This window comes from Drosophila miranda, chromosome XL (assembly GCF_003369915.1).
Source record: "Drosophila miranda strain MSH22 chromosome XL, D.miranda_PacBio2.1, whole genome shotgun sequence".
NCBI classification, from domain to species: Eukaryota; Metazoa; Arthropoda; class Insecta; order Diptera; family Drosophilidae; genus Drosophila; species Drosophila miranda.
This window is the reverse complement of record NC_046673.1, coordinates 8,598,648-8,741,443: the sequence shown is the minus strand read 5'-3', so window position 1 is coordinate 8,741,443 and position 142,796 is coordinate 8,598,648. Positions and strand designations below refer to the sequence as shown.

At 44.2% G+C, this 142,796-nt stretch overlaps 8 protein-coding genes and 1 long non-coding RNA gene across 17 annotated transcripts; 5 read left to right on the top strand and 4 right to left on the bottom strand.

The window, feature by feature from the left end:
- Positions 1–3,653: 3,653 nt before the first annotated feature.
- LOC108164558 (thioredoxin domain-containing protein 17) lies at positions 3,654–4,537 on the bottom strand. The gene is made up of 2 exons (XM_017300375.2): positions 4,191–4,537; positions 3,654–4,124 (listed from the first exon to the last, which is right to left on the bottom strand). The coding sequence occupies exons 1-2, from the start codon at positions 4,333–4,335 to the stop codon at positions 3,844–3,846; spliced, it is 426 nt and encodes a 141-aa protein (XP_017155864.1). The 5' UTR covers positions 4,336–4,537; the 3' UTR covers positions 3,654–3,843.
- A 470-nt stretch (positions 4,538–5,007) lies between these two features.
- LOC108164557 lies at positions 5,008–6,013 on the top strand. Its single transcript, XM_017300374.2, has 2 exons — positions 5,008–5,134; positions 5,197–6,013. The coding sequence occupies exons 1-2, from the start codon at positions 5,117–5,119 to the stop codon at positions 5,920–5,922; spliced, it is 744 nt and encodes a 247-aa protein (XP_017155863.1). The 5' UTR covers positions 5,008–5,116; the 3' UTR covers positions 5,923–6,013.
- A 101-nt stretch (positions 6,014–6,114) lies between these two features.
- On the top strand, positions 6,115–7,211 carry LOC108164556 (follicle cell protein 3C-1). Its single transcript, XM_017300373.2, has 3 exons — positions 6,115–6,233; positions 6,295–6,905; positions 6,968–7,211. The coding sequence occupies exons 1-3, from the start codon at positions 6,230–6,232 to the stop codon at positions 7,151–7,153; spliced, it is 801 nt and encodes a 266-aa protein (XP_017155862.1). The 5' UTR covers positions 6,115–6,229; the 3' UTR covers positions 7,154–7,211.
- Positions 7,212–9,323: 2,112 nt separating this feature from the next.
- Positions 9,324–10,235, top strand: LOC108164956 (UPF0729 protein GD16342). Its single transcript, XM_017300957.2, has 2 exons — positions 9,324–9,588; positions 9,659–10,235. Exon 2 carries the CDS (start codon positions 9,664–9,666, stop codon positions 10,048–10,050), a length of 387 nt encoding a protein of 128 aa, XP_017156446.1. The 5' UTR covers positions 9,324–9,588; positions 9,659–9,663; the 3' UTR covers positions 10,051–10,235.
- A 1,124-nt stretch (positions 10,236–11,359) lies between these two features.
- On the bottom strand, positions 11,360–52,177 carry LOC108155701 (neurogenic locus Notch protein). Its single transcript, XM_017286683.2, has 9 exons — positions 51,121–52,177; positions 39,025–39,115; positions 28,247–28,515; positions 27,975–28,179; positions 25,051–25,181; positions 13,926–20,131; positions 13,536–13,848; positions 13,037–13,462; positions 11,360–12,955 (listed from the first exon to the last, which is right to left on the bottom strand). The coding sequence occupies exons 1-9, from the start codon at positions 51,248–51,250 to the stop codon at positions 12,612–12,614; spliced, it is 8,115 nt and encodes a 2,704-aa protein (XP_017142172.1). The 5' UTR covers positions 51,251–52,177; the 3' UTR covers positions 11,360–12,611.
- Positions 52,178–54,250: 2,073 nt separating this feature from the next.
- Positions 54,251–102,002, bottom strand: LOC108155705 (irregular chiasm C-roughest protein). Of its 2 annotated transcripts, XM_033393296.1 has the most exons (8): positions 101,842–102,002; positions 98,525–98,602; positions 98,405–98,466; positions 57,849–58,878; positions 57,676–57,778; positions 57,494–57,621; positions 56,329–57,430; positions 54,251–56,257 (listed from the first exon to the last, which is right to left on the bottom strand). In XM_033393296.1, the coding sequence occupies exons 3-8, from the start codon at positions 98,416–98,418 to the stop codon at positions 55,755–55,757; spliced, it is 2,880 nt and encodes a 959-aa protein (XP_033249187.1). In that variant the 5' UTR covers positions 98,419–98,466; positions 98,525–98,602; positions 101,842–102,002; the 3' UTR covers positions 54,251–55,754. The 2 variants fall into 2 exon arrangements, with proteins under 2 accessions (XP_033249187.1, XP_017142194.1); XM_017286705.2 differs by lacking the exons at positions 98,405–98,466; positions 98,525–98,602; positions 101,842–102,002 and adding an exon at positions 96,308–97,221.
- Positions 102,003–102,128: 126 nt separating this feature from the next.
- LOC108155721 lies at positions 102,129–114,852 on the top strand. 7 transcript variants are annotated; one of them, XR_001775063.2, is made up of 10 exons: positions 102,129–102,594; positions 103,379–103,625; positions 103,677–103,792; positions 103,894–104,871; positions 105,736–105,931; positions 106,025–106,351; positions 112,816–112,959; positions 113,016–113,436; positions 113,508–113,657; positions 113,879–114,852. It is a non-coding gene; the product is annotated as an uncharacterized LOC108155721 (long non-coding RNA). The 7 variants fall into 7 exon arrangements; XR_001775066.2 differs by having other exon boundaries at positions 103,431–103,625; positions 103,677–104,871; XR_004472892.1 differs by having other exon boundaries at positions 103,688–104,871.
- Positions 114,793–116,221, bottom strand: LOC108165069 (hepatoma-derived growth factor-related protein 2-like). 2 transcript variants are annotated; one of them, XM_017301118.2, is made up of 3 exons: positions 115,783–116,220; positions 114,941–115,716; positions 114,793–114,885 (listed from the first exon to the last, which is right to left on the bottom strand). In XM_017301118.2, the coding sequence occupies exons 1-2, from the start codon at positions 116,131–116,133 to the stop codon at positions 114,964–114,966; spliced, it is 1,104 nt and encodes a 367-aa protein (XP_017156607.1). In that variant the 5' UTR covers positions 116,134–116,220; the 3' UTR covers positions 114,793–114,885; positions 114,941–114,963. The 2 variants fall into 2 exon arrangements, with proteins under 2 accessions (XP_017156607.1, XP_017156606.1); XM_017301117.2 differs by having other exon boundaries at positions 114,941–116,221.
- A 19,980-nt stretch (positions 116,222–136,201) lies between these two features.
- Positions 136,202–136,915, top strand: LOC108152277 (jacalin-related lectin 34). Its single transcript, XM_017281532.1, has one exon. It carries the CDS (start codon positions 136,202–136,204, stop codon positions 136,913–136,915), a length of 714 nt encoding a protein of 237 aa, XP_017137021.1.
- Positions 136,916–142,796: the final 5,881 nt, after the last annotated feature.

The following is a 142,796-nucleotide window of genomic DNA, read 5'->3' as shown; positions in this document are numbered from 1 at the left end:
TTTTTAATTGACAAAACAACCAGCCCGCGTAAATACAAGAGACAAAATCAAATTTTATTTCATTTATTATAAATCTCAAATAATTTTCGAATTTTCATTAAATTTTGATTTTTGCAACAGAAGTATGCCAGGGTCGAGAGCTCGTGAGAGACTTGTTCATTGAAGAATTTTCATACGAAATTATAGCACAATTCAGAGGGGGAAGTGCTCTGGGATCTATGTATCTTTGGAGTTGAATGAGGCCACAAAAATATTCAGAAGAGCCGAAGATGCCAAAAAATTCGAACTAACTTGTGGCCTTCATGGACTTCAAACTATTAGATCTATCGTTATTAAGTAGTAATAAATCTTTTCGTACACTTTTTCTTTTTTAAATTTCAGCATAATCTTGGCCATCACAGGCGAAATTGAAGTCAACAATTGGATCAGATCATGGGACAAGTGCCGATGTTCTGTGACCTTCATGGGGCCGAAACTTCTCTCTTCGATCGCGTTCACATTTGTCAATTTCATTTCATTTATGATGTGTGTGTGTTTTTTTTCCTCATCTATACATTTTTACATACTTGTTTGTAGTATATGCAACCTTTTCTCTGTTGCGTATTCCCATTTCATTCGCTTCGACTTGTTCAAATAATTTTGTTGTCATCTCGCATATTTATTAGCACCAGGCCGCCAAATGGGCCTCAGAGCATCGGAGGCCTGAGAGCGTTCGTCGTTATTTATTTGCGCATACAATAAATTTATTAAACAAAAAAAATACACACAAAATACCAGAAAAGAGCCGGAGATAATTCGACAAATGAAGACGCGTGCAAAGGCAATTGAAGAACGTGTGTGGAGAGTGCTCCTCCCTCCCTATGTATTGGGGAACTATCGATCTTTGATCGATCTAGCTGTTACAGTGTATATCAGACTATACACACTTTTTAGGCATGGAGCCCTTAATTACAATTTTAAATATATAATTTTTCGCTTGCTCTAACTCTTACAGTCTCTGAGATCCAGGAGTTAGGATGGATTCTGGATCAGAAATATGTACATGCTCTCTATGGGTTTGTGCCATTGGCAAGGAGCCCGGAGAGTAGCGGATGCAACAGTTTTTGGGGTGCTCTGCACACGGCGGCGTCTGCCGCCAATCCAGCCGCACATCTCACATCCTGGCGAGAGCGACGAGCGGGTTAAACGGGTTCAAAACTAACCGCAGGCGTTTCCCTCCCCATCTCCCTGGCCAAGCACGGCTGTGTGTGTGTGTGTGTGTGTGTGTGTGTGTGTGTGTGGGTGCCCTTCTGGTTTTTACCTACATTCGGGGATTGTGGCGTTACTTAATGGCCAACACTCTTTGTTCTGCTCCATTCATGGGCCTTCTTTTTGTGGCTGGATTTTCAAAGGCGCGTAACGTAACGGTATAACGGTGCAGTCCAGCTCGCGGTAAACGTTCCGGTCCGCGGATAGCGGTAAACGTTTAACGTTTAACAGTTAACGATAAGCGGTCAGCGGAATAACAAACTAAAAGCACGCCAAAAAAACAAAAAAAAATAAACAGTAACCGGACGACGAGGATGAAGGATGATAACACCGCCGATTCAATGTTTACCGTTAGGCTGCCGTGCCGTTCCGTGCGCCGCGTGCTTCGCCTCGAAGTGTTCCGGTGCTTTGGGTTCCGTTATCCGGCGCCACAGTTCGTCCTTTGGCCCCAAATGTTGTATGAGCTTCGGATGACTTCGGGTTCGGGTTCGGCTTCGACTTCGGCTATGATTGAACTCAAAGAGGACTTTTACGTTCCATTCTCTTCCAACTCTCTCACTCAAAAATCCACTCAACCACTTCACTCAGTTTTTGAGCGAATGCGCCATGGAGCTGTACACCTCTTACATCTTCAAACGTAGATTAGCTTTTAAAAGCTGTTTAGCATATTTTCAAAAATAGTTCCCCTTTTTTTAGCTTTAAATGTAAGTTTTAAAAAACTCAATTGCTCAACAGTTTGCATACAAAAACGTCAAGTGTAATCCAAAGCATAAGGTTTGTTTATTATATTAATAACTTTTGAATCCTGTTTAAAATTTTACAGAAATGATTTGCGAAGACAAGGAAATGTTGCCACAACTACGAATTGCGTTTAAAATATTTGAATTTAATTTACAAAAAAATAATGATAATAATAGTCAAGAGGAGGTTTATTTAGTTTCATGGGTTTTAGCCATTTTTAGCATATTTTTTTCCAATTCTAGCTAATAATGACTCTGGAAACATGGCAGCACTGATGTACTCTGCCGTGGAACAGCGGTGGTATTGAGCTGAGTGCCCTGTGTATACGCATCTGGATTTTCTGTCCGAAGCCACAGTAGGCAGACGCACAAGGCACTTTTGCTCAAACAGCAGCAGCAGCATATTCCCTCAATTTTGATATTCCGTTGAATATTACTAGCCAGATAGAGCCCTCAGCCTTGCCCACATAATTTTATCCGATTAATGAATCAATTTTCAACTTGACCGGCTTGTTTTAAACACTCCCTTTTATTGGATTTTGCCTAAAAAAAAAAGGTTTTAGCGAAAACGGTCAAACAAATAAAACGTAAGTGAGTAATCGCTGATTGATCAATTTTGATATTCTGTTAAATAATTCTGGCTAACTAAGACCCTTAGCTCTGCCCACATAATTTTATCCGATTAATGAATAAATTTTTTAAGAGATTAACTAGTTTCAAGGACTCCCATTAATTGTGTTTTGACTAAAAAAACAGTGGCAACGTAAGTGAGTATGGAATGTCACGTAATTTCTTACTTGCTGCTTGTCCACCGGAGTATGGGCATTTGTATACCCTGTTTCGTTAATTATATATGAAGATGCTGTTTCAGCAGATATCGATGACATCGATGATTTTCTCAATTCTAGAATTCCCGGGTATTCAAAATGTTGCCCAATCCGCGCCATGTTGAGAAACAGTGCTGATCGATTTCTCGGCACATGAGTCTGGCCCATTCATATTGAATGTTGCAAAGAATACCAAGCTGTTTTAAAAACGTAATTAATAAAGAAATTTTCTCAGATAGATATGTTTTAGACATATGCATGATATGATTAGTGTCTTGTATATGTATACATCCCGATTCCGATACCTATTCTCGGTCTCTGTAAGAAGACAATAAACTCCAAAATATCGTTGTGATAACTTTAAAACAGAGAGTGACTAGATTCTCCATATATTGGCACCTTTGATGGCAAACATTTTCTCAACTCTATAATATCCACTTCCCCAGGGTATGCAAAATGTTGCTCAGTCCGCTTGATTTCTCGGAACATGAGTCTGGCCCATACAAATTGAATGTTGCCAGCAACATAATTCTTAAGAGAACGTTTTGGAGTATTGAATGTAGGGACATTGTTGAGCTGAAAAAAGACTTTGTGGCGAGGAAAAATCCATCCACATATCACATCACGCAATAGAGAAAAATCCCAGCAAAAGAGAGCAAGAGGGACCAAACGGCCCAACCATTATTCGTTCAAAAATCCACTCAACCAATTAACTCAGTTTTTCCGCTCAAATGTAACAAAATACTCTACATGTTAAGTGAATTGGAAAATGTTAAACTTCTGTGGAATGAATGATTAAAGACACAAACATGAAATTTAAAAGGGAAACCATATCGCATTTGGTTGCCCACTTACAATTTTTATTGGTGTGATTTTAGAGGGATTGTTTTGAAATAAATTCACACAAGCGGCGAGCAAATTTGAATTTTAAAGCAAATTGGAATGTAAGTTGCTGTTACCAGGGGCAGTGGCAGCGGCAGCTCACACACCCATACGCATACATTGCAAATTGCATCGAAATAGGAAATTCATTTGTTAATATTAGGAGCACTCGATGGCGCTCCACTCTGAAGGGACGTCTCCTCGAAGAACAGCTCCAGGAGGCTGCTTTTGAGCAGCTGATCGCCCTCCAGCCGCTCGACCCCCTTCCAGTGCAAAAGACTGGGTATTGAGCTGAGGGAGAGCGGCGGTTTCCGGAAATTATTTTTGTCGGAGCAATCCATCCAGGCATCCCGATTGCCCACGTCTATCACTAGGACAATAGCCTGCCCAGCGTAATTCCGGAATGCCGTCATAATGGTTTCCTCAGCTACGAGAGGGGAGGAAAAATGACAAAGAGTAAGAAATGGAAATCGGTGCATCTCTGCTTTCATACCGTCCACACAGTCCGGACACCAGCTTTTGCCCTTGCTGTCCTTCTCGCCGTAGAAATACAAATAGATGGGACTCTGCTTGTTCTCGTAAGCCTTAAGGAAGTTCTGCAGCTCCTGGTAGCCGCGCACCGGCACGTATTCCGTCATTGTATTCCTTGTGTTTTCTGGCGAGGGATTGGAACTTTTTCCGGATTTTGGGGCGACGCACCGGCTAATCTAATTGTGTCGCTGCGATAGCCGATAAGTTCATTTACAAGTGAGTTTTTTTATGATTATTTGCCCTGCCCCTTCACCAGACGGTGGAGATAAAAAATTCGCAACGATAGCAATAACAGCGTGCTGATGAGTGCTGTTAAGCGCGCAACTCAGCTGTTTCTGAAAATATTAGAATATGACACTTACTTTTTTGACTTAACTGACTCTTCTAAGAACACATGATCCAAGATTATTAATAGCTTTTACTTTTTAAGCAGCAGGGATACTCCAATAGAACATATTTACTTCGTCACAACCACATTTAAAAAAAATCACATGAAAAAGAATACTTTCAGTCGATGGAGATCCAAAAGTCATACCGGAATAACCATAACAGATTACAAAATAACCGTAGTTGTAAAGAGTTTTGTTAGTCGTTACAGTGCTGTTAACAGGTCGTCTGTGCTGTTATTTTATACCTTGAAAGTGCATCGTTTTGATGTAGTTTATATTTAATAATTTAGAAAATTCATGTTATATTATTTCTTTCCTGAACTTTGTTCTCGACAGATCTACACTGTAAATACAAAATGTGCTCAAAATGCGCAATCAAACGCCATCTACATTAACAGACTGATGCTGACAGACGTACAAGTGGGCTGTTAAACGCACTCCGCATAAACAAAAAAGGAGCCCACTTTTTCAAACAATTTGTACGGAAATATTAGACGCGATGCCAAAAGAAAGTCATGTACGACCCTCAAATAAAGAATAACTTCACACTGTTTCGCAATGCCTTTTTCGCTCCAACAGAACATCGTATGGAATCCGCAGCAAGTGAAGCACCTCCTGATACTCTTCAAACGCCATCGGAATCTCTACGATCCGACGGACCCTGATTACAACAAAAAAGGCCGTCGGTCTTTTGCCCTGGCCAGGATTCTCCTGTCCCTGCGTCAAGCGATGCCGCAGCTCACCGAAGAGGATGTAGTGAACAAATTTGGCAGCATACGGCGCAAGTACTCGGCCTTAGCCCTGCGTATCAACGAGCCGGGCGTGCAGCTGCCCTACTGGTATCAGTTCATGGAGTTCTACAAACCACATCTGAAGAACTGGCGCCACAAAGAAAGCCCGCCCTTCACAGCGGTCAGCGTGGCCAAGCGGCCAAAGCCCGACACAGATGAGCATCTGGCGGCCCTGGACGCGATTCTTGGCCAAAGTGTAAAGAGTGATAGGGCTGGTGCCTCAGCTGATCAGTCGGCTTCCGATGATAGTAGCGAGGATGACGACGAGGACGAGTCTGACGCCAGCAAAATAAATCCGCATCACGGTCGCTCGTCTGCCCAGGCTATTCTGGATACGGCCACAACTATGCTGGGACGTTTGGCCGACCGCGTTACCTACACCCCCGACGTGGAAGCCTTTGGCGAGATGGTGAAGGCCGAGATGCATTCCCTACAGCCCCACAGCCGGCGCCGTCTGCGCAATAAGCTCATGGCGGTCATCATCGACGAGGGGGAAAATTCGAATTATATGTAGCACACCATTTTTAAGGGTAGAATATTCGAAAATATTTATAGATATGATTTAGGCGTCTGTTAACTTAAGAAATGAAAGCATTGCAACTGTTGGCTTGGCTTGGTTATTGTTGATGGAAAGTTTCTGCTGTCTCAGGCCTCGCCCTGACCCAAATGGCAGCGACCAAACTTGAACTTCATTGGAGCTCTCCCAGCAAGGTTGCCCTGGGTCGAGAGCCAACAAAGAAAACTGCAACTTCAGGTGAAAAATCGTTTATAAAAACCGAGTACGGACTGGGTAACACAAACAGTAGATTAACCAGTTCAAGATGGGTAAGTTGCGACGGCCAGGGAGCACTCCACTGAACCTGCTCACAGCCTGATCCGTTCCCAGCCTGCCATAAGATGTCTTTCCGCCCGATGCTGCTGGTGCCGGTGCTGCTAATTCTGCTGGCGGTGCACTTGGAGGCCTCCAAGATCGCCTACAAGAAGCCGCTGTACGGCAAGGGAAACTACATTAAGGACAAGCGCATAAGGAGCAAGTCATTGGCACTCCCCACCACCACAACCGGAGCCCCAACCACCGAGGAAGATTGGCCAGCCGCCGTGGAGTTCATAATTGTGACCACACCGCAGCCAGAGCTCAACAGCACGACAGAGTCTAGCAGGAGTACCAGCATAAGTGGCACCACTGAAGCCTTCAGCACCAGCAGCCAAGCCTGTGGCAGCACCACACCAGCAACGCCTGCCACTCCAGCCACAGGGACGACGACAGCCTCTAACAGTTTGGACAACACATTGCCATCGCCACCGACACCAGCGTCAGCGTCAGCATCGGCTTCTAACCTGGACAACCACCCAGTGCCGTGCACATGCGGCGTGTTCCTCTCCTCGCAGATGCACCATGGACTGCAGGAGGCGCCGCTTATCCATCAGGAGCTGGATCGCATGTACCCGTGCAATGCGATTGGACGGAAGCAGTGCCAAACCAAGTGCCTGGAAGCGGTAAGAGACAATCAGACAATCGAGACGGAACCAACAAACCTAACCAAACCAATCTCGTCCAGATCGTCCAGCACTTGCCCAACTCGGCCAACATTGTGTGCTCTGCACTCGGCCACGACTGCCACAAGGAGCGGGCCTATTTGTTCATCAAGAATTGCCACAATCAGTGGGTTAACACCAATCTGCAGGCCGGCAGGGAGTACTGCTGCAAGGCCGGCGTGCCCTATCGCTGTCCTCTGTTGGGCTAACTGGTTTGTTTCCCCATCTGTGGGCTCCACAATAAATGCTTTGATATACCTACCCATACCTATAGCAGACATATTATGACCGACTCTCGGCTGGGCTGGGTTGGGCTTTGGGTAGTGAAACATACATTCCAAAATTCGAACCACTATTATCCAAAGAACACGTTCGACTTACAGAGTTAAACGCTGTTGTTCCAGTTACAGACGTTCGAGTTATGTAAAAAGAAATTTGCAATGAAAAAGACAAAAAGATTTAGAAAGAAATCAGTAAAGAGCGAAGATATGTATACAATGCGAAGCACAATCACAAAGATCAAAATAACAACAAACGTACGATACGCTCTGAACATTATTTAGGATCTAAATTTTAGCGGCGGCAAGCAAACGCGCTGTGTGCGTCTGAGTTAATATGTATTGGTATAGCCTAGAAAGCATTTTCCATCGCCGCAGAGTCGCAGGGGTTCGTCAAAAGTTGAATTTGCTTTCTTATATTCTGCTGGGAAGACTCTTCTGTTCCCGAAGAGTCGCCGAAGACTCTTTCAGAAGTGTCGCAGGAGATTCTTTCGGAGTTGATCGTATATAGGGTAACCTATGTACATATATGTATTTAGGTGAATCAAAACCAATTATTCATATGGTTATATGTGTGTATACATATGTTCTCTTAATTTCCGGACGAAGATAAAAACAGAGAGCGGCTCAGAGGCAGTGCACGATCCGATCGGTTAAAGGCATAGGAAAAAATTACAAAAACACAAATACTTTTCTTTAAGCACGGCAAATTAATAATTATTATTAAATTCAAATTGAATATTTCACCATATTATTAATATGCAACAAAACGTGCCTCCAACTCCATGAATATATATTGACAGCTCTCATGTTCATATACGGGTTTAATTAAATCGCTCTCGATGCTGGCCAAAAGTAGGAATTTCGTTTGGGGAGTCTGGGTAAAATAATCAGAAGATTACGCCTGGAAGATATGGAAATTGCATGGGACTTACTTCTACGAGATTATCGCACCTGCAGAGATCGTTGCACTCCAGATATTTTGTCAAAAGGATGCGCCACTGCCAATAGTTTTGAGAACCACTGAGCTTGGGTATGGCGCGGTAATCTAGTTTAATGTTTGACATTTTGCTACCCATTACTGCACACTTTGACGGCCACGAGGAGAAAAAGTCAGATTCCCGCAACTGGATTTTGCATTCTTGCCTTAATGTTGAGATTAAAGAAATTAGCAACAAACACAAGTGCAATACAGACTCAAAACAGCGGGGTGGCGCTGCCACTTTTTATCAAATTAGATGTTTTGTCAAAATGTTCTAGGAAAACCACTATGATTGAAACAATTTTTTTATGAAGAAATAAACGACAAGCGAAGAATATTTAAATATGTGGAATTACATTTTTAAACAGCTCTGGGGGGTTTTTTTTTTATTGAACGAAATTAATCGGTTGATAAGCAACAAGTCTTCAATTACCAGCAACATTGACGTGACAACATTGCGACTGTTTTTTCGTTGAACTTTTTTATTTAAACCTTGTTTCAGTCAAAATACAATAAATGGGAGAACTTAAAAGTAATTAATCTTGTAGAAAATGTATTCATCAATGGAATAAAACTATGTGGGCAGCTCTGAATGTTTTAGTTAGCCAAAATTATTCAACGGAATATAAAAATTGAGCAATAGGGACGATTACGTTTAATTTTTGTTTGACCTTTTCTCCAAACCCTTTTTTAAGGCAAAATTCAATAAAAGCAAGTATTTAAAATAAACCAGCCAAGTAGAAAATAGGTTGATTTAGAGGATACAATTATGTGGGCAGGGCTGAAAGATCCATCTGGCTAATAATATTACACGGAATATCAAAATCGAGAAATAGGGCTTATAATCCTTGAACGAGATAAATTAACCCATTGTAAGCCGAAAATAATGAAAATTAAATAATTTTTGCGCAGTACAGGTGAAAGATATCATAGTTTTTTTTAAGTTCAGAGAAAAGATGACATGGATGACAAGAAGAATTTACAATCAGCAATATTTTCCGCCATTTACCTTAATTCGTTGAACTCTTTAAATAGATGGGGGTTAACGGGGCTAAGTTCGATTTCTTATCGATGTACGAGACACCAAAATTGAGCCAATAACAATAAAAGCAATCGACGTAGCAGGAAAACAAGTCAAGTATTTAAAACAAGCCAGTCAAGTAGAAAATTGATTCATTAATCGGATAAAATTATGTGGGCAGGGCTGAAGGTTCTATCAGTTAGTAATATTTGACGGAATATCAAAAACGAGGAATATGTACGTACAATAGAACATTAAATTTTAAATCGGTATATCTTATCGATAAATCAGCTGCTGACTAGCAACTTATTAAGTTTACGTCGGGAAAATATCAAGGAATAGTTTTTACGAAAATAATAACAGGTGAGTGGCAGATGGGTTTTTCCCAATGGACAATTGAATATTAGTAACCACCCATCCGGCATCTGTTTAGGGAAAATGGTGTGCGTGCCGTGCTTTATCATTCCGCTGCTGCTCTACATCTGGCACAAGTTCGTGCAGCCCATTCTGCTGCGCTACTGGAATCCGTGGGAGAAGAAGGACGCCCAGGGGAATGTGATCAAGGCGGGGCCGGAGTTCCCGTTCGAGTGCAAGGGCGGCGTCTGTCCATTTGTGCCCGGTGGCAAGAAGGCAAACGCTGACAACGATACGGTGGAGACCACATCATCTGAAACAGTCACGACTACAGCCTCGGACGGCCAGGAGACTAAAACTACAATCATCACAACCAGTGGTAGCAGCAGCACCACCACCACAACCACGTCGTCGTCCTCAGGGCCAACCACCACTGAGCCCATTCCGGAGGAAACAAAGAAGTCAATTTAGTCAAAATTGCATGGTTTTTTTTTCTCGCTTGTACAATAAGTCTTGACACAACGCACACAGTCACTTCACGGGTCCCCCGCTGTGTGGGTGTGCTGGGGGACACGTTATCTAAAGAGCAGCAACCAATTACGCTTAAAAACGAAAATATGTTAACTTAAATGTAATACACATTGCAATCACCCAAATTGAGTTGTTTCTGGAGGGGGGGGTGAATCGTTGTTACTGCTGCATATGCTTCAATTATGGGTTTGTTTACTAGCTTCAAATAACTATATAAATTCATTATATTTCGACTTTTTCAGGTGTCGCCTTTGAAGTCATTACCTCGCTGATCAATAGCGAGGCTCAACCGAGGAACATCTTCCAATCAGACACCACGATAGTACATACTCTAGAAAGGGCTGAACCACAAACTCAATCCCCGGAAAGGCACTAAATCCACGGATGGGATCTGCCTCTCTTGACTCTTGTCTAGGGCCTCCATTCGAGAGGGGGCCCGTAGTAAATATTAAATCAAACAGAGAGGGAATTGCGGTGCATTGATGATCTTTCTTGTGTGATTATGTGGACTATATATAGTATTTATGTATAAGCCATCAGGGTATCCACAGCCAAAGCCAGGCGCAGGTGGAGTGTGTTAACACACAAAATTATACTCATAGATAATGGACGGATAAGAAAACTATGATGCCATACCGCGTCAGCATTGTGGAAAATATTTGTCCAGAGGGACTCTCAAAACATATCCCAAATCTATCGAGGGGCTAGCCGAAAGCCATGCCTGTGCAACTTGGACGATGCCTGCTCCCAGTGGATATGGAAGTGGGGTCTAGGGACTTCAGGCTGTAGGGTTTCCAATGCGTAGTTGCGTGCTAATGGCTTTGTTGATTGTTTGTTGACTTTCAAAGCCTTCTTTTAAGCGGTCAATGCCCAGAAGATGAACCCACTTTTTGGAGTGTCTGATGGAGAGCCATGCAATGCCTTGGGATAAACCTCTAAATATACATATGTACTATCGTTTCTAGTTGTGATTATGCATCCCTTTATCTATGGCCGCTTCTAGCATTCCCTTCTGTCATATACAAAAATCGACAAAAATTAATTGTTTTTAAAATAATTATTTAATATTTATTATTTATGTCAAAAAAAGTTGCATTTATGTTTGTTGTTTTGCTGTTTAGATTAGGAAAACAAATAATTTTACAATTTACACATTAAAAACTTATGGAAAACAAAAAAAAATAGAGATGGAAAGAAGAATGAATAAAACTCAAATAAAAAATTTGTAATAAATCGAACAAGAAAATCGGTTTTTTTTTTTTTTGTTTAAGTTTTAGTGTCTAATTTCCCCGTTGCATATTTTTTGAAAATATCTATCCATCAACTTAGATTTTAGGGGGGAGTGTGAAGGGGGAAGGGGCTTATATATATAGAAAACTTGGCTGGTTAAGGTCTTTTCTTTTCGTTTACATTTCTATTCGTTCTTGTCTTGTTTTTTTGTGTGTTTTTGTTTTGTTTTTTGTTGTTGCGTTTCGTTTGTTTGTTGTCTTTTATATGATTGTGATTTTGTGGAATTGTTTTCTCGCCTTAATTCAAACATTTATGAGAATCTTTTTACAGTTTAGCTTAGTTTAAAATGTAATAATACACAATAATCGTATCATAGTTTTATAATTGTAATTATAATAATAAAAAAAACGTGGTGTAAAAAAAAATGGGATTTTTTTATGTGTAGTATATCTAACAATTTTGTTTATATAAGCACTTCAGTTTCGATACTAACAGAACTCCAAAATATATCGGATATCAGATAATCGTAGAATTCGATAAAAGCTTAATGGCTAAACGTAGCCTAGACTTAGGTCTAATGATATATATATATATATATATATATATATATATACATATATGTATATATATCCGTATGTGTGTATGTGTCCTTAGATCTTATAGCTACATATATCTGATCGGAACGGTATAGAGTGCCAATCGTTCAGTATTTTTCGCTAGTTTAAGGTTTTCTCTGTCTTTTGTTTTTGTTTCTGTTTTGTTAACTGGAAGCGACGACGATGACGTTACGACAAATCAAATGCGCCACAAAACGACGACCACTTAAGTCCTCTTAGTCTTAGTCTACGTATGCATCTAGATGGTTAAAAGATATCTACATATATGGGTAGATATGTATGGATATATATATATATATATATATATGCGATCTAGATCATCCAACGATTTCAACGCGCACTGTACAACAATCATTAAAAAATAGAATTTAAATTATTACAAATTATTACGCTCTCTCTGTCTCTCTCTCTGTATCTATCTCTTGCTCGCTCTCTTTCTATTTTGATCGGCTTCTTTAAATTAAAACTTATTCCCTAAACAGACACTAAAAACGTAAAAATATATAGTTTTTTAGCTTTTCTTTTGTTTATATTTGTAGAACGTAGTCCCAGGGACTCTTTAAGAGTCGCATGCACCACCGTTCGGTCCGTCGTTCCAGCACTCAGCGGCCCTCAGGCGGCATTCAGGCATTCTGGCAGTCTGTCCGTCCGTCGTCATATGTAGATGGCCTCGGATCCCTTGTTGGCCTGATGGCCACCCGAGATGTACAGATTGTTGGCCGCCGGCGATTGCACGCCCTCGGACCAGTCCGAATTCGAACGGGGCGATGATGAGGACCAGTGTCCGGGCGATTCCGGCGAGGGTGTGGGATAGCTGTCCAGTGTCTGGACGAGATGCTGCGGCGTGTGTCCGCCCGAATGCTGACTGGGCGGCGTTAGGTACTGATAGAAGGCCTGATTGTGCTGCGACGACGGCGATAGCATGTTGGTCGATGGCGATGATCCGGACATTGAACTTTGTATTGAAGGCGGATTCATTTGACCCGAGTGAAATGAGTCTGTGAAATATGGGAATAGAGAGATTATTAATACATTATTTCTGCATTTTCTGCATGCTTTGGGCAGGCGACAACTCTTACCCGGAGATCCACAAAATCCATTCAAGTCCAAACCTGCTGAACCGAACTCCAGGCCTCCAATCTGCTGCTGCTGTTGCTGATGTTGCTGCTGCTGTTGCTGCTGCTGCTGCTGCTGTTGTTGTTGCTGCTGCTGCTGTTGCTGCTGTTGCTGCTGCTGTTGCTGCTGCTGCTGCTGTGGGGATAGCGTCTGCATTATTGCACTGCCCTTGGATGATTGGGGCGGGGCAAGCATAATGCCCATATCGCTGCCGGTGGGCGAGATGATGCCCAGACTAACTGGGGAGCTCTGTGGCCCCTGGCCGCCGCCCAGCAAGCTGTTTAAATTGCTGCCACCGAACTGCTTCTGCTGTGTGGCGTGCCGCATCGCCTGTATGTGCGTCGGGGATGTGGGCAAACTAGGACGTGATTTGGCTGGCGATGGAGAGCCTACAAACAAACAAAAAACGAAACACAGATGCGATTAGCAAGTGGATTCTGGCATGGAGCTGGATGGACTCACCCAGATAGGCGTGCGGCGACAGGGCCAGACTGCTCTGCACCGAGTGCGGCGGCGACTGATTCGAATAGGGGGGACTGAGACCCTGCTCATTGCTGCCGGCACCCGTCAGGCCACCGACGAGGCCGCACATGCCACCAGGCCCGTTGCGGCTGCCGCCGATGATCCCATTGCCGTTGCCGTTGCCGTTCATTCCGAGTCCCTGGCCATTGAGCAGCTCCTGCTGAAAGGGCGAGCCCATCGAGTAGCCATAGTTGTCCAGCTTGATCATGTCCAGGCCATTGCCGGGCGGCAGTGATTGCAGCGACTGGGCGTTCTGTGAAATGTAGGCAAAAACCAATTAGATGCTGCCTCCTGGGCTCCTCCTGTCTCCTTCGACTGATGGACACTCACCTTGATGCAATCCTCATAGCTCGGCGGCTGTTTGGCTCCATTGGGGCCGCTGGGCTGTGGCGCGGCCATGGCGTTCGAGTACATCGAATTGGTGTCGTACGGGCTGGGCAGGTTCCCGTTCATTCCGGGGACGCCCAGCGGCGAGGAGGCATCCAGCTCCAGCGAGGCCATCACTCCGGCCCCGGCAGCCGACGACAGTAGGGATGTCGGTGGTGGCTGAGATGGTGCCCCCGCACCCGCACCCGTTACCGCACCGGATCCCGCACCCGTCGTGGATCCACTCATCAGCTGTACGGGATTGAGGCCCGTCCCATTCCCATTTCCACTCCCATTCCCATTCCCATTCATGGCCCCCTTTTTTGAGGCCGCATTTGTCTTTTTTGAGCTTGCCTTGCGCCTGAGACTGCCGGCAGCGTCCAGGCCGTTGTCGGGACTGCTGCCCTCGATCAGCTTGGCCTTCTTGGCGGCCTTCTGCTTGGCCGTTTGGCTGCTCTGCTTGCCGGCACCGTGGGCGCCGTTGCCGGCGCCGCCCGCCGATATCACCGTCGGCTGGGTGATCAGCTGCGGCTGTTGGCCCGGCGGTGGGGAGCCGATCATCGCCTGCGGCGTCATGCTGAGCATCTGCGGCGAGCGGGGCACATGCTCGTCGAGCAGCCGGACAATGTCGTGGTGCAGCCGCTCGCTGGCCACGTCCCGGGGCAGTCTGTCCATGTGGTCGGTGATCTCGCGATTGGCGAAGTTGTCCAGCAGGGCCTTGCAGGCCTCGTAGCTGCCCTCGCGGGCGGCCAGGAACAGTGGCGTCTCGTCCTTGTCGTCCTGGGCATCGCGGTTGGCATGGTGCATCAGCAGGATGTTCACCGCCTCCGTATTGTTGACGGCAGCGGCCCAATGGAGGGCCGTCTTGCCCGAATTGTCCGCCGCATTGATGTCCGCATCGGCGGTGATCAGGTCCTCGACCATGCCCTCGATGGCCAGCCGGGCGGCGAGTATCAGGGGCGTGGTGCCGTCATGCATGCGAGCATTCAGATTGGTGGCCCTATTCCGCAGCAGGATCTGGAACACGCCCATGGCATCGGCCGCCACAGCGGCATGCAGTGGCGTCCTGCCCGTATTGTCCTGGCAGTTGGCGTCCGCTCCGGCGTCGAGCAGCCGCTTGGCAGCGTCCGCCCGCGCATACCGGGCGGCCAGATGCAGCGACGTCTCCCCAGTCTTGTCCATGGTGGCGTCCAGCTGGGCTCCCTGGGCCAGCAGATCGGATATGACTTGGGCGGTGCTGTCGTCATTGTTCTCGATATCCTCGCCGCTGTCCAGGCCGCCGCCCCGCACCGCCACGATCATCAGGGGCGTGAGGCCGCAGGGACCGCGCGCGTCCACATCGTGCTTGCCGCCGTCCTGGTGGGCGGGCGGCGTCATGATGGCCCGCACATCGGCCACATCCAGATGGGCCTGCGACCAGACCCTCTGGTCGGCCTCCTCGTACTCGCTGACCATCGTATGGTCGCTGGCATAGCCCCCGTTGTTGCCCAGCCCCACCACGGAGACGGGATCGCTGCGCTGGCGCTTCGGCAGCGGCATGTCGCTCTCATCGTCCGACCAGTGGCCGCCCGGCTGGCCCACGCCCTGGCTCTGCATCGCCACCTGTTTGTTCAGGTTGCGCATCTCCTGGCTGTGCGGATCGCGAGGACGCCGCGACATCACGGCGGCCGGGGCGCGGAAGCCCTCCGGGAACCACGTGACCCCATGGGCCCGCTTTCGCTGGGTGCTCAGGACCATGCCGAAGAAGGCCAGGGCTATGATCACCAGAATGATGCCCGTGATCACGTACTTGACGTTGGCCGGCGGCTCGCCGCCGTCATCGTCGCCGGGACTCTGAACGCCGCGTACACTGTGGATGGGGAAGGCGTTGATCTGATGCTTGGCCGCTGTGGCGGCCAGAAACTCGGCCGCCTCTGCCGCATGCTGGAAGCACTCGGTGCACTTGCGATTGTCGATCTCCAGGTAGATCTGGATGCCCGTCTTGTAGCCCTGCTGGGTGTAGAGGATCTTGTTCTTGCGCGCGAACTCCGTGTCCTCGATCTCGGGCATGCGCACGGTGTCCTTCCAGTTGATGATCATGTCCCGGCCGAGCGAGTCCTTCTTCATGCGCACCGTCGTCCGCAGCATGTGGCTCATGTTGCGCAGAAACTGGGCCTGCAGCGACCGGAACTGTTCGACGTCCATCAGCATCACGACGGACATGGCGCCCTCCGCCAGCTGCGGCGACTGCGTCTTGTTCTCGCAGTCGAGGCCGTCCCAGCTGCACTCGGCATTGTTGCAGTAGTAGTCGCAGACGCCGTCGCCGTAGTGCTTCTGGCAGTAGGCGTCGTACAGGAAGTTGCAGCTCTTCAGCTTGCGCTCGCAGTCGTGGCCGTCGAAGTGGCACGCCACGTTGTTGCACTCCTCGTTGCACTTGCCGTTCTTGAAGACGTTCCAGCACTCGGGCCCGGTGCAGTTCGCCCACGGATTGATGCCCAGCGAGCAGTCGTTGCCGTCGAAGTTGCACGCGTAGCTGTTGCACTCGGCATCGCAGATGCCGTTGCCCTGCTTCTCCTGGCACCCACGCTGGCGGCACATGGCCCGCTGCTGCTCGAGATCGGCGGCGTAGCGATCGAGGCCGCTGCTGGAGCTGCCGGAGCCGCCCCAGCCCGGATAGCTGGCGTCGTACACGTGGCAGCGCTTGCCCTTCCACCGGCTGGGGCAGAGGCAGTCGTAGTCGCCGAGCAGGTTGTCGCAGGCGGCGCCCTGCTGGCACGGATTCGGCTGGCACTCGTCCAGGGTGTCCACCTCGCAGTGCTCGCCGGTGGTGCCGCGCGGGCATTCGCAGCGATACCCGAAGCCGTCGTCGTCCACCACACAGTTGCCGACGAGGCAGGGATTCGAGTCGCAGTCCTGGCCGCTCAGCTCGCAGTTCTTGCCGTAGAACCCGTTGTTGCAGATGCAGTGGTGGCCGCTCTGCCGGATGTTGCAGTTGCCGCCGTTCTGGCAGGGACTGTGCGCGCAGAAGTCCACCTTGTGCTCGCAGTGGCGCCCCATGTGCCCCGGCCGGCAGTTGCAGTGGTAGTTGTTCACGAGCTGGACGCAGTCGAGGGTGCCGGCGTTCGAGCAGGGATTGCTGAGGCACTCGTTGATGTCGCCCTCGCAGCGGGCGCCCACGAAGCCGGGCGGACAGACGCACTCGAAGCCGCCGACGCGATCGATGCAGCTGCCGTTGTTGTGGCAGGCGCCGGGCACACAGTCCTCCTGGTTGATCTCACAGATGATGCCCAGCGTGCCGGGCGGACAGCTGCAGCTGAAGTCCTTGACCAGGTCGTGGCAGGTGCCGCCGTTCTGGCAGGGATTCGGGGCACAGTCGTCGATGTTCAGCTCGCAGTTCTGGCCCTGGAAGCCCTGGCGGCAGTTGCACTCGTAGGCGCCGATCAGGTCGCGGCACGTGCCGCCGTTCTGGCACGGCTGGGAGGCGCACTCGTCGATCTCCTGCTGGCAGTAGCTGCCGGCATAGCCCTGCGAGCAGTAGCACACGTGGCTGTTGCCGTGGTCCTTGCAGGTGCCGTTGTTGCACAGCTGCCGCAGGCTGAGCCCCTTCCGGTCGGCGGCGTCCTGGCAGGAGATGGTCTGCACGTCGCACAGCTTGCCCGTCCAGCCGGAGGAGCACTTGCAGCTGAACTGGTGCTTCATCTGGCTGCAGGTGGCCCCGTTCTCGCAGGGTGACTGGCCGCACCAGTCCACATAGTCGCCGCACTGCTTGCCGGTGTAGCCGCTGGGGCAGTGGCAGGTGTACTCGTCCCGCTGCTCGTGGCACGTCGCTCCGTTCAGGCAGGGCGAGGAGTCGCACTTGTTCAGCTTGTACTGGCAGTTGGCCCCCGAGAAGCCCGACAGGCAGCTGCAGTTGTAGCCGTTGATGCCGTCGATGCAGCTACCGCCGTTCAGGCAGGAGCTGTCCGTGCAGTCCTCGTCGTTCGTCTGGCAATTGATGCCGCTGAAGCCCAGCGGACAGGTGCACGTGTAGCTGTTCACGTACTGGCTGCACGTCGCCCCGTTTTGGCAGGGCTGGCTGAGGCACTCGTTGATGTCCGTCTCGCAGTGCTTGCCATCGAACCCGTCCACGCACAGGCAGCTGTAGTCGCCGATCCCGTCCAGGCAAGTGCCCCCGTTCTGGCACGGGAACGAGGCGCAGTCGTCCGTGTTGATGGCGCAGTCGCGGCCCTCGTAGCCCTTGGTGCAGAGGCACTTGTACGATCCGGGCACGTTCAGGCAGCTGGCCCCGTTCCGGCAGGGCGAGCTGAGGGAGCACTCGTCGATGTCCTCGTCGCAGTAGCGGCCCGTGTAGCCGAGCTTGCAGGTGCACGCGAAGTCCAGGAAGTTGGAGCTGGGCGTGCACTTGGCCTCGTTGCGGCACCGATTGCTGGCGCAGGGGTCCAGCTTGCTCTCGCAGTCGCGGCCCGTGAAGGGCACACGGCAGACGCACTTGTAGCCGTTGACCTTGTCGATGCAGGTGCCGCCGTTGCCGCACGGATTCGTCACACAGTCGTCGATGTTCGTCTCGCACTTCTGGCCGGTGTAGCCGGGCATGCACTGGCAGGCGAAGGCGTTCAGCTTGTCGTAGCAGGTGCCGCCGTGCTGGCACGGATTGCTGCTGCACTCGTCGATGTCCGTCTCGCAGCGCTTGCCGTTGTAGCCCGGCGGGCAGTGGCAGATGTACTCGTTGATGCCGTCCTCGCAGCGAGCGCCGTTCACGCACGGATTCGAGGCGCACTCGTCCACGTCGCTGAGGCAGTGGGCGTCGTAGAAGCCCCGCGGACACTCGCACTTGTAGCCGTTCACCTGGTCGATGCAGACGCCGTTGTTCGCGCACGGACTGCTGATGCACTCGTCTACGTTCTTCTCGCAGTGCTGGCCCGTGAAGCCGGGCACACACTGGCAGCTGTACGAGTTGATGCCGTCGATGCAGGTGGCCCCGTTGTTGCATGGATTGCTGTGGCACTCGTTCACATTGATCTCGCAGTTCTTGCCGCTCGTTCCCGGCTGGCAGTGGCAGACGTAGCTGCCGACTCGGTCCTGGCAGTGGCCGTCGAACTGGCAGGGATTCGATTCGCACTCGTTGATCTGCTTCTGGCAGATGTAGCCCGTGTAGCCGGGATCGCAGAGGCACGTGAAGCTGTTGTTGCCGTCGATGCACTTGCCGCGGTGGCACGGATTCGAGTCGCAGTCATTGATGTTGATCTCGCAGCTGGTGCCCGTGTATCCGGGCGGACACTCGCAGCTGTAGCCGGCTATGGAGTCATGGCAGATGCCCCGATTCCGGCACGGCTGCGACTGGCAGTCGTCGATGTTGATCTGGCAGCGGGCGCCAGTGAATCCCAGCGCGCAGCTGCACGTAAAGTCGTTGATCTTGTCGTGGCAGGTGCCGTCGTTCAGGCAGGGACTCGACTGGCACTCGTCGATGTCGATCTCGCACTGAGTGCCCGTGAAGCCCGGCATGCAGACGCACCGGAAGGTTCCCGGATCGTCCAGGCAGCTGCCCTCGTTCTGGCAGGGATGCGACTCGCACTCGTTGATGTTCGTCTCGCAGCGGGGACCCGTGAAGCCCTGCGAACAGTTGCACCGATAGCTGCCGGGCGTGTTCACGCAGATGCCGTTGTGCTCACACGGCGAGCCCTGGTCGCACTCGTCAATGTCCTCCGAACAGTCGACGCCCTTGTAGCCGGTGGCACACGAGCAGGCGTACGAGCCATTGATCGGCGACGTGTCGCAGATGGCGTCCTCGTGGCACGGATTCGAGGTGCAGGCATCGTCCAGGTGGCACAGCAGCCCCGTCTTCCCCTTGGTGCACTGGCAGTAGAAGCTGCCGACGCCATCGATGCAGGTCGCACCGTAAAAGCAGGCCGCCTGCACACAATCGTCGATGTTCTCGCTGCAGTCCGAGCCGGCCCAGCCGTTCACGCAGATGCAGCTGTACGATCCGTGGGTGTTCGTGCAGGTGGCTCCGTTCTGGCACACGGCCGGACGCAGGGCGCACTCGTCCACATCGTCCTCGCAGTAGCGGCCCGTGAAGTTCGGCGGACAGCTGCATCGGTAGTCGTTGATGCCGTCGATGCAGGTCGCACCGTTCTGGCACATGTTCCCCGAGCAATCATCGATGTTCTGGTCGCAGTTCTTCCCCTCGAAGCCTGTCCCAGAAAACAAAGAGAGAAACCATCATTCGTTAGTGATCGTTTTGTTAATCGCTATCGATCATAGATCGATTGAACCCTTAACTTATACTTTGATTAAATCTAAGGATAAATTATCTGTAAATAAACGGGAATGGAACCACCTTTTGGTGGCTTTCCATCGAAAATTCTTCAATTTCTTTTGTAATCCATAAATAATTTCCCCTCTATCAAAAACCCTACTCTAGATCGATATATATCTGATTATTACAGATATATAAAAATAATGCTTATCATATATAAAACCTGACAAGTTTCCCCTTGTCTTAAAAGGAACCAGAAATAGAGGGAGAGATCATCTGCTTATGTATTCCTATAGGACCTACTCTATTACTGACTTTATTTGGAGGACACTGTAGTTCTATATTCTACAAAAATTAATTCCATATGGAAGTTCGACTGTAGCTATCAATCAAATATACTGTTGGAGATATATACATATTTTCATTCTTAAAACTTATTTTGAAATACATTTTTGATTGAATTTCCCTTTGGAGTGGATGTGCCTTGAATAAAATACATACATATTTGATATATGTATGTACCTTTGGTATATTTTTAGTTTCAGTTTCAGATTAAAAAAAGTGATCAGATTTCTGTACATTTTGGCTTCTGTTTTTCATCTGCAAATCTGCCGAAGGAAGATTCAATGAATGAAACGGTCACACTGCCACTGCCACTGCTCTCTCTCTCTCCGAAGACTGCTCTGTCCATGGAATATTAATAAGAGGGTAAGGCAGAGGTTGCTGGAAATGCACATGCTGCGTGTGTGTGTGTCCAATGAAGTGCATAAACAGATTTATGGCAACATCATAAAATGCTTCAATAAACGAAAACGTTTAAGGCAACAACAACAAAGAAGCAACAAAAGACGAGGGAATGGAAGAATACAACAGAAAAGGTGGTTGTCAGTGGCGAAGGAGCCGCACAAAGCGCAAAGGCCGCTTAAAAATATCGCCTTGTTGGAGGAATGCTCTGCAGCTGTGTTGCACATGTTTTGTTCCAAACACCACAGACAGAGAAAGAGAGCCGGCGTGGCTTGCTCTCCCCCTCTCTCTCTCTCTCTCTCTCTTTCTAGAAAAGTTACCTGTACTCGCTCTCGCTCTCTCTCCCTCCTCCCTACTGCGCATAGCCAGCGGCGGGCAATGTTGAAAACGGAACAACGAAACAACAACGCTGCTGCTGCGCATGCGAAGCGAATGGGCAAACAAAATATAACGTAAAAAACAGAGACCGAGGAAAGGCAGCCGCCGCCGCTGCCGTCGCGCAGAGCCATTCATACATGTGTGTGTGTGTGTGTGTGTGTGTGTGTGTGTATGCGCTATATGCTCTGTGTGTGTGTGTGTGTACAACACGTCTTTAGTTGTTCTTTCCCACGGTCTCATATCTGGCCAGCCCCAACCCGAAGCCGCAGCCCGAAGCCCGAAGCCGACGCGAACGAACGCGAACGCGAACGCGGACGCTGGCTGAAGCCCGGTCAGCGCTATCTTGAATGCGCGCCAAGCAAAACGAGCGTCGGGCTCTACCCCATTCCACACTACACTAGACTCCCTCCCTCTCGAACAGACAGAGTGAACGCCAGCTACGGACAAGCGACTATTTACATGCCCTCACCGATCGATTGTCCATAATAAGTTCTAAATATATTGATTATTTAATTAAATTAATTCATATTTTGTATTAAATATTTGTTGTGCTGCCAAACATTCGATCGAAATCATAATGCCTCTCGGCGGTGTAGGGTATACACAAATGTTGCTTATGCTGCGCGCGCGCTTCGGGGCGGCTTGCTCTTGCCCTCTCTGTCTGGCATGTGTTCGGTTGCTCTCTCTCTCTCTCTCTCTCGCGCACGCCTGCCCGCTGCCGCTCCACACTCGATCGAGTTTTGGGCTTCGTTCATTGCGCTTTACTTTGCTTTTGGTTTACTTTGCTTGTGCTTGTGTGTTTGTGTTTGTTTCGAGGAATTAAATCGCACTTTATGTGTGATCTCTCTCTCTCTCTCTCTCTCTTTGGCTCTCCTTCTCTTGGCTGCTGCTCTTGTTGCAATGGTTTTTTGGGGTAAAAAAAGCTCTCGCTCGCTCGCTCTCTCTCTCTCTCGCTCGCCCACAAGCTTTGTTTTTAATGGTTTTTCTTGCTTGGTCGGTTTTAAGTTGAGTTTTTTTTTTGTTCGTTTTTGTCTTTTAGTATTTTGTATCGGGTCTACAAAAGGAAGGGCCCACAGTCGAGACACACACACACACACACACATGTATGCATGTAAGAGGGAAAGAGACAGACTGCTGCAACTTGTTGCCTGGAACTTTGGAACCCTGGAACGAACTCACGAAGAGTGGCATTTTAAGTGTCTGTCTCTCGTTCATCTCTCTTTCTTTTTTATTTTTAAATAAACCAAGGCAGGCTCATCAATTCAGGATAGAGGAAGAGAAAGAAAGAGTCAGAGCATAACAACAACAACAACAACAACATCTGCTGTTGCACACACAGACACATGTTTCATATTCGTTTCGCTTTTTTTTTTTCCACAGTAAAAGTCACCCAGTCACTTAGTGACCGCCGCACTTTGAACTCTCCAACACTCGGGAACACTCGGCTTGCAGATCAGATCATTGGATCAATATCTATCCGAAACCCCAACAGCGGACGGCCAATGATACAGATACAGGGTGGAAAGGATTCGGAAATATATGCATGGAGAAAACCACAAAGAATTCCTTTAAATTCTGTTTCACTTTTGTTTCCCCCTCAAGCTGTCTTCTTTCTAAAGCCAATGAGAGTCGAAGGCTCCTATTTAATACTTGGATTAATTAGGTAAATAAATAAATCATTGTTTAAAGATTCCCTTTAATAGGAACGATCGAATTTGAGGCCTCTGAACCTTCCTTTTTTTTTCTTGTTTCTGTGCGAATTTTTGTTGGTCTCTCCAACTTGTTTCCCAGACCTCCCCAACTCGTGGCTCTTCGCTCTGTTTCTTCTTTCTTTATTTTGCATAATGAGTGCAACTCCCCCTCCCCCCCAGATGCCAAAGTGCCTCCGCCCCAGTCCCAGTCCCAGTCCCAGTCCCATCCCCGGCCACAGCCACAGCCTCTATGTGCCCCATTGCGCCGTGATGTCCACAGGGCGCTTCGTGTCGTGTCTGTCTGTCTGTTGTAATTCGGTTGGGATTGCTCAACATTAGCCAGAAACAACAAGAAACCAGCCGCAAAAAGGCGTTATAACATTTCCCATCGTAATAAATATTGCAATTTTCGGTCACACTTTCACACGATCCCAACACTGATCCGATCCGATCCGATCCTATTCTATGCGATCCGATTCGATCCAAAAATGAAACCCAGCCCTGCCCTGCCCTGTGGTGTTCGCGTTTTGTCTCATTAGAATTTTTGATTGGGCGCAATTAAAAGGCCAGACGACACACAGAAGGACGGGGGGACGCAGAGCGGACCAGAGGCGAGTGACAATTCCCAGTGGCTGGTCACACTGTGCCCCCCACGGCTGTTGTTGCTGTCTGCTGCTGCAACTGCAAATAATGTCGTGTGCAATTCTCCTCAATTGAAATGAATTAATTGAAAATTGCACACAAAACACACACACACACACCACACACGTACACTGGGGGTACTAATGGGTATATGCAATGCGAGCAATTTACATGATGATGATGATGAATACAACAAGAAATAACATTGAATGGGCGACAATTGACGACAGAAGAAGGTTGCTCTCTGCTGAATCTGAATCTAAAGCTGAAGCTGAAGAGTGTGCGGAAAGGGTGGGGGCAGCAAGAGGGGAAGATACATAGCGATAGGCTCCCTAGCAGGGGGCTTTTAGTTCCCCCCTTTTTTGTGCCATAAAGAAACAATCGCAAGAAGGACTAAAATCTCGGTAGTTTCTTCCTTTAAGCCCGCAGAAGCAAGTGAATTGCAACCGCAACAACATACATGCCGTGTACATGAAGCTTGAATCGAGCTTCGCTGATTAGGGTTTATGTTTTTACAAAGACAAGTCTCTTAAAATCGATCGTTTTCCAGTTTTTAGATCCTGAAAATTCCATAGTCAAAAGAGGCTGCCAGTCTTTTGGGGGGCTCCCGCATGCGCTGCCTGCCTGAGTGCCTGCCACACTCTTCCCACAAATCAGTGGAATGAATGCTTAAGCACAGTTACGCCCTAAGGAGGTCATGCAACACACAATCAGCGCATTAAGGAGCCACCACAACGGGGCGCTGGAAAGAAGCAGATGAGGCCACGATCTCGGCTCGATGAAATTCGTAATGGGCTGTGGATCGGCCATGGGGGATTGGAATGGCGGAATGGAATGGAATGGAATCGAATGGTCTCCTGTGTCTCTGGGATGTAAAAGTTGAACCAAACTGATGAATGATGCTCTGAGGCTCTGGGTTCTCGGCGTGGGGGGAGGCAGAGCCGGGCAGTGGCTGACGCTGACAAACGAGTTTGAACCTTGTGGCAGCAGCCAGTAGTCGATTTGCCGCGTGGGCGAATGTGGCAGCCACAGCAGCCATAGCATCCACAGCAGCAGCCGAGTCTCTCTCTCTCTCTCTCTCTGGCTCTCTGTTTGGCTCGTGGCTAGTCATGAGTCATGGACGGCGAGAACTGTTCTCATCGGAACTCACTGAAAGAAGTCTCAGCTGAGAACTTGTGGCCTCGGGTCTCTGCCAGCAATCGGAAACCATTATAAACTTGGCTTGGACTCGCGACTGCCATCAAGATTTGCATTTGGAATTGGCTGAGACAGCGATTGGCATTCCAAGACATCAACGCACTTTTTTTTTTTTTTTCTGCGAAACCCATTCATTCTTAGAAACTAATCCATAACTTATAGGAGATATATGTATGGTACTTATGGCCCGATAAACACTCACCTGTGGTACATTTGCAGTCGTAGGACAGGCCATTCGATCGACAATTGCCGCCGTTCTGGCAGGGCGATGGATTGCAGGGCTTGTACTTCTCGTCGCAGTCCTTGCCCTTGTACCCCGTGGGACACACGCAGCTGTAAAAGTAAGAGAGAGAGAGAGAGAGAGAGAGAGAGAGATAGAGATAGAACAATTAAATGTGGGGTTAAGAGTGCAATCGCCAGGAGGAATGGAACTTCCGTTTGCAGTACTATACGGATATCTGGATTTGGATTTGGATTTGGATTTGGGATCCCGATCGGAGTGACAGAGAGAGAGAGGGGTTATCTTTCGTTTGTGTGTGTATGCCACTGCCACAAGCGAGAGAAAGAGAGAGAGGAGTTCCTTAACCGGTTCTGGGAAAACCCATACCTCTCTGTCTCTCTCTCTCCGACTCCGACTCCGATTCCGAGTGGAACTCTCTTTTTTTATGGCCAGTTCTGTTGTTGTTTCTTACTTTGATTTTGTACAACAATTTTGATGCCACTTCCACTGGCTGCCTGCCTGCCTGCCTGCCACTTCTTTGTTCTTTATTCTTAATGTGATTTAAACTTAATTTGTTTGTGGCATGTAAGCCCAGCTCCAACTCCAGCCCCGACTCCAACTCCATTTCCAATTCCAACTCCAATTCCGGAGTGCAATGAGATTCTTGAGAAATGTTTTGTTGAGCCCGGAAAAACGGGTTTCGGCTTTGGGGTTTCTTTTTCGGGCACCTTCTACGTGGTGGCACCTTAAAAGGCCAAAGACAACGACCATGTCTGGGGCCACGCCCCGTCGCAGCACTAATTAAGACCATTAAAGAGCATTTAATTAAATTAAACAATTAAAAGAGAGGCACAACATAAGAGGCTGCCCAAAAATAGTCGAACATCGCGAATACAATTCTTCGGGGAGCCCACAACCCATCATCTACTCCCCATAGGGTTTTTTTACTGAGTAAATTACATACAAAAAAGAAAACCAAAAACGCCATTAAAAAAAAATACATATGCACCTAAAATCTGAGAAAAAACACTGAGAATCGTATAGAGAGTGGCAATAGTGAATAGAATGCGATTTTAACTATATTTTACCATTTATATGAAAATATTTCAGTTACAAAATATATAAAAAAGTTAATGGAAATGTATTTAATATTTAATGGAAATATATTTGATATATAATTAAAGTATATTTCAAAATTAAAATAAATATTTTTATATTTCGATAAAATATTTCCCAAAAATATACTACATTTTATTTATTTTAAAGTGTTTTATATTCAAATTAAATATATAAAAAATTCTTTTTAAAAGATTTCTTAATCTTAACTTTTTTTGCATTCAAAAACCGATTGTTTAATTTCTTTTCACTATGCCATTTTATCGTCGAGTGCACATACATGTGTAGGTTATATTCGGTGGTCAAAAATGATGGATATTTGATTGACATGTGAACGAACACCCAGCAGCCGAATAGCCCAAGGGCCAATATCTCTCTCAGGGAGAGGCTGGGAGCAGGAGAGCCGGGCTCCTTCCTCTGTGGGGATCTTTGGATACGCCTCAATGAATCATGTATACACATCAATAGATTTACCTTTGACCGACTCTGAATTATTCATGGCTCTGTGCTACCCGAAAATTACGCAAAAAAAAAGCGACATTCAATTGGCCACAGACATGAATATCGAATATCGAATACCAAATACCTTAATTATTCTCGTTTGTGTTCAACGTTTGTTTCCATTCATAAATAAACCACCGACTGACAGATGACAAATAAAATCGTTGTCATTTCGGGGGGTAGGAGGTGAGGGCGAGACACTAAGCCATGACTAAGAGACAGAGAATATTTAGCATGGAAACATCATAAAAATCTCAAATCGAATGGTTAGTTTATGCAAATCGGTAGCAGGAGAGCGAGAGCCATTCAACAGTGGCAGAAGATCATTAGGCATCCCCCATGAAACGAGAGGGGGAGGGCAATGGCTCCCCCCCCTTCAATTGCAATTTATTCGTTTACGAAATGCTCTCCCTTTTACACCTGACATTATGCTAATTGCAACAAACAGCAAACAAACAGCAAACACATGTTCACATCGCACTTTTCGGCTCGAATTGGTTTCTCTTTTTTAGTGGAGATGTAACCCCCTATCCCCTGCCCCCAGATAAACCCCTGCTCGGATAATTTGTGTGTTTCAAATTAAAAATGTAAATGAGAAAATCATTTAAACAACCAGTTCCACAACAAAAGATCGCCGGATACTTTGAGATCTTTTGTCTGATTTATTTTCTAAAGGCAGGTCGGTCGATCGCTCGATCGCTCGATCGCTCGATCGGTCGTCTGTTTTGTGTATTTTAATTAGAGTGGAAATTGGCGGGCAATTTGTTGTTGCCTAAACGACAAAATCAATAATCAATAAACTATGCAAATCGTTCGACAGTCTTTGAATGCGATTTTATAAGTTATTAGTTTTAAATTGCCATTAATTAAAGGAAGTCCAAAGGGAAATGCAAATGAGAGAATTCGTTTGCTTAGAATCAGACGTGTCCGATCTTTTGTCGAACAAAGCAAACAATTTGCACTTGTCGCCGTCATTTGAGTTATCACAGGCTTCCCCACCGCCATTCGATTGGCTATGGATCAGTCCGGCGGTACTCGCCGCCGGCAGTCCAACTCGGAAAGCCCATGGATCCACCACAAGCGGTATTTGGAAGCGGTCCTAGGGCCAAAGGTAGAATCTGTCTTTTCACTCGTTCTGCTAAATAAATTTTCCCCTTTCTTCCTTCCCACCTTCGGAGCGTTCTTAAAGCTCCGCAACGATTCTTCTCCTCGGAGCGTACTTAAACCTCCGCAACGATTCTTCTCCTCGGAGCGCACTTAAACCTCTGCACGGCTGGCAATTCACTTACTTGTAGGATCCATGAGTATTCTGACAGGTGCCGCCATATTTGCAAGGATTCGACTGGCACTCCTCGACATCCTCGGCGCAAGTGCGTCCCATGAAGCCGGGGGGACAGGTGCAGGTGAAGCTACTGCTGCCGGCCAGGGCCGTGCAGGTGGCACCATTCCGACAGGGCGAACTGGCGCACAGATTCTTCGTCTCGCATTGTTCTCCTGGAATATTAGATAGCCATTAGATGAGATACTCCCTTCCAACTTCTTCTCTATTTTGAGCACTTACCCGTATAGCCATTGGCACAGGCGCATGTGGCCTCCTGGAGGGTCTTCAGCTGGCAGGTGCCGCCGTTGTAGCATCGATGCCGATCGCAGGCATTCGGGACGGCAATCTCGCAGAGCGACTCGTTGAAGCCGAGCGGACACTTGCAGGAGAAGCCGGGAGAGATGCCGCCATTGCCGAAGGTCTTCTGGCAGGTGCCGCCATTCTGGCAACGGACCGTCGAGCAGGGATTGCGGTATTCGCAATAGTCGCCGACATAACGTGAATCGCAACTGCAATTTCGACACATTTCGATTATTAGATTTGATTAAAAATTGTTGCATTTGGAAGAGCGGGGGGGGGGGGGGGGGGGAATACAGTGGGGGATATACTATATTTAACTAGTTTATGGTCTTGTCGGCTTTACAGCGGCACTTTGCCAGATCTCCGATCGCCGCTGGCCGATAAGCCGCTGGCACCAGAAGGCGATCGAGAGAGAGCCGTCCAGCAAAGTGTTAAAGCTGACAAAGTAGCCCCATTTCCGCCCCAGACCTGGACACTGGACCACTTTCACAGCTGCCACTGAGAGGTAGCCACTGCTGTTGGGGCTGAATCTTGCACAGATGTTGCAGGCAGGTTCTAGATTTCCTACTCCTCTGGAAATCCTTCTATGAAGGGTTTTTCTTCTGCAATTCTTCTTCTTCGATGCCTGAGAAAACCAGGCCGAAAAATCGGTTCAATAAGCTTCCCATCAACAATATTTTATACGAAAAAAAAGAAGAAAAAAAACAAGAAACAAAGCAGGCAACAAATTGATGGAATAATGACAATGATGCCACCATATGCCACACCATCCCCCCCCTCTCTTGGTCTCTCTTCGCCATCTCCACTCCCCGACATTTGTTGTTGTTGCAATTGTTGTTTTTGTTGTTGATTTTCCCTTGAGAAAACAATTTTTATGTACGGTAATTTGTGCGCGATCTTGATTGCATATTAAATTTTTCTTCTCCCTCCTCCCTAGTACTCCCTCTCCATCGCCATCGCCATTGCCATCTCCATCGCGAGCTCGCATCTCCATCGGTTGGTGCTTCTACTTGGTCTTCCAGGGGTCTCTGGCAATGAGAAAATTACACGCATTGCTGGGGCGCGCTGTGCAACAGCAACAGCAACAGCAACAGAAACAGCAACAACAACTGCAACTGCAGCAACAACAACAACAGCCAATGAATAATCATTAAGAGGCGGCTGCTGACCAGGCCAAAAGAGATGCTGCTCGAAAGAGACAGAGAGAGAGAGAGCGAGAGAGCGAGAGAGAAGACTGACTGCTGGACCAGGAGGAAAAACGGCTTTTCTTTTTTAGCGTTTTTTATCTCATTTTTTCCTTTTTCTTCTTCTTCTTTCAGCTTCGTACTTCCCGTTACAAGTGTGTGAAAATGCTTTAGATTTCGATTTAGCATTAATTTGTAGCAATCGACAAGAGAGAAAAAGGCAGCGATAGAGGAGAGGCAGAAGGAGAGGCACATCACAGGCCCTGCTCTCTGCTCGCTTGTCGATTGTAATCGAAGATACAAGGAGGAACAAGACGAGGAGGAGAAGGAGGATCGGCTGCCGAGGGAGAGCTCAAGAGGAGCCTGGACAGGCTGAGGCAAACAGTAGTCGGAGTGCCACAAAAACAGTAGCAGTAGCAGTAGCAGTAGCAGTAATAGCAGTAGTAATAGTAGTAGAAGAAGAGCAAAAGTAGCAGCAGTACCAGTAATAGTAGAGGCAAAAGTAGCATAAGCTTCTATTAAAATGCGGTTTTTTTTTTTTTTTGAAATTAACGCCACTAAAAAGCACTGAAATCTAAAAAAAAAAAAAAAAAATAGCATGCAATAGAAACAGTAAAAATGGTAGAAAACTTCAGCTTTGGTTACAAAAATATCATCAGGAAACGAATAAAAAATCGTATGAATTTTCAGTACAATAAATGCGGATTTTTGACAATTTGGCGGACCATCTGATTATTTGATTTTTTATTGTCTAATTTATGTGAAATATAATCAGGACACTAGGGAATGTTTCAGCCGAAAGCTCTATAGCATGACAATTTTTAGTCATTTTAAAGTTCTCTCAATGATTATTTTAAACCTTGCTTAATGTTTATTTTCCTCTAAGGTAAAAGTAAAAAAAAAAAAAAAAAACAAAAAATATAACAAATAATAATAATAAATAAACAAGAGATATAAAAATAAAATAAAAAATGTTTTCAATATTTCCAAGACCAAAAAACTGTGAAAAATAATAGGACAAAACACACGCATAAAATATATTCACAGTAGAGCTTCGATAACTTTTCTATATTGACAAAAAGCGTTTCTGTAAGTCAAACGTTTTCTTTGGATAATAGAGGTTCGAATTATATTTCGTAAAGATCTGTTTTTTTAAGTATTCAATTATTTGCGAGCTCTTGCGAGTAGTTCTCCGATAATTTCAGATTAAAAAAAACTATTCACAAAATAGAGAAAAAATAATACGAATCATCGGGTAAATTCCAAAAGAGTGTAAAACAGTAGCAGCACTGGCTGCAGATGATCGGGCAGCAAGCAGTGCAAGCAGAACAAGCAGTGGTGTTATAGCAAGCAGTGCAGCAAGGCACCATCGAGTCTCATTTGCGTTTGTGTCAGGCGATCTGTGATGCTGATAAGAGACGGCGAAGGGGGTGGCCAAAAAGGCGAAACGAAACAGGAGCAAGCGGTGGCCCTCCCCCGTGCCCCGTCCCCCCTCCCCCATCATTCAAATGAGGTGTCAGGCTTTTTGCTGGCCAAGCATAGAAAGAGATAAATAGAGCGACAGCGACAGCGAACCAACAACAGCAAAAAAATAACAAAAAATTAATGTAATATAAATTATACTCGCAAACGGGAGGGAGGGAAGGAGGGAAGGAGGGAAGGGAGGCTGTTTGAAATGGAGTTGGTTGGGCTCGTTCCAACGTTGGCTGGTAACTTGTTTTCTCAAGAGAGCGAGAGAGAGGCCGAGTGAGAAAAACGTGACTAGCATTGGTAGTCGGTCCACAGGCAGGCAGGCAGGCCCCTCCATAGGCAATGATCCTAGCCATGGTCGAGAATGAGTCACAGAAGCAGCAGCAGCAGCAGCAGCAGCAGCAGCAGCACAGAGAACAGAAGCCGTTAGTTAGTTATCATCCTCTCTCGCAGGAATAGAGGAAATTATAGCCATCCTTTGATGGTGGACACACAGAAAGGGAAAATCTCTGAAAACCGCAAACAAAATCTCACAATAAATCGAATTCTGTGAGAAAAACCCCAAGAAATAATCTAATCACAGATCAGATATGATCAAAGTACAGGGGGCGGGGGAGGGGATATTATACCTCGATTCCATTTCAATTTTGCGGTCTGCTAAATCATAAAACTCCAGCATCAAAAGAGTGCGAAATAGTATGGAGTAAAATGCTGTACAATATATTTTTCTTCTCACGATCGATACGAATGGGTAACCGCAGCAGTAGCAGCAGCAGCATCCAATGGAGAGGGGATCCTGCAGTGGGGTGTATAGATTATGTTTGAGAGAGCGTATGATTTAATGTCATCGCCCGATGATCATTCATCTTTTGGTCTCCATTTGGACTTATCTACGGCTTCCAGAGAGCCCCGCCCGCCTGCATGCCACCAGCAGCAGCTCCTGTTTATCGTGGGGTCTTGTTTTCCTTATAGAGTATCTAATTTCTCTAGTGCAATTCACACGATTCCCAGACACAAACACACCATGTCTCTCTCTGTGTGTGTGTGTGTGTGTGTGTGTGTGTGTGTGCAGCTGGCAAACGGTTTTCTGCTGAGCTTTGCACAATATCAAGATCGATCGATAGAAGAGTCAGCCAGCAGAGAGGAGAAGGAGGTGCAGGAGGAGGCAGGCATTAAATGTGCTTATCGTGGCACAAGCATCGCCAAAGCTTCCAGAGAGAGAGAGAGAGAGAGAGAGCAATCAAAGGTTCGGTTTTCGGTTTTCGGAATCCGTTGACAAAAGCCTCCAATTAAAAGCATAATTTTTCTCGTTTAACCGCCGCCTATCGACGCTTATCGATCTTACAGTCGCTCCCCCCTCCCCCCCCGACAATCGGTTGTGTGTTTTGTGGCCTACTGTACCTCTCGTATCGCTTTGCTAATTAACATGATCCATGATCCAGTGCGACTCTCAGCGAATTCTGTCTAATTAGGGATGCCATTTGCCCGCGGATCCGTTGACGGAGGGGCTGACAAGAGATAAGCTCGACCTTTGATATTCTGATGATCTGGTCCAGTGATCGTTCCACATTCCATAACTGCAGCCTCCAAAAGGGGGGCAGAGAGCACACTTCTCGCATTACATGATTATTCGGTGGTGGTGGTGTTTTTCTTTTCACGTGAAAAACTACTCTCCGCTCTCTCTCTCTCTCTCTCTGTCGCCCTCTTCTAGGGAATGGGCAGGTGCAACATTTCTCCCTCTCTCTCCCTCTGTTTCCATCTCTTTCGCTTCCTTTCACCCAGACATTTGCTATTTGTTTAGCTGGAACAGAACAATGGTATTTATGGGATGACGATGTGCGTGACGTGACCCCGTCCGTCGCCGCCTTACAAAATTTTACACCCAAGAAAGAATTTTCTCCCCTCCCCTTCCCCTCCCCCCGTTACCATCCATCAGTGGTCTATCCATCCATCCATCCATCCATCCATCCATCCATTTTCAGCTGTTGTTTGTGGAGATTTAGGGTCTTCTTTCGGTTTTTGTTTGGTTTTTGCTTTTGTCGTTTTGTGGCTCAGGTAAAAAGGCATCTCTCGCCGACACTGGTCCGTCAAAATGGTTTTTACAGGTTCAGGTACATAGATACAGATACTCGATGCACGGATACAGGTTAGAAATAACTGTGCGCCGAGAAGAGCCGAATGTGCAACACATGGGGAAAGTTCTATGGGATACGGCATAAGATCTGTTTCAAAATTCATTTCTAGGCGATAAACCATACGATTTGGTAATCGAAATGAATCTCTGGAAAAACCATTCCATATATCTACATGTGTGTGTATATTTCCATATAATTAACATGTGTGTGTGTGTGTGTGTGTGTGCCTGGGAAAATCTTGCACTTTTCTGCGCTCAAGATGAGTTATGACAAACAAAAGTCCCAGATTTATGTAATGCATCATTCAACATTCGAATAATTAACATTTTTCCTCCCCCCTACCCTACCCTACCCGTCTCTCCCTCTCTCTGTTTTTTTGCTTTGATCTGCTCCACACACAGCTCCATCATCATCATCATCATCAACTTTTTAGTTTCATCTTCGCTTCTGGCTTCATCCAACGTTTCGTGAGAATGCGCAACTTAATTGAGTTTCAATAAAAACGTTTTAATTTGACCAGAGAGACAGAGACAGCCACAGAGAGGGAAAGAGAGAGAGAGAGAAAAAACCTGGCCAAAGGAATTTTGTACGCCAACGCCTTGGACCGAAAAAACCAGAGCACGAGAAGGCCGAAAAGGGGAAAAAAACAACAAAAATATCACAAAGAAAAGGGAGCAAAAAGGGCACGAAAGTACACCGAAAAGGGAGTAAAAAGGGTAGAAAAAGAACACAAAGAAGGGAGCCAAAAGAGTGAGAAAAAAGTCTACCAAAAAAGGAGTAAAGTGCAGGGAAAAAAGGGAGTAAGACCAGGAGCAAAAAAAGAGTAAAATGAAGAACAAAAAGGGAGTAAAATGAGGACCAAAAAGGGAGTAATACGAAGAGCAAAAGGGGAGTAAAACAAAGAGAAAAAAGGGAGTAAAATGAAGAGCAAAAGAGAAGAGAAAAAGGAGTAAAATGATGAGCAAGTAAAGTGTAAGTAAGCAAGTAAAGAGAGTAAAGTGAAAAGAGAAAAAAGTAGTAAAATTCAGAGAAAAAAGGGAGTAAAATGGAAAGAGAAAAAACGAGTAAAATGCAGAGCAAAAAAGGGAGTATAACCAGGAGCGAAAAGGGAGTAAAATTCAGAGCAAAATGGGACTGAAACGAGGTGCAAAAAAGGAATGAAATGAAGAGCAAAAGGAGAGTAAAATGAAGAGCAAAAAGGGACTCAAACGAAGAGCAAAAGGGGAGCAAAATGTAGAGCCAAAAAGGAATCAAAATGGAAAGAGAAAAAAGGAGTAAAATGCAGAGCAAAAAGGCAGTAAAAAGCAGTGCCAAAAGCAGATGAAAGGGCAGCAAAAAAGATCGAAGCGAAGAATGTAAAATGCAAACGGAATGCACAATAAAAATATTCGCTACGGCTACGCGCGGTTTTTTTTCGGGGTAGCACCGAAAAAAAATAAAAAAAATCAAGAGACCTCGAAACGTGGAGTGGGCAGGATCCCAAGGGGAATCGAAACGATCTCGAGACTTGTGTAACACAGAAAAGCAATCAGAGCAGGTTGCAAACAAGTTTTTATTTCCACATTTATTTTGGGGAGCCCTTCCAGTGAGCCCTTCCATCTTTTAGCGCTCTCCCTGGCCTCTCGATTCACATCCGAAGGATGGCCGGACATACGATAATGGCCGCCACTGTGTAAATGTGTCATCCCAGAGATACACAAATGTTCGCCTTTCCACACAGATTATCCCCGATGAAAGATTTTCCATTGTCATTTCCCTTCGAGACCTGGATTTGGGGCCGGTGGTGCCGTGGGGTGGGGTGCCATGGCCATGTCCATGTCCATGGCCAATGGGCTTGGGCTTAATGATGAGTTAATTAAAGTAATTGCAGCCTCGGTTTTCCCCTTCTTTGGTTTTCCCATTTCTGGTTTTTCACTTTTTTTCTTTTCTTTTCTTTTTGTATTTTTTTTGTTCTGCTGCGCTGTGTGCGTGTTTCCAAAGAAAAAGCCAAAGCCAAAGAAGCAGCAGAAGAGAGGAGAGGAGAAGAGGGGAGAAGCGAAGCGAAGAAAACAAGTGATCCGAGAACCAAAGAAAAAGAACATTTTTCAAGTGCAAAGCGTGTGAGCCAAGAGTTCAAATAAAAACGTAAATTGTTCAGACGAGAATAGTGTCTATGTGTGTGTGCGTGCATGTGTATGTGTGTGTGTGTGGTGGCCAAGAAAACAGACGAGGCACAGAGCAACCATAAGAGGCAGGCAAACAAAAGACTTAGGCAACAAACTTGGACTTCTTCGACTCGATTCTCATTCCCACTCGCTGCCACACAGCCACTCGCTGCTGCCGTTGCTGCCTTCGCTCTTTCCCCCACGCGATTCACTTTCTGGCATCTAATTTTGTATTCCCCTATGGAAAGGGGGGTCTGGCTGCAAGGAACTTCCCTCCAATGCAGATTTGGCCACAGCAACATTTGCATCTACAGAGGCAACACTTTCATTCTCTCCCTTAAACTATTCATTGATCTTCGCCCCGTCTACCCATCTACACAAGTATCTTTCTTTTAATCTATCAACACTTTTTTATGAGGTCTGCCATCAGTTTTTTACGACAAATTTTAGGCCATTTTTCGTTTAAAAATTGCTATCTTTGGAAATATTCTAGAAATTTGATTAATTTATCGTATATCGAGATGGAAAACCTCTTAAAACAGCTGCCAACACTTAAGTGCGGCACTGTATCTATCTATCTACCGATCTATCTGCCCTTCCATCTACTAATACCATATTTTTGCCTATCTATTTGTAACTTTATCTCTCTATATCTCAATGTATCTATGCATCCAAAGACTAATCATATGATCATTATCGACACTCAAAACTTCTTAGATTTTATTTTCTATATTTAATCGAAATTTATTTATTTGTAATTTTTGATAACCAAAAAACGATGTCCAGATCTGCCAGATCTTTAAGGTTAAAGCTATCCCATCATGAGTGGCTTTACCGAATCGATCTATCAACGAGTGAAATCCTTCTATCAACTAGTGAAATCCTTCTATCAACGAGTAGAATCCTTCTATCAACGATAACATCCCTTAACGAGTACAGTTACCAGTCAACGAGTATATCTATCTTTCAAAGATTATATCTTATATGCATGTACCTTTCTACCATCGAGTATATCCATATATCAGCGCGTAAATGTGTCTTTTAACGATTATATATCTATATATTTGAACGAGTACACTTTCCTATAAAATATCTACCTTTCAGCGAGTACATCCGCCCATCATTCAACGAGTATGTCTATCTACCAGCGAGAATACAGCTATCTATCTATCCATCCATCTGTGTACACAAATTTCTATACATCTATTCATATGCTCAATCCAAAGCCACCGGAGTATCTTTCAGGAGTGCGCTCTGGCCAACCCCAAGTCCAATTACTAGTTTAAGCCATTAAAATCCAGATAAATGCATTTCTTCTTCTTTAAGTTTTGAGATTTCTACTTATATTTCTTCCATTTTTGGTCTGATTCATCAACGAGTGAAAGAGAAACAAAAACACAGTTAGAGATCGTATCGATCGTTTCGATACTTCAAAAGAAATGTCCGCCAAAGAGATTTGCTGTTTGCTGTCGTACGATGCTGCTCATTAACATGTCATAAACCGCAAGTTTTTCGATTCTTTTTGTGTGTGTCGTGTGTGTGTGTGTATGGAGGCTATAAGCGGGTCGGGTCTCTTATTTGCCATATAAATCAAAGCCATTGTTCTGGTCGTAAAGAGTAGAAGACTCGAGTCGAGTCGAGTCGAGTGCATAATTGAGCAAAGCGAAGGAGAGATCGATAGATGGTTGGCTACACGACATTTGACATGGCCAAAAAAAGGCAAGTAACAAACGTAGATCACAGAGCCGTAGAGCCACAGAGCCACAGAGATTCGACATAAACGCTTGTCGTGGCAGTCTCCTCAAACTGCATCAAACTGTAGCAATCAAGTCAATTAAACAAACAAGACGACAGGGAGTCAGTGTGGAGTCGGAGGAGATCCGCAGAGGAGATCCAGAGGAGGCCCAGTCTCCCAGGTAACTGATCGTAAAAGCCAAATAAAAGGCAAGCCACACAGCCAGGCCGTAATCATTTCGCGTAGCTGCTTAGCCGCTAGCAATTCACAAATCAAGACAATGCGGTAAATGGATCAGCCATGGAGGATCCACAGAGAGAGAGCGAGAGAGAGAACTGCTCTCAAGTCTCAAAAGTTCAAAGCGATCTTATCAGAGAGGTAGAGAGAGGGAGGCCATTGGCTGGGTCGTGTCTTTCTCCTTGGCTCCCAACAAAAAAAATGGAAGGAGACTAAGCGGGCTTTTATGTAATTGCCCAAAGATAGATGCCTTCCTCCCTCCCTGCATCAGAGACGGAACAAGGATCCCCCGTCTATCGGTTGTTCCTTTTTCTTGGGATTTGCATATGTCAATCACGTGCAGGAGACACACACACACACACACACACACACACACATTTCAAGGACACATCGCACGGAGAGTAGAATACTTTTAATTTAACTTGAAATTTGTCTAGACAGAGAGGGAGAGACAAAGGAAAGTTGGTGGAGGGGGAGGAGTAGGAAGAGCAAGACAAAAGCGCCCGCACAATCCTCAACGGATCGGATCGGATCGGTCGCATCATCGCATCGGGTTCGGGTTCGGGTTCGGGTTCGGGTCTGGGCTCGGGTTCGACGCTGAACGACATTCCTCGCAAATCGTTTTGCCCCTAAACGAGCGAGAGAGCGACTGGTTCGTGCCTTGGGCTGGTTCGCATGATTTTCACTTGGTTCGTTTTGTGGTTCCTCGTTTTGTTTTCGGTTTTCTTTCATTTTGTTTTTGTTGTCTTTGTAATAAATCAAATGCGGCCCAAAACAAACGGCACGTACGCAACGCATAACTTTGTTTGAGTTATTATAAATAGAGAGAGACAGAGAGACATAGAGAGAGAGAGAGAGAGAGGTACAGGGACGAACGAGTATCCATATATTTTGACAGACTGTCGTTGAAACAATTTTTACGAGTCTGTGAAGCGGGCCAAACGGACGGCAAAGACCAGACCAGACGAAAACACAGACACCAGAGACAGACAGAGAGACAGAAGAGACCAGAGACCAGGGGCAGAGACCAGAGGCAGAGACCAGAGACAGAGACATGGCATAATTAAAGATCTCTCAGTGCATGTGGAATAAATATCTTTAAGAAAAGATCGAATTGCATTCCATGGCGAATGGCGACTGGGGAATGGCGGAGGAAGGTTTGGGTTTTCGGTTTCGGTTACGGTTTCGTGTATCCGAAAATCGGAATCATGGCAAAACTATTTTTCGAGATCCAATCATCCTCTGGGATCATCAGATACATATAAATAGAGCCAAGAAATCGACAGAAATGTTTAAATGAAATTGATTCAAATTTCTATTTATTTTTCTTCTTTCATCTTTCTTATAGGAGATAATAAAACAGAATATAACGGTATACAAAATACCAAGATATACCGAAAAAATACTCAACAAATGACAAGAAGTATCAAGAAAAAAAAACAGAAAATACCGTATTGAATTTGAAGACAAAATTATTGAAAATTGTATAATTTTTTTGGGAAAAATACTGAACAAATACTGAAAAAATCAATATGTACAAAAAATACCGAAAAAGACTGAACAAATATCAAGAAGTGAAAAAAGTACAAAGTAAAATATACCGAAAAAATATCAAAAAGTACAAAAAAATACCGAAAAAATACATTTTAAATAAATTAAGAAAATTATTATATTCTAATGCCAGCATATGGAAAGGTGTGTGTGTTTTATTGTCTTTGAATTTCATTTGGAGGAAGATTTTCGGGGAGTAGGGGATTTTAGAGTGAGATTTCTAGAGGGATTCAAGGAATGGAATGAAAAAGATTTAACTTACGAGCAATAGGATTTTCCGTTGTTCTGTGTGACGCAAGTGCCGCCATTCTGGCAGCCCATATGTGTGCAGGATCGGGCCATCAACGCGGTATCTGGAAGGACACAGAAATGCATGTGTGTGAAAATAAAGTATTTTGTTGATATTTAACATAGATCGATCCCCACGCAAGCTCAAGTATGCTCAAGTATCTTCTTCGGTAAGTTATTCCCCTTTTGGTCAATCAACTCCTGCCATGAGAAGTACATGCGACGAGTACCAGTATCTGTGAGATCTGGCCAACTTGTCGCCCATTTATGTCTACTTAACATGCCACAGAGACGAAAGGCGGGGGGGACGGGGGTGGGGGGGGAAACATTCTTGTTTGTTGCTTCTTCTATTCCCTCAAGGAGAGGGAGTCTGTGCTTGTGTCTGTGTATCTCTGTGCCTTTTAAGGGCACACGGGCGGCATGTCAAAGTCACATCGTCATCATCTTCGCTCGTTCGCTGTGTCCCCCCCTCCCTGTGCTCCCCTGTTCCGTGGCCAATCGCACAAGAAGGAAGGTTCACTGCACTTGGAACTGTCCAGCGTTGCAGAAAAAATAATAGCAGGGGCGCCAGATACAAGCAAAGAAAGCGGAAAGACTGAAAAGTTCAGCAATAAAAAATCACTCTGGAAATATGCTTATTCCAATGCAAAAAAAAAAAAAAGGAGAAAAAATAGTATCTGGCACACGAAATTAAACAAACGAAGCCGCAAACAGCCAAAAGATATATATATATATAAATATATATTTGTTTGCTAATTGGGCGTGTGGCGATTTCCTGCCTTGTCGAGACGGTAAACGGTAGGAATTGGGGGAGAGGGGGCTTGGGGGCCGGCCTGGGGCTGGATTGGGGTGCGCGATTCGGTTCTCGGACCCCGACGACAATAAGTTTTGATTGCCACCGCGAGGGAGGGAGAGGGAGAGAGAGAGAGAGATAAATAAATCGCTTTGTCTGCGGCCCCGAATGGGGTAGGGGAGGGGAGAGGCTCTGCTCTGAAGGAGGGGGCTTTGTGGCTTGCATACAAAACGACATAAAGCCACTCTTTCGATCTACTGCTCAGCCACACTGCGAGAGAGAGAGTGAGGGGGGGGGGGGGGTCCATTGCTAAGACACACTGGGAAAGAGAGAGAGAGAAAATTCTTTGCAATCCATCAATCGTCTAAAGATCGTCTACAGGTGCGAATACCGGGGGAAGGGAAAAGCTAAGACACACTGTGTGAGAGAGAGAGAAATATTTTTTGTATTGGCAAACATTTCTCTCAGTGTCTGTCTGCGTCTTCGGAACACACACATTCGATGATCGATGGCTTGTGGACAAGACGTGGCATAAATCTTGCAGATACATCTGTATCTGTATCTGTGCATTTGCACAATATCAAATGGCAGTCCCTGATTAACAGGCTAATGACAGCGACAGCAACAACAACAAAAGATACAAAGATACATAGCTTCAAAGTTGAGTCATTTATCTCCAAAAAAAAAAGAATGACATGGAGTGCTCTCCTCAGAGGATGCCCTGCATTTGATTCGCTCCCTCTCCCTCTTTTCGTATCTGTATCTGTATCTATAGCTGCCTGTATTTGTATCTGTATCTGTGTGTAAACTAATTGACCTCAATTAATGTAAAAAAAAAACAATAAACAAATGCAAAAGAGAGAGAAAAGCAAATAAAAGTCAAAGTCAGTCAGTCGATGGTGGGTGCGATGCGGTTCGGTGCGGTTCTCTTCCACTGTGGCTTAGCACCTACCCATCTCGCTAGCTCTCTTTCGATGTGTCTTTGCTTCGTTTCAACGATCGAAATCACAATCTGCCCAGCGAGAGATTCGCCAAGTCACAGTCACGCCTGTTTTCATCGAATGTCGTGACTGTGAGAGATGCACAATCCGAAATCCAACTCCGAAATCCAATGCCCGCTCTAACCATCCATTACACATATCGTTAGGCATTTTTAATTAGGTCTTAACCGGGCTTAGACCGACTCAAGCAATTAACAGCTCATTTGTCTGTCTGGCTGGAGCCGAAGAGCCGCCAATTTTCATGTGCAGGCATCTGTTTAAACGGCGCGTAAATACCAACAACTCGCACCCCCCCCCCCCCCCTCCCCCTCCCCCATACAGTGTAGATTTTTTACAAGTGCCGGTAAATCACACGCAATAAAAAACAAAACGGAAAAAAACCAAACACAAAATCTTTTCACGCTCTGTCGATGAAGCGTTCAGTTTTCTCCACCGCTCTCTCCCCCCTTTCTCTCGCTGTTTTTCGCGGGTGGAAATTAATTAAGTAAAGCCGCCACAGAGGGAGCGAATGGGTGGGTGGGCCACACCTCTGCGGGTTTCTGTCACCCTTTTGTGCGATCGGGCATGGCATGGATCGTCTTTGGCATCTGTATCTCTGGGATACAAAGACTATTCGGAGATACAAATTCCAGCAGAGTGGCATGCAACATTCCCTTGGAATATCCCTTGAAATACGATTCCCCAAATACTAAAATTCCATTCTCTCTTTCAGCGTGGCTTAGCAGTTGAGTTGCAGTTCTAACTATTTTTGAAGGAGCTCCAATATCTTTAGTATTGGATTGCATCGTTGCATTTCTGGCACTCCTGGCCCTGGGTATCCTTTGGTAATCGTTTATCGTTTATCGATAACCGGTTTAAATGTTCAAATAAACAAAAAACTGTCCTGTCTCCAGGGGCCAGACAATAATGTGAATGTTTATACGCTACCAAGCGGCGGCGGCGCTTATCGAATTTGAATTTTTCTCTCAAGAAATTATGTATAAAAAAAAAACACACAGCAGCAGCAGCAAAACGCTATCAGCATAATAAAAAAAAAAAAAAACACCAACAGCTGCGACAACTGAAAGCAACAACAACAACAAAGAAACCACAACGAAGCAACAAAATGGCAAAAAAACAAAAAAAAAACTAAAACAAAACCACGGCCAAAAATTTCTCACGCTTTTCTCAGAGGCAACAAAAACAAAACAAAAGCAAAAAAGCAAAAGCAAAAACAAAAAAAACTATATATTATATAGATATAGATATCTGCAAAAATAGCAGAGCAAAGCGCCCACTTCCAGTGTGGCTTAGCAGCAACGAAAGACTATAAGAATATTCGAGGGGAGAGGGGGGATCTGTGGTCCCATTTAACTATTATTATTTTATTATAATTATTATTTAAGAAGAAAAAGGGAAACCAAAAGCTCAAGGATGAAGGAGAACAAATCTTCGATTAATGGAAATAAATATAACCCCACTGGGAGGGGGGGAGGGTTGGGGTGTGTGGGTGGGTCATGAATGAAACCAGAAGCTCTTTCGGTCTTATCGTCGAAGCCCCCGAACCCCGTTCCCCCCCATCCACGACGAATGGAAGCCAAAGGCAAGTCCCTTATCGGCGGTTAGCCAATTCCTCCTTTGGCCCCCCTATATGCGCAGCCCCAACTCGAAATTGAACAAGTCCATTCATGATTTCTGTGCGAGGAGTATTTCGCCATGAAATGCAAATCAATTTCCATCAAATGGGATGGAAATTTATTCTTCCATCGGTTTTTCCTGTATTCAAGGATCACTTGCAGGCTTTTCTTCATCTCTGACTGATCATAAAATGCCACTTCCCTGCACTTCTAATCAATATTATCCCTGAAATGGCAAAAATATACTCAACGGCTAAGCCACACTGGAAGAAGGGGAGTGTCTTTCGATCAGTTATCAATTTGCGGAAATGCTTTCTTTGCGGATAGATCCCTGAGAGTCATGATTGATTGTTGCCTTAATTGTGGATCGGAAAACCTAATACCATTCCAACAGATGCCCCCAAATCTACACATGTTGCAACAACAATTCCGTAGACCACAAAAACCACAAACTTCCTCCCCCTTAAAAAGGCATGAACCAATTCTACGAATGAATTGGTGGGGTCTGGGGTTTCGGGTTTGTTTTGGATAGATAGAGGGGTGGGGGGGGGGGGGATGGGGGAGTCTTTTGCTATCACCGACGACAATTCCGACTGTGCGTGTGTGTGTGTGTGTGTGTTTGTTGTGTGGCCTATTAATCTATCAAAAAGCCGTAGACGCAAGACGTTTCGATGGGTCTTCGACCAGACCAACAATAGACGCTGCAGCACATGGTGGGGGGTAGAGGGGGGGGAACGAGGCGGCACGAGAAGAAGCAACCGCAAAAGCAAAGGCAAAATTCCATGCCACATAACCCAAAAAGATCCAAGAAGAGAGCCAGATAGAGAGAGAGAGCAGTCATCGGTTCCCACACTCGTTTATACGTTTTACGACGTGCCCCCCCCCCCCCCCCATTCCTCGTTGCCGCCTGTCCGCCACACCCCGCCACTGCTCCTCATAGCCGTGGTCTTCTCTTTGGGGCCTCTCTCTCCAGCGAGATCTCGGCTACTTTTTCATTAACACTTTACAATCTTTCAGCATTTTGTTGCCCCTGCCACTGCCACTGCCACTGCCCCTGCTGTTGTTACAACGCCTCTGCATGCCCCTCTCCATCTCTTCCAGTCTCATCTTCGTCTCCGTCCACGTCTACTCCATTCCATTCTCCATGTTTCTACCTATTTTCTATTCGGCATTGCACACAAAAGTATTTATTTTTATTGAACGTTTCATTCAAGCCGCCCCCACTCCTCTGCCCCTGCCCCTGCCCCTGCCCCCGAACGATCGTTCGATCTTCAGTCTCAGAGTCTGTTTCGCTCTTATCAGTGCAGCAGCATAGAAAGCTTTTTGCGTCGCAAATTGTGGATGAGATGCGGATTTTATCATATTTCAGTCCCCCTCCCCCTGCCAAAAGATAATACCAATATCGAATGACACACAAAACACTTGAAGCAACAATCAATCATGGCTCTCATGGTTCAATCAGCGAAAAAATAAACATTACTCATTGACAACTGATTGAAAGATAGTCCCCTTCTTCCAGTGTGGCTTAGCCGTTGAGTATATTTTTGTCATTTCAGGGATAATATTGATTAGAAGTGCAGGGAAGGGGCATTTTATGATCAGTCAGAGATGAAGAAAAGCCTTCAAGTGATCCTTGAATACAGGAAAAGCGATGGAGGAATAAATTTCACAGTTGAGAGAGCGCTCCCCGTTCTATAAAGCCACCCATTTGATGGAAATTGATTTGCATTTCATGGCGAAATACTCCTCGCACAAAAATCATCAATGGACTTGTTCAATTTCGAGTTGGGGCTGCGCCTATAGGGGGGCCAAAGGAGGAGGAGGAGGGGCAACTGAGTAACCGCCTTTGGCCTCTTACAGTTGAGAGTGTGCTCCCCGCATCCCCGTACCCCTCCAGCCATCCACTTGATTCCCATCTGTTCCCGCGAATGATTAGCATAATGTGACCAACGAAATGAAAGATAATATTATGAAAATAATTGACGACGACGACGACAACATGGAGTATGACCTACCCTACGATGTAATTGAGCGAATGATAAGCGGGGAGGGAGATAGTATTATTTTGTGTAGGGGGGAGGGGCAGGGCATTGGGTAAACAGCCCCTAAACGGAAGAGAAGCGCATCTGCAGTTGTAAGTATTCCATGCTCTGTTCTGTTCTTTTTTTTTTGGGTAATTGAAGTGCACTTGAAAACATATGCGACACTTTGACAAAATCCGCCCTCACACACGCACAACGCAGGAAAGAGATGCAGATACACTGCCCCAGAGAGAGAGAGAGAGAGAGAGAGCGAGTAAAAGGAAGTATTTCAGGAAACGTGGGAAACATAGAGACCATCCATTCCTCCCTTTATTTGAGAGAGTTCAAGAGGTCGAGGCTGGATCAAAATGCGCGCCAAACGCTACGCAGGCGCACACGCACACTTTCAGATACTTTTACACGAACCAACAGATACAGATACAGTTGGTGTTACACGACCACGACCACGGCCTTATTAAAAGGGTTGCCATTGCTCCTATGCCCGCCGCTCTCCGTCTCTCTCTCTTCAAGTTGAAAATCCATAAAAATAATGGGCATATGAGTGATATTATATGGATGTATCTCTCTCTCTCCCTCTCTCTCGCTCTCTGTCTCTCTCTCTTGGTCTTTCTGGCTTATTGTGTAGTTTAAATAAACTGAAGCATTTAACACTTCCGGCAGACATTCGACAGCGTGTGAATGTTTAGCCAAAGCTAAAAAAAAAAACACAACTTGGATTCATATTTACTTATCGGTTCAGCTTTTGTGGGTAGGGATGGACTGGGCGGAGGGGAGGGGGCTGCTAATTTGTCACACAAAAAGAGAGAGGAGCCAGAGATACAGATACTCCTTTGGTGGTGGCGCTTCAGCCAATAAACCCATCGACTGGGAATGACCCTATGCAAATGTCCGACAGGTTGCTGCATCTGACAGATACATTTGGATGTCATTCGATGCTAAGTGATCGCTTCAACTCCAACTGGGAACTCGGAAGATGCTAATGACCGTGTGGCAGCATTAATTAGCTGCTCAGATACTTGTCATTCGAGATACATTCTGAAGTGGCAGCTGCAGAGGCTGCTGCATGTGTCTTCTGGATGTTTATGCCATTTAAAATGTATCTTTAATGGTTAAAGCCAACGAAAAGTGTATCTTTAAGATATCTATTAGCATAGAAATGTATCCACTCTATTTGCAGTGTATCTTTCAGATATCTAGTAGCTTAGAATTGTATCTACGCTATTTGAAGTGTATCTTTAACATTGCAAATGTATCTTTCAAATATCTATTAGCTTAGAAATGTATCTAAGCTACTGGCAGTGTATCTTTAAGATATCTCGTAGCTTAGAAATGTATCTACGCTATTTGTAGTGTATCTTTAACATTGCAAAAGAATCTTAAAGATATCTAAGGGCATATAAATGTATCTGCGGTACGGGCAGTGTATCTTTAAGATATCTCGAAGCTTAGAAATGTATCGACGCTATTTGTAGTGTATCTTTAACATTGCAAGTGCATCTTTAAGATATCTCGTAGCTTAGAAATGTATCTACGCTATTTGTAGTGTATCTTTAACATTGCAAGAGAATCTTAAAGATATCTAAGGGCATATAAATGTATCTACGCTACGGGCAGTGTATCTTTAAGATATCTCGCAGCTTAGAAATTTATCTACTCTATTTGTAGTGTATCTTTAACATTGCAAGTGCATCTTTAAGATATCTAGTAGCATAGAGATGTATCTACGCTATTTTCAGTGTATCTTTAACATTGCAGGAGTATCTTAAAGAAATCTAGTGGCATAGAAATGTATCTACGCTTTTTGCAGTACATCTTTAACATTGAAAAAGCATCTTAAGGATATCTAGTGGCATAGAAATGTATCTACGCTATTTCCAATATATCTTTAACATTGTAATTGCACTCCTAAGGCCCAAAGATGTCTGTAAATGCCCATTGGTCACACCTGTACGGAACGTTTTGTATCTTTAGCAGTTAATGCATATCTTTAACGTATCCATACCATACCATATCTTTCGCACGTTTTATGCTCATTTGAGCTCAAAAAGTGTATCGTTATGATGTGTAGAGTATCTTTAGATAGATTTTAGCTCTCTAAATTATAATCTTAGACCAAAGTATCTATGCATCGCACCATTTGAGCCCCAAATCTATTGCCTTTGCCGTGTACTGCTCTCAGCGCCAACAGATGATTATCTGAGACACGCACAAGTCCAGAAGACCAGCCCAAAGATACAGATGTGAAGCACTTTTCAGTTTCAGCTCGAGATACGAACGAAATCAACGATTGTCGTCGATCCGCTCGAGTGTATATAATGATGATTGTCTATTCCAAGTCCCCTGATGGACACAAGAGATGGAGAGATGGAGAGAGGAAGGAGTAGGCTTTTCCTACGCCCAAAAAAGTGCACTGTCTCCAAAGAGAGAGAGAGCCATGGTCGTATTTGTTGTATAAGAGAAACGGAATGGATCGCATGTGGGCCCCAAAACCGAACCGAATCTCGCGTGCAGGGCATGAAGAGGGGGACCAACCTCAGCCTCAGTCCCAGTCGAAGTCTAAGCCTGGCCCTGGCCAAGAAGAAACAGAAAGAGAGAGAAAAAGAAAGAGAGACACGACAAGACGACACTTTGGGGGTAATATCTATAAAAATTGCTGTTGGTCTGGTCGGATCGGATCGGATCCGTTGCTTCGTTTCTTTCTCATTTGTTCTCGCTCTCTCTCGCTCTCTCTCTCTCTCTGTGAGTTCTCGCTCTTTCGTTTTGCTTGAGGTTGTCAGCCTTTTTGGACCCGTCCCAGGCCATGCCATGCCATGCCATGAAGTGTTTCCTCCTCCTTCTTCTGCGTCTTCTTGTGCTTCTCCTTCTCCTTCTACTGATTCAATGCTCAAGAATAAGACACACAAAGCGGAGACCACGAAACAAACCCAAGAAGAAGGTTTTTCAGCCATTCAGGAGGAGGAGGAGGAGAAAAGAAGAAGAAAAAAAAAACTTGTTCGGTCAGTGCGTCTCTTCAGTATCTCTGTCTTTGTATGTATCTTGTGGCTGTGGATTGTGTATCTGTGCATGTGTGTGTGTGTGTGTGTGCTGCGCCCTGGCCATAAAGAAAACTCATTAAACTGGCCAGAACCCATAGCCCGAGAGAGAGAGGGCAGGTCCATCATTAAAAACCACCCAAAAATATGAGATTTGGATCCCATCGAATCCATTAGATCGATCCATCCTTTGACGATTGTTTTCATAATTAGTTGGGGCCGCAGCAGTGGCACAACCATTTGTGGCAACAAGCATTTTCCCAAGACAAAAAAAAAACTTGGAAAGTTGTCAAAGCGAAGAGGCAGAGATCTATCTGTATCTGTAGCTGTGGTCTGGGAGGAGATCGCTGGGAAAAAATACAAATACAAGATTTCATGTTTATGCAATGCACGGCCTCTCTCTCTCTCTCTCTTTCTTTGGGAAAACATATCAGAATGATCTATAAGATCTGCTTCGATCTTTTCTGTTAACTTTTTCTTTGGATTTCCGGAGAGACTTGCCAAAAAAAAACAGGGCAAGGCGAAATTCTACCTGATCCAAAACCTGAGGCAAGACTCGGGGGCAGGAGTCGGAGTCTGGCTTGTCCAAACGGAACTGCTCTTCAGCCACAGGCAGGGGCAGGTCCCGAGGCAGGGGCAGGGGCAGGGCCTATATCAAGTGACCAACAACAAAATTCTCCTGCTGCTCTCTGATTTTTTTTTTGTTTCTTTTGGGCTTTATCAATTTACAGGTTTTGCTTGCAACAGTTTGCGGCAAGGGAAAGGGCAGCAGCAGTAGCAGCGGGTAACAGCAGATTTAACACTTGAGAAATTAGCATCGCCTTTTTTTTTTTTTTTTGCTGTTTTTGCTGCATTTTTTTGGTAATTTTTTAATTAAGTCTCTTCTCGGGTTACCGATGAGAAAGTAACCGAACGGCTGGCTGGATGGCTGGCTGGTTGGATCGATTAATTATGAAAATGTGACAGTAAATGGTCGATAAGTGGATGTCTCAAATTAATTGAGACGCCGCCATGGAAGGATCCCAGCCTCCTCCCTTTTTTATTTGGAGACACTTTCACATTGGAAGGAGACGGAGGTTTCGCCCTTTAAGAAGATCTTCATTCGTTTTTCTCTACGATTCCAACGATCTCTAAGGAGATAAAAAGGGTAGCTACTGCTTTCGATATTTTGGATTCCATTTGATTTCCCATTTCCCAGCCTGGCTTTCATTTTATTTCCATTTACTTTTCGGGGCGATGATCCACTCCGATTCTCGATCATAAAATGCACAATTAACGATCCGCAAGCCACACGGATAGTCTGCTGTATAAAGGATACACATACAGACGTCTAGTAATTCCTTGGAGTGGAGATCGAGTGCAGGGAGTGCATGGGCAGGGGCTAATTAAGGACGGTTCTGTGTGCGTGACTTACAAAAGTCAAGAACCATTTTAGGGTGTTATTCCAGGCAGGCAGGCAGGCGGGCAGGCGACCAGGCAGGATACAGGAAATAGCTAAAAGAACCCAACACGAAGAGCGAGAGAGTGCATGTCGAACGACATTGAAAAGAAAACAGGCAAAAAGATACAAAAGTATCTGGAGAATAGAACGAGAGAGAGCGAGCGAGAGCGAGAGAGGTCGAGAACTTGTTTGCGGTTCGGGGCTCTAGGTAGGAGCCCATCCATCTGGTTCTCCCCCTCCCCATTCCCATTCCCATTCCCGTCTCTCTACCTCTACCTCTCCGTCTCTGTCGCTGTCGCTGTCTCTCTTTTGCCTGCTATCTCTGTCTCCTTCTGGCTTATCGTAATTCGATCTTTGAGCAAACAGCAAAAAGGACGCGCCTGTGCAATATGCCGCCAGGAACAGGAACGGTACCCCAGCGAGAGCCGAGTACCCAGGGGTTGCTCCCGACTCTCCTGCCGCCGCTGCCGTCGCTGCTTGTGCTTCCATTTTTGGCTCCAGGAGCAGCAGCAGCAGCAGCACAGCTGTCGTTTTCTGTTCTCTGATGAAATCGAATGCGGTGGTTGGTTCTTTGGTTCCCTCGTGGAAACCGTTACTTATCCCGAACCTGCACAAAAACAACAACAAAAATGCACTCAAAGGCAAAAAAACCAACAACTGTTTTCCAATCTTAAAAGTTGAATAAACTTGAAAAAGCCGCGGAGGAGGAGCTAAAATCTGGACAAATTGCCCATTGATTGATCCCATGCCTCGTATCTTGTATCTCGTATCTCGTATCTTTTAGGGAAAATGCAAATGGTTTTTTTTTTGTCACCCATTCATATCGTCAAGAAACAGGAGAAAATTGTTTGAGAGGCGGAAATCTGAGCTGAGGAAATGCTGCCACCAAATGGTTCAATGATCTGCCACCGAGAAAAGGACCATGGTTTTTTTTTTTTGGAAATGATTATTTAATTGCTGGGATAGAGACCGCATGATTGATGATCTGCAGAACGAAAAAAAACCTTCAAGAAAATGGATTTTGAGCAAGGATTTTTAATGATTATTTGGATAGTACTTTTTTCATTCGTTCACAAGTCGATTTAATCCAAAGAAATTCTTTGGAATTATTATTTTTATTATTTTATTTATGTGTTATTTACCCACAAATTAGTGAAAATTCCACTTAAAAATTGTAATTCCTGGAAAGTTTGACATTTACTGCGGCCATCCGTACAACTACACACACACATGCATGCATACAAATGTATGTAGGTATGTACTTATGTATGGTGTTTACATAATGATTAGACAAGAGCCAAAGCCAGGCCAAGCCCTGTTTATGGAGTGTTTCCATATGCAAATAGGGCTGGCTGGCTCTTCTTTTATGGCGAGTGGAAATGGAAGTGTTTGATGGACAAATAAAAGTACGTGGATAGTTCATGTCTCTTCATCTGCTGTAGAGGAAATGTCTACTCAAAATAAATACATACCAACAAAACAATAAAAGCATCAAAATACTAGGCAAATACTGATTTGCCGACGGCATAAATGATCTGTAAAGGTGTGCACAGCACATACAAAATCGGAGAGTGAGAGAGCGAGAGCGAGAGAGTCGAGCCTGCAAACGAACAGAACAGATCATGCGCAGCCAGCAAAGAGAGAGAGAGGGAGAGGGAGGGAAGGAAAGAAAAGAGAGCAGGCGGCAGGCATGGGCTGCAGCTGAGAGAGCAAGCATTGGGAGCGGGAGAACGGTAGCGAACGAGAGCCTGCAGCAACGAACGAACGAGCGAACGAACGAACGAACGACCGACCACCTGTCCGAAGACAGACAAAGCGAAAAGCGAACCAGCCAGGAAAAGGGAACCCCGAAGAACATACAAACGAAAAGGAAACACGAAAACAGCATAAAAGAATGAGGAAAAGGTGGAATGAGGTGTTTGAAGCAGCACAAAGGAAGGGGAAATAAGAGGAATGCGCGAAACATGAGGAATTTCTATTTGAATGGATTTCTCAAGTAAAGGGAATTTTTCAAATTTGTCCCTCAAAAATATCTAGTAGCCCCAACCAGCAGAAACTTCCCCCCCACCTATGTAGGTATGATCGTTTGCTAACCGTTCGCCTCTTTTTCGTGTACTTATTTTCCTTCTTTCGTACCCCACTTACCCGTTCCTTGGACGCTGCTCGGCAAATTTGCAAACGCCAGCATCAGCGTCAGCGTCAGCAGCGGCAGAGCGAACATTTTGTTAATCCAAGTGAATGCGCGACTGCGCTGTCTGCTGCGCTGCAAATGCATTGTAATCCAGTTTTCCAGTATTAGTATTCCTTCCAGTTGCTGTTTCTTTGCCCGATTCTTTTTAAGTGTGTTTGTGTGTGTGTTTTTGCTGTGTGTGTATTTGTTGCAGTTCGTTTTGTTGCTTCTGTTGTTGCACTTTATTTATTGTTGTTTCTCTTTCAAATCTCGTTAGTTAATGTTGCACCTTTTTCCCCTCCCTGCGTCTCCTCTTTCTATGTATTTAAGAGCCAGGCGGGCAGAACATTTGAAAAGAGTCGCGCTCCCGACAACGCCGACGGTGGCAGAGACGTCAACGACGACAACAGCGACGACGACATTTCCACGCAAAAAAAAATATTAACAAAAAAACCAGGAATAGTGGCAAATATTTTTGCAGCAGGAACAGAAGGGAAACGAAATTCAAATTCTTCAACGGACACGAGACGCTCCTTTCCGCGCTCTCTCCCGACGATTACACGCACGCACACACAGAGAGAGACGCACACACCGATACACGACGCACACACTCGCGAAGTATTTGCTGTTTTTCCTTAGGGTTTTCCTTTCGGCTTTTTTCCAGTGGTTTGATATTACTTTTGGAAGGAAACACCGTATGGGCTATGGCCAGATCGGGCCTGCCATATTGTTGTTTTTTCTGCTTTTGGGACACACTCGATTTGCGTGTTTGTTGTTATGGTTGTCGTTTCTTTTGCACTCCTTTTTTTTGAACAAACATGCACTAACTCTTTCTCTCTTTCCTTCTTTCTTGTTTGTTGTCACCCAAAAAAATTTAAACTGCAGGCAACGTGAAATATACTATTATTCGTGGTCTTTGTCCGGCTCAACAACCCGTTATCAACTTTTGAACCTTTTTTGACTTGACAACGACGCGCTCAGCAACCGCTCGGTTCAAAAAAATTGGAAATTTGATAACATTGGACCGCGGATTTATCGATAAATGAAAACGATAAATTGCTCATTTTAAATTACGCTCTCCCAACTCAGTTTTTCGTTGCATGTATGAGCACGACAGAGCAGCAGTGTGACCGCGGATACCGTCTGACCCTCAGAAATATACCGAAACATACCTCATTTATACCACTCATTTTCAAAATATACCGAAAATAGCAATGAAAAACGAGCTTTGCCCACTTAAGCCCCTCTACTTAAACAAGCGAACAACTGCAGCTAAGCCGCGTGAAATAATACTGTTTGTAAATTCTGCTCGTATATTATCCTACATTCGCGTGTTTTTGAGATACATCGGCCTCATGTGGCTAGAGATCATATGTTGCTGAGAAACAAAAAGGTATGGAAAATGGGTAAAATGCTCAGCTAAATGCAGCGCATGCATGGTTCAGCTCACCCGTTTTTTTAACATACCATTAAGGCTAACAACGCTCCCTCGCTCTATCGAGTCATTTGTTGCTAAGGGAGAGCGTGTGGCTCGGCTCATGCGCAGCCATCAGAGAGAATAGAGCGGGAGAGATAGAGAGCGCAGAGAGCTCTCTTTGTGCAGCTGCGACTGCGCTCTCTGGCCTGCGTTCTCGCTCTCACTCCTGCATTATTTTTATTCGAAATTTCAAAATGGCTGCAACCAGAAATTAAAAGACTTGTTTTCCTTCTATCTTGCCTCTCTTTGCTCTGTTTGTTCGCCCAGTAGTTGCTGTTTTGTCCGTTGTAAGGCACTTGAGTATTTTCGCGTTTTGGTATTTTTTAGCTGTGCGTTTGGTTTTCTCCTTTTAAGGAGAAATTCTCCAATTAAGGATTTACAAAATTTAGTTTGATGTTTTAAAACTAAGTTTCAGTTGAGTGAAAGCATGGCTTCTGCTAAAAATTACACTAGGTATTCCTTTGAAACAAATTAATAATAGAATGAGGTTTAATATCGTTGAAAAAAGTCCTAACGACAAAGAAAAATATAAAAAGGATACAAAAACAATGCGAAGATTTAAATATTCAATCATGTTTTTATAAATTTTTACCATTTATGTACTTTACAGTCTCCAAGGATCCACCAAATAAAATAAATTTTTTTGGTAGCATTTTGAATTATTTTATTTCGTTTTTTTTTATGGTTTTTTCATTTCAACTAGTTTGAGTTCTTTTTTGACTTAAGATTTAATTGAATTATCGTTTTCGTTTTTTGTTTCTGTTTTTTGCTTTTTTTCTGCTTGCATGCTTTTCCTTTATACGCACTTCGTTCTTAGTTATCGTTTTCCATGCAGTTCACATTTTCCCTTTCGTAATTGTTACAAATATAATGTACGAATACTTGGCTTAATAGGATTTTGTTTTCTTGGATTTATTCTCCTTTTTCGTTACTCGTTTAACTGCTATTTAATTGAACGCTTAATTGAATCGTTTGACAATTTATCCAAAAATTTAATTTAATTTTTTCAGTTTTCAGTTGTTTTCGAGGAAAAAGCTCTCTGCGCCTAGCTCTCAAGGAAAGAATAGCGTAGATTCGAGTGAATATAAATAAAGATTCAATAAATAAAAAAAAAACATTTAAAGCATTTTCTGTATTACTCTATATAAATATGTATGTACTTATGTATGCATGTATGTATGTATATTTGTGTATATTTAAAAAAAAAATAATTACAGTATTGGCTTAATGTTTTTAAGAACCCAACAAGGAATCATAAGGCAGCATTTCGTGTTCAAAAGTTTCGCTTCACATTCACTTATCGATTTTACTATTTTTATTTTTTATTTTTTGTTTCTTGTTTCTTGTTTTTTTTTTGGTATGTAGATCGCTCAAATGTTTTACAAATTGTGTCTAAGCTTTTTAAATGTTACTTTTAAAATTGTTTGCATATATGTATGTATGTATATTTTTCTTTATAAGTAGGCTTAATCCGCTATGCTGACATAAAAAAAAAACAAGCAAACAAAAAATATGTTCTCGCTAATCTTAGTTACTAACTTTATTTAAGCGTTGACATACACATCTATATATATGCTCTATATTCGATATACATATATATTTTGTTTGATTTTTCTTTTTTTTTTCTTTTTTTTATACATAATTGATTTAATATTAAATTTCATTTACTTTCTTATGGGCTAGACAAAAAAATTTCTAAGTTTTCACATTGATGCTGGCGCTGCTTATCCGATACCCGGTCAAGTCTGGAGTATCCTTTACATAATATATTTAGGGGGCGTGGCGGGGTGTGGCAATGAACTGGGGAGAGGAGCAGAATGTGGTGCAGCATTGGGCATTGGAAAAGACGTATCCCCAAGGGCAGTGCCACTTCCACCTTCATTCAAATTGAAAGTTATGTGCAATAGAATTCCAGTAGGTCTCATTTCCGTTCAATCTGCTCTGGTATATGTACATGCTTATTTTTTTAGACACTCAGGAAAAAAACCTGCCTTCATTTAGAAAGTTTCCCCGCCAAAAAATCCATAGTTTAGTTTATAAATACATGTGTTTCATATTTTTTATACAATTTCTTCTATTTTGTTCCCTCCTAAAATGATACTGACTTTCTAAAGGGCATTGTAGGCCATTTTTTCTCAGTGTTCATACTGTGGATATGGATATGGTAACATTGGATGTTTCAACGATATGTGTGTGTGTGGGTGTGTCTGTGTGTGTTTTATTTTGGCTAAGCTTGACCGGGTCAAAGGTCAAATTCAGCTATTCTCCTTCCTCCTTTGCTTAACCCTTTTTCTCTTCGTTTTTTGTTTTCTTGTTTAATATAATATTTTTTTGTTTAAGTCTAAAAATTTGATAAATTTTGGCTTAGAAATTGTTTTTTTTTTTGTTTCTGTTTTACATATCTTTATCTTTTTTTTTACTTGGAACTAACTACAGGCTTTTAATGATTATATTTCTATTTTTAATTTAATTTAAATTTAAATTTTTCTTTTCTTCTTTCTTTTTTATTTTTCTGCTTTAAAATTGTATAGTTTTCACTTTGCTCTTAATTTTTGTTTTTTTAACTCGCTGTTTAAAATGAACTTTTGAAGTTTTGTAGTTGGTTTTTTGTTTTTTTCTGTTCGATACGTTGCGTTTTAATTGATAAGGTTCTATGATATGGTAGGGGGCTGGGGGGACAAGGTCCCGCCGCCTTGCCATCGATAATAAATTTGCTTAAAATTTGCACTAATTGATATAATTTGCCATTCATTTCGAGTTACTTTTCTTTTTGTTTCGTTTCGTGTTTTTCCAACGAGAGCTTTCCTCTTGCCATCAAATAATTAACGCTATAAATCACAATACGGTTTTGTTTTCTTTTCTTTCTTGTATATAGTATAGATATATATATGTATATATAGTGGAAAAAAAAAAAATTACACACTAGCTTAGGTTTCTAGAGTTTTTTCCGCTATAGACACATTTTAAAATACGATTACGATTACGATTACGCTAATGGCTCTCTAATGCGATATACATATGTGTGTGTAGTGGGGGTGTGTTGTGTGTGTGTCTAAGTATAGATGTATATGTGTATATGTGTGTATGTAAATCGGTAGAGAGACTGACTCTTTCTGACCTTTGGCCACCTCCTTAGACGTGGGTGGCCAATGGGCCCTTCTGGGTGTGACCCTTGCCATTGTTGGACAGTATGAACTGTCCGGATGGACTCTGGGCACACTGGGCACCAGCGACGCCCGACTGGGCCAACGGGGTGGCGGCCAGTGTATTGCTGCTGGCCGTTAAATTCGAGCTGCTGCCGCTCACACTGCCCCCGGCCCCGCCGGCAATGCCGCTGTTGAGGCTCGCCGCCGCTGACCCTCCGCCGGACATCAGCTGTCCGCCGGCGGTGGCGGGACTAGTGTGCAGGGTGGCGCCTGCCAGGGAGGCCCCATGGCCATGGCCGTAGTGCTTGAGACCCCCGTTCGAGTGGTGGTGTCGGGCAGCATGGTATGGCGGTGGGGCTGGCGTGGCCGCTGGATTGGCGGTGCTTGGCGGTGGCAGAGGGGGCAGGATCGAGGAGTTGGTGCGTAGATAGGGGTTGCCATAGATGGCGCTGAAGCGACTGTCGATGCCGTTCTGTAGAAGCGGTTGTCCTGCAAAATACGGTACGGGACGCTATAATTACTCGAATCAAGGGAAGATTTTTGTCTTCGACTATGCATACCCATGAATCCATTGGCCTGCTGTGACTGCTGTTGATCGTGACGTTGATTGCGCGGTAGGCTGGCCCCCCCACCGCCCCCACCGACGAGCGCAGCGGCTGCAACGGATCCCACACCTCCGACGGTGGCAGCCGAGTGCGGCAGTGTGGCGGAGTTCTTGCCACCGGCGGAGTTCTTGGCCGATTTGCCGCCGGCTGCTTCGGCGGGTGGACTGTAGTCGAGGGCGTATTCAAAGTAGTGGGCGTATCCGTTGGCGGAGGTCTCCTTGTAGGCGTTTTCCTGGTGGTTCTTCAGATTCTTGATGTGGCACTGGCGATTGTAGCGGTCGGTGAAGTCCCCGGAGAAGCGCTCATCGAACTTGACGGGACCGGCCAGGGGCACGCCCAGGGTGGCGCCCTTCATCTGGACATCGGGCATCGGCGACTGGTTTAGGGTGATGGCCAGGCCCTCGCTGCCCGCCTCGGAGTACTCCACGTCGTAGGCCTTGGATCGGAGCTCGCTTTTCAGTTCGTTCAGTTTGTCGCCGCCGCGCGACGCCTCCGGTATGACGTCCGCCGGCATGGGCTTCTTGCGGTTGCGCCGCTTCCTGTACACGACCACAATCATCACGATCATCAGGACGATGGCCACGGAGAACATCGAGCCCATCACCACCAGCAGCACGGGTATATTGCCCGGCTCCCGGACCACGGTGATCAGCAGGGAGTCGCTGCCATACGAGTTCATCACGGTACAGTTGTACTTGCCAAAGTGGGTCGCCCTGCTCTCGCGTATGATCAGGGCGGCCCGCACGCCCTCGGGCAGGTGCTGCTCCTCAAAGATGTATATGTCCGGATCGGCGCTGCTCATGTTGATCACCTTGTTCTCGAAGGACCACAGGATCTGCTCGGCCTTGGGTATGCTGAAGGCCAGGCACTCGATCTTCACCTTGTTGCCCACCGCCCCGAACTGCACCTTGTGCGAGGTGATGATTGGGGCCCGCTTCACATGCACCAGTGCCTCGGCGCCGATCTCCGGGAATCCGGTGACCTCCGCCCTGCAGATATAGCGTCCTGCCGTCTCGCTGCTCACCTTGATTTTCAGCTCCGTGCCACGGCCCACGATCTAAAAGGGAACAAAGGAGAGCGTGAGTGTTGTTCCCCCGAGAGTAGCGTTTGTTGTCCCTACCTGGGCGGAGTTCTCGTTAACCCATTCGATTTCCGGTGTAGGATTGCCGGCCACCTCGCAGCGCATGCTCACGGTGGCCCCCAGGTCGGCCTCAACGGTCTGCGGACGCTTGCGGAACACGGGTCCAACTGCGACGAAGAATCAAAGGAGGTTACGTTGCTGGTCAATACTGGGATACTTACAGCTTATGTCCAGGGTCTCGCTCTCCTCGCTCTTGCCCACGGCATTGACCACCTCGCATTTGACAATCGAATCGTGGTACGAACGGGTGACATTGTGAATTATCTGTTGGGGATTGGGGTGTTTGGGGTGTCAGATAAGAGGAAGAGAGGTATGTAGTGGCGGCAGCACTTACCATTTTGGTGGTGAAATCTCCCGTCATGAGCTCGTCGTTGATGAACCATCTGTAGGTAACCTCCGGGGGATTGGCATCCGCCTGGCAGCTGAGCACGACCTCGGCGCCCTCCGGTATCTTGCCCCCAGCCAGGGCCCCCTCCACGACGGACACAGACACCTTGGGGGCGTACTTGACCTCGAGCAGGAGCTTGGCGGAGCGATAGGTGCGATCGGCGGTGTTCTGGGCCTGGCAGGTGAAGGTCGTGTTGTGGTGCTCCTTCTTTGGCGCCAACTTGAGGATGGACTTGGCGGTGATGCGGCGCGAGTCGGACAGCGGCTCCTTCACGTACTCGATGCCCTTGGTGAGGACATTGCCGAGCCCGTCGATCCAGGTGATCTCTGCGGCTGGCTTGCCGCCCACCGACACGCATTCGAGCTCGATTTCGCGATCCTCAGTGGTTACCATGTAGTCGCCCTGCAGGATCTTCGGGGCCTCCGGCGGCACCAGAACCGTGAGCTTTGCAAACCTTGAACGGATACCCTGTTCCCCCTGCGGACCGGGTCCCACCTGGCACTGGTACTTGGCATCGTCGTCGAGCATCAGCGGATAGATGTCCAGCGAAAAGTCGCCCTCTTCGTCGCTCCCAACCATCGAGTAACGCTCGAAGCCGCTCAGATTGCGATGCTGGCCGAGGCCGAAATCATCCTTGGTCCACTGGAGGGCCCCAACTTTCTCCATCACGCGACAGGGCAGCGTCACTCGGGATCCCACAACGGCTGTCTGATCCTGCGGCTCCATGGCGAACTGCTGGCCCCCGTTTTCGCCGCTCCGGGGCTTGTTGTCGTCGTTGGACGAGGCCGACGCTGAGGCCGACGATTCGCCATGATGGGAATTGTTTTGGTTGTTCTTGTTCTTGTTCTTCGACTTGGCCAGCACGGAGACGGGCAGGAGGGCCACTTCGAGCAGCAGTACGGCCAGGGGAAGCACCCGTAAAAGCTGACTTCTGCGCATTTTCTTCATTTTCGCCGCCGCAGAATTGTTAGTACGGCTGCAAGAGAGAGATTCAATTAAATAAATAATTATATTTTAACAGTAAAATTATTATTTATATTTCTTATATTTATATGACCTTTCACATTTTATTTTCTACATCTGACATCTACATCTACATATGGCGCCACCTTGTGTTGCTTAAAAACCAGCATGCTAACGCCACCTGGCGGAGATACAGCCTAAGATAACAGCCAGGTGGCGCTAGCAAGGTGTCATGGAAATGTCAAGTAGATGGCAGGGCTGCTAGTCGTTCAGTCCCTCTCTCTCTGGATCGGACAGGATGTTGTCCGCCCCAGGGAAGCAGACAAGGGGCAAGGTAAATAAATAAATAGATTGGATCTGCTTCTGCTCCAAGGGAGCACATTTATACCCATTTTTTTTATTTTTATTAAATTTAATTCCGCGTATTCCTTTAGTTGAATTACAGTACGGCTCTCGCCCCCTCGGTGCAGTTCGAATTAAATCAACAGCGAAAACAAACTCCATAAAAAATAATTATTGGACAAACAAAACGGTGGAAAAGGTGCAGCCACCATGCACCTCCACCTCCAACCTCCACCTCTGGGTTGCTCCTCGCACGGCAACGAATGCAATCAAATTTGTTTTTGTGGGTCAAGTTTAAACCAAATGAATAAGAAGAGAGTAGAGTGCATGTACATATGTACAGGGCGCGAGGCAAACAGAACTGAATACGAATGATAAATTTTGAATATATTACGACTTTCGGGATACCCATACCCGCTGTTCTATTAAAGATAATTTAATTTGTTTGATTGCTATCATTTTCGGTATATATATAGTTTATATCTTGTTTTGTCTTTAGTTTATGATATGTCACCTCTTTAATTCGATTTTGGGACGGTTTCTCGACTTCGGGTTAACATTTCTGATTGATTTTCTCAAGGGCTCAGGCGAGAGTTAACTCTTTTTCGGCTCGACTGAAAGGTGAAAAAGAAAACGGCAGCAATCTAACTATGGGTTTTTCTTTTTAAATTGTCGTTTTCCTGCGAATCAGTTTCCAGAAAATAAACAAAGCATAAACAGCTGATGCAGTAATCAAAGCAACCCTGTGTTTTGCGCTCAACAGTTCATTTGTGCGCTTAACAGCATCCTGCTATTGCTTTTCGTTCGAATGGTTCGAAAGTCGAATGGTATTTTCGGAACAACAATTAACTGGAACCTTAATTCGAAGCCAAGGAACCTAAGAACAAAATTTGAGTGCCTTCCTATCTAGTTTTTAGGCTTAATATTTTGTTTGTTATTTGGGAACAAAGATTTCTGAATCTATGGACATTATTTTGTTCTACTTTGTTGCATTGTTGGCTGCGTGTGTACATCCTTACTCCATTGCAGGATTAGAGATAGTGTGGAACCCCTTGATCGGTGTGGTTCCAGGACATATCGATTAGTTTTCCCTATTCCGATGGCCATAATTTCGTGTTAATTGGTAGATGGCAGCCTAGAGTCGTCGATATACCCGCTGGGTGCCACGAGTAACCTGTAAGCCACGCGTACAAAAACATGAAAGCTTAAAATCACTGCTGCTGTGTGGACACAGAGAGACAGAGACAGAGACAGGGACAGGGACAGAGAGAGGGCAACAGCAGGGGGCTGCGTGGGTTGTCAGTTGTCTGGATTTGGTGGCATCAACTGCAGCAGGCAGCAGGCAGCAGGCAGGCAGCAGCAGGGACGGACGTCAACTGCAACTGCTGCCATAACTGTAACGGCAGAGTGTGCAACTGTAAATGTAAGTCTGTGGTCGCTTGCCGTGAAATTGAAACATATTCGCGCGCAGCTTTGCACGCGTATCTGCTTCAGTATTTCCTTTTTCATTTTCCTTTTAGTTTTCGTATTTTCCGCTGCTTTGTGCCCACCCCCACCCCCCACCTCTCTGTGAATGCATTCCACACACACACACACACACACACAGAAACACAAACACAAACATATGTTCCTTTTGGCGCTCTTCTTTGAGCCCCTTGTCCGCGCCAGGTTTGGCCTTGGCATTTGCGGCTTTTGTTTGCTTTTTGTCTTTTATTTATTCGGTTTTGCTTTTTGCGTTCACAGCTTTTTTTTACGCCGCTGACCTAAGGACCTTAAAGCTGCCTTAGACATGGCAGGACACTCCATCTCCACAGAGAGAGACAGAGAGAGAGGGATACTTCAGCCAACAGCACTCATTCGATTAGAGTTTGATTTTCAATCGATATAATTTATACCCGTTTTTTAATGGCCAGTCGTGGAGTTCCCCGTCCATTCCCCTGGCGTTGGATTTAATAAATTAAGTACCAAATAGCTGGTAAAATGCATTTAGCACCTTGCAACCACGCAAACCCCCTCCCCTCCCTCCTTCTGGTCTTATCACGGTGCTGGTACACGTGATCCATTGCCCTAACAAACAAAAACAATAAAAAAAATGGAAGGAAACACACAGTATATGGCAGCCCAACGCCCCACCAATACTGCCGCTCGAGGCATTAACTGCGTCGACATCTACCCCGAAAAGGTAATGCTAACGATTTCATCAAATTGGCGCCCCATGGAAGGCCAAAGAAAGCAGTCCAGTCGTCACACAAAAAAAGAAGAGAGAGCACACGGAACGAAACGCGCCAAAAGACAGCAGCTGACCCGGGTATTTATATCCGTATATATCCCACCATATACCCATATCCTCATATCGCGTATCGCTGTGGCTATCCTTTTCACTCCGCTGCAATCGTAACGCCGTACGGCTACGGCTATGGTGTTTTTTTTTTGGTGGCTCCGTTTCTTGCCGGATACCCCGTGTGCAGAGGAAGGGCATTCCCACTGGGTGCAGATGTTGTTCTTTATTTCATTTATATATGTATCCACATATCTCTCCGTTAAGAGGATACAAACTATCGCCAGCAATTAATGCGATTAACATGGAAGAATCGATGCTTAAATGGGAAGGGAATCCCTTTCGCTCCTGGCCTTCTGTTAAGATTCCCACCCGAAACATCATAGGATTATGTGCAGTGTATTGCTTCATGTGCCCCATCAAATCCGATTATTATCCAATATCCAGGAAATATGTTTATTACGAGGTCTGGTCTGCGAGCGTATTTGAATCGTCGACCCTTCCGAAATGGCAGGTCCTTTTCTTGTTTTCTTTCTGGTTTTCTGTTCAGTTCTCTGTTGCTTGTTTACCAGCGCCATGATTTACGGCATTTGCACTTTGACTGTGACTGTGTTCTCCTCTGTCCGTGTCCGTGTCCGTGTCGGTGTTCGAGTCCGTGTACGGGTACGGGTACGGTTCCGTCTGTCCGTTGGTCTGCTTGTGGAGTCCGGCTCTGGCTCAGAAGTGCCAGCATATAGAGCCGGAAATGCCCGGCGTGCGTATGTGCCAGGTGATATAGAGGGGCAGGGCAGGGCAGGGCAGGGCAGGGCAGGGCAGGGCAGGGCAGGGCAGGGCTGGGAAAACTTTGGATAGTGCTCGGATACGGATACTGAGCCGGTGCTGGTGCTGGTGCTGGTGCCGGTGCTGGTGCCGGAGTCCCTGTTCTTTTCGCTGCCAGCAATATGCTTGCCTAAATTATTAAAATTTATAATAAAATTTTTATGACCATAAAAGGCCAGCGCCAGAAAGCCTCTTGCCAAGGCACTCTTGGCCCCCTGCTTGGCTTGGTCCTGGCCTGGCCTGTCCTGTCCTGTCCTGTCCTGGTGCCTTGGCGCTGTGTCCACTGGTCCTTGGGCCGAAAGTTGTACAGGAAATGACTGGACATGATTTTTCGTGCACACATAACTTTTGTTTTTAGTTGCGGTAGATTTTCGTTGGATAGTAAAAACCACTTCCCCGATAGTCTTCTGCCCCCAGCCCCCTCCGCACACCCGGGGACTTCCCTTTGCGTTTATGTTGCGTGCCTGGGGCATGGAGACTGAGGAAGATTGAAGAAGGTGGCTTCTTGGGCTTGGCTTGGGTCTCCGTAAAGTTGGCCTTTATGCAGTACTTGCAGGCGAGAGACATTAAAATTACCTAAGGTCTTCTCTCAGTCTCAGTCTCTGTCACATGATTTTTGTGCTTTAAGCTGAAGAATCCCTACAGTCGGGGAAAGTTTCCAAAAGTTCCATGGATATGAAGAAGAAATGTGGTAGAATCAGATCTATCTACACTTTAAATTGTGTTTCTTACACACTCTTTCTAGTGCAGTGCGGTGGAGTGGAGCGAAATATAACGGCCGGCGACGGTGTGAGAAGAGGGAGAGAGAGACAGATGGAAACGATATTCTAATATTCGAATCAAATTGGTCATTAGGGGTAGAGATGATAGGCGGAGTCCAAGAATTTTAAAAAATAACTAGAGATCGTGGTTCCGCTCTTTCTGTCTAACTTTTGTCCCATCTTTCGGGCCAAGTTCAAGCAAAAATGAGAGATAATATTGGTCAGATCTACTAGTAATTTAGTTCTTTATGATAGAAAATTCAGAATTACTTGTAGCAAAGGGTCTCTGCTCCGAATGCTTCTGGAAAGTTTGTACAGCGAATGTGAACGAATCTTTCCTCGTGGATTCGGTGTTAAGCCCTAGTCTTCTCGGCCTTCTTTGCGCGATAATTGGAAATCGATTAACAATCGTTGTGTAGATAGTTTTCAAGATTTTTCTGCCAAACACCGTACACCGTAAACCGGAGATAGCAGCACAACAGCAAAACACATGGCTCGAAAACGCTAATGACACACAAAATGGAGGAGTGGGAGGGTGAAAGTTATGAGGAAGTAGCTGGAGGGGAGGAGCATTATGCTAATTAGAATACCTCACGAACGAAGGGAATATTTTCGCTGGAAATATCTTACATTTGCCGGCAAAAGGGAGTAAACAAAGGTGCTGCCGGTTGCTGCTGGCTCCAGCGTCAGAAAACCCTTCCTTTTTCAGCGGAAAACTGCGTCACACACACACACACACACACAAGCACACTGAACTATACCATATATCCTTCTCTCTCTGTCACACTCTGCTCTGTGTGCCATTGTTGGTTGTCATGTGTTTATTATCCTTTTGTTCTTTATTTTTCAGCAACAACAAAGCAAGAAATTAAGGCCGAAACTTTCGATACACTTGCCGGTCCAGGGTTTCCCTATAGAAGCCATATGATATGGTTGTCCGATTCGGCACAGAAGGGTATATATTGTATGCCCATGACGGGCATGGAATTTCGGGGCAAAGTTTTCAAAGGCAAGCACAAAAAAGGGACACCTGGAGGACATGGCAATCGTAATACCCTCTGAAAAGGGCATTTAAAAGTATCAAGTCAAGTCCCCTTTTGTTGGGCCCGAAATCAACTCAAACAAGAACTGGGAACAGTTTGAAAAAACGCTCCTGTACAAACTGTTCCCAGTGCCCCTGAAATCCTAATCAAATTTATGTGCGTCCCCCCCCCCCCCCCCCGCCTTTTCTTAAGCCATAAATTAGTGAGAGAACATTTCACAGCCCGTCAAGGGGGAGGCGGGATGTGAGTTATGTGGGCGTGGCAGGGCCAATAAATTCATCAATTTAACCAAAGAAAAATAGAAAGAAAAAACACAGGACTACAGAGAGTAGAAGGAGCAGAAAACACATAACAAAACTTTTCGCGACGCCTTAATACTTATACCAGCCACGCCCACCAGCCAACAGCTTCCGCCTGGTTGCCTCTGGCTGGGGATGCCCCCCGCGGACCCCGCGGACCCCCCGACCCCCCGCAACCACTCCATCACCACCTCCATGACGCCCACGTCCACGCCCGCGCCCAGGCCACTTCTGGAGAAACCTTTTAATTGAATATTAATAACAAAATCCTGCATATTAAACAGAAGCACCAGCACCAGCAGCAGCAACATCACAAGAGCAGCCCGAAGGACGAGAAGAGCCACAGAAAGGACTAAAACCTTTTGTTAATATATGCACACATCTGTATCTGCCTCTGTCTCTGTCTCTGTATCTGTATCTGAGAGTGCCCTGCGTGTATGCCTCTGTGTGTGTGTGTGTGTGTGTGTGTGTGTGTATTATGGCTAAGAGCACGTCTCCGTCCTGACCAGAGTCCCGTACTCGGGACTGCTGCTGATGATGTCAAATGTTAATGCAATCAAATTGGAACCTCATTCAATTGGGAGTCGGAGTGGAAGTGGAAGCGGCACTGGGAGAGGGAGTGGAGGGAAATGGCCTGAATGAGCTGGGGATAGAGAAACAGCACTAAATTCAATTATGCATGTGGGCGTTAAGGGGGGCCCGGGGGTGCTAAGACCCAGCCGAAACGTGTCCTTCTTTTATTGTTTCATGGCCAAGGCAAGAAATGAGCGATATCTTAATTCATTTGAAGGGGAAACCTTTAAGCTCTAGATTTATAGATTTTCCTCCAAATTGCATAGATCTACCATAAAGAAGTGCCCATTTTCGAGTAGCTATTTCACATCGAATCGCCAGCTCAAAAGCTCTTTATTCTTCCGACAAGACTGAAAAGTCCGGAAACCTCTCGATCCGATCATTCATGAATGATCGAGCGTCGATCTACATACCTTTTCAGTGGCCGTACATTTATGGATTACTAATGTCCAACAGGGTTGCCGTACTGGCTGCTAATAATACCATGCTTAAGTGCCTCAAGAAGTTGGTACTCTTCGAAAGAAAGCCTCAAAGTTCATCTAACATTGAAATACGCGTAGAGTATTCCCCTCCCCCTCCCACACACACAGAGTTAATTACACAGTTCTGCTCAATTTGCGGCCAATAAATTGAATCAGTTGCCAATTAGAAATGTATTGTATTCTTTTTAATCAATTTCAATGCCAGCTCAGAAGGCGAGGGTGCAGTGTTCTCGGTTCTCGGTTCTCGCTCTCGATACCCACTCGGTGCTCTCTCGGTACTCGTTGGGTCAAGCAAGGCCAAGAGTTGAACTTTACTCATGGGCCTGTTTGTTGTTGTTGTTGTTCTGGCATAATAGAGGTGCTAAAGCCTGCTGTTGCTGGTGGTGGGGCAGCAGGTACGCTTTGCTTTATTGTTATAGCGCAAACAATTTCGTGTCATCCGCAATTAGGCAGGTTCAGGCTCGCGTAATATCGATTTAATTGCGCTCGGCTGCCTCTGGGGGCGGCGAAGGGGCAAGGACTTCCAGGAGGGGGTGGGGAACTAAGACTAGGACTTCCAGATGGCTGGGCTGTGGACCCTACGAGCGTGGCGTATGCATGCCGTGGGGGAAACGGAGCGCCAAAACGAATTGAAAAGAAAGCGAGTGCGACACGCATAGACCGACCAGGCGAGTACATGTAACGGTGCATGAATAGCACTCGGCGGTGGCAGTGAATGCCACTTATTCGAAATGATAGACGACAGACTTGGGATCCTTAGGGGCAAGAAACCATGCCGGTGATCAGCCGGAGAGCTACCGATCCTTCGTCGTGCGGTGGCTTTTCCCCATTCATTTTCATAATTTCCCTTAATATCCCGAATTACTGCACGGCGAATGCCATTGATGTGTGTGTTTGTGTCAAAATCATTCGAATGATGTCATTCCCTAATGGAAAATATTTACAGCGAATCAATGTCATTCGCAAGTGTAGCAGAATGACGCCTACGAGTGCGAGTGCGAGTCCTGCCAGTGCCAGTGCCTGTTTGTCTGTATGCTGCCATTCATGTCATGCATGTGTGTGTGTGTGTGTGTGCTTGCATGTATGTAGGCGTGTTTAAAAAAAGGAATTGTTTATTATACAGCAGAAACAGCAGGAGGGCTTTCTATCTCTTATTCGCTTCCACTCCGCAACAACAACAGCAGCAATAATGGAAAAAAATGAGGAACACATGTCCGCTGGGCGCCTTGCCTTCTCCCTCTTCCTCTCCCTGTCCCTGTCCCCCTTTGGCCTAGCCTCCCCTGGCAGCAGGCGCCTTGTTGCACATGAATAGACACGCACGCACACACTTGCAATTACCCAGCCACTATCTTGGTGCAGGACCTGGCCCACTCTATGCCCCACTCTTTGCCTGCATTGTTTCTCCTCTCCTACTTGGCTTAAACGCTTTAAATTGTTCTTTATGTGGGCGCTCCTGTTGCTTGCAGAAAAATTTCCACCTAAGCGCATTTGGGGAATTTAAGCTCATTTTGAGCGCCTTTTGTTAAATCACTCAACACTCTCTCTCTCTCTTCTCTCTCTCCCAGCACACACAGACCCTCTGGGCACAGCGACTTGGGGGGAAAGGAGGAGGTTTTCTTTGTGCGAAACGAGAGTCTGGGAGAGTCCTTTGATGCCCAAGCAAGCAAGGCCTGTTCCATCCCATTGTGCGGAGGGAGCCTTTGAGCCTAGGCGTGACGCAGCTCTCTTTCCTTCGCTCTCTCATTACACCCGATACTCAAAGAGTATCTCTCTTTATTGTGGATATAATAAAGGGTTTTGGTCGTCGTCGTCGTCGCCCGTTATTTTACTCATATCGGCGCGAGCGAGTGAGCAGGGGCTTGGCGAGTAAGCGAAGCGAGTGAGTAAGGGGCTTGGCGAGCAAGCGAAGCGAGTGAGTCAGGGGTCGGCGAACAAACGAAGCGAGTGCGCTTGTCCCCTATTGGGAATATATTTATTAATTAGTATTTATTAATCTTCTCTGCAATTCTTTACTCTTCAGGGTTTCCTTGTCCTCAAAAGATTCTCGTAGCAGTCCCTCACCGCCTTTCCAATTCCCCCTTCGTTTTTTCCACTTTGTGGGCAAATTTATTCACACACCAAAAAACAATTGATGTTACTGTCTATTTTCATTGGGGATTATTACAATTTTGTTGTTCTTTATTGTGTGGTAGTGGCACAAAATGGCATTAAATTAAATAAAGACCCGTATTAGGCATGCCCCAGAGGGGTGGTGCCCAAGGGGGGTGCACAGGTGGGGTGGGGTAGGCCCTCTAGTAGGCTACGCCCCTCTGTTAAGGTAGTCCCTGCATGTACTATACTATACTTACTATATGCTATGCTATGGATCAATAATGGGCACAAACTTCCTAACAACAGCAGCAAAAAAAAAGAAAGAAAAAAAAAGAAAAAGGGTTAGACGAAATGGAGGCGAGCCTGGGGCTGTGAGGAAGGACTTTCTAATGCCTACAGGGGTGCTGCCAGGGTGGCAGGGGTAGGGGTAGGGGCAGGGGCAGAGGCAGAGGCAGGGTGGCAGCTATTGCTATTATTGCTGTTGCAGTACAGTTAAGTCAATTTTTTCCATTACAGAAACAACAAGAAAAAACGAACTAAATGGCAACAATGTTCACTAAATTGTGCAAAACTTCATTGCGTTTTTCTGCTTCTTCTGTTTCTGTTTCTGCTTTTCCTTTTGTTTTGCTTTGTTTGAATTCTGCTTCTTATTTCTGCCATTGGTATTGGGTATTGCTATTCGTTCTCCTTCCTATTTGTGCTTGTTCTGGCTCATGTTTGCCATGCCATCAATTAGGAAATGCATTCAGCTACAGGGTATACTGCACTCGCACAGATAGAGGTCTTTCCGAACCCTTTAAGGCTAGGGTATTCCACAATTCAAGGCGTATATTTGGGACTTTAAATCAATACCGTACATAGGTTTATTCCTAATGGACTGAAGGAATATTTGAATCCGATTTCCTCTGATATTGTTACTATTTTTGGCGATGGTAAATGTTGCACACTTTCTGGCGCCGGCAAAGAAAAAGAAAGAACGAAAAGTGTAGTGCAGGGAAAATCAATGGGTGAAAACTGTTTAATTTAATGTAAATTCCAGGGAAGCTCAAGGCGTGGCTGAAATGTCGATAAAAAATGTTCGATAAAGTGCGCTCTATTGTTTATAAGCCATGAAAATATTGATTAAGTGTTTGTTTATGCCAATCGACTATTTATAGTTAATTATTAGTTAATTTTTCTTTGCCAAAAAAATGTTCCCTGCATGCATTTCCACATTATCTTTCGTTTATGGCTCGCTCTTTCTTTTTTTTTCTTTTCTTGTTTTTTTCTTTTTTTATTGAGAGTACATATTATATTTCAATAATTTCTGGATTATGTAGTTATCCTTCCGAGCTCGCGTTCAATCAATGCGAATCGAATTCGAATCGATCCAAAAAAAAACGAATTGCATTTTGTCTTTGCGGCCGTGAGTGGACGACACGGAGGCACGGATGGATGGATGGATGGATGGCTGGGGTGGGGACATGGCTAAGGACATGGACATTAAGGTGCAGCAGCGAGACGACGATATTGGAAATGCAGTAAATAATAAAGTGCAAAACGGTGGAGAGTGCATGTGGGTGCGCCTGTGGTGTGGGTGGAGGACGGTGTGCATGCACATATACTAGCGTACCTGCATAACGCATACAGTGCACTCTACTCGTACAGGGATGAGCAGCAGTGTAAGGTGCTGCCTGGGGGGGGAGGCCGCACATTGAAGCGGCTCTATGCGGACTTATGCAAATGTCGCACTGCGATATCCACCAACAAAAAAAAAGAGTCGCGAAGAAAACAAAAGGGAACCCGAACGGAACAGAACTAAGCCGAACAAAACAGGACGGGGCGAAAAAAAAAAACAAAAAAGAGAATTGTGCACTTGAAAAGCGGCCAAATCGATGTCAGAGCCAGCCCCAGTCCCAGCAGAAAAGGAATATAAAGAGATGGCGAATCTCTCCCTCACTCTCTCGCTTGGAGTTATCACAGTTTTCCACGGTTCACACAGGGACAAAATGGGGACAATCCCAGAGAAAGAATTGTCGAGAGTGAGAGAGAGGAAGATGGAGAAAACCAAGTGAGAATACGACTTAGATTGATGAAGAGCCAGCGAACAAAGATCTTTATCCTTTGCGGGGGGGCGGGGAAATCCACTGAAGAAAGTTATATGCTATGAAAAAACGAGGTCAGTAAAAGGGAACTGCGGAAGATTTGTACTCTGTTGCGCTCCTCCGGTAATCCCAGGGGGAATTGACAGAGAAGGAACGTTATCCCCCAGGCACATAAACATAGCCCCTCCAGCCAACTCTCTCTCTTCTGCGTATATCCTTCTTCTTAGTAGAGACATAATCTTTGGTCTTCTATGATTATATCCATTCGTATTAAAAGCTATTAGCTGTAGTTGTTTCCACTTGACAGATCTATAAGCTACTGGTATTTGTTTTTCCTTTACAAACAGATCTTGAATCGCTCGTGGGACTACCCTATCCAGGAGTACTCTAGGAAGGTATCTTCCTTATCCGTTTGTTACATCAACAATTCAACAAAATTTCAAATTGGAAATAGAAAACAGTCACAGATTTAACCCTGGAATAAGAGCGAAAATTAACCCAACAGACCGTTATCAAATGGCTACATTTTCACCGAAATTTCAAGCCTTTTGAGGTTTTGGTGACCATTTGCGACACACACACGCCACAGCCAACTACCTATGGCCAAGAGCCGCAGAGTCTTGTCAACTTATTTAGTGCCTGGCCGCAAGAACCCAATCACAAACAGAGGGGCAAGTGGCAAGGGGCAGGGGGCAAGGGGCAGGGTGCAAGGGTGAAGCGTTAGCGGAATAGAGTACATAAAAACAATGCACTGACAACACGCAACCCAAACAGCAACAGCAACAACAACAACAACAGCGACTAACTAAACTTAGTTTAGACGGCGGGAAATTTCGCAGACCGCAGCGACCAGAAAACAGAACCCAGAACCAAACCAAAGCCAAAGAGAGAGAGAGAGTAGGGAGAGTAGGGAGAGTAGGGAGAGCGAGAGCGGAGGAGCTGTAAGCAGCAAGCCCATCGGCGACCACCAACTAAACATTACGCATACGCCTCACTGGCCACACACCCACACAAACACACGCACACACACCCACACTTTCTCTCATTCTCTCTCTGTCTCTCTCTTTCCATTAAAAGGACCGCAGCTGAAGCAGCGCAGCAGCAGCGAACAGCCAACAGCCAACAGCAGCTGCCAAAGCTCTCACAGAAAACACGAACGAAACGAAAAAGAATTGCACGAAATACATGTAGGCCAAGAAAAAACCGAACTTTAAATACCCTGGAAATAAAAGATTATAATCAGAAGATGGCCATAAAGAATCCACAGTCAGCACAGAGGAAAAATAAACCCCAACCCCCCCATATGAAGATTAGTATTATAATTATTTCTTGAAGTCCTGTATGGAAACAACATATTTCTGTCATAAAAACAGAACTTTCAAGATCGAATTCGCTTCATCATTCATCATGGACAGTACTTCCTTCTCAAGGTTACCAACGACTCACCGAAACGATTGTACCCTCTGCTGGGTACCCGCTTCCTACAAAATACGGAGTAGTACAAAAAAGTGGGCGACGACCTTTTGCACGGAATTCATTGTCAAGTCGTGTGTGCAGCGAGAGAAAGGCAGACCGCCGGCAGGAACAGTAGGGAAAGTGTGGACGGGATCAGGACGGAACGGGAACTGCCACTGGACCTGGACCTGGACCTGGACCTGACACAAAACTGTTGACGAAGTCGAGCCACTTCAAACAGTTTTTTACCCACACCAACCTCTGCTACTGCCCGCCTTGCGTTTATTAAAACTAATTAAAATGTTTAAAACATTTATAGAATAAACGGAATGGAATGGAACGAAGAGAACGGGCGAGAACGGGAAACGGAAACGGGAACAGAATGGAAGGCCACCGCTAAACAATGGATGGATAAGGACATTCGAGGTGCCCTGACTGTGGCTGTGGCTGTGGCTCTGGCTCTGGCGCTGGCCCTGGGTCCCCTGGTCCTTAACCGCTAACTTAATTGCGGCAATTAAGTTGGCAACAATCATATTCACCTAGGCCATTACCTCCTCCCACATTGCACCCACCCATCTGCCACACGACACGCTTTCCACTCCCACTACCGTTCTGCACCGCAAACTTGACAAAGTATATTTATTTTTTTATAAACGGAAATTATTGGTAAGTGATGAAGGGTAGGGCCATGAAAAGTTCTTCTGGTAATGGTAATATCTGCCCTGGATTGTAATTTGCTGTAGCGTTTTGGTGTAAAAAAACGACAATTTTCCCTATCGATTGAATGGTAAATGAAATTTTTCTTTGTCCGGCGTACAACTTTTGTAAGTGGTGTGTTGCAGGCTGGGAAGTTGAACATCTGGCTTGAGGTGTTGCACAACAATTTAGACCAACTTTAATGTAGATCAACTCGACTCCGATTCGGCCACATCCGAGTATACAAAATGTACAGAATATTACGATCAATATTTGCTTTTTGCTTGTCATTTTTTGGGTGGAACGTTTATAAAGCATTACAATGTTTATTTTTCTGTTAATTGAAAGGACAGTGGGCTGGAGAATATGTAGTTCGTGTTTGTGACAAAGGAACCATCATTTACCATGGCTTTTGAGGTCTACTTCTGTATCCCTTGCAGGTGGTTGGGTGGGTTCTGTTCTCAATGTTCCACTTCTATTTAACGAATTTTAATAATAATAACCCATCGATGGTGCTTTCTATCGTTGCTTGCAGAATTCTGTAGAAACGTGTCCGACATTTGTGTCGTTAATTCCTAATTTTTCGAATGAGTTTGTTGCAACAAAAATAATTGCGTTTCAACTCAAGTTTTACAGCGAAATGCATGCAATTTTAGTTGCCCTGAAACTGTAAATTCCGTAATATAAAAATCTATATAATTTTCGTACAAAACAAAGGCTAAATATATTAAAATTCGTAAAAAAGTCTTCAATAGTGATGGTGGGGTATGGTTTATGGTTTATGGCCATGCCACATCTTGAGGTTTACTCAAATCGCCATGGATTGTCCCCCATTATCGAGGATATGTGGTTCTATCCATATATAAAATTTCCCCATAAATCTCTTCTCCCAAGCTTCAAGTACCCGAGAGGTTGATTTACTTGAAAATTGCAATGTTTTGTTCAGGTACACTTTAATATTTGAAATTTTTATTGGTTGACTTTAATGTGTTTTATTATTGTATTTGGTTCTCCTGTGGCTTCCTCTCTCTCGCTCTTTGGCGCTTTCTTTATGGGCTTCTTTAGTTTGCCCCCGCCCCCCATTGGACCCTTCTTCCTCCGGTGTTCGGAGTCAGGGCTGGAGAAGAAAATTGCGTCTCTCTGATTTCCGCGCTGGGACCCGGAAAAGTTCCAGATAAGAATGGTTCGTGTTCGCTTAAAGAAGGGCAACAACAACAACAACAACAAAAACGTGAGCCAGCGAGAAGAAAAGGAGAAAAAAAAAGGAGAGCCCAAAAGAGGAATAAATATAACGAAAATATACAAGAAATGCTAAATAAATAAATAAATAATGAAAAATAACGATAAAAAATATACCAACGCCTGCCCTGGCACCGCCGCCCGGATACCCCCCCCATCTGTGAGAGCGCTCCAGTCTCCACTCTCCGCTCTCAGCTCTGCACTCATCCACGCTCTCCAAAACCCCTGCTCTCCTGGAAGCATTGCCATTTGCTGTCAACGCGGCGGCGGTCGCGACAGGAAGACGATTTGCAGCCATTTGTCATGTTGTGGGGGAGGGGGTGGGGGGATGCAGGATGCAGGGGGACTGGGAAGCGGAAGTGCTGCCGAAAAATAAAATATATTGTAGGGTATGGCCGGGGAGTATGTGAAGGGATGGGTGAGGAAGAGGGAAATCGTTTGTTGTTGTTTGGTTTCATTGCTCGTTTGTTGTCGAACTGGAGGGGAGGGAGTCTGTGAGGCGGGGGGGAGGGGTTCTGTGAGGGATATCCGAAAGAGGCCTTGGATTTGGGGACGTGGAGGGCACGGAAGGGGAGGGGGATGAAGGGCGTTCGGTACCAGAGGGGAGTGTTAAAATATATAAGCAGTAAATAAGCTTAAAAGCCGCGTGGGCGGCTCCATTCAGCCTCCCTTTTCAGCTACAGTGAAGACTCCCACTGGCGAAAATCGAAATTCTACGATTTATATGCGAATCATTGACGATTGCTTGTGGAATCGAGTTTTGCAACGTTCTAATAAAATATCCAAAATAATAAATAATATATATATTTTTTGTTTCTCTTGTCAGAGCTTATTACTTGTACTTGTGCTGACTGTACTTATTGTTTGGCTGCTTTTGGAAATTTATGCGTCTTGATTCTTCACACATGCAGAGGGCTCCCAGTCCCCCCCAAACCCCCATTGCCCATAACATTTCAAACTGTTGGCAATTGCAGCTCTGTGAGACAGAGAGAGAGAGAGAAAGGGGGGCTGTAGGGGAAGGAGAAGCAGGAAAAGTACGATATTTTTCCCACATTGCTCGTGGCCCGTTGTAAATTTCATTTTAGAGTCGGAAACGCGCAAAAGTTTGGCAGCCTCAATGGACTGCCGCAAAAAAGAAAATCAGTACCCTGCCACGCCCCCCCATTACACCCACCCACCCAGCGCAGGGCCGGGGGTGGGCCTGGTCTGTAGGTAGGGTATATACCCTTACAGATCCCCAAAAAAACACAAAGAACGAAGGACTCTCTATCGACTCTCCACGAGGATTGGGGTTCTTTAAATCAGGAAATATCTGTATCATATGGGATATTAATCCGTAGCTACTGGGTATCCACATGGTCGGGGCAATTCTCTCTCTCTCTTTCTCTCCGGCTTTTCTCATACCCTTAAATTTTATGGCTTTGCTCTTTCTGTTTGCTCCCAAATTTCAGTTTGTTTGACTGTGTTTTTGTACTACATGTGTGGGAGTATGCGTGTGCGTGTGTGTGTGTGTGTGTGTGTGTGTGTGAGTGTGTGTTTTGTTTCAACAATTTATTCAAATTGAGTTTCGCCGACTGCCGACTGCCGGCCATAACTCAAAGCGAAGTTTCTCTGCGTTCAAAAAAGAAATATTTCTCGCTTTGGTCCTTTCACTCTCCCACTCACTTTCTCCCTTTCTCTAAGCACACATTCCATTCCCCTGCCTCCGCCCGAACTGCCCGCATCTGGCTGGCCCTCCATCGCCCTCTAAGCAGGTGTTGATGGCTCCATTTTGATGGAGCAGCAGCTAAGCGGAAGCCGCAAAAGTGCGTGAGTCATAAAAATAAATTCTCTCTACTAGGCCCAAAAGTCCGGGCAACCGAAAACCAGAAAAACGAAATCCAAGGAAAAGAAATGGGGAAAACAACAGCGAAAAGGAAAGTTTGTCAGGAACTTTGAATTATTCGCATTTGGCAGTCAATCAGAGAGTGCGATTCAGAGAGAGAGAGAGACCCTGTCCTGGTCTAGACCAAAACAAATTGAGATGGATCATGGACAACTGGAAGGAGATCTCCGATAGGCAAAGATATATGGAATAAGATATGGTTAGAATTTGTAATCGCTGATCAAATATTGATTCTCCGAAGGCATAGATAAAATCCATGCTAAATCATCCTTCACATCTGACACGATGCCATACGAGCACTCCTCCGCCGTCTCTGCCCCGAGCCCTTTTTTGTGTGCACTCTTTTCTGGCCATAACTTGCTGCAGGCGCCACCACCCTGTGCCATCCCGTCGCCCAGCTTCAGCCTCATTTGTCACATACTCTCCTCCTCTCGCATGGACCAGAGGCAGGCAGGCTCCCGGGGCTCCCAGGACTGCTGCTTTTTCCCCGAAAAACTTCACTCTGTGTCATTAAGGCTGGAGTGCAGACTGGGACTTGGAGTTTTTGAGAGTCCGGGTGCCGGGTGCCGGGTGCCGGGTGCCGGGTTCCGGGTCTCGAGCCCTGGGTCCGGGTCGAAGTTCGGAAAGGAGCGACCTCAATGCGGACACGTCTCGGAACGGGGCACAGATGGGACAGAGACAGAGTCGGAGCCGGAGCCAAGCAGCGAGACTCTTTCATGTCACGTGCAGGTTAAGCAGAGTGCGAGGACAGAGGGCGGGCGAGGGGTTAGCCATAAAACGTGGCCAAGACTTGAACGGGGGCTTCGCTTAACCGAACAAAGGCAAAAATTCTTCCCCTTTTTTCCTCTTTTTTTGGCCAGAATGTTGTAAACGTATCAATGCGATTTATGCAGGAATGCCATGGTCCTATCCCAACAAATACACCCCACCCCCCCACCACCCACCCCTAACTCATTGCCACAGCCCCCCTCTCATACATGCATAAGTCGCTGCAGCAAAATGTCCCGATAAAAACGAAAAGAAGCCAAGGAAAAGCCTCATCTTCGACTATGGGATACCCGCTTTTCATGAAATATTTATATGGAAAAAATTTCAGTTTTCCAAATAAAAGAACGGGTAGCCTTTAAGAATATACGAGTAATACGCCCTTCGAGTCAGGAGGTACGTAAAGTGTAAGAAAATCCAAAATCACCCAAGAAAATGCAAAATAAATTGGCAGCCACCTTTGGTATGTCCCGCTATCCTCGCCCCACTCGAGGCTCCCTTCCATCGCCCCTTGCTGTTGCATATTTCAATGCCGCAGGGCCACAGCAGCAGCAACACAAAAAGGGAGAAAAATCTGTGACAATTTGGTCCTCATTGTCGCTTGTCTCTGGCTCAGCCACAAAAATTCTTGGCAACATTTCTCCTCTTTTGCATCTATTTCTAGGTCTTCTAAGGTCGGTCTGGCGTGTTCCGTCCATTGGGCTCTGTTCTACATCGTCTCCGACTTCGTAGATTGAGCAGAATTTCTTGTCAATTGCCAGGATGGCCATTAATCAAAGGGTGGGCCAAACACAAAAATGTACGAAACAACAAAGAGGAGAAAACTCTGTCTGCATTTGCTACAAAGAAATCGAGACAAGAAAATAAATAAAAATAAGAAATGCTTTCAAATGAAAGCCAAGAAATTAAGAGCAAAACAAGCAAAACGTTGACTTCAAATTAGGCAGAAAACAATTTTGAATAATTATGACAATTTGAAAAGTTTTTGATTCTATTGACTCAAGGAACGGCAGGAAGGAGCAAGGCCGGGACCATCCCAGAGAAAACGCAACTGAAGGAGAAAAAAGGGGAACGCACAGAAGGGGCGGCAAAAAGACAGAGAGAGAGAGAGGAGAGAGAGAGGAGACATGGTGGAGCCAGTGGGCGTGGGTCAACAATTAATCACTTAATTAGATGAACGAACAAAATGAAAAGTGTTGAAGTGAATGATTTGGCCCCAGGGGGAAAGGGCAAAGCGAATCAGCGATGGGCGGCAACATGAAAATATCGATGCAGGATGAAACACGGAAGAAACAAGCTAATCAAAAATAATGAATCATCAAAATTAATGATTTTCTTTAATAAATAAATGATCATTTTGCCAAAAAACAACGTTCATGGAACTTAGAGATGAGTGAATGTGAGTCGAGAGTTATCGGTGTATCGACCATCGTAAAATCGATTATATTTGATTTTAAATCAAATAAATAATGGTTAGAAGGTAAAGTGCATGAATAACTTGAATAATTAATTAAATGAATAAAAATACTTAGAACTTAGAGATGAGTGAATGTGAATCGAGAGTTATCGGTGTATAGACCATCGTCAAATCGATTTTATTAAATAAAATAATTGATTGTCATTTTACTCAATTTCTTAGATAAAGTTGTCGTCCAGTTGATGCAATAATTTATAACTTTGAGGCAGAATGCTTTGAATGTTCGTCCTTTGTCGAAAGTTGATTTTCCAATTATACTCGTATTTTCATTTTGGATATTTGGGCACTGACAAATTAATTTAGTTATCGAGAAATCATTGGAAAGTTCTTATTTTTATACCAAAAACTTTTGCCGTGAATCCGATCCGATCCGATTTGATAATAAATTATTTATAGAGTTTCTGCCGAGTTTTCCCAGCCATCCATCCATCCATCCGTTCATCCAGCAGGAAAAGCAAACTAAATAAAGATTGCCATTTTGTTTGGGGCCGAGGGAAGGAGAGCAAAAGGAGGCAGAGAAATTTGTTTTACAAAATGGTCGACAAGGTCATACATGTTCTGACCCTCCGGCCCCCACTCAATTTGGCAATCAATTAGGATTTGGATTTGGATTTGGATTTCAATTTTGATTTAGATTTTTGTTTCGGTTTGTGGCTCGTTTTATGGGGGCGATGATTATAATCCAATGCCACGCCTACCTAATTAAATCGCTCCAGACATGGGCTCCCTAGAATGGGGTTCACAGGGAGGTATAGAGTCATTCCTAGATACAGACGAAGATACAGTCGGGGTTTGATCTGATTGGGTTCGATTTCCAATAAGAAGCTTAGCCAAGCCGGGTCCTCCTGCCTCTCTTGAGGCCCTTTTAAACATTCCTTTCCACTCAATCCTACCTCAACGTTTGCTCTGCGGCACAGTCGAGGTCAGCATAATAGTGTCGTCCGTCTGTCTGCAAGTTTAAGGCAGCAAATTGTGAAAAATCCAAAGAAAATCTTGATAGAATTTTTGTAGAGCACTATCTATATTGTATGTGATATTTCTGTAGATTTGACTATATTTTCTTTCCATCTTTTAAATACCATTTTAAAGAGTTTTCCCTCTTTCTGTGCGACATTAGTCGATCCTTTTTAACACTGATTCGTTTTCCTCGCCATCCAGCTAGTTTTCTCCAGCTCTCCTACTCTCTCTCTCTCTCGCTTTCTCTCTCAGCTCTGTGGCACTTTTCTTTCCTCCCCACCGCCCCAACCCCTTTTGGACAGCTTTGTTTCCAGTTGGTGCCGGTTCTTCTTTCCTCTTCGTATTATTATTTGCGGTTTGCCTCTTCTTGCCTTCCTCAGAGCCCTCTCTTCCTCTCCGTTCGGTTCGTTTCGTTCTCGCTTCTCCTCTCTTTCGGCACTCTGTTTTACCTGTAATTTTTGCAACTTTCAATTAGGAAGGCATTAAGCCAGAAAGGGCTTCATTCGCCGTGGGATGCTGAAGGGGGGCTTGCAAAGGGTTGAGTGGGTTGAGGGGATTGCCTGGTTCCTTTACCAAATGAAAAGCTGTCGCAGAGCAACAAAAAAAAAACAAAAGAAAAAAAAAGGAGAGCAGGAAAAGACGGAGAAGAAAGCTGGGGAAAAATTGCAGTCAAGAAAAAAAATAAATTTCCGACTCAAAATGAATTTGACTGAAGAACAGACAGAGGGGAGGGGGGGCCTGCGGTTTCCCTCACTCTATTTCCTATATTTCCACTAGTAGTTGTTATATTTTCTCCCGCCTTCCTGTTTTACCTCTCGCAAAATGCGGTGCACGGATGGGGGGCCATGGCATATTTTTTTTAATTAAAAAAAGAATTCACCTCGTTCCGCATTTGTCTTCGAAGTAAGCCAAAAAATATATAAATATAAATATTTCTATGGAGGCAGCAATGAATTGAGGAAATGCGAAAACTAAAATAAAAATAGCAAAGGGCAATCGAATAAATTATGCTTTATAATTAATTGAAATCCCAGTGACTCGTCCTTTTTTTTGTTGCAGAATTGTGCAGCCTTAATGAAATTTCCCAGCCAATTCCTTGGGTTTACCTTTGGTGGCTTTTATGGATTACGATTTACGCTGTCACAAAAAAACTAAATACTTTAATACGCGTTCAGAATATACAGTGCACGTCCTTGAATAAGTTTTTATATTCCCATCATCGAAAAGTACCAAAACGAACTCACTTTTTGATTGGACGTGTATTACAGCCCCATTCAGAGCTCTCCAAAATCTCTGTTGTGTCAACTCACCTGAAAAAAGAGAGAGAGAGAGATATTTAAAATCAATGTTTACAAAGATTTTTATGGCGTTTATTTTGTTGTAAAATATTTGTTCCCTTAATTCCTAGTGCAGTTTTGTGCGACTGTTTTTTCCACGCTCTCCACTTGTTGGCTAAACAAAAATACTCTGCACTCGCACAAAAAACTGACTATCAATAAATGGCCGTGGCGGTGGCAGCAACATCAAAGCAATCGACAATCGGCAACAGCCAACAACCAACAAGCAACAAGCGACAAATACAACAACAAAAAATAGTCGGTTGGTAAACTAGAAATTGATTTAATTTACATTTCTCGCCAATTGAAAAGGCACAAAATGAACAAACGCCACATTTACTCCCTGTGTGCACCTCGACAGAATAGCAACAAAAGAGTACAAATGGAAACAGTCAGCACACGATAAAACATAAATATGGCACGAGGGAGAAAACGAGAGCCATATCACGACTATGGGGATACCTTTTAGCAGCGTCCTCTATCGGCGGACATTACAATGAGGGATTCGTGATGGATTCCTTGATGCATCATGCATCTTGGCTATCGATATATATCGATGAGAAGCGCCAACATGTACTTCGATTGACGACTGCTTTTTGGTGGGAAGTTGCGACGCTTCACAGACTTCGATAGGTTCTGAGAGTATCGATTATATTTCCGATGGCGCGATACATCATGATGCAGCGATCTTTATCTTTCATTTTCACATATCTTTAATATTTTCTCGGCTTGTATATGGTACATACCCCATTACGCTGCAATTAGTGGCATCAAATAGTTAATCAGAATATAAAACGGAAAACATTTGCTCCCCCAAACAAAAATATATAGAGCCCAGAGATGAACACATTTTTGTGAGCAGAGCAGAGCAGAGCAGAGGCTGGGGTAAAAATAGTTGAGCAAAAGTGTCGAATGATTTTGCACATTGCCCAATTATCCAATATACTGCTCCCGCTCCCGCTCCATCCTCCATGAGCCGCTAAAGTGGAGTGAAGTGGAGGCGACTGACGAGCGGCAGGACTGCAGGACGGCAGGACTGGATGGCGGAGTCGGAGGCGGTGGCGTAGGCGTGTCGTGTCTGATTTGACCTCGTTGTGTGCGAGCCAAGTTAGCGGCAATAAGCGAAAAACTGATTACACTGCCAGCGGCAGTAACAGCAATTGAAATTGATAGAGGCCGCCGGGCATGGAGTCGTTTGATGGGGTCGACACTGGCCTGAAGAGGAGTGCGATTTGGTACGAGGCAGAGGCAGAAGCAGAGGCAGAGGTTTGGTATGGAATGTTGCCGAGGCCACAAAATGCTGGAAAACTGTTCAATTTTGCGGCAAACTAATGCCCGGGCATACATTTGCTTTGCATTTTTGGTATTTTCTTTTTTTTTTCTCTCTCTCTCTCCCTCTCGATGGTGGCATTCCATTTGCTCGTTTTTGGCTTTGGGTCATGGCTATTCGTTAACGGTATTGGTGTTCATTTTGGCATCGATTTTGGTAATAAATATTTGGCTATTTATTTCGTATACAGATTTTTTTGGGTATCGACATAAAATCTCCCGCCTCTTAATTTCATCACTAAATAGATGTTTTTTAGTTCTACTTGAACTCCAATTGATTCTGTTTCTAATTATCGAATGAAAAATTCTTTTAATTACAGAGTGACATCATTCAAAAGGTCATTTGAGCTTTTGGTTTGCTTTAACTGCTCAATTATTCATTTGGCCGCCGATAACTCAAACACGAAATGGCCTAAACTCTCACTAATACTCAACACATTAACAACTCGCACACACACACGCACAGAGGTACAGGTACAGTCGCGCACATGTGCGTATGTACAGATGAGAGAGCTGTGAATTATTACGCGACGCCTCCGTCGGACGCATCTAATTAATAACAAAATTGTAATCGCCCAACGATAGCTACGCATTAGCTTGCCCCTCTTCCCCCTCTCTCTCACCCGCCGTGTGTGTGTGTGCCACGCCCCACTCCACCCGCCCTAATGCTGCTGATTATTATTATTATTATTATTGTTATTAGCAGAGGCAGCGCGGGAGGAGGAGGAGAACACAAATTTATGTGCAAGAATTTATTTGCCAGCGTAGCCGCCATAAAAATTCGCTTAAATTGAGCATAATTTTTCATTTAAGTGGAAATTAATATTTTTACGCCCTAATGCCGGGGACACGCCCAACGCTGCGTTTTTTGGCTAATTATGTCACGTCGTTCGAGGCGGACGGAACGGTAGAAAAAAAAAACAATATTCGCAGGGAAAAAAAACCGAACATTTTGATAAATATAAATGTGTCCAAGGAAATGGCTCTGCTCCTGCCGCTGTCGATGTTTCCTTTGAAATATTAATTTTGATAGATAGATATTATATAAAGATATTCCATTCCATTCCGTACCATTCGCAGCTATTAGGAGGAGTGCTCGGGCAAATGGGCGGAAAAGAGAAACCAAAAAGGGAGGGGACGCCATTCGTAGCATACTTTTCAGCATGATTAGAGGATATTGAAGAGGAAATTGAATGGCAATTTTTATGTTGAAGGTGTCTTTTTTTTCGGGGAATGGCAGGGCGGGACAGTGGCTCAGTTGTGGGGTAGAATACCGGGACGGAAACTAAGAGATGCCACGAGGCAAGGAAATAACAGGACGCTATAAGCATCAAGGAGAATAGATGAAGCAGTGAAGTGTTCTTTGAGATTATTTAAGATATAAAATGAAAGATATCAAAACATATCTATGCATAATCCCAGTGATTGAGGTAGCGCTTAAAGAATTACTAGGATACGGGTTTCCTTTGCCCAATTATCCTTAAAGTTTCCTCTACTCCCCCACATTTCTATCCGAAAAATAGAATAAATGTATGACCTCGTTTCTATCTGAAAGCTCATTAATAATTAGAGATCACAGAACCGAAGAAGCACAGTAGAAGACCATTAAACGGTGCCGCCTCCCATAAGAGTCATGAAATTCCATAAAATCTATCTCTCTGTCGCTCTATTCGTTTCAGTTTTTGGCGAACGAACTGTTTCTCATATGCTTCCATTCCCAGTTGCTGCTGATAAGGATGTCCGAGTCGTGGCTGGGGCATCGTTAGTTTACCATTCAGAACAGCCTACACTCCACTTTCCACATTCCACACGCCTTCTCTGTCTCTCTCTCTCTCTCTCTCGCGTTGCACTCATACCCCGTTGCAACCTCTTGTTGCAAGCAGAAATTGCGTATACGCAATATATCAGCCTGGAGTCCCCCCAAAAACACGCACTAGAAAAGGGGGGCTGGAACCAAGGGTATTAGGGGGTGGAATGTAAGCTGAAATGTTTGTGCTGTTTTCTGCTTTGGGCCTGGTTATCGTTCCTCTCCCCACCCCAGCCCTCTGTGGACGCCCCCTCTCGTACATACCCTGAACAGTGCGTTTTCTGTCTTGTCCTATGATTCAATGAATTTTTCAAACAGGGGGAACACTGCAGGAACAGCATCGGCATGGGCATCAGCAGGAGGCCGTTGAAGTGAGCAGAAGGGCCCCTAAGGGGGACAGTCGAGGTGGCTGCCCAAATAGCATAACAAATGTATGCAGCGGACTCCAACCGGGGGGAAGGGTGATAGCCTTCTACATGCGTTGGCAGCCAAAACCAAACCAAAAAACGTTGCCAGGCCATGCAGCCAGGAATGATCAAGGGCCGGGCAACAGCAACGGCAACGGGAAGGGACAACGGAGCTAAGGGAAGTTATGATTGTTTCACGAGCTGACAAATAGAGCAACATGGATGGCGCTTGGGCCCAGTCCAGAGCACACAAAACAGAGACAGAGACAGAGACAGAGGCAGGAGGACAAACTTGAAGCTGGGAATATTTATGCCTCTGCCCAGGCAATGAGCAATGGGCGGATGGTACTACCAGTTCTGGACAATAACCATATGCTGCCCCAAAAACAACCCACTTCCACTGCCCCGAGGCATCCATCGCCAAGCAAGAAAATTATTTACTTTTTGGTCAAAGTTTCACCCAGCGAATCTTTGATAAGTTCAATTTATTTCGAGACTTTGGCAATTAGTTGTGGCAGAAGGGGAAGGAAGGAATAAAATTAGTTGTTTTACCGCAGAGAACCGACCAAGAAGCAACTGTTTTTCTGGTTTTTGGTCCCGGAAGGTGCAAATCCTGAGGCTGACTCTGATATGGTTTAAAGCTGTGTCACTTTTAGCTTATGTTTTTCGAAATTTCAAACAGTTTAATAGACAGAAACCCATCAATTTAAAACGTCTTTAAATCAATTCACAAGCAAGATAAAAATGTCAGAAATATCTACTTGAAATACATAGTATTTTGGCAGCTTTGAAGTTTAAGTTGAATCAACCACAAACACCCCCACCCGCCACACACAGAAACAAAAACAGGAGGAGTGTTGTATGTCATGGCCGGCAGCTAAAGCTCTCTTTGATTAGCAAAGTAAAGCATTGGGGCTTACAATAACTACAGCAACAGCAACAGCAAAAGCAACAAAAGATACGACCATCAAATGTATCTCCAGCAACAGTTTGGGGGCAGCAAATAAAGCCAAGTTGCGAGTATTTGGACTCTGGGATACTTGCTCGAAAGATATGATGTTCATTGAATATAATTTCAATAGGTTTTTACCTATTTTCCGTGCAGGAGCAACAGTTTTTATACAGCATTGAAATCGTCTCTTAAAGCTCTTAAAGCAACGCTGAAAAGTATGCAACACTTTTTCATCTGAACTTTCGCTGTTTTTTCTGAAGTTTGACATCGACCATTTGCGTGGTGGGTGGCTGGGTGGCCGGGTGTTTGGGTGGCAGGCAATTGTTGCGCCACCACGCAACAACACAGCGAAACAGAACAGCGAGGGCGTAAGGCAGCGCCACAAGAGCTGCGCAAGTGGCAATGTCGGAGTGGGGCTGGGGCTGGGCAGCCACAGGAGGAAGAGCATGTAACGGCAATGGGAAGCAAACAAAACAAAAAAAAGAAGGAAGCACGAAAATTTGGGCACGCATTTTAAAATTTTAATGCGAGACGCTGCCAAGGGGAAAGCAGTAACAACAAGAAGAAGACGAGCCCAGCGTCACGCTGGCTAAGCAGTAGAGCAAGCAGTGCGGGAGAAGGAGAAGACACGGTTCAGAGCAGGAGAAGAAGCATCAGGGGCAAACAGAACAAAAAAAGGAAGCAAAAGCTTTAAACAGTAGGGAAAAGGCAGTGGGGAAGCAAAGGGCCCAACAAGTTGAAAAGGTAAAATCCGCTGGAGCTTGAACTGAAGCTGAAGCGGCAGGACCAGGATCGGCAGCAGAAGGAAATGGAGAACAGAGCAAATTTCAAAGCAGATCGAAACAGGATCTATGGCACGACCAGAAGATCAGGGCTATATGCAAGGCAGGACCCTTTGCTCTCTCCCTCCCCCACAACCTACTTCTTGCGCCGATTTCTTGCTAGACACCGGCAGATCCTTTATTCCTATCCGATTTGGATACGGTTTATCTCAGCTCAAAAGCTACTTTACTGCATGTTTTGTAAAATAAATTAGAAAAATTCTTAATTAATAAAATATAATAATAAATATATAAAAAATATAAATATTGATATAATATATAAATACGTAAAATATAAAAATAAAAAGAGAAATATGAAAAATAAACAATATAAAATATAGAAAATATAAATATAAATAAATATATATAAAATATAAAAAAATTAGAGACTAAAAATATAAAAAAAATTAAAGACTAAAAATATATATAATTAAAAGTAAAAAATTATAAAAAATTAAAAAATAGCAATATGAATAATTAAAAATTATAAAAGAAGAACAATATGTATGTGTATATATTTTTGTTAAATTAAAGTTAAAAAATAACTATATATTAATTTGTTTTTTAAATGCAATATATATGGATGCAGCACGAAATAAATAAACATTCCTGATGGTTAAAGCATGGCAAAGAATAAGTAGAGATATGTAAATGCTGTTTAAGAATAAATATAATATTTTATTTATATTTTTAAGGATCGAAAATGTTTGATTCTCTTCTTGTCCGAATCATATTACCCTTTGGAGAGGGTACAAAAATGAAAAAAAGCAAGTACGGAACAAAACAATAGAAAAACGAGAAAAAACGTAACGAAAGCGCGACATGGTACGCTGATAAAAATGACAATTGATGGGCGTACGTGGGCTCATTGGGGCGTGGGCAATTGCTGAGTTATGTTTTATGACAAATGGGTTTCGCCTGATGGCAGCGGGGGGGAAGTGCTGCGGGGTGGCTGCGTGTTAGTGGATGCTGGATGGTGGAGCACGCCCCCCCCCCGATAGCCCGAGATCTGGTGATAGAATATTGCGCGAAGGGAACCGAAATTTCAGTTTACAATTTTGGAGGAAAACTTGAGCAGAAGAGCTTCATCGAATTTACAAATTTTTTCAATATCTTGGATCGCAAAAGATTGAGGAAAATCTAATCGTATGGAAAAAATGTTTGAGAATTTTTGTTCCAACCCCCTTAGAATCTCCGTAAATATTTTAGGGCATTCCCGGATTTCCTAATGCCACCAGCTCACAAATTTGCGATTTGCTTACGTTTTTATTTGCCAATTTTTTGTTTTTTCTGCTCGGCATTCATATTCAACATTTTTGTCCTTTCTGTTGTGCTCGTGGGTCGTTCTGCTTGTTGTTGTCGTCGCCTTTTGCTGTGGCAAGCATTACGTGTCCTGTTTAACTAATCAGAGCCATAACACACGCACTCGCTCCTCGAGACTGTGCGCCCTCCCAGGAGACAATGGGAGGCAAGAGGAAGACAAAAATAAAAGGAAGTGCCTGTGTGTGTGAAACGGAATAAAACGAAATGAATTTGCGCTATGGCTGCTGCATCGATGGCTCCACCGTCAGTCGGGGCGGATTGTCAATAGTATGCAATTTAAATAAATTGAGTGTTTTATTGGGTTTTCAATTTAACGTCAACCGCCAACCGTCAACCGCCAACCGCCAACTGTTGCCCCTTACCGCCTGAGCATCCCCAGGGCAACAATCGCTACCATCCCATCCGTCACACTGCAGCGCGCTCCGCCCCCCGCCATCCCACTTCCGCCGCCGCTTCCGCCCACATTGTTCCTATTAATCATCATCAATTGTGTGCGGCGGCAGCGGCGGTTTGGCCTGGACAACAAGTTAGAACATTTTTCACAAGCGAAATACCATTTTGCATATGCCCTCGAAAGGTGGACGCGTTATTGTGGGTAGGTTGCAGTTGGCCTGCAATTAAATTCAATTTTTTCTGTACTCCAAAATCGCCAAAAATTAGGCAGCGTAAAATTTTCGAAAATTATGTAGCCCGTGATGGGCATGTAAAGTGCGGGGATTACTGTCTCGATTAAGGGTTATTAGAGAGGTGTTAAGGGATTCCTAATCGATTCAATTTCGGTCGAGTGCACAAGGAATATGAATGAATGAATCGTTAGCGAACGGCGGAAAACCGCAGAGAGTGTAGAGTAGACGCAGAGAAAAAACGCCATGAAAATCGAATAATTATACCCATAGATTTTCATCGAGAATTAAGTAAAAAAGAAAGTTTTTTACTATTGGTATGAAAATAAATATATTTCCTACCAATATAAAATATTAAACGTATTTTTAAATTAAAAAGACTTTTGAATACATTTATATTTAAATCAAAGTGAATTATATTTAATTTAAATATGATTATATATGAGTGGAATCGAATGGAAAACGGGAAAGAGAAAGCACTATCTTTTGACAAGAGTTTTCGGGGAGGGGAGTGTTCTGCCTATCTATAGATACGATCGTGCTGCCTCCTATATAATTTCTTATCATTCATTCGATATTATTTGTGTGTAAGTGTTTCTTTATTGTACGAATCGGATGAGTGTGTTTTATAGATCCCAAAGGAAGTATCAATCTGCGTGCCCCGCGGCCTGCCTTCTTTATGTTTATTTTTATTTATTTTTGTTTTTTTTTGTTTTGTCATCATTTAGCGGCGGCAGTGAAATGTGTTCAACGTATAAATTCATACCAATTCATTAAAACGAACAGCGAAAGCAAATTAAAATTTGTCCTGCGGCATTGGCAGGACATGTGCATAGGAAGGACAATTGTTGCAACACTGCAACTGCAACAACTGCAAGCAAAAAAAAAATAAACAACAAAAAACTGTTCCCACTCCCATTTTTCTGATGTTTATGTTTTTTTTTGTGTCTGCTCCATGTTGCATTTAATTTTGAGTAAATAAAAGTGTTATTTTTGTTGTTGTTGTTTTGTTAGTGGGCGTGGCAGCCCAAGTGCAACAGGAAGCTGGACATCCTCTCCTCTCTCTCTCTCTCTCTGACAGAAAGCTTAATAATTTACCCGAGTGTCCAGACAGCAATAAAAAAATTGTTGTATCATTATAAATATTTAACAATTGTGACAATGGTCGCTGCTAGGACCAGGCACACACACACAGAGATACGCTCGCACAGATACAGATACAGGTGCACACACACACACGCACTCCCATACGGTGACTGGCCATTGTCCTTTGTGCTCTGTGCTGTGTGCGGCCTGCATCCTGTTCTCCACACAGCTGTAATTTTCACACGCTTGTTTGGGCTGAACAAAAGCAGCAAAAAAACAAAACAAAATAAAAAAAGCAACAATAAAAATTAAAATCATCAGAGCACAAAGCAAAAACAAAACACAAAACGTTTGAAAGGATATTTTCACGGCCCCGAAGCACGCTTTTAATACCCTTACAGATCCTGCCATCTAATGGAGAGTCCTTCCCTCTCCGGCCCTCCAACTTCCAATCAACTCAAAATCGAAATACCATCTGTAAGGGCATCCCTACATCCATTTTGTCGCGAGTCGATATGGAAGCATCGATTTTGTGGGACGGTTTCCACCCAAAAAAAAACGGCCCAAAGCTCATTAAAAAATTAAGAAAGAAATGAACATATAAATTGTATTATCCGAACATCTGTCTGGCAAAAACCAGTGTCCATTTAAATGGATTCCAAAGAGTGACGAAATGCTTCAATGGAAGATTACAATCAAATCAAATGGCACAACAAAACACATACCGTAAATGAATCAAATGTGCACCCAAACTGTGTGTACAGGATATTCCATAAAATACTCGTACTTCAAGAAACGGAATCAAATCATTCAAGATGACAACAATGCATCGAAAAGTTGAATACATTTAAGGAAACCTCTCCATGCCTTCACTTCAATAACCCTTTGAACCCATTGCTCTCTCTTCTGTCAATGAGAACAGAGACCACAGGAAGACAGCACAGACCCTTGAAGATACGTACACATACGAGTGCGAGTATTTTTGTATATATTTTTCCTTCGAGCTGAGCCAAAAATAAATAAATTTCTAGTTATAAACAAAACAAAAATCGGAATCCTTCCCTTCTTCCTCTTCTGCTAAAGGGATGAAATAGCAGCAGGAAGAGGGGGCAGGCAAGGAGCTATACAAATGCAAAGAATTGATGCAGAATTCAAATAATTTTATGGCATATTTAAGTGTCTGCATAATTTTCTCTCGGCTTCACAGTTGCAAAACGAAATGTCTCTCGTATTCCGCCTTTCCACCGTTTTTCCAGTGTGTGTATGTGTGTGCGCGCTAGAGATGAGCACGTGATTGGGTTACCAAATTCCAATCGAATCGAATCGAATCGAATCGAATCGAATGTGAAGCGGAATCGAGCGGAGTGGAGTCTCTGCATGGAATATCTTAGGGATTTTGCTGAAGCCTCGAGGTTTCCCCATCGCATTCCAAGCAGACAGAACATCATAGAGATGCGAGTAACGGACAGCTCTGGGTTGGGCAGCAATCAGCTTTTGTCTCCCTGTTCGAAGAATCCCTAAGCCTTTACTGTTTTCTTGATTTTCCTAGTCCCCGATTTGGGCCTCTCAGTAATCATCTTGATATCTGCCGTAGAGCGCATTGATTCGGTATTCAAGATGTGACAATTGCGGAACCTTGTTCAATGGATGGCTCTCCAATTGGCTTCAAGCTGGACCATAAATACATAGCTGCTGCAGGCGAAGGAATGGCTCCTTAAATTCCCTTAGCTGTTGGCTTTTGAGGTTTAAGTTTTGTGGTTAAGCTTTCATGTAAAAATGCTCGGTTTTCCGTTTTCCATCTCTAGTCTGCGGTTGAGTTCGGTTCTCTCTCTCTTTCTCCTCCTCTGGGCCTTTCCCGCTGACCCAAACCGGAAAAAACATTCATTTTTCTGTTCTGTTTCTATGCCTGTGGGTTTGTCTGTGTGTGAGTGTGAGTCCTCTTTCTATCTGTGTGTGTGTTCTTGTGTGTGTGTGTGTGTGCACATGACATGGGGCACAAAAGGTTCAACTGACTGTAAAACGCTTAAATTGATTTAAATGCAAAGTCGACCCAAGAGTCCGGCCCCGAAATGAATGAATGAATGACCAACCGAATGACCAAATGAATGAGTGAGTGGAGTAAGTGATTGGATAGTCAACGGGCAACGGGCAACTGGCAACTGGCAACAGGCCCCCCGTACGCGCTCCACCAACCGCATTCATTTGGAATAGCTCGTCCCGTCGTCTGTCCCTCGTAGTAACAGTCAGCTTCTGACTGGCTTCATGTGCCACTATTCAAACCATAGAAGGGATTATTTTGACATTCATTAGGTGCTCGGCAAACAAAAAGAATGAATACATAGTTACATATATTCTTGATCAGGATCAACAGTCGCTAAGCAATGCTGAAAACATTTTTTTAGATATTTTTCTGCTACTCTTGATAGTCATTCAGCATCGTCTCATTCAGATTTAACGCGGACTAATCCCAATGTACAGCTGGAAAAACTAACGAATGGTCTAACACTCGACCCTCCTCTGTAGCATGCCTGAAGTACGTATGTATATGATGAAGCCTGTATGACTGAGTCTCGAACAGTTCGAACAGTTCGAACGCATTGAAGTGGCAATCGGATACGATTACTAAGGCAGGAAGAACCGTAAGGAACACGAAGGAAACTATTTTTATATATTTCGAGAGTTCTACAAGTTCTTTCAGTTTCTGTTTGCTGTAAAATTTGGGATCTTGATCTTAAGATCCTGCTGCAAGTGTTACTGGATGCGTTACTGGACTTACAATTTATTTGTCTAGGCCAAAAGTCTCTCGGGTTTTATGGCAAGGGACTCTACTCACAAGTTTCCTGCCCGGCTAAAGGCTTGGGTTCTACCAATGACCAAGATCTCGTCTAGCACCAGGTTCTAGAGCACTGCCTGCACATGCGATCCTGCAGTCTATTGTAGATCTGAGACGAGACTTTGCTAGAGAGAGATTGTGCTGGAGGGGGTCCCCCATCAGTGGGAGATGCGAGATGGGCGGATGAGAGGCACCACTCAAAAATTGTATATGCAAATGAAGGCAAATAACACACCCAAAAAGCATAAAAAACAGAATGATTTTGTTCCTCATTTTGCTTCTGTTTGCTGTTTGGGTAGCGGTGCGGGTCAGGTAGAAATGGTCACGCGGCCTGAGGACACGGCCTTCGCCCTCCGCACCCTCCCGCCGGCCCGAGGTCACCGCCCAGCGGCACTCTGCTTAAGGATGGCATAGCCTAGCCGCAGGGGGCATTGCGGATAGAGAAGGGACTACTTCCGTTTTGAAATCCCCGCTAAAGATATGGGTATTATCCAGGCATCTCCCGAAAGTTGGATATGTAAGGGTATCCAAAGTTTCGGCCAACGAATCTAGCTTTTTTTTGTGGGTTTTTTCAATTTTTTTTTGGTTGGTATGTTCTTCTTTCCTTTTTGTTTGCTATGTGTTCCGTGACTCCTTCCCGTGACTGGGCCTACGAATTGAATTATTAAGCATGCTCGCCTCTCCTCCTTTGGCGGTGGCGGTGGCGTCGGGGGAAGTGGGGGCGTGGGGGCGTAGCCCGCATTGAGCAGGTCATTCGAATGCAGAAGGCGCCCGGGAGCCTTTTCGGTGCGATTTTCTGCCCAAATGGAAGCACAAACTCCCTTCGGCAGAAAAGCAGAACAAGAAACAAAAAACCAAAACCAAAATGATAAAGCAGGCTTCCCGTAAAGTGAAACATTTCCCGGACATACGGTATGGCCGGGAAATAAATGCGAATTAACCAACGTGAAAAGCCCATTCGGAGCGAGATGTTAAGCACAAAGAAGACCCTGGCTCTAATTACAAGTAAACCACTTTAAAGTTGTTTAATTTTTAATAACTTTGCACTCAACAAGAAGCAGAGTAAGTAAACGCTAAGCGTATCCTGAGGACAGAGTTTTTCCACAACAGAAGGATACAGCTCCAAGGGAAAAAAGTCCCTAAAAAGAAGCGGAATAGCTGGAACTTTCCTTGATGGAAGCTGCACCATGAGTGAGCCATCGACCATCCGTAGCACTTCATAAATTATTATTTGCAATCTGTTGGAATGGTCTTGCACTTAGTTTAAATGGGTTTTTCTTTACATTTGGCCGCACTTTTAATCGCTTTCAATTACAGTTAATATTTGCCTTGAATAGAATCCACATAATTCCATTAAAAGCCATTTAAAAACTCTTAGTTCTTGCTATGGAAAATTAATTCAATTAAAATCTGCAAACATCAGACGAACAACAAAAAAAAAAAATTTGATTTTATTGAATAAAAATATATTGATCGCAAAACTTTTTCCCCCACTCCTTTTGAAAACTATACGTAATAAAAAAGGAAGGAAACTTCTGACGGCAAGAGGACTAAATGACAATGAACCTGGCTCCTTCGTCCACTTCAAACACTTTCAAGTTGACCAAAAACTATGCCTTTTTTTCTCCGGCGAATAGGCCAAGGGGCGGCGCGCCTGCGGGCCCATTAAACAAAAGGGCAAAAGAGAAAAAAGAAACACCATCCGTAAATATATATATATATATAAAAAAAAAATTACAAACAACGACAAAACTTTTCTAATCTAAAAAAGCACAAAGGCAAACACCACTGAAGGAGCGGTGGGCGGTGGCTGGCGGGAAGGGCCATGCCTTGCTGGAAAATAGCGAGTGGGAAAGGTGAGTGGGAGGTGGGGGGTGCTGGGTTGGTGGAGTGCGAGGCCAAGTGCAAAATAAAATTATGGCATTAAATTTTCATGTCAATTACAAACGGCGACAGAACCAGCAACAACAATAGCATCCAGCATCAAGAGCCGAAACCGTTGATACCCTTACAGATCTATCCCCACTAGTGTTCCCTACCAAATAATATTTAACCAAAGACCGAATGTTTCCATAACTTATATTTGTTGTCCGAGTTATGGACTTGCAAAAACTCTTTCATATAATAATCGTATCGTATATATTACGAACTAACATCTCACCAAAATCAATGTACTTTTCATTTAGGGTACCATAATGTAGGTGGAGAAGAAAATAGGGCGAAACGAAGGCGCCTGAGTGCGGGGCAAGGCCAGCTTCTTGGCCATAATAAATGACTCCCCTTCTCCTTCCCCAGTACCATCTCCGCCCACCCACGATGAAAGCAGGTGTCAAAAGCAAGTGGCACACTTGCAATTATTGTAGCACAGAACAGAACAGAACAGAGCAGCCACAGAAACGGCTGCGAACACGAAATTTAAATGAAAACTCAAGAAAATGCACAAAAATATGCATGATATAATTTCGAGGATCTGCGGGAAAAGCTTCTCCTGCAGTTCCTTGAAACTGATGTAGTTTGGGGATAAAGGATATTTGAAGCAAGCACAGACGAAGCCCTTTTTTTTATCAAATATGTAGATCCTTTTGAACATACATATATTAATGTCCTCTAAACAGTTGAAAGTATTTTTCACAAATTTCCTCACATCTCGTATGTTTGTCGTTCGCCCCTTTCTGCCTCTCGCTTTCTCTACCATTTCTTCTCTAATTTCACTCTCTTGGGGACATTTTCCCACAGTCGGGCTGCGACTTCTGCCTTTGTCATATTTTCGGTTAATGGTTTCATTCTGTTCCATATTTGGCACATCTCTTCCTCTCCCTCTCTCTCTATCTGTCCTACTCTTTATTGTGGCATTCCTGTCTCATTCTATCCGTGTGCTTCTGTCTCTTTCAGTTGGAGCAAAGTTTTTGCGCTAGTTTCTTGTTTATTTTGCTCACTTTTTTTCACTCGCTTCACACACTTTCGGCGAAGAGTGGAGGAGTAGAAAAATTCAATGAAGGAGAAGGAGGAGGCACCAGAACAGAGTTAAAGTAGGTAACAAACAAGTAAGAACGATATAGAGTCGATTGACTCGACCATGAAAATACCCATCTATGGGTATGGGTGTTATGGGTGTTATATGGGAGTTTCTTGAGGGTCATTTCAAGGGATATTCGAGGAACTCGGGCTTGCTGTTCTCGATATTTGTTATCGTTATCGTTGCCCTGGATATTTTGGTTATCAACATCCGATGCAGAATGGAATACCATACACCCCCTTGTATCCACAAGTACATCGAGGTATTGGGAAAAACTTTTTCGACTCTCTCTCTCTCTCGCTCTGCCTCGCAGTCGTATTCCTCCTTTTCGGGCAGCAGGCAGCACCTACTTTTGGTGGAGCGAAGTAGAGAGCTTCCAGCTTTTTTTCGCATTGCCGTTTATTTTCCTTTTATTTTGTTGGCCAATTTCCGGTAATTCAGTTTTATGCAGCAAACTTTTCTATTTTTCCCACCGCCTCTCTGCCTCTGGCCTCTGCCTCTCCCTCTGTCTCTCTCTGCCTCTCTGCTTCCATCTGCCATTTTCGTTTCGCATTTATAAATAAATATGTTTTCTGGTGGGGGTACAATAAGGCGGGGGGAGGACTGGTGATCCAAGGTCATTGAGATGTGTAAAGTTTTGGCCATTTGCAGTTCGGGCCAGGCAACAAATGATGATGAGCATTTTTACGGGGGGTGGGGGCCAACAGTGCGTTTCACGACTTAAGGCAAGTAAGTAGTCGTTCATTCAAGTCAAAATGGTGATTTCTGACATGTTTTTGTCATAACTGAGAGTGGCAGAAAGTGACTCCTCCCATCCCCCGTTGCCACTGCCTTTGGAGTATGTATGTATGTATCTCCACTTCCACACCGACTCTAAATTAACTTTGATAATTTTCACTTTCACAGCATCACACTCACAGCCCCCCACCCCTACCACCGCATCCACCCTGCCAAAATGCCGACAGACTCCTAATTTGATTAGAAAAGTTTAAGCTTAAAAAAAAGACCCCGAAAGGAGAGCCAAGCAGTGAAGTCTTCGGATGCCGAACCATTTGATACCCTTTGAAACCAGAGACTGTTGATTCTTTGGTATGTACAAATGCCTCTGTTCTGGCTGATCAAGAATAGGTGTGGATATGTTTATCTATTCTTTGCAAATTACCCTCTAAAGGGTGCAAAGGTTTGTACAAAGAATGGAAGCAGTTTTTGTGACTTGAAAAGCATCGAGAGGTAGCAGAAAGAAAAATGCAAAGAGGGAAATATTTTTGGTCTGGTTTGTTGAGCGTTTTCTCTCACTCAATCAACCCCCCTGCCCGTGCCCATGCCCCTGCCACCCACTCTGTTGTTCTGCCATTTACCCCTTGGATTCTCTCGAGTTGCTTTGTTGTGGTCTTCACTTGAAAAATTTGATTGGCAAACAAGATTTTTTGTTGGTTTTGTCATTTGGCAATTGGCTAAAAGTTTACCGAGTGTTCACAGATGGCTGGAGAGGTGGAGGGTGGGGGAGAGTGCTGGTATCCAAGGTTAGAGAGTTTAGGCCGCAATTAAATTATGGCACCCAGCCCCCCGGCCAAATCTTTGCTGGAAAAATCGACAAGGTGGAATCCTATGATCGGAATCCACAAAAATGTCAAACAGCTTTCCCCTAAAATCGAAAATCTCAAAGCTCAATGTGTGGGATAAGAATTTTGTGGACTTCTAATTGAAAAAAAAATTCTTCAAGAATTTTTGTCAGGAAAACACACACACACACACACACACACACACATTTCGACTCGACTCGTACTCGTTTTTGTGGGGTTTGGCACGAAATTTTGCTACAAAAATGTGCAATATGAAATCAGGCGAGTAAAATATGTATGTATGTATTTATCGAATTAATGAAATACATAATTGATAATTCACTGAACAATTTCAATGGAAATTAAACAAGAAACAAAAAACATTTGACTTGATAAAGTTTTCGTTTGATTTACTTCGGTTTCTGCCAAGTGATTTATGGGTATACGGAAATAGTTGACCCAGTTAGGGGGAAGTATTTGCCAGCAAATTGAAAAGTAAGTTCCGAAATTTGCAGCTCTGAAAGATGTTTTTTTTATTTACATTAAAATAGTTACATTTTTTTTTATCAAATGCAACAAAATTGGGAAATAGACCCAGAAGAAATATAAGTTAAGCCAAGTTTCAGGATAATACCAGCAAACCTTTGAGTCATTTAATCTATCCAATCGAAAATATTGCAATTTATTTTATTTAGATTTCAATTGGAAATTGGAATATTCTACCGTAGGCGGACACTCATAGTTCATTAGAGTAGGCCTGCCTGTCCGAAAGTGAAAGGCCCTTTTGGCCACGTTGACCTTACTGCAGCCACATACCGTTCCCCCACCACACCTCACACCCACCGAATATTATCGGCCCTCATCTGCAGACTCCTCCAGAGTCTATGGATGTAGAACGTCTTGCGTCTTAATTGACTTGCAACAGTGTTTTTTTCAAGTCATTTTGCATTGATTGATTGATTGATTGATTGATTGACTGATTGGATTGGATTAGATTTCGCTTTCAGCGACAGAGAGAGGGAGAGAGAGAGAGAGCCACCTTTAGGTGCAGCCAAAAAGTGCGAAAGTGAAATATTCTGGTGGGCACTCGAAGAACTTACCATAAAGAAGTGTCCAATGTTTTGTGGGGATATTTGTTGTTCTTTTGTTTGGAACAATAGACGGGCGGGGAGGGGGACTGACGGTTTGGCCTTGGCAGGCTCTCGGGGGGTGGGCCCGCAGCCTTTTGGTGGGCAACCAGCACCTCTTTCCCTTTTCCTTTCTCCAAAAAACGGGTTTTTTCGTTGTCCCCTGTTGCGGCCAGATCCTATACTTCTTTCACGTCTTGGAGACTTGGAGGCTTCGCTCTGAGCTGAGCTGTGCTGTGGTGTGGTGTGCCACTTCTCCTACTCCTCTATGAATTTCTTGGCTTCTTGCAGGTGCAATCGCGCGTCGGATGCTGGACCGGTTTGCACAGGAAGCTTCACAGGCTGGTACGCTGGTACGCACACACAAAAAAATCTTTAATTTATTTTAATTGCGATTTTCCTTTCGGTCATTCGGCACGGCACATTGATTATAATTTATTCTCGATTTATTTTTGTTGTACATACAATATCAATAAATTGCACTCGAATTTGCACAGGCAAAAAATTAGAATTTCTTTTGAATTTACCCAAAAATATACCAAAATTTTCCCCAACACTTAGAATCCACGGGAAAATCACACAAATAATGTTTGGAGCTTTTTAGGTGGAGCGGTATGTCGCGGCGGTGCCGTTATATTTTAGATGTGTTTTATGTTTTTTTTTTTTTTTATATTTTTGTTGCTCTTCTGATTTTTATTTTTGTTGATTTGGAGTTGGAGGGAGAGAGAGAGAGAGGGAGCGGGGCGGAGTGCGAGTGCGAGAGCGAGCAAAACCGAGACAGATAACCCAAGCGAACGCGACCTGTACGGGTTCTGTGGGTCCGATACCTCCGATAGTCGCTGCTGGGAACGACTGTATGCTGACACGGCGGAACACGTACTAAAAACTTGTTCCACGAAAACGCAGCAAAACCCCATTGGAGTACGAAGTAGCGCTGCACCGTGGCGGGGCATGGCAGTGGCAGAACAGCAGAGGCAGCAGAGACAGCGCTGCCCCTGTTAACGGTGGCAGAGGCACGCGCATCGGCATGCAAAACATTTGCTGTGGCAGGGAATCTGTTCCCAGCAGCCTCAAGCCTCCGATTGTGGCGTCGCGTGCCTCCGCTAAAAATACATATAATACCCGACCGACCCGACCCGACCAAGCGCTCTCTACTGTTCGGGGCGGCTCGTCGTGCCGCATGGGCTGTACTAAAAAATGAAACCCGATTTGTGGGGGATGTCCCCCGAGCAGGCACTCAACACGAGGCAAGAGGCACGAGGCCACGAGGCCCAGAACCATACCGTTCGGCAGCCGTGGGGAAACCAGGTCGTTGTCTGGCACTTCGGGTCCCCTGTTACGGATAACAGAAATAGTGGGGGGGGGAGGACAGTCGCTAACATGACATGGCTCTGTTTATAGATAGTGTCCCCAATCCCAATACCAATTCCATTCCCACTCCCACTGCCTCTGCCACAGCCACTACCACACTTCCACTTCCATTCCCGAGAGCGGAGTCAGCTTAAGTGATATTATACTCTGGCATAAATTAGCCATCGGGTCCAATGCATTAAAATCTTGATTGGTGGCCAGCAGATGCAGCCGAAAGAAAGCAGCAGCAGCAGCGGTGGCGGTAGCATGCCTACCTCTCTCCCCCTAGCCGGAAGTGCCACACAAAAGTGACAGCAACAGCTCCACCATTGCCCTACATATGCATATGTATATGCCATGTGTGTTTCTGTGTGTGTGTGCAGAGGCTGTAGAGGTACACCCATTCATCCATCCATCCATCCATTCAACCAGATAGTATGTAAATATACATATGTATGTATGTATGTATGGGCATGTACACGCTGCTTGCATGTTCGATCACACGATGGAAAAGTGTTATATGGGAAAGGGAACTCTCTTGACATTGATAAGACAAACTGGCATAAAGAGCTCCACGGCCCCATCCAGGGCCCCGGGAGCGGGAATGGCCCCGAAATGGAGATGAGCCGCAGGCCGACAGCGCTTGTCGTTCCGACGCGGAGGGCCGAAAAACTGCGATTTAATATACATATCCAAACATTCATATTGGGAGGGCCATACCTTCTATATAACATTCCCAAAAAGCCGACAATTCATGAAATCCCTCGTCCGCAGGAAAGGACCTAGGGAAAACAATGATTTCGTTTAATATAGAGTACACTTATGAATATGTTTACATACGTGTGGTAGTGTGTCCTTCCATATCATCAACAGTAAGAGTATCTGAATGATCTAGCATTCTCCATTCAGAGGAAACACCTGGAAAAAATTATATATTTTTAATAGCTTATTGAACATTTTTATATAAAATAGTTTTGGGTCGTCGTCGTCGTCCCATACTTTACTCATATCGGCGAGAGCGAGCAAAGCGAGTGAGCCAGGGGTTGACGCCCCCTAGTTATTAATATTTAATTTATTTTTAGCTAGTCGGCTTATGTCGATAACTTAAGCTGCAGCATGGGATGCTAGCCATAGCTGCTAAATCAAGAAACTGTACTGTTCCCACTCGTTATAGCATTTATTTAAATGAAAGGAAACTTTCAGTTTTCCTTGTTACTTTTAAGGCGCTTAAAATGGTACCAGAACAAAATTGCCTTGGAAAATATTTGTGTAGCTTTTCAAATTTACTTGTATGCTCAAAAGTTCGAAAAGGTCCGGTTTGGATACGGCTTCTTTCTTAGAGTTGAAAAAATTCTTAATATGGAAGCTGCAAGGTGCAAGTGAGAGTTTGATATTTGAAAATTCATTGATTTTTTTAACATTCGCGATGAAGGTTTTCAGATATAATGATGTGACCAAGCGTTGTCGGGCATTTGTCGCAGTCACTGCTGGTTTCACTGCCATCACAGCTGATGAAACTGCATCTCTGTCAGCAGGCAAATTCGCACGAACCTCCTTCTCTGTGTGTGGGGCTCTGGCCGTGCGATCTCGTGACAAAGCACTTGAAAACGTTTCCCCAATCCGAAGAACTATTGACAATTTCTGGTGTTGGGTGTTGCTGGTGTTGGGTATTGCTCGTGGTGCTGCTGCTTCAGCTTCTTCAGCATGCGATTGGGAATGAGGTTACAAATTTAAATAAAATGCGCATGCAAAAAGCAGAAGAAAAAGAAGCAGAACGATGAAAGAGGAGAATTGAGGAAGTGTACGGGGTGCGGGAGTGGGGGAGAGAGGTAATGCGAAGACAACAACTGTAAACAGAACGGCACAACAAAGGCTGGGCTCATAATTAAAACGAGCGTTCGACTGGCCCAGAATGCAGCGAAGAACTTTCCATGCGCTCAGCCTCCTCCTCCGCGCCTTCCATACAAAACTCTGACACTCCCCCTCACACACATGGCTCCATCAATCTCTGGCACTCTCTCCACCTCTCTCTCTGTGTCTGTCTCTCTCTCTCTCCGGGTTGTGCGAAATGTTGCCCCGTACCAAAAACAAGAAAAACAAAAAAGAATCGTGGTTTCAGCAGCCAAGTAAAAATTTACGAGTAACGCCTCCTGGAACAACACACAAAAAACCAAAACAGGAAAGATTTCTGCTAGCCGAAGATTTTCATACCCTTGCAGATCGATTGACGTAGCTTTGAAGATAGACACGATTTTACAGTCAATTTGGTTCGAGTTTGGTCTTTGGTTTATCATCAGAGCACTGAGAATTGTTTTCCGACCGATCTTTCTTTTGATGGGACAATATTAATGATGTGCCGCTTCGATTTTTTGTTGGCTAAACAACACTTACGGAGTAGCTATTCCAACGTATAGGATAAGAGATATTTCTTTTCCTCCGTTTTAAAAGTCTGTTCAAAAGAGTAATGCTCTTTTTGCAAGGGTATCGAAACACACACACAAAAAAAAACCGAAGACGCCCCCTTGAATGAGATTTTTTTTGTTTCGTTTTTGATTTTTGGGTTTTGACAGACAAATGTCAATAGAGCGCGGCGGCTGTACGTATCCATCCCCCCTCCGACGCTCTTCAGACACAGGCCTCATGCCCATCAACAACAAATCAATGACGACGACACATGTTGGACATCCCGTACACAGGCGGAGGGGACTGAAACCGAAACTGGAAACGCGAAGAAGGAGAAGAAAGTGAAGAAGGAGCACGAGATGTACGGCCGATGTCAGACCCACAAAGAGGTACAATGGAAGCATTTAAGCATTTGGAAGCAATTACCGTTGCAATGAAGCGTTGAATGAAAGAGAATGAATAAACGGGAGAGCACAGCCGCCATGATGATGAGCAAGCAACGCCAAAAGCCGGGAATATGAGCAACGATGAAGATGGACCCGAACGAAGACACGTGTCTGATCGGCGGTGGGCCCCCACGGACCCAAAAGTAAAACGAATTTATGTACATTTTTGTGCACACTTCCTGGGATTTGGTTCCTCATCCACATATCCATAGGGATTACTTAGTGGAAGCGACAGACGAAGGCCGACAGATGGACAGAAGACATTCAAAGACGGGAAACACGAGACGCTTCAAATGCCAATGAGCCAAAACGACGAAGAGGATGTTCTGTCGAAGGGGAGAAGGAATGCCGAAAGAGAGAGTACAGTAATAGTCCGTATATGGGTACAAAGGATATAAATAGCACTTAAATTCCTAAGAAATGTAGTCTCCTCTTCTGTGGCGAATTCGCTTTAAGTTCTATTAAATTCTACACAATATTTAATCAAAGACCAAACGATCTCAATGGAGTTTCTTTTCACATTAGCTTGAATTCACTGTGGTTGAGCCGCTCACGTTGTTTTTCTTTTAGACAAAAGCAACAGGCTAATGGAAGCGAACGATTTCCACCCCCGCCGCTAATGATGCATACATACATACATATGTGGGGTAAGTGGCCAGAGCGAGATAGCACGCACCGACTAGAGATCGCTCAAGTGAGAGAGAACGATGGAATGAGAACGCGCTGAGAGCGCGCGAGAACGAGCGCGATGATCATCACAAGAAAAAGGTGTTGTTGTTGGTTCGTGCGGGGGCGACAGTTTGCGCTAATTGCTGTACTTCACGAATGTGAATTTTCATCTTCCTCCGTTGCTGCTTGTTCGTTTTCGTTTTTTTTGTTTGTTCTCTCTGGCGTGAGGGAGGAGGGGATGGATGAGTCGAATTTTACGAGCAATGCGTTGTTTCTTTTTCTTGGGCTCAGCCTCTTTACCGTTGTTGTTATTACGTTGTTCTCTCTGTTGATTTTGATGGTATTTGTGGCTGGAATGAGACGATGACAGCTGAACGGCTGGAAGGAAGCGCCGTCTTCACAGCGCCGCACAGTGGGACACACGCACGATCGAACGGATTTTAGAATGATGGGTGGCCCTGACCCTTATTAATTTTCATTATATAGGAACCTATTTTTACTTATCTCTCAACCGGTGATAATTAAATTCCGATCTTCGAATACATATATAATTAATACCAACAAATGACTTGATAACTAATTGTTAATTAATTGGGACGTTGTAATGTATACACTTTAATTTTAAATAGGATTGCTTACCATTGGCAAATGGTTCCGAACTCCTGGTTCCATTGGTTCGACGCTGTTACGCACACGCATTTCGAGTGTAATACTGTTATACAGTGTTATATGCACACTCAACACTCAAAAAATCCGTTATGTTCCTCGCATTCCAACGCCTTCCAGGCTTTGGTATTTGGTTTTTGGCAGCAGTTTTGCGGAATCGTCAGCACCTGGCATTTCTATAGAAAGGAATTTCGGACATTTAAAGTTTTTCGTTTAATCCGGTGTTTTGTTAATGTAAATACATATGTATGTACATATGTATTATTTGTACATACATATATAGCGCGTCGTTTATTTTTATTTTTTGCTTTGTTTTTCTTTTTAAATGAGTTTCGGTCGAGTCGATGATACTTCTATTTAGTAAAACACACGAAAATGGAAGATTTATTTTTTTGCTTCGTTTTTTTTTTTGTTATTGTGTGCGCCTCTGTGTGTTTGTGTGTCTCAAGTGAGTGAGAACGTTCTGGTGGGGGTGAAGTGATGGGAGGGGAGGCTGTGGGGGAGAGTTGAGAGCGAGCGGGTGTGTGATGAGCACTTCCGCTTCCGCTGCTAGTGGGGCAATTATACTGCTACTAAAACCGTTCGAGCGCAAATAAATACCAAGAACAACAAAACACTAACCATTGAGCAGCGCTGGAAAGAGAGACGGAAAGTGAGAGAGCTTAGGCCGACTAGCCGACTAATTGTTACCCAGCAACTGCTGAAAAGTCCACTAAATACGACGCGGTGAGTCCAGATGCTGATGGGAAAAAAATTTCACCGCTCTAGCTCTAATTTATTAACATACAGCTAATTTCATACAGTCACCAATATATTCCTGTAACTGGCTTTTTAGGCCGAACGTAGGGTGAAAGCAATAATGGTTATGGATGCGCCTCACTTTCTTTAAGATGAGGCGGTCAAAATATTGACCAGGAGTCATGTCCGGGCTGTTGGCAGACGTAAAACTTTTTGTATGTGAAAAGTACAGACATATGTACATATGTACATACATATGTATGTATTTACTTATGTGCATATTATTATCATACTGTACCTCATTTTGTTGCTTATATTTAGAGCTATGTAAATGTTGTGTGTGTTCGCTGGACACGTGAAAATTGCAGTTTTTTTTTACTTGCAAATGCATTTTTCTATTACTCACGAAAAAGTGTGATACAAAATTTGTGAATTCCCATTCCCGCACATTTTTGCCGCACAGCTGCGTAAGAAGTGTGGCCGCACATCGTACGGAAATTAGTGCGGCCCTAAAAATAATAAAAACGCGTATATGATTTAAGTTTTGCTTGAATTACAAGAACAAAATAAGGTGCAAAACATCAAAAAAATTTTAAAAGACAAGGAAAATGTTTCTTATTTGTTGGCGATTTGCAAAAATATGATACACTATAATTAAAGAAATTTTTGCGCAATTGGTGTGACCATCTCGTGGGAATTATCGATATCGGCGTGAAAGGCCATTTCAAAGTTGAAGTAAAAATTTCATTGTGTAATATAAATAATCTTCCAGACCTACCAGAGGTACAATTTAACAGGGTTTCAATGCAAACGCTATATTCCAGCGGAGTTTCAATCCATATGTCGTACGGCCTGTCCATCCGCCCCTCCACAAAGGGAAGGGCTGAGGGAATGGCCGCAGTAAAAGAAATAAAAAAGCTAGGCGGAGTGGCGCCAAAATACAAGAAGAAGTATTAGATCATTTCAATACCATCAAAAAGGAAAAAAAACACTACACCTTATACTCCAGACACCAATGGGTATGTATATTCTGTATTTTCTGATAGAAGCTAAATTCTTTAATCTTTTAGCTCCTCTCAAGTGAATGTACACACAAAGCAAAGCGAAAACGGAACCACGACAACGCATGTATAATAGAGGGATAACTTTAAAGGATTACAATATGTACCTACGTACTCCCAATTACGTAAATACATCTGCATGTACATATGTACATACTTATGCAGAAGTACATATGTATCTAGTTAGGGACGTGTCTTATAGAGTCTTCTGCTTAATGGATTTCAGTTGGAACTGCAGAAAAATATCAATAGAAGACGAAGCCTGTGACTGTAGCCACCCTGTAGAGGCGTCACTTGATTGTTCTTGTTGCTGTTGCTTGTTCAAGGGGCACACGTCAATAATTGCGCTTGAAAAGAAGTTAAGGAAAACACAATCAAGCAGAAGCAGAAGCAGCAGCAGTAGAGTGGCAATGGTAGTGGCGGCGGCAGGAGGACCAAGAGGCAAGAGGCAGCCAAGCGGTGGAGGTCCTACCAAGATCTCTGCAGTCAGTCGGTCCCCTTTCGAACTTTAATGTGAAAATCATGCAATGAACCAAATTCAAACGGAAATGATTCACACTCCAGCTGAAACACAATTCAAGTAGGGGAACGGAACCCCAGAACCCCCGACAACCAGAAGCAAAAGTACAATATAAATATATGTACATACTATGTATGTTGATGCAGAAGGCGGATGGACGGACGGGGGTCTCAAATCGAAATTGCGTTTTCAACAACAATTGTTACAACAACAATGACGCCATTTGGAAGAACAATAACAATTTCACCCCCATAAGATGTCTAAGAGCGAGAGAGAGAGGCACAGAGAGACAGGGACTGAGACTGAGTCCGGGTACCGATGAAAGCAGATGAAACACTCGAGGGAGGACCGACCGACCACCGCCACATGTCGAGGAGCATGTGCCCCAAGACAAATGTCAACGCAAATATTTCACTTCCTGTTCTTTTTCCCATTTATTCGGAGATTCCCCCGTTCGTTTGTTCGACTTCACTGCAAAGCTTCGACAAAAGGTTCAAAGGTCAAGGATTTTCACGTTTAATTAGACATGGATACGGTTTTTCATCATCATCACCAGCAGAGAATCCAGCATTCAGCATCCAGCATCCAGCATCCGCGAGGGCGTTTGCGTAGGCGGCAACGGCGACGGCGACGACAAAGAAGCGGTATTTAAATTTCCAATTAGCCCAGTGAGAGGGCGTATGGGTGAGTGGGTGGCATGTGGCGGGTGACGGGTGGCTGGAAGCTTCCAGTAAATATACCTGAATGGCACAAAGAAGTGTTTGAAGCTTAAATCGCCTTTAGGACAATGGTGCCGCCCGGGTAGCAGGTCGCGTCCGCCTGTGGGCGACGACTTTGGCGTGTGGGCAATTCCGGCTAAGAACGACAAGGTTAAGCTCTTGATGGAATTATAGAATTATACGTAGTTTAAATATACATATATATATGTATGTACATAGGTACGATGGGGACTATCTGTTTCGAGTGTCCACTCAAGATCCTTCGGCCTTCGACCTTCAAGTATGATGCAAGCCTGAGTATAAAGAAACCCAACCTTTAGTTGCAGTGTAGTTTGAGGGAGAGTCAGGGCCAGTTACAGGGCCGGGGTTCAACTTAAAGTTGAATAACTTTTTAAAAACTTTAATTTCGCTCACAGTCGATAACAACTCGTCTGTTTTCGTGGATGGGGCGTGGGGGTAAGGAGAGGGCGACACTGGTGCAACAAATTAAATGCATTAAATGTCAACTCTGGCACTTGTTGTCCACGCTGATAGTTTCATTAAATGGAAAAGCGAATTTTTGCGCATTTTCCGCAAAAGTACTTTTTCCCCGCGTTTTTCCAGCTTTTTTCTGCTTTTTCTGTCGCAGTCTTTGAGGGGACGGACGAGCAGGCAAATCCCACTGAGACGCCGTCTGTGTCTCATCTTGAGCAACCTCCAGGCAGACAGTATTTTTCTGGCTGTTTTCCTCTGTCTTGTGTCTCTTTATCTGAGACTCCAAGATGCAAGGCATGCCATTTTCCATTTGCCATATTTCAATTGCATTTTAATTCATTTGAGTGTGTTCCAGTGTGTGTCTTCTGTATGCCACATTTTCTGCGGTTTCTTTGCCCTTTTCGAGGGGAGACACCCTGCCAGCCAGGAGCCAAAAAAAATTCTATAAAAATAAAACAATAATTCATTAAAGATTTGTAAAGCCCCCAAATCTATAAGAAAAAGTAGCTTTGGTTCATGGAGTAAAACGGGGTCTATATTTCTTCAAAATGGTAAGTTTTGAATGCTTCTGACTCATTAAAAGCAACCTTCACGCAACAGGAGACCCCATATTTGTTCACACATTCTATTTGTTCATTCCACAGATGCCACGCGGGCACTTTTGTGGCACTGAATCGCATACGCATCCGCGGGTTCCACATCTGGGGAAGCCAGAAAGGTATGATCCAGCAGCCACTGGAGGGTGGCATCGGAAATGGTTCGGGAGATCTAATATCCTTACAGCTACCGTTGTCCGTCCTCTCGTGCCAAAGGCAGGAACACACAGAAGCAGGAGCTTTCGTCTGCCAAGTATTTTGAAGTGTTTGTCATTTGAACTTGAATTAAATTTCGACTTATTGTTTTCATGTGGTGCTGTAACACCTTCGGGGAATGCTGCCACCGATGGACTCTGGATAATCAATCTGTAATCTGTGAGTTCACCATTTGTGTGCCTCTTGAGTGAAGGTAGAGCTAGTCGAATAATCACAAAAATGCAACTATACTAGTTTTAATTAAATTTTAAGATATCCTGTGGATCACACATCTTAATGTTGATTGCAATTCAAGAATAAGAACTCCAGAGAATGTTTAGCCCTTCAAGCTGTTGCACCTTTTAAAGTTAGCTTTTGAGCAAAGTTTATTCTATTCTAAAATGTCGACCATTGATTAGTATTCATCACCTTTCCATTTGAACACTTCCCTTGCTTATCTTATTTTCCTCTTATTTATTCTGTTATTCATTCTTCCTTTCTCCTCCGTAGAGTGTTTTTTCAACGATGTTTAATAATTTAATTTAAACATTTGCCGCGCCCGAATGACTCGGGATTCGATGGATTCCGCCGGCCCAACCCCCTTACCGTTTTCCACATTTCTGTGGCATGTTTTTCTCGGCTGCTGCTAAGCCATTTATTGTTGTCCTTTGCATGTTGCCTCCCTTTGTGTAGAGGGTATGACGCCTATGACTACGCGTTTGCATTGCACAGACTGAACATTAGGTCTAGTCACTAAGTAGTCTATAAGTCTATACAAGGATACTATATCAGCCAAACGAATTTTTACAGTACTTTAATCATCAGCATTCATTCAATCACTCTTAAGTCTTGACCTAAAGAAAAGGTTAGGCAAACGCATTTTTAAAGAAAGTGGAACACAAAAAATAGCAAACTGCATCGGATCCTAAATGCAGGTTTAAAGTCGAAATTGGGTCGCCATGTCATAGTGATATCTAGGAAGAATGGTTCTTCTACGAATAATCTAGACAAATTTGACCAATCCATAATATAATTTTTTTCTTGATAGCTTTGTAACAAAGTCAATTGAAATAGTTTAAATTTGTAGAAAATAGGAAATACAAATATTAAATTTATATAAGAAATATTATCGATCAAATATTCTCATATTAATGGTCAGATGTATGTGAAAACATATACTAATATACCTGAGTAAATATTATATATATTACAACCTATAATTCCCTTATAATAGTACATATGTACATATATACAATATGTGTATATAATATAAACCTTTACTATAACCTTATATTACTATTTAGGACTAGTCCACATTTGGTAGACTTTTAGTTGTGAATCATTCTACATTCTACATACAGGTTCCTAATACTAGAGATTGTTTGGTTGCCAGGTTGGGGATCGTAGGTGAGTCTCTTAAGTCCCTGCTGTAAGGGTATCTAAGACTGCGGTTATACGCGATATTCGGCAAGAATTCCTTTTTTGTTTTGGCTTAAATGAGTTTCTTATGGTTTTTTAATTTTCTTTGATTTGATTTCCATTTCCGTCTTTCGTTTCCCATTTCCCGTTGCCCACCGCTTTTCATCTCGGTGATTCATTTCCATCTCACCGGCTTGTCCAGGCCATGCATAAATATGTTTTTCCTTTCGCAGTTCGTCCTGCGCCTTCCTGCGCCGCCCTTGCAGTTTCTTATTTATTTATTCGCCTTGTATTCCATTCTGTTCTGTGATTCGGACTCTTCTTCTTCGTTTTAATAGCTTCATAAAAATTTCTTCATTTGATTTCATGTCAATTTGGCCTCACTCCCCGTCCGACCGACCCCCCACACTCCACGGCACCAAACCAAATGATCAAAATAAAATAATAAAATGCAAGTAAATGAAAATGAAAGGCAAATAAAATTTTATTAACTTTAAGCCAAGTGGCGGGACATTTTGCGGTTCGTCGGATTGGTGTGTGTTTAGGGCGCGTTTAATGTTAACACGAAATATGAGAAGGACGAATAAATGAGTGAGTGCCACGCTCATAAACGAGATTCAATCGGTGCGACTTTTTACTCCAGGACCTTCAAGGACTTCAAGGACACCGTGGCTCCACTCATCTGTTTTCGATGAGGAATAGTGTTTCCATTATTTCCTATATTTATATTCGCTGTCTCTCACAGAGAAAAGACCCTAAGAATGGAATAGTTACACTTAGATTAAAAGTTATTACCCAAAGTGGGATTTTTAAAAAGAAAGAAACTTAACTTTTACCATTCAAATGAAATATATTTGATTTACAAATATTTTATACTGAAGAAAAATATTTATCTTATTTAAATTATTTTATATTGAATACATTACCTAAGAAGAATATTTTCTTTTGGTTCATTTAAAATTGTTGTATTTTTAGATTAAATATGGAATGTTTAAAAATACTTTTTAGTACATATATTAATTAATCAAAGTGAATTTAATTTTTTTTTTACTATGCCATCTTTCTCTTAGTGTACCATATTTATTTTTACAACATTATTAATTTTGAGTTCAGTTGTAATTGCTAGATATAAATGTTTACTTGATTTCTTTTTATGAGCTCCAATTGTAATCTTTTTACAAGTGAAAACCCACGATATAATTTCAATATTTTCTGTTTTTTTAAACTTAAGTCAAATGAGAGCCTGTATAGAGAGAGACGTATGTATATAAATATCATAGACATATCTTTAATTATAATTTCAAACAATTCATTCGGACAAAGTTCCTTCATCGCTTTTTAGTGTTGCGAAATTTCTGGAATGCTGAAGTTTTGTTTTCTCTTGAATTCCTCGGCATTAAAGAATAGATCCCGTTCCGAGGACTCATAGCATAATTCCAGAATCCACAATATTTTTTTATCGCCTCCACTTAAAGCACCTTCTCTCCCCTCTCCCTGCACCACACTCCCTGTACTCCCTTCGCATTGAACACTGAAAATAGATTCTTTGTGTAGTGTCGACCCCTCTTGACGGCCTGCACCTAAAGTTGCAACTTGCAGCGCCCTTCCACTCTCACTCTTTCGCTTTCTTTTTCTCTTTAGGTAGGGGACGCAGGTCCTCAATGAATTTCCGGACTCGGGGAACGAACGAACCCTTGTCGTTATTGTTGATGGATTGGGGGAACTGGGCACTGGCATGCTCTTCTCTATTTATTTTCTTGTTTTCCCCTGCTTTAGAAAATTAAATTTATTCATAATTTCCACCGAGCGATGTTGTTTTTGTTGTTGTTTACTCTTGCACGCAGGGTATTATGATTTTTACTAGCAACTAGTTCTGTAGCTTTTTATTAATTTTGTAGCTGGTTTCTATCCTAGTGCTACAAGGCTTACTTATAATTAAGGCCCTAGTTACACAACTATTTTAATCTTATACATACATATCACACATATATATCTTAAAATTTTTCCAGTGAATTTTAATACTCAAAAATTACATGCCTATATAGTAATTTTTTTTATGATACATTTTAATGTGAATATTTGTTTGGTTTTGTTTTTAGTTTTATTTATCTGTATTTGCACTTAGAATATTTATTTTTGCAGATATGCAATAATGGCCTATCTACTAATACAGATTTGAAAATAGAATATATTATCAGTAACCATTATCGTGACAATTTTTGTATACCCGGTACTCAAAGATTATCGTGGTATATACGATTTTTGGTGGAACTGGATGAGTGTAACACCCAAAAGGAAGCAATTTGGACTCCATTAAGTATAAACATATATTCTTGGACACCATCAATAGACTTGTCTGTCTGTCTGTCTTTCCCGAAGAGCCACTAGATCTCAGAGACTTGAAAAGTTAGAGCAGGCATTATTTAAAAATTTCGCCTTGCCCCCAAAAAGTACGAAAATCTGTGGCATCCACAATTTTGAACATACCAGAAAACCGTGAATTCGGAATCATAGAAAAGGACATTATTTACCAGAATACCGAAACTGGTTTGAATTGTTCCACCACGCGCCTACTCATTCTCTCCCTCTCTCTCATGCACCCTTCCTCGTGCAGTGTGCGCACTACGGCGGAGATACTTCTTCCCACTCGTTAATGTTCGAGAGGTGTAGTTGTTTGAGTCTTCGTGGGATATCTGGACAATATATGCACCTTACATACTTTTTTTTGCTTTTGTTCTCCAGGGGATTAAAACTTTCGACCACTGTGGAGTTTTACGTCTGTCTCGCTCCATTTTCTGGAACGATTTGCAGGCACATTAATGTAGTGGTCGCTAAGCAGGGGTATGGGCAGGACAACTGATCAGAAAATACGCCCAAACTGAATTTGAAGAAAGGAAAATAAATAAAAAATAAAAAAAAAACGAAGCAAGTGGCGAAAAAAACAAAAAAAAAAAACCCCTGGTGGAGGGGATGGGGGAAAGGGGAAATAAAAGGTGAAATGGCGCAAAGGTAGAGCCAGAATAATGGCAACAACAAAGGGAACAAAAAGAAAGCAAAGTAGGAAATTATGATATCATCTTTATGACGCCATTATGGTGGCTATCCTGTCGCTCCTCTGCTTTGTTGTGGGGAGGGTGCTGCGGGTGCCCGTACCCGCATGTGGGTCCCATCCCGTCCCGTGCACCCTTCCGTCAGCATGCTATGACTAACTGTCAGCCCTGACACAGCCACAACCTCCATCCCTTCTTTGGGGGATGTGGGGGATTTGCTGTCAGGGCAAACTGTTGTAAATGTCAAAGACCGGAAAAAGCAACACACAACCCACACACATGGAGCAAGGAAGCAGGGCAAGTGGCAGCGTAACAGCAGAAGAAGCCGAAGCTGACTAGAAATGCAACAGTTATGTGGCGCCACCACCGATGTCGACTACTGTCTGTCTGCCTGCCTGCCTGTCTGTCTGCCTTTCTGCCTGCCTGTCTATGTGCAAAGCCAAAAGGGTTAAGAGCGCCCAAGACAAAATGAAGCACATCTTTCCTGTTGTTTTTTTGCGTCTTTGTATTTTTTTTTTGGCACTTTTGAAACCGCAAAAATGCATTCGGATGGGCGTCTGGCAAACGAAAGCTTTAAAAAAGATTTCGGGCTCCATTTTCTGCGGAAATAATCGCACCAGAGAAAAAGAAACTGGACATCAAATAAACCGAAAAAGGAGCTCAGATCAAATGGAGCGAAGGCTTAGTCCCCATTAAATAGTCGATAATGGATCTTCGTTTAATAACACACTTTTAAGTTATAATCTTAGCAGTGCTTGAACTATGGAAATTACTATACACGCCTATACTATATACAGGTAGGAAAAATTCTCAAAATTGTATGGTAATGCCTTGCCACACAATCTAAAACAATTCGATCCGCATATTCAATACAGCATTTAAATTCGATTAATAAAAAGGAAATATTATATGCCATAGTAGTCCATTATATATACTGTTAAACTAATCTAGGCCCAAGTTCTCTTTCTACAGGCTGTACCTGCAGCAAACCAGAGACGATGCATTTCGGATTATGCCCGAACTGAGTGATCTACACGATTACATCTAGATATTTTCATACATACATATGTAAATCAGTGATCTACAAATATATACTATATGAAAAATGCACAAAAACTTAATAAAATGCTAAGATCATAAAGTTTAGGAAAAATTATACCTAGATCTCTGAAAAAGAAAAAGTTGAGTAAGGATAGGTGGTTCAGAGTTATCTTAATAGCACACTTTTGTATCTCTACAAACTATGGAAAACTTTGAAGGTGGGTCCGCCAGGATATTGGCGATTTTTGCCTAGAGAACTTGAGAAATGTGGTAATAAGAAAGGGAAATCCTCTTACTGATCAAGATCAGAATCATATGAACCATAAACGTCCTCAGCAGGCTGGGCATAGCCGTGATCCATCAGTTGGACGATCAGTTCGGCATATTCGCCATGGAATCGAATCATACAGCCATCCTGCAGACGATTGACCAGCATCTAGTCCTGCTCCACGTCGAGTATTTTACTTTTGAGATACTCCTCGCAATGGAAAAATCCCTTTAGGGGCAAGGTGCTTGTTGTACGACGCCCTCGAGGTAGCATCTCCGCAAGGAACCAGAGCATCTAGTGGCACAAACTCTGTATTGCCGTAGACCACATAAAATATTTTGTGTGCCCAGCCCAGTCCTCTATGATCTGGGCGCGATAATAGGAGCCGTCGTTGTGGAGAGCCAAAACTATGTCCAAAAAATGCGGTTTCTGGTTGAACTGACTCTTGACCGATGGCAGATCATTCTGGTCAATACCAGTGGGGCAGAGTCATCCACAAATTGGCCATACATAAGTTATCAGCATTTTCACAGTGCTTTCCATAACTTCTGGCACGTTCAAGTCCTTGGTGGCAGCTAAGAAAAAACAGGAGATGTAACCGAGTATGATTTTTGTATATTTTCCGACTTACTCTTGAAGCAATCATTGGCCGTATCTGCCATGCTTAACTGTGGCCCTTGGGCGACTGACTTTGACTGGTCCTGACTAGAATCAACTGGCTAGCTTAATTGTGGGGCCAGGAGCTCTGCTGCTGGGTAAGAGGAAGTGATAGAATTGATTTCCTTGCCTAATTGTGCGTCCTGTCGCTGGACCTCATAAAGAGCTTTCGAATGCATTGAATTCCAATTGTTTATGAACACAAGCAGCAGGTTGACGAAGACTGACTCAAGTGTTGCAGCATGCGTACAAGCTGGTACACGATCGTGCGTTACCCAACACTGGTGGCGGATGGCTCTGGAACTTTCTGGAAGATATTGGTAAAAGAAAAAATCGATTGAGTGTCCACATTTGTGAGTAGTTTTTTATGATATACTCTTAGCCGTAATTAAATAACGTATCGTTTCAGGACGACCCTTTGGCCAACCGCTTTGTGTGTTCCTCACCGGCGTTTTTGTGCCGGGCTCAATAAAAGCGCCCATTGCCTATCGTCACGTCAAGTGGAACCCACGAGATGTCCTCAATGACACAGCTAAGCAGCTATTTTGCCATTTTGCGAAGCTGCTGAATGTTAAATATGTAGTTGCCAGAGGTCCAGACGGATGAAGTGCGCCTGTCACGCGCAGCCGTTGCTCAGCTCATGGCGCGGAGCCACCGCTTTTCTACAGATTTCTGAAGACGCTATGGAGAAAGGCATTGCAATCTCGCAGCTCATGGCTTATGATATAAAGCTCTTCATGTATGATACCCAGAAGAACAACTTTATCCATTGGCACACATTTGATCGATTTGATCTACCATTCCTACCATATAAAAGACTCAAGGAACATGTATGTACATTTTTGTTCAATCTATTCGTTTTTAAAGAGATTGACAAACATATTCCATGTAATTTATTTAGTGATCTATCGGTACGGCGTCCATCAATGATATACGAGTATGGCAGCTCCCAGGAGAAACTCAACAAGATATTTCCCACTCTAGAAAGGATCCGAGTCAGTCGCATAATGATGGACTTGTGCGGGGAAATCCAAAGGAATGGTAATCAAAGGTATTTTCCTTTTACGCATCTCCCTGCTGCACTGCATGTCCACCATTTCGAGGGGCAAGGAGACCCTGCTCCAGGTGACGCTCTCTTGGCGTTATGTGCAGCAGGGTCGCATCGATGGCGAATTCTGGAAGCTGTTGGAGAAGGGAATTAGCCTCAAGCATCTATTTATTAGCTGTTTATCTGCAAAGCTATTGACTCAACTGCCTTATTACTTTTTGCAGATTTTTGCCAGTCTTATGGCAGCTGGGAATTGATTACATGGACTGTTGCAAGCATGGAGCTGCTTTGGCATACCCTTAGCCAGGCAGAGAGGCCTGACTGATTAAAAGCCAGAAAGCAGGAGACGCTCTCAGGATGCTGTGATGGTCACAGGAATACCTGAAAGTATACCGAAGGTGGCCATCGGTCAAACCTCTTTAAACGGCCATCGATATCGATGTTGTGTAGAAGCAAAGGCTATAGGCTATAGGTCAAACGCATAAAACCCTAATTTAATAAAAAAGGCACCGTCAATGTCTTAAAACAGTCGGTCAATCTTAACTGAATACATCAGATAATTGATGTACATCTTAAAGAGATAAGCTATATGGTCATCGGTTTCTGAAGTATAGTCCAATTCTTGGAGCACCATTAGCAAAGATATCGTGGAACTGTGACTCTCCGGAACGGAACTGAGCTCGTTGAAAGCCATTTCGATTCTAGTTATTTGTGCCTTTTTTCTTAAATCAGATTCCTAAGTGGATTATGTATTGTATATACAAGCAACAGTTTTCCCTTTTCGCGGATAAATCGCAAGAAGAAGGCCATGCGCTCCAAGAAGGAGAGACGCTAGGGGAATATTGCATTGGAGAGTCTGCGGAGTATGCACAGATCGGTAGGAGAGAGCCACCGATGGGCTAATCCCGACGAACAACTTGGCTAAACGCGGTAGGAAAACGCAAGGAAGGCGCAAAAGAGTAAAGTAAAGATGCAGTTCGAAACATTAGAGACAAACCAGACCCAAACCCAAACAGATTTAAATGCAAGCATTTACCATCCATAGCTTTATTTATTGTTAATCAAACACATTGTACTTCGTATGTGGATTAGAGTTAATTGGTTCAGCGGGATGCTGATGGTCCATCATCTAAACTAAGTCAAATAAGGAACTTGATATTCATGTGTATGTTGTGGTAATTTTGTGAAGTTAGCAATAGAAGTTTGCTCTTTGGGAATTCGTCTTTTTGGGCTGTGAAACAAATAAATTAAAAAAAATATCATATTAATTTGTCGAAGGCCTTTACCTTTAATTGAATGGTTTGTTCTCCTATTCTTTAGCGGGAGCTAGGGTATTCCCTTGTGTGGCTTCAACGAGGTTGTTGTACGTGGACTCGTCCATGGCGATGCGTAGATTTGGTTTGATGAATTTAGTGATGGCCTTGTAAATTTTGACCTCATTGCAGAAATCTGGCCAGAAGTCTTCCCCCTCAGCTAAGTTGAGCACCGTTTGGAAGCGCTCGTAGATGAACGAGGCCTCTTCACGGATGATTTTGGCCTGTTTAATGAACGCAGCCTCAGCGGAGGCGTCCATCTTCCAAACTTTCAAATTTCCCAAATATCGTCGCATCGAACGAATCGTTTCCACACTTTGTGGATTACGCAGCAGCATTAGCTTGGTCACATCCAATTTTTTTAATAGCTTCAGGTTCGTAAAGCATCGGCCCACATTAGCTCGACGCTGGTTCAAGCAGCAGCGGACCACTGCGGTTAGATGAACTAAGTCCCGCTCTATAAACATAGCTTCCTCCAGTTTTTTGATCTCCTGTTGTAGTTTCACTTCTTCCTGCTTGGTCGTCTCTTTGGAAGAGGGTTCAGCGACGACACGTCCTGGAAGCGATCTGGGATCTTTTTGTCCTAACAACAACTGCTGCTTCAGTAGATTGGCCTCTTTGCGCGACTCATCCATCCAGGACTGCTCCGCAGCGGCATTTTCAAATGTCTCCGGCTTGTTGTAGTTAATGTCGATGCCAAAGACTTTGGATGGAGGCACATACACCAACATCATATTATTTTCTTTATTCTGTGTGGAAAACATTTTGTATTTTGAATTGTATTTTAAATTGTCTTCTTGAACTGGTGTACTGACGTTTGCTGGGTGTGATTGCTTTATGTTGTTTGCAGTTTTTTGTTGCTCAGTGGCCGCTTTCTCGGCCACTTCATCAATTTCGATCATAGCCCTGCGGAAAACGGCTTGCTTCATGTGATGTTCAGTGGAGTACTCTTCCTTGAGCTCGAGGTATGGTACGAGGTTTTTCAGTAGTATGTAGCCGATCTCTCCCGAGCCATAAAAGCACACAGTGTACTGCTTCTTTTTATCAACATCATGGGTAATCACTGCCGGCCATGGTTTGAAGCCTCGCACTTTGGCAAACACTAAATCGCCAATTTTGAACGATTTGCAAGTTTCTTGCTTAGCCATTTTCGATGTAGTCTTCATCTTGCTATACACACGTTTTTCTCTGTTAATCACAATGACAATCTCGACGTGACGAATGGAATGCTTGTGCAGATTTTAGGTCCGGCTCTCAAAAAATCGTTATCGTTTCTTTGCCACTATCCCAATTCATCCGAGTGCCGCTGTTTTCATCAAAATTAAAAGCTTACATTTCAAAGATTAATTTGATTTATATGTTTTATACATATAATCAAGGTCTGGTGCATAAAACACCTATCAGTATATAATAACTAACATTTATACAGGCGTTTTCCTTAAAGACCAAGGGTGTTTTGTGAACATAAATAAAATAAAAGCTTATTTCAGTGGGAAAACATAGAAGTATTTCTCTTTTTGTCTTCTGTACCAATTTAATGTACTTATTTTTCTTATTATCTCTGTATTATATGTAAAAAAAAGTTTTGGATCGTTGTCGTCCGATATTTGACTCATATCGGCGCGAGCAAGCGATACATTTACTATCAGTGGAAATGAAACAAAATTTCAAAATATGTTTGGCTGTTTTATAACAGCGATTGTGCTATTTTAATAATTCTCGTATTTATAATGCTAATATATTCCTGATCTTCTGACTTCACTGACTGCCTAAGCAGCTGTTTTCTAATTGCACAATTCCCTTTTCATCGCCTGTGAGTTCTCATGTAAGAAACGAACACACACGTTAGAGCCTTGGCTGTAATTCTTTTGTCCTCTTTCTCCCCTTCTTTTGTCTCTTTGATCGGCCTCTCTGTAGATCTCCTTACGCACCCACAGATGAGAGACTTAAGCTTAGTACTGCGTGGCGACCAGTGTGACCAGATGTGCATGCTCTACGGTTACACTGTTATGTCTTTGCTTACAAATAAAACCAGTTAAAAATTCAAATATTGTATGAAAGGAAGCCGGAATGTACTATTTGTGGGTGCTGCAGGACGACAATGTACTGCGAAATCTCCTCAGTATTGGATGAAACCGTTCTTACATAACAGAAATCCAATCAACATGTTCTTTATCTCCTAGAAATGAATAAATTGAATATCAATATAACCGGCTCCCTTAACTAGATTCAATTTGTCTTCATTATTGCATTTTTCTAGCCGCCTTTTCATCGACGAAAATAAGAGTATTTCTGTTTCATCGAAATTACCTTTAGTACCCTTGATGGTTGTCTTGGACACTTCTAATTGTATTCATTGCAAACACACAGAACCCCAGAGCTCGTGATCATGATAAGCTTGGTCCTCGTGGCCTTTGCTTGGATTGGAGCAAACGTCAACAATCTTCTGTTGATGTTCTTGGCCGCTCTTCTCATTGCCATTTGGACTGGTCTGCATGGTAAACACGTCAAGATCATCAGCCGGAAAACTGTATGCGGCAAACCGAAGCTGCAGTAGAGAGCCGATCGCTTCTTATACACCACATGCATAAGATCATCGACTTGCCATCATATATGTACACCGCAGACACACTTACAAAATTTATTGAGTGCCGAAATAAACTAGAGATTGGTAAGTGGCTAATAAAATAATTTCAAAAGGTCCATACATTAAAAGTGTTATACTTTGCTCATCGACACTGTGCCACTGTTAGATTCGAAGGATGCGAATATATTCTCCAGGGAAACTGTTGCGATTCTGCATCACTTGGATACGAAGCGAACCTAGAACGAATAGTTTCGCTCAACAACAACCACTTAACAATTACTTATTACTAATTACATACATGCTTCGATCCATTACAATTTTGAAATTCAATAAAACGCAAAATCGCTAAAATTCCACGAACTAAAAAAACTAATATTCAGAATGGCTCCTATGTATTTGAACATAGTAATGATGTTCCATAAAGTGTACAGTTTATAAAAATAATGATACATTTTCTGGTATATGAATAATGAAGATATGTATGTATGATTTTCTGTCATGGATTTTGTACCATTTTTTATTTGAATGAAAGTTTACTGTTCAATGAAATATTTTGTAGCCCTTGGAATATTTAATCAGCGATGGAATTCTCTGTTCTGTTTTCTTCTTTAATAATTATTATTTAAAATCCATATTTTCACAGTCAAATTTGAGCAGAACGATTCTTGTATGCTCTTTAGATTGAGCATTGTGATACGGTAAATAGTATTTTGGATTGTGCTTTCATTGAATTTCTGTTGCCCAATGTAAAATCATTAGCATGATACATTCAACTGAAGGCACGTAGGAGTATGTACATTGTCCTGGGCGTAAATGTTTTCGTTACTGATTATGTATTGTTTGGTCAAGTTATTCCAGAATCAGGTACCGCCTTCTACTAATCCACCGTAGATGTGGTTTACCAGACTCCGCAGACAGGCGTACAATATGTAAATATGTGTCCGTTCCTCTGGCATTAAAAGCAAGAGATGTTTGTGTGTGTGTTGCATCGAAGTTCCCAAGTTGGTTAATATTAGGGTAGGTCGAGGTATTGTATAACATGGTACTATTTGTACCGCAGATGAGGTTTAACGGTGGTAAAATTCTTTATGACGGTACAGCTAGGAATTTGCCATATATGTATTTTCGTTTGTTAGGGTGGGAGTAATGTAAGGAATCCCGTTAGATCTGGGCAAGGTCAGGGTCAGCGTTTCAAAGGGATATTGCACTGCTTTTGTTGGGCTAACGCTAGCGTTACATTGAAGTCGCCAAGTGAATAATTACTAATTACCACTGTATTTATGTACCATTCATACATACATATATGTATGTTTGTACGTTCCTTAGGCAGTAACTTTTTTTTGTATATAGCATGTTATTTTGGAGATGCGTCTGTATCTGACTTTATTGGAGGTAAATTCATACAATTTTTGTTTACCTGTATCACGGCTTGTTAAAAGTTAAACTTTGATGGTTAAAAAAGTGGCTGTTAAGTTTTCCCCAAAAGCCGCGCGAACGCTTAGTTTGGCTTGAGACCCACCTGGGATAATTATGGCAAAGTTTTCGACTCCTATATATATCAATAGCCCCTGAGCGTGGGCTTGAGCCTGAGAATGAGCCCCGAATATGTAAGCGTCTTTGTTGTGAGCTGCTTTTCGTATTATGCCGGGGCCAAAGTCGCTCATAAATTTAATGATGTTTTTGCTTTTCCTTTTAGCCTTGTTGTTCCACCCCCTTCTACAGCTCAACATCAACCTTAACCTCCTTCTGCTTTTGCATTTTTCAGAGCTTCACTTTGGTTTTCCGCATTGGGAGGAGGTCCATGCTACTTGGCGCCTAATGAACGCGTTGATGAGGCAGGCGCCCAGGCAGCGCCGTCGCATAAAACTTGACTTTCAACTCAGCCTCCGAGCAGCGGGTGCTACTGCTGCTGCAAGTGTGTCTAACGTTCCAGAAATAACATTTGTAGGTAATAAATTCTAAAGATAATACACCCACAAGGCCCCAGAGTGGGCCAACCCGCCGTACTGGTCCTCGTACTAGGCCCTAGAACGAGCCTACGCTCGACACATAACTCCGGTCGACTCCTGGCCGGGGCAGAGGAGTCTGCTCTGCTCTTGTATTTACGAGTATTGCAGCGCGGGGCAGTGGCAGCTTCTACTAAGCTAAGCGCAAATATAAATTGTGCCGGAATGGCGGTTCTACGGGGGATTTGGGGGTAAACCTCACGCACATTGAAATATTATACCTGCAATTGGCGGTGCTGCTGAGACTCGTTTTTGTGTGCCCATAGTACAATGGTGGGGGGGTGGCGTTAATGAGGCTGAATGTGAGAGAGAGTGTGTTTTCTAGGGTTAAGCAGGAGTGCGGTGGTGCGAGGGTTCAGTGGTTCAATGCTTTAACCCAATGTTAAATGTGGTTATGATTAACCACTTTTATTTTTAACCATCTTTATTAACCATTTTTATTTTGGTTCAATTTTCTAAAAGGTAGGTATTTGATGCTTTGTAAATTTGAGTAATTTAATTATTTCGGAAGAAAACTTAACGATGATACAATACAATAGAAAATAATTTGTATGGCGAATAAGGTCTATGCCATATAAATTATGGACTTATCTTGCATTATGTACATATGTATGTATGTGTGCCGACTTCTATTCGAAATACGAATATTTATGTATTTGGTCCTTAGGAAAATTATATATAAAGAGATATATGGAATGAAACGTGGAATAGTATACCTTCGCAGACCTCTGAAATCAGGCCATACTCATATTTGTATGACAATTTTTGTTGTACAACATTTTTCACTTAAGCCACAAAAAATAAAGACCAAAGGCAAGCTGGTTCTCCGCTTACAGGAGCTGCACGGAGGTGTATGCTAAGGGTATGTCATGGTATGGCAGTCAAAGAGAGATGTTGCAAGGGCGGCAGCACCGTGTCGTTAGTTTACATCCTTGTAATTACAATTCAGAGACAGAGGGAGCGACGCACACGCCCAGCGCTCGGTTTTATGGCCCGGGATGAGGATGGCGATGAGCCAGGCACCCGGGATGAGTACTCGTAATACAAGTCCAAGGTGGGGCCCCCTACTCCCACCCAAAAAATGGAATCCAGTCTCCTGCCGGGTCATCGATGTCGGAGGCGCTTCGGGTCGGTAAATCCTCCGACTACATATGCAGATTATCTTTGTTGGAAGGTTGGACGGAGGCGGCGTCCCTTTTTGTTTGGGTTTTTTGTTTTTTGGCTGGCGAACAACAAAAATTATGCCATAAAAATGTTGTTGCTAATGTCGAGAGGGGGCGCGGAGCATACACCTACTTACGAGTATATTTAGAAAGGAGCCACCTCCAACGCCGCCACTAAGGCAGCCACAAAATGCCGCATTAAAATCACAAAAAATATAAATACAATATGCAGGGAGCCTTTGTCGGAGCCCCAGCCACAGCCCCAGTCACAGCCCTTGCCCCAGCCCTTGCCCCACCGTTACCTCCATTCCCATTTCCCCACGATTCCCCGCAACTGATTTTCGGAAGGAAGCCGGGAACTTTTATGCTTTTGGAAAATTACGTGAGAGGTTCGGCGCGGTGCTCGGCGTGGCGTCAGGGTTGACGCAGGAAGGGAGACGTAACTTTCGAAAGTTTGCCAGCCATAAAGGGCACTACAACAATTTTTTCCCAATATGGAATATTTCCTGTTATTACTTTCAGCAAAAAGTGCGTGGAGGGAGCGACGTCTTGGAGTGGTGGAGAGCTTTGCTTGATTAGGATCCAAGCCTCTGATAAGCCTTATGTATACATTCGACAATATGCAAGTCCTGCGTCTTATGTAAGCTGCTTCTGTAGTCGATGCATACTCGGACCTGTAGAGCGTCTTGTCAGCAAGTTCTTGTGGCCCTCATTGATCGCAACGACGAGGGCGGAAAGAGGACGGCTCCTCGGATCCCTCTTCACACCGATAGGGGAAGATCCCGATAGCGGAAGGCTCCAATGCATACCTTTGTTGGTGCTGGGTGGCCAACTCTCAAGTGTCTGACGAAGAAGGTCTCCCAATTGGAAGCCCCAAAGAAGAATTTAAATTATATTTATTTACTTTAGCCCAGCAATGGTAAAAAGTCTGCAAAGTCTCATTGCAGCACTGATGACCTGGCTGTTGCGATGATAGATAGTGAGGAGTTCCTTCAGCCGAACTCCTGTGTAGGCTGTTGGAAAAAGCCACCTCCAAGACGTCAATAGCCACAACGCTGTGTGTGGAAATTCCGATATCAACGAGTCACTGAATCACCCCTATATACTATAGACTATCAACTAACCGAGATGTAGCAAATGTGGGTGAGGAATACATCAGGATCGCCAGTGCATCAGAGATCTTCCCTTCCGTGACCACAGTCAATGATGGCTCCCTGCAGCTTGAGCCTTGATCCAAGACTATCTAGAATTTCTTTTTTTTCTTTGCTCGTCTCGAATCTGTAGATAACGTGAGTTCTCTATCCTCTGTCGCTTGAGTCTTGACTCCTGACCAGTCGGTTATACCGTAACATTCTCTCCAGAAGGTAATGATGGTTATTTAGTGTCGGCTGGGGAAGGTCCAAGCTGACTCTACATCAGGCATTGAGGGACCTGTAAAAACGAAGCTTCCATCTGTGTCTTTCGGCTCCAAGAGCTCCTTCTGCTTTCGGATCGGGCCTTTGCTTGGTGGCGCGGTAATAAGATCTGGACGTCGGACGGCCTGTGAGTGCATCCCCAATAACTGTCGATACACCCTAGCACAAAAAATAAAAAAAAACAGTATAAAAGGTTCATGACTGGCTGCCAGGAAACGACATCGGTTTCTGCTGGCCAAGGAAACTCCCTACGAGAAGGCCAAATGGGTCGCATCGAGGCTCTATAAAGCCGGGGAAGAAGCTCCATAAACCACACTGGCTGAAAAGCGAATGAGGTCGATTGAAATGACTCTCCGAAGTCCCTCAGAGGCAGTGGATAGCACGACAAAAAAGGTCACAACACAGGGAGGAAGACACCAGTGGCTTCTGCAGCCACACACGGCAACCAATAGATTGAGGGAGTCGGGGTCACCACTGCAACACAGACTCGTGTATAATTGTGTTTTTTTCTTGTTTTTGAAGCCTACACAAACTTTCCTAACATTTCTATAAAAATAGATGGTAAAACACTATCAATTAAATGTCAACTCTCCACTCTACTGTCTGCTACGTAGCGTACCACAAAACTCTGCCACATTTGATGGTCTCTTAAGCAGGCGGCATCCCTAGGATCCCCATTAAACTGCAATCCCCACCAGATGTGTGGCTGGGGGGCTGGGGACACGAATGTCGTAAAATATGAGAAATATTTCGTTTGCTTTGGCTGTATCTTTGCATCGTGTGATACATTATTCTTCTCTCCATTGTTTGCCGCATCTGCCCCCGCCCCATGTCTCCATAGTTTCCCATTGTTATTCTGGCTCTGTTTTTTTCTATCTGTCTGGCTGGTCTTTAATGTGTCACCGCGGAGACATCTATTAAAACTTCATTCATATTGCGGTTGCAGGATATACATACGTACGTACACCCGATGGGCAGGATCCCCAGGACTCATTCAAATCTGATTTTGGAAAATGTATGAATACTCGTATGTTGGGAACACCCGCCCCCGACCAGTCAACAACGGCGAGTTCAAAAATTAGATGAGCTGCAGCTTCAGAACGAAACTCCAGCTCCTCCGAAAAGTCCATCTGTCAAACATTGTGCCTGGCGACAGTTTTTGTGGGTATTTTCATACCTGATACTCAAAGAGTATAGGGGTATATTCGATTTTTGGGGAAAATGGACGTGTAACACTCAGGAGGAAACGTTTTAGACCCCATCAAGTATATGTATACATATGTACTCGATCAGCATTAATAGCTGTCCCGATGAGACCTAGATCTTAAAGAGTATAAAAGCTGAAGCAACCAAATTGTGTATCCTGAATTTTGTGATATTACAATGCTACAAGTGTGTGTATCTCTAAATTTCGCCCCACCTTCTTCCATACCAGACGAAAATCTGTGGCATCCACAAGATACGAGAAAAAAAGCGCAAAATTAGAGAGAATGACCATATCTACCAGACGAATCTGGATCAGATCTGAATATTAATATAGCCAGAATGAACAAATCAATTCGCAGTGGCCACTCAACGCAGTCCAGACGCTTACTCTCTTTCGTCGTGCAATGTGTGCGCTCTCTGGTGGAGGGTAGCCATGCTGACTTAGTATCGGGTAAAAATGTAGAGTCGCGGCCGTATCTGCGACTCGCAGCGTTCCCACTCGTTATTGTTGTTTTTGTGGGGAGAGTGCGATGGAAAGATGGGATCCTGCTTATGATGATGTTGTTGCCTTTTTGATGGTTCGGTTTTTTTGGGGAGGGGGAGGAGGAGAAACCGTAGTCGTATGTTAAAATGTGAGCACATTTTCCCCCTCTCTGTGTGTGAGCTCAACATGTGGCATTATCTCTACCCTGCTCAGTCCCCCTCTAATCGTCATTCTCAATAGCCATTTCACCTATCCACATCCAGCCATCCTGCCATCCAGCCATCCTGCTACCTGGCAACCATATGTGGCCTTTTATTACGATTATGATTACGTGTAAGTGCAGGAGGGGCTTTGTCCTGTCCCCTAGGGCTGTTGGGGTTCCATTAAAGAAATCAGAAACCAGGAACAGCTGACAGAATCAATATATAGCCTCCTCTTCTGCCCTGCTCTGACTATCTACCTCATTATGCTAATCATAATGATTAGAGGAAAGTAGAGGAGAGGAGCCGAAAAGTGGTATGAGGGTATGGGTAGAATCCGAAAAACCAATCTCTGCTCTGCTCGCAGCAATTTGTCACGCTGACTGTCGGAGCACCCAACCCCAGCCCCAACAATGGAACTCAGTCTTTTTATCGACCGCATCAGATCTTTCAAATAATCTGAGAAAGCCCAAAAACGAAACTACGGCGAAAATTAAAACAAGAGACCCAAGTCCAACCCAAGTTCCAAAACGGAACGACCGAATTTCAAATACCCTTTCTGTATACGAGAATGTATACGTTCCAGAGTAAATTACTGCGTAGGATCTCCGGAGCTGAGTGGTATATCCGTAATCGCGACATTGCCAAGGACCTTAATGTACCAATTGTTGGTGATGTTATCAGCAATCAAGCGAAGAACTTAAGCTCAGAAACCACCCTAATGTACTGGCGAGGCGTATTGCGAGAACAAGATACCGGCGTAGGCTGGCCAGAATACACCCAGTCGACCTGCTCAACAGGATGATCTAAGAGGACCTCTACCCTAGCAACCTGGACAGATAATTGAACCAAATAATATCCCCCTCCAAATTCTTCGACCTATACTATATTTTCTTAATACATAAATTCAATGCTCTAAAATTCCTATTGTGCATAAATTAATATTAAATATGACATTTAAATGAATATTATATATACATATAAATACATATTTTGGTGGTAGTTTTGAATAGTTTCTAGAGCTTGTCACGATATGTGACTGAGTTCTTCAGATTTCTGAAAAGTACAGTCATGGAAAAACGGTAAAATTGCATAAACTAAGTACAAAAGACGTTGTTTTTGTCATGGCGTAGATTGTATGGATATTGAAAGAAACATATCGTCAATTAAAAAAACATGTAGATATGCGCGTAGATATTGGACTATTTCCAAATACTTATTGATATTGTACGGTGGAATTGGTTCTTAGGAAAATCTCCATTGGGGAATTGGGACTTTCTCTTTCAACACCTTTCCATAGACCTTCCTTTCTGTTCAGTTCGCCACTCAACCATTCCCTGGCTCTGCTCCCATTGTTACTAACCGAATGGCATTGTCAGTGGACTCTGCAGATTAGGTGACGATTAATTTGAGCAGACGATTGTGAGAGAGAGATGGGGGGAAAACCCCGGTCAAATGGTCCGGCGGTCAGTTAACCAGATGCCAGAAAACGGGCCAAAACCAAAACCAAAGCCAAAGCTTATGCCAGAGCTCCAGTTCTGCAGCTCCAGTTTAAGTTTCAGTTCCAGTCGAATTTCTGGCAGAGACAAAGACAAGTTCTTGTTTTATTTAATGTGGCACAGCCAAGGCGACGACGACGGCGACGGCGTTGGCGATGTGCTCATTGATAATCATAATCAAGCTAATGATGCGGCAGACGATAAGCTGCTGCTCCCAGAGCCAGAGCCAGAGCCAGAGCCAGGCCCAGACCCAGACCGTTCCGGCTATGTTCGTCGAACGGCTTTAATGATGATATAGCATCATGTCCATGTCCATCGCCATAGCCGTAGCCATAGCCATTGCCGGCAGCAGTAGCAGAACCATCGGTTCCCGGTCCGAATTGATCGCATCGCCACAGTGACGATATCTTCAATTGGTTCCGAAACATTCCTCAACCCAGGGTCCGGGCTCGAGTCGGGACCATGTCACAGGCACTTGCTCTGCAGTGTCTACTTATCCAAGCCAATTATCTCATGGGGCCCTGGCCACAGCCAGAGCCAGCCAAAGTTGGGAGAAAAACCGATTGGCTCATCGAAGATTGGAGGAGCGCCAGCGAGGCTCCTCTGCCATTGAAGCCGTTGAGAGACCCACTACTGCCTACTGCTGCTGGCTAATGAGTGCAATTTGCTTCTTGTCTTGGCCACTAAATGCTCGCATTAGTTTAGATAAATAGCTTAATTAATACGTTTAGTCTGCCTCTGTGTGCGAGTGTATGCCACTGGGCTATGGGCAAGCGGTCGGTAGCTTTCGTTCTCCCTCTTTTCCTTTTCCCCTCCGCTCCCTGCTGCTCGCTGCTGCTCGCTGCCGCACCCTGCCGCTCTCTGCCGCTCCCCCCCGCCGCTACAATTACAACAATAACGAGCGGCAATTATTAGCCTAATGGCATTGTTTGATTTCCGTACTGCACTTTTGGGGGGCCAAAGTGCGAGATCCGCTAAGTGGGGAAATATTTGCGACCAACGGCGTGGCGGTGCGGTGCGGTGCGGTGCGGTGCGGTGCGGTGTGGTGCGGCAGTGTTAATGTGTTTTGTCGAGGCAAATAGATGGATGGTACCGTTCAATGGAACCATTAACGTTATTCCACACGGCTCTCGATTAAAGTGGCTTATATGTATGTTTAATCTTTATGAACAAATTAGATCCCGAAAAATATATATTTTACGAGTTAAATTTTTTCTAAAAGGATTAGCATTAGGATATAGGATATTTCTTACAAAAAATGTATTATTGATTGGTTATCCGAATGAAAAGTATAATCTGAATTATTAAAAATCATCTAAAGCCTGTACGATCTATATATGATTTATGATTTATCATTATACGCACACCTCTACCTCTGGAGAGGTTTCCGGTAATTCCAGACACTTGTATCCCCACTTTGGCCCTTATATCAAAATCGATTTCTCACGTTTTCGATTTCATTTCTCTCGCCGGATCGATTCAAATCGATTTCCCTGCCTTGCCGCCTAATGACTGCCCCAGATAGAAAATTCCACAACAAACTACAGAGAAACATGGGGAAAGGGGGAAGGGGAAAAAAGAAACAATACAAAGGGCAGGCCGCTTCTTGACCGACAGTCGAACGTCGCGATACGCCCCCATGGTAGCCACCACAATGGCCGTGACTAATGCAAAATGCCTGGCGATGCTCATAAACACCTCATCAGCGATCATTACGATGCCTTCTACGAACGAAATTACGATAGAAATAAGCCCAGACCCAAAAGAGATCCCAAAAGAAATATATGTCTCAATAAATCTGGCCAACGCCGACGCCTGCCCCATCATCATCATCATCATCATCGCCGTCGCCGTCGCCGTCGCCGTCGTGGTCGCATCCCCAGCATAACTATAAATCTCTTGGCCGATCGCAGCTCGTTAAAAAATTAAATTAATAAAACTTAATTTGCACACAAGGCAACAAAGACAAATAAAAAAGCAGCTTAGCGCTCTAAAAAAAAAAAACTGAAGCAGCACCAAAAAAAAAGCGAGAGACAATAGGCCCCGGCAAATGACCAAATCAGAGCTCCAAATTAGCAGCCCACCACTTGGTGGATCATTCCTCCTCTCTGTGCGGTGTTGTTGTCGAGGCATACCCTTTATCAGAGGGTAGCATGGCCCTCGCCGTAGGTAAGGTGGCATTTTCAGTAGAGAACATACATTCTGGTCAACCGATCATATCTTTCAGTCCCTATCTGACTGCAATCTATACAGACTCTTCATGTGTCCCAAAGTTGATGCTTCCATAAGAAAGGGTATCCCAAGCTTCGACTCTAATTGTTGATTTCGTTTTTAGTTATTTGAATTTATTTTGTTTTATTTTTTTGAGGGCGTTGCGGCGGCTCGCTCGGCCTGATAATGATCGATTTGGGGCTCGAAAAATGTGTCAAAAGCAACACGAAAGCCACTCCAATGAGTCGACGGATTTGATTGTGGCTCACACAATGTCGGGCTTCAATTGTTGGTGCTTCGACGGATGATTGATGGAGCGGACAATGGAGCTGGGAGCAGAGTGGACACAAGGGGAAGGATTCTCATCATGAATTCTCCCCCTGGTAAGTGGGTCAAAAGGGACTATAATTCGATATTAATTTGCTTATGCATACGTTCAAAATAAATGCGAAAATTCTGCTAGTTCATATTTGCGCTGATATTGGCTCGCAAAGTTCCAATGAGCAAAAGCGGCTAACCGGAAGCGGATGTTCTCTCAGAGTTGCATCTACCGCTTGTGGTTTATGTCACATAACGACTGCATCATCGAGTATCAAAGTCGAATGGATATGACAGATATTAGATTAAATAACGATGAAAACTAAGCTAAACTGAATAAAAAAAGTTTGAATAAATCTTAGAAAAATTAATAATTACGATAGGAATAATGTAAAAAGATATCATGATACAAGTACTTATTTTAGTATAAACATTTTATATAGCAGATCTGGGTATCCACCTAGATGGAATAGCTTTAACAGGCAATGTTTTAAACCAACGCTGCGAAGGGCTCCACCACTCCACTCCACTCCAGTCCAAATACAATCGTATTCAACAAATTTGTGCCACTTTCACTTGCATTTGCACCAAACCCCCCCCTCACAGTCGTAAACAGCCCTTTGCAGCATTCAACCGACGCAAATCCAATTTGTTTGCCTAGGATGCATGAGCCACAAATCAATTACGCGACCCCCTCTCTTCGAAAACAACATCAACAACAACAGCAACAACAAAGGCAACAAAACGAGGAAAAACTACACAGCTCAAATTAATGAAAATCGAATGAAAAGCGCCGCGGTGGTCGCTGACGCCACATGCAGGGCACCGGGGAAATATTGCTGGTTTATATTCATACGAGTATGTACATAAAAACAAAAATATATCTCAGGAAAACGAAGACACGGTAGTTTTTGACTCAATTCTTTTTTTTTGGTAAAACAAATTCATTACGCAACAGCCAACAATGCGAGTATGAATGTATGTGGCATCGAGCATGACAAATGGAACGGGGCAAGGGGCAAGAGGCATCACCAGAACAGCGGGTGACGGCTAAGCCAATAAAGATAGAGAGAGCGACCCTCGGCCTCGGCCCCGGTCTCGGTCTCGGGTTTAGCGTGAAAAATGTGTGAGAAAAGCCACACAAGTCGACAAGGCCCAACACACAAGATCTTTGATTGAGTTGCATTTCCTGATTTTCCAAAAACGAATCCGAAACTTTCAATGGAAAAACAAAACAAAAAACCCGCGTAACCGTAGACAACTTCAAAAAATCCACAAGAAACCCCCCAACAATATTGTTGACAAAACAAATAAACATGAGGGAAAAACAGTGAAACTTTGCGGCGAAAATTCAAACGAAAAAGAAGTTACAGCTCAAATTACGGAAAACCGAAATCAGTGCCTCCTCCAAAGAACTCTCCAAATGACATGTAACCGAAAATGCAGCGGCCTGTCATTATCCTTCGAGTGTAACCCAACCCGAGAGACAGACAGAGAGAGAGAGAGAGGTCACAAAAAAGGGAGGAAACTCTCGACTAAGCTGAAATCGAGGGAGAGCAGAGAAGAGAGCACTCTAATCTGCGAGTATCTGCTGGGTTCTGATGGTCTCGGGGATAAGTGCGGTTGCATTTGCAGTGGACTTTGATTTACATAAAACTCGCATTCAGATGACAAACAGGACCAACACTTGTCCCTACTGTCCCTCCTATTTTCTTATATTTCCTGCTTTTTTTTTTTTATCTTTTTTCTGTGTGTTCTCCTGCGGCGCCCCAAACAGTCAAGTGGAAAATCCCCGATGCCTCTGAGGGGTTTCAAGTGGTCAAAACTATTCACGAAAATGCATTCCACTTGGCTATGGAAATTTGATTTTCATGTTTTGGATGTTTGTGCTACGCCCTATCCCGATCCCGATCCCCATCCCAATCCCCATCCTCATCTCAACCACATTTCAGCCTAATTTATGGAGGTCCTTATGACGGCAGAGTCATTTGAAAATACTTTTGTTCCTAATTGCATCCGTGTCCGTCTGCAGCTGTCACCGGACCACTATCCCTAATCACTCTCGGACACACCCCCCCCAGAAAAACGACTTTGGCAACATCCTTGGGCGGCCAGAGATTAGATTTAGGATCCTTTTAGGCGGCAAACTGTCCATTAAGATTAGATATAGTATGTGGCATTGGATGTAGGACTGGTGACAAAATTGAACAAGTCGAAACTCTTCGTTGGGGGAGTGGAAGGAAGAGTATCGTATAACAGATTGATAGTCACATTTCATCTGTATATAGATATGTATAATCTTTTAACACTTCATAATTGATTGATTGCTAAAGGGGATTAGTAAGGGTATTAGGTAGCGTATTCAAATACGCAATTGCAAACCAGAACTTTTCGCATTCTTTCTTCCATAAAATACAAAGAGATCTCGCAGAGTCCGGGGCTGTCTGGATTTCACTTTCGATCGCAATTCCCCGAGATACCCATAGCGTTCCATGTTCGACTTTGGCCTCGGGGCCTGGCGTCAGTTGTCTCCAGTCTTCAGTCTCCGGATCTCTGTTGCCGGGTCGTGTCTGGTCTATGCCCCGAGTCTAGCAGAAAATAGATGATGTTTGGATGTAGGCAAAAGTCAAAAGAATTTTCAGCCTATGTCAACGTGGCCCCACCGATGGGGAGACAGAGACTAAGGCTGAGTCAGAGTCAGAGTCGGAGAAAGAATTCTGCAGATGGAACAGAAATAGAACTCTAGTCCCCTCCAATACCAAAATGAGACTATGCCTCTTTCTCTCTCCCTATCTCCAGATATTTTCGCATTAAACATGTCAAACGCTCGTCTCGTCGTCGGCTGCAATTAATAAAGGTGCTACATGGGGACTGGCACTGGGACTGGGGATTCTAGAGGAATGGCGGTGTGGGCGGGAGGGGCGACTGACTGGGGGATGACTGGATCAAGCGACCAAATTGTCTGCGAGGCTATCCAAGAATAGACACCCTGTCCCTGCCCTTCTCCCTCCCTCACTCTTTGTCGCTCTTCCTGTTGGATGGATGGACGGACGCGATGCATTGCTTTGTGTGTTAATTTGTCGTCCCACCAGCTCCAGGGTCCCTCCAGGAGGAGCGACGGGGTGTTTGAGTATCGTTTCAGCTTAAGTGGGAAAGCCCAAGAGTTCTAGACGTTTTGGGGGAGAGATCGGTAATACCCTCGGCAGCATTTTACGCCCTCTAGTATTTCTTCTGGTTATTTATTTGCCGCGTCTGTTTGGCATTTTTGGTTGGGGTCGAAGAACAAAGCGTTTTCGGGGGCGGGGAGGGGGGACACTTTTTTTATAACTCTGCTCTGGGGCTACATTTTTCAATGTCCCCAATTCGGGGGCGGCTTACCTGACGGGGAAATAAAGGAAATGGCGGGGAGCACAGCTCCGTGCTCCGTGCTCCGTTCTCCGACGATTATTGATCTTTAGCCAGAAGTTTGTTAAATTTCCGCGGCTATTTTTGGGTAGCACTCATCCATCCCCCGAGCACACATGTACGGGGACATATGGGGGGGAGGACATACATGTATGTACGGTTGAAACACTTCCGTTAATGCATTGATATCACGTGCTAGACAATGTTGACAATTTGATTAGGATTCGGGGCATTTTTCCAGGGGATTCAGTCTTCAGAGATCTCACAAAATTTCTGTTGACTTTTAACAATTCGGTGAATAGATGATGTTGGAAAAGTTTTTGAGGATCAAACGTATCAGTACATTCTTTTTATAATCGGGTATCCAGAGCACTGAGTATTCTCAGAAAAACATGCAGGTTTCCTAAAGCTGTTTCCGTTCTTCACTTGATTAAACAATACATAATTTGACTAATTATTGAATTATTCTTGATTCCAATACACCAGCCGGAAGGCCTTGCTGCTCTGGCTATAACCAATAATTGTACTGTAGGATTAATCTTAGGATCCTTTTTTGTTAATAAATACATACAAAACATTTCTTGTCCAGTTCAAACTAGTCTAGTCATCTTATCACAGTACAAAGAGAGAATATATATTCTCTTAAAGATTGCGAGGGATAAATATTTAATTATCGTTTTATTGAATTTCCGTTAGCAATTTTTTGTTTTTTTCTTAAGTAAAAATGTTTCTCCATGGACAAATGTTCATAAGTTACAGATATAGTACGAAATATAATATAATATAGTAAAAATACAATTTTTATATTTTGTTTTTCGTGAAACCTATAATTAGGTACACTAAGCACATAAGAGTTATGGCAAATAAACGGAGGTCAAGAAAACATTTGGAGTGGAAAGGTTTATCCGAGAGCAAGGGGGAGTAAGTAGTTCACAATCCTTTAAAAATTATGCAATCACTGAATGCCAGTGGATGTGGAATTTCGATTTTGAATGTGACACAGCACCATATGCGCCCATATGCCCTTTTTATAATCCTTAAACTACATCTGTGGTGGATTAGCGATACTTGCAATAATAACTCGAAAGTCAAAGGTCAGGGTTAAGGCGTTTACTGATTTTATTGAAGGCAAATACCCGTTGAAGTATACTTTCCTCAGGTACGGATACGGGTTACCTACGATACATATATTGTGTTATTTAGCAGGTGGGATTTATTTATTGTTAATAAATAATTATTCCTAGTCCACCGCAGTTAGGGTTAAACGAGGGCAAAATACTTTATGACAGTACAGGTATGTACCGTGCTTAGGGGGTACATGTTTTTGTTACTGATTTTGTATTGTTTGGTCAAGGTATTTCAGAACCAGGTACCGCCTTCTACTAATCCACCGCAGATGTGGTTTACCAGTAGTCAAGTACTTCTTGACTTCGCAGACGAGTGCACAATATGTACATATGTGTGTACCTTCCTCTGGCTGGATAATGCAAAAGAAGGTACCATTGGATTTATGGCTAAATCCACCGCAGATGAGCGTTAAACAAACCAAAACAACTTTTTGGTTAAATATTTTATGGCGGTACAGATGTGTAAATGGTTTATTAAGAGGTTTTGGTAGAGACCGTTTTGGTTTTTCCAAAGTAAAGACTGTTTAGCTTTGGACTGGTTACTAATTTTTAGGGATTTCTAGGAATAAATAGCAGGGAAAATGGTATCTTATCACCCCATGTGCTTAATGATGCAAATATATATTTAGTACCTTTGAAGAAGGATTTGTGATTGGAAAGCACTTCCATATATTTTTAAATAAATCGAAATTCGTTAATTTTTTTATTTTGACACCATTCCAAGATGATTATGGATTTTTCTCAACTTTTGATTGCAGCTCTCCGGCAATCCAGATGAACGATTAGGTGCCTTTATTTTTCCCCATTTCCTTATTTGCCATTTGCCATTCAATCGTTTGGCACTCGCTTCTTTGCTGGTTTCTTGGTTAGCCAGGATCCAAGTCCAAACATTTTGGCATAAATTATGCAACTTTGTATCCCCCTGTGTTACGATCGAGTAGAGCTACCTGTTTTCACAGTTTTCTTCGTGCTTTGTTGGCCCCTTCATTCATTTGCAATTTCCATTAAAATGTCATTGAAATTTCACTTACAAAAATTGTTCTCAAAACCGAACCTGAACTCAAACCCAAACCCAAAAACCTTGCAAAAAAAAATAGCTAGGGAAAGAGGAAAAACTGAACTGAGTTTTGTATTGTGGTCGGTTTTGGAACGGGGAAAAAGGAAAAAGGAAAAACTAGGGCAAAACGAAAAACTTTGGCTGGCAATTCTATTGCCAAACGCATTTTGCACTTCAATTGCACGTGAAAATGAAAATTAAGTGAAGTGTGTGTTTGGCTGTGTGTGTGTGTGAGTTGGGGTTGGGGTTGGGTTGAGGTTTTTGGGGCAAAGCTGGGGAAAAACTGAAAAATTCAAGCCTGTTAATATGCGTAAGTGTGTGCGCGTGGGAAAAGCAGGGAATGAGCAGAGTATTTTCTGAATGTCTCTTGCGGTGTCAGGTTCGAGAATCCTGAGTTGAAGTTTTTCCCTCGTCCTCTGTGAATTTTAACGTTTGTCTGTCGCTGTCATTGATATGGCATCTTCTTCTACCTCAGCCAGCCACTACTCCCTCCCTCTCTCTCGATTCCCGGCCTCCTCTAGTAGCCTCGTTCTCTCACCTTCATTCGTTGCCGTTTTGTCGCCTGTTGTTAATTGTCATTGCGTCGCTTTAAGCCGCTCAGTGGCAGCAAAAGTGTAAGCTGGGGAGAGCAAAGAAGGAGGACACAAAAGCCGGAAGCGGACTCGAGACATCCACAGTACCCTTGAAGACACTTCGCTCAGATGGCAGCCCATCTTACTGGTTATTACAAAATTCGGAAAACTATTAAAATTCGAAATTATAGACAAAGAATCACTTTGGATTTACTGGATTTAACAGCTGCTAGCAAACTCTGCGCTTAACAGACCAGCAGAAACTGAAAGCAGCTGATTTAAATTTACGAAAACGGGAGCACCTAGAAACGAGAACGGAACGTTTTGCCTGAAAACGTAAAACGCATAAGTAACTAAAAGCCGTAGCCTTCCTGATTAAGTTTTCTCGATAAGTATAGGACACATTTACATATGTACATATGTACTTTATGTATTGATGAAGGGCATGGCAAAGGTGAAGAGTCAGGAGGAGAGCTGTTCAGGTCATTGCGAGAGTAGGCTTGGCTCAAGATGCTTCAAAGCTGCATTCGTCATTATTTCTACGTTTAGCTTCTCTCAAAATCAGTATAAAATACTTATCCAATTCCAACTGATGCTTTCTGCAGATATCTTTAAAACTTAGAGGCCTACTAGACGAGGCGAGAACGCGTGCAGACAGGAGTTTCCTTTGCAATATTACTCTGAATGGGAATGCCCGCTGCCAGGGTATGGCTATAAGGAGTAGTGGGTGCTGAGGAAGATTGGATGTTGGTGGTGTGGTGGTGGGGGGCACAGGAAGGAAAAGTGTATCAGGGGCGATTGTTGTTGTTGGTGCTTCTGGTGCTGCTGCTGCTGTTTTCACGCGCGGTTAGCGTCTGTAATTGCATTGCCAAGTAAACGACGAACCGCGAGCTGCGACAGACACTCGGAGATAGCTCCCATTCCAGGCCCGGGCCCCATACCGTTCCGTGCCATGTGTGTTCCTTGGCGTTGGCGTAAGTGAAATTTATTTCAACAGCTCCGCCCCCCAGGCATTCGGCTCCGAAAACTGTCGGTGTTGGCCAACTTAGGCGAAAAATTGAGAAGCACACCCCTCCAGGGGCACCATCTGTGGCACACTGGCACCAGACCGATGGAAACTACAATGTTTTCAAATGCACTTCCACACACATCAATCCCGAGCAAAGGACGAGCATTAGTTCTGTAAAGAAAGAGATGTAATTATCGATTCCATGCCATACCTGAAACGGTTTACCATCGTATATCTGTAATATATGTTGTATAAATATTTTAGAGAAGATATTTTTAATAAATTTGGATAGCTATGTAGATAGATATATGATATCTATATTGTCAATGTGCAAGAAAAACGAGAGACTTCTGATTCCTTTCATAAGATTTCCATCCTTATTTACCATCTCGAACAGCAGTTTTTACAGATCCGAAATTTCGGGCTTTCTTCTCGCTCACTCTCAATTTGATTGCGATGTTATTTGAGCTTCGTCAGTCCAGAACTAGGTACCTATTCCCACGGTGCACAAAAAACCCCCATACTGAAGCTGCATCTTCTGTATAGACATTTCTCCTGTTTCTGATTTTAAATTGTAATTAAAGTGCGGCTCTTGCTATGGGTCTGTGGGTCTGTGGCCCTGTGGCCTCTCTTGAGGTTCACGATCTTGGCAAACAATGGCTAAAAGTACTTCTTGACACGCTTAGCAATCGCTCACAACGGCAATAGATAGCCCCCGGGGCTATGGGCTATGGTAAGCGGCAGACGCGGGGCTTTCTAAAATTGCCAATCCAAAATGAAAATCATATTGGTATTTGCTTGATGGGGAGATGGGGAGAATTCTAACACACATGACCACCAAAAATAAGAAAGCGCGAACAAGAAAACAATCCACGGATTGGATGGAACCATGATTTCCGTCAACTCATTCAGTGGTATATAAGCACCCATGATCTGGTCATCGATACGCAGTCGGCGCAGAGCAATCCCCTCAAAATGATGTACAAAATTTACATTTTGTGTCTGTTGGCGGCGGCCATGGCGGCACCATCTCCTGTAGCCGAAATCCCAGCCGAAGTGGAGCTGGAGGTTAAGCAAGAGGCGGTGCCGGAGCTGGACGAGTCGCGTCTGGCGGGTATCTTTGTGAAGGACGGCAACGAGAACGGACAGCTGCGGTTCCTGGCCTCGGGCCTCTCCAGCAGCTCCTCGACCAGCGGCAGCACTGGCTTCAACTCCGCCCTGAATCAGTACATCACGAACAAGCAGGATATGCTGGAGCAGCTGCGTCCAAGCAGCACAGGCACAGGCACCACAACTGGCACGGGCACGTCCCTCGTCACTGGAACCTCCACGAGTGGGACCGGCAGTGGCCTGGTCACGACCACCTCTAATGGTGCCATCTATGTGAATGCGGGTGGCTCCTCGTCGTCCACATCGTCTGGCTCGTCGAGCACCAATGCGGCCCTCAACCAGGCCATCTATGGGGCCTCGCCCATCGCGGATCTTCTGCCCCAGATCGTGGCGCAGGGGCTTTCGACGCGTCGTCGTCCTGGCAACAACAACATACGTCGTCGCGTTCCCAATCGCCGTCGCGTCAATAAGCGACGTGGCAGCGTCAACAACAACAATCTGCAACGCCGCCGGCGTCGTGGTAACAAGCGGGGCAAGAAGAAGGCCCAGGTGATGGTCGTACGTCCCAATCGCGGTTGATTCCACTCTCACTCTCACACCCACTTCCCCCTCCCACTCCCTCACTTAGTTAAGCCATCGTCTAGGTAATTTATTTTTTTTTTTGAGTTCAACAATCTTGTCTTGTATTATTATTAGCATTGCCCTGCAAGGGGCAATATTAATTTATTTATTTAAATAATTGAATGGAAGAAAATTACACTGCGCAACAAATTTATCGGAGGGTTTATTCTAGTTCAAGCGATGTTTCGGGGAAGGTCCCAGTTTGGTTTGAAACTGTGTATTGGTTAAAGCCTCGATCGCTGAGACACAAAGCCGTTGATTAAGAACTAAGAAAACAGACCTCAGATATATTCATCCTGGACACCATTATACTCTAGGACATCTACTTGTAAACACCTCTTGCACCTGTAGGGTACTCCCACCTGCATAAATAATAATCGATCAAAAGACTATTTATTGTGAACCCAACATTGTTCGGGCATTATTCTATTATCTATCAAAGTACAATACTTGTATGGAAAGAAAGTAAAACATCAGCCAAGTTCTCGTAGTGCTGCTTTGCCGTACGGATAGGTGTCGGTGTGTCAGTCTTGTTTTTGTATCTAAATAACCAGATTCCGGGTAAGACATCCATTTATAGTGTCAGCCAATTATTTAACTTAATAATATTCTTGTTATTTTTATTTAAATTCCATTTATAATGCCACCACAGCACCTGCTTCAGCAGCCAGCTTCAAAATTGGTGTAGTGCAGTGCCTTGTCCCAGGGCCTTAATTTATGGGCCAACTGGTGTTCATGTTCAGGGCCTCAGCACGAGTCGGAATCGGAGACGGGTCCGGGTGTGGGTCCGTGTCCGGGTCAGTGCTTAGGTGCCTGCTCACACCCCCCGAGGGGCTGGGGCTGGGCCTGGTCAAGTGCAAGACAAACGGTCGGCGGCACTGCATGCGGCGGTCAATGTCTTGATAAATGTCCGCCGACCGTACAGCGACGCAGTACCCTCGCGGGTACCCTATCGCTGGCTCGGACTGGGTCTTCCCCTAAATCACCGTCACGTGTCCCGGGCTGTGCATTATGTGCTCATGACTGTAATGAGCCTGTAAGTGGACCTAATCAGTGTCATAATAATAGAAATTAATCACTGCAAGGCCAAGCTGTGTAGTTGGCTTGGGAGAAATTGGTATGTACATGGGTTGCGTTCAGCGGCTCTGTTCGCTGTTCACTGGGGCTGTGGCTGCGGCTGGGGCTGGGTTGTTGGGCTTGTGCTTCGGCTTCAGCTTCAGCTTCAGCTTCGGCTTCGGCCCACCTGCAGCTGCATGGAAAAAGTCAAAGTTGAAGTTCTCCTGCCACTTTCACGGCATTTCCTTTCCCTGTGGTGCGGTTTTGTGCAGCGCTTTGGCGCATACTTTGTAAATGTTTTGTAATGATTTGATTTGAAATTCATTTGAATTATTGCTTGCTTCCGGTTTCCGGTGCCTTCGAAATACTTTCCTGTTTCCCAACCCAGACCCGGAGCAAGACCCGGACCAAGACCCAGACCCAGACCACAGTACAGCGAGCCACAGCCACAGCAGGCGGCCCATGGCAAGGATATGGACTCTATGATGTACGAGAAACTCTGTTGGCCTTCTCTTCAGTCGTTCTCGTTCTCTTTCTCTCTCTGTCGCGCTCTCTCTCTCTATCGCTCTTTCTCTGAGTGTGTCTGTCCGATTCCCGGGAGTTTATTAAGTACTGCCCAAGTATATTCATAGGTCAAGGAGCAGGAGACTACGCTGTGTGTGTGTGTTTGTGTGCGGAACTTTGTTAATATGCAAGTGAATGGACATTTCCGGTACGTACAAAACGTGCCATGTGCCAGTCCAGTCCAGACCCGGTCCCAGCTCCGGCCCCGGCCAACCCAGTCAAAACCAAGTCCCGCGAAACCTTTAGAGGCGGAAACCGGGTGGCCAGAGCCCGAACCAAGGACATGTGTTGCTCCACACACACACACATCACCATGCTGCGCCCTTGGCTCCACTTTGGTACTGGTACTCTCTGGTCGGATACATTTCGCTGCTCTTCCAGGGCGGGTTTCACACGGGCTCTGTTGGATAAATCACTGATTTTGTCAAAGATGTTAAACATATCTAGAATGCATACATATTACATTGGTGAACATGATTGCCTCGCTGTATAATTGAGTATTATGTATCTTTATTTTATTTTCAATGGTAAATTGCTTTAATTCTTTAATGGAAACTTAAAATAATTCTGCTGGGAGGTTTGTAGGAGGCACCAACATTCAAAAGAAAGATAGATTTATTCCAGAACAAGTTGAAGTTTTGGTTTTTGTTTGTTCCAATATTTATTATACAAACTTTTAACTAATGGAATACTTCTTCTTTTATCACTCTGTTCGGCAAAATCAATTTAAACCCTCCGTTCTCACTCTGAATAGATCCGCATAGATTCAAAAATCTGACTCTTGAAGAGCAATCAGTATTCGGCTTGGCAATTTTTTTTGCAATGTGGGTTTCATTTTTTCTTTGTCAGTTCTTCGGCTTCGCTCATGTGTAATTTTCAATTAAAATGATTTGAGCAGACAACTTTGAACGCTTCTGGCGCTGACTCTTCTCTCCTCTCCATTCGTCTCCTCTACGGTCTCGGATTCCGATTCGGACTCTGGCAGGGCTTTTGGGGGCACAAGCCACAAATACTTTTTGGTAAAAATCATAAATCATGCAGCAGGCAAAGACACGAACCGTATTGGAAATCGACAGAGCTGAGGACGAGAGCGAGGACGGAGACTCAAGCGTTGACACAAGAATCGACTGGGTTCGAGGAGGAGAAGGTGATGGAAAGGGACGCCCGTCCACACATACTCGTATAGCCGGCTAAGTGGGCCACAAGTTTCGTTTCACTTTTGAAATAGTTGCAAAGTGGAAAAGTTTTCCATCTCAGCCCCGCGCGCCGCCGCCTTCCTCAGGCTGCCTGGCATTTGGCATGCAGAGTGTCCATGCCTGTGGTCAGGCCGGGGCATAATTGTATAATTTCCCTTTTCCCTTTTCCTTTTCCAGCGATGAGTGCGTGACACGCGTGGCCTGAGCTCTCGATGAAAGGGGCACTTCTATTGCCATATCAAAATGCTCTCTCAATAAAGGAAATACATACGAGTACGTATGCGTATGGAACATGGGAATTTCTATGCTTTTTAAGCTTAAGCAAATTGTTGGTCTAACTACTTGAGGAATCGGTCATGTAGTAGTGCATTTGAATAACTTCTTTCCTTACTCCTTTCCCGGATTATTAAACTAGTGAACAGTACCAACTTTCCACTCGATATACTGTCCGTTTCAATCTGAAATAGAGATCAGGTTAATTTGTTCTACACAAGTACGTATGTTCTTCGGCTTTGGCCATCTGTGTGACTGACCAATGGACCACACGCTGTCATCGCCATGCCATTTTTTCTGTTCTTGGGTCATTTATACTGGGCCCAGTGTCAATGCAGCTAAGAAATGTCGAAATTCTGCGGTTTCTAAGCCTCTTCTCTGATATTTCTCTTCATTTTTTCTTTTCTTGCTATTGGTATGCCTCCAATGATGGTCTATTGACATGGCAACAACAACAACAACGACGACGACAGTAATGGTTGTATGTACATATATTTTTCAGTTCCATTTTTTTGTGTGCGGAATTTTGCATACCCCTTATGGAGATTCTGCGATAAACACAATAAATTCTATAGATCTACTTTGTACTAGTTTGTGCCTCGAAATCAAATCACTATATCATATGTACTTATACATAGTTCTGATAGGAACGAAGGGTAAAAAAACAAACCTATGCTGAAGAACTGTTTCGATTCTGTTCTGTTTCAAATGGATGGCTTCAACATACAAAGATACTCGAGGGTATCAAAATCTTCGGCCCCGAAGATGACTACCTTTTTATTCTCGTTTTGTATGTTTTTTGTTGTTGAATTTTTTGTATTTCGTCTGGCTTTTAATTGCCGTAACGTGTTTGTTCTTTAATTTTTTTTATTTCTTAGCTTGTGTTTATTTTTTGCTTTACAAGACCAATTGTAAGCCAATTTTCGGTTCTCTTCATGGAGCTGTTGGAGGGGTCTGTTCGGGGGCAGGCCTTCACAAGTTCGACCTTGTCGTTGGTTTTTTTTCCACTTGCTGGGGCCACTTTTTTAGCCCACTTTTTGAGTGTTTTGGTCCGCTTTTTGCAGGTTTTTTTTCGCTTTGGGTTTGCTTTTGGCTTGACACATTACCGTTGATTGATTGATAAATGATTTGGCGAATTAATTACGGCAATCTCACTGGGAAACCTCAGTGTATGCAGTGCGTTTCAATGTGCTAAGGCTGTCACGACCAGTCATCTTCTATATATATTTCACAAAGTCGGGGTGCAATGTCTCCGAAGTTGTGGATGCCACAGAGGGGTTTCATAATCTCCTGGCTGTGATGTACACATATTTCATATAATCTACGAGTAATCTATACAAACATATATCTAGCACTGCTTTCAATTATCTCCAATGAAACAGTAAAAATATTGAAATATTTGTAGCTGTTAAAGCAAGTACAGATCTGATTATATTTACATATAATGGATAACAGATCGGGGCTGGTGTTGATCCAAATAATTGGCTTCTAAAAAAAGAAAGCTGTCTGAAGTCAATATAAAGTTGTCTAGATATGCTAACTTCTTACAATTTCGAAACGTACTGTCATTATGCATGCAGAAATTTATCCGTCAAGAGATTGATAAATGTCATTTGGTTTTCCATGCACAAAATTCGAGCTAATCCGAACAAAAAATATGTGAACCAAACGTTTTTAGGTTAAAAACTTAATACTCGAACGAAAATAGAGACTTAATTAAGATTTAGTGGCTGAAACCAAAACCTAAATCAATCATTTTACCCCAAATAGATCAAAAACTACACAAATTACTGCTCTCTCCGCAAAATCCTTTGGACTGGATGCATTTTTTAATGGTTTACAGTCACCGTAAAACATTGACAAATCCAATACATATCTTGGAATCTGTATCTGTGATAGAAGTTTCCATGTGCTGAACTCGTTTTTTTGATACATTTGTAAGAATTGTGGTAATCCGAGGACACACAGCCCACGGAAATGCATGGGCCGCAGCCCGCGCATGCAAATGAAAATTGCAGGAAAATTGAATTGCTAATTAGGAAGTAATCTTAGACCCTCTCCAGCGACAAGCGAGTGTCCATCGATAAGAAAATTAATTGATTGATTTCGAATGTTGTGCATAATTGCAGGCCATTGTAGGAGAGATACTGTTTCCTGGGGTTGAAGAGGAAACGGCTACTCAATTGACCCGCTATTAGGGAAAGCCTTGATTTTGATGTCTTTGATGGATGGTAGAAATTTTGCAGAGCGCGTACAAAACTTCAAGTACAGTTAATTAGGCTCAATCAATGTACAAGGACAATGAAATGAGAAACGAGGACATGACAGGGCAGTATAGAAGAACAGCAAGAGAGAGGGCCGGGCGAGGGCCAGGGCCAGGGCGCTCATTCTGGACTGAGAGAATGAAGCAAATAATTAAATCTAATTAATTTGCAGCTGTCAAAGCGCAAAGTGAGAAAAAGAAAAGGACAAGGCAAAGGACAAGGAAAAAACCGTACCGGTTAGCCAAAGGATTGGATGAATGGGTGGGAGTACGAATCGTCGACACCTCATCGATTTGTAACCCCGTCATTCTGTATCCCCGGCACCTCTTGAGCCCCACTGCACTGCACATTGGTACAAAAGTTAATTTGCCAAAAAAAAAAAAAAAAAAAACAAAGAAGGGGAGAAATTTTTATGCGTTGTAATGATCCCTGTCCCCTGTTTGGCCGCCCTCATTCAATTAAGGGTTAAGGCAGAGTGGGTGCGGA

What these genes read in the sequence shown, in the direction of transcription:
- LOC108164558 (XM_017300375.2), bottom strand. Translation starts at nt 4,335, where the DNA reads ATGACGGAATACGTGCCGGTGCGCGGCTACCAGGAGCTGCAGAACTTC. An exon ending in GTGTCCGGACTGTGTGGACG is followed by an intron (nt 4,125 to 4,190) that starts GTATGAAAGCAG and finishes CCCCTCTCGTAG; the next exon opens with CTGAGGAAACCATTATGACG.
- LOC108164956 (XM_017300957.2), top strand. Translation starts at nt 9,664, where the DNA reads ATGGTGTGCGTGCCGTGCTTTATCATTCCGCTGCTGCTCTACATCTGG.
- LOC108164556 (XM_017300373.2), top strand. An exon ending in AAACCAAGTGCCTGGAAGCG is followed by an intron (nt 6,906 to 6,967) that starts GTAAGAGACAAT and finishes AATCTCGTCCAG; the next exon opens with ATCGTCCAGCACTTGCCCAA.
- LOC108155705 (XM_033393296.1), bottom strand. An exon ending in TTAACGAGAACTCCGCCCAG is followed by an intron (nt 57,431 to 57,493) that starts GTAGGGACAACA and finishes GTTCCCTTTTAG; the next exon opens with ATCGTGGGCCGTGGCACGGA. An exon ending in GCAGGCCAATGGATTCATGG is followed by an intron (nt 56,258 to 56,328) that starts GTATGCATAGTC and finishes CGTATTTTGCAG; the next exon opens with GACAACCGCTTCTACAGAAC.
- LOC108165069 (XM_017301117.2), bottom strand. Translation starts at nt 116,133, where the DNA reads ATGAAGACTACATCGAAAATGGCTAAGCAAGAAACTTGCAAATCGTTC.
- LOC108155701 (XM_017286683.2), bottom strand. Translation starts at nt 51,250, where the DNA reads ATGCATTTGCAGCGCAGCAGACAGCGCAGTCGCGCATTCACTTGGATT. An exon ending in GAGCAGCGTCCAAGGAACGG is followed by an intron (nt 39,116 to 51,120) that starts GTAAGTGGGGTA and finishes GTGTCCTTCCAG; the next exon opens with ATACCGCGTTGATGGCCCGA. An exon ending in AATACTCATGGATCCTACAA is followed by an intron (nt 25,182 to 27,974) that starts GTAAGTGAATTG and finishes TTACTTTTACAG; the next exon opens with CTGCGTGTGTCCCACGGGGT.
- LOC108152277 (XM_017281532.1), top strand. Translation starts at nt 136,202, where the DNA reads ATGATGTACAAAATTTACATTTTGTGTCTGTTGGCGGCGGCCATGGCG.